The sequence below is a fragment of the Pangasianodon hypophthalmus genome, chromosome 2 (assembly GCF_027358585.1).
Source record: "Pangasianodon hypophthalmus isolate fPanHyp1 chromosome 2, fPanHyp1.pri, whole genome shotgun sequence".
Classification (NCBI taxonomy): Eukaryota; Metazoa; Chordata; class Actinopteri; order Siluriformes; family Pangasiidae; genus Pangasianodon; species Pangasianodon hypophthalmus.
Genome location: NC_069711.1, coordinates 32,257,027 through 32,399,803, shown reverse-complemented (window position 1 = coordinate 32,399,803; position 142,777 = coordinate 32,257,027). Strand labels below are relative to the sequence as shown.

At 40.1% G+C, this 142,777-nt stretch overlaps 6 protein-coding genes and 1 non-coding gene across 14 annotated transcripts in view; 5 read left to right on the top strand and 2 right to left on the bottom strand.

Moving 5' to 3' along the window:
* The window catches only part of pcnt (pericentrin), a 36,422-nt gene extending 19,317 nt beyond the window's left edge, over window positions 1-17,105 (top strand). For 2 of the 7 annotated variants that reach the window (XM_053229801.1, XM_053229799.1), the window contains exons 27-56: window positions 1-8; window positions 652-843; window positions 1,023-1,049; window positions 1,428-1,660; window positions 2,480-2,599; window positions 2,756-2,776; window positions 3,832-4,068; window positions 4,172-4,339; window positions 4,492-4,644; window positions 4,920-5,081; window positions 5,156-6,133; window positions 7,366-7,536; window positions 8,100-8,594; window positions 9,400-9,517; window positions 9,613-9,785; window positions 9,888-10,082; window positions 10,175-10,342; window positions 10,901-11,096; window positions 11,390-11,612; window positions 11,698-11,848; window positions 12,257-12,955; window positions 13,100-13,255; window positions 13,379-13,543; window positions 13,803-13,964; window positions 14,225-14,448; window positions 14,553-14,629; window positions 14,891-15,032; window positions 15,145-15,275; window positions 16,364-16,486; window positions 16,677-17,105. The exon at window positions 1-8 is cut by the window's left edge and continues 155 nt beyond it. In XM_053229801.1, coding sequence (XP_053085776.1) covers window positions 1-8; window positions 652-843; window positions 1,023-1,049; window positions 1,428-1,660; window positions 2,480-2,599; window positions 2,756-2,776; window positions 3,832-4,068; window positions 4,172-4,339; window positions 4,492-4,644; window positions 4,920-5,081; window positions 5,156-6,133; window positions 7,366-7,536; window positions 8,100-8,594; window positions 9,400-9,517; window positions 9,613-9,785; window positions 9,888-10,082; window positions 10,175-10,342; window positions 10,901-11,096; window positions 11,390-11,612; window positions 11,698-11,848; window positions 12,257-12,955; window positions 13,100-13,255; window positions 13,379-13,543; window positions 13,803-13,964; window positions 14,225-14,448; window positions 14,553-14,629; window positions 14,891-15,032; window positions 15,145-15,275; window positions 16,364-16,486; window positions 16,677-16,720 — 6,112 coding nt within the window. In that variant the 3' untranslated portion in view covers window positions 16,721-17,105. The remainder of the gene's footprint in view (window positions 9-651; window positions 844-1,022; window positions 1,050-1,427; window positions 1,661-2,479; window positions 2,600-2,755; window positions 2,777-3,831; window positions 4,069-4,171; window positions 4,340-4,491; window positions 4,645-4,919; window positions 5,082-5,155; window positions 6,134-7,365; window positions 7,537-8,099; window positions 8,595-9,399; window positions 9,518-9,612; window positions 9,786-9,887; window positions 10,083-10,174; window positions 10,343-10,900; window positions 11,097-11,389; window positions 11,613-11,697; window positions 11,849-12,256; window positions 12,956-13,099; window positions 13,256-13,378; window positions 13,544-13,802; window positions 13,965-14,224; window positions 14,449-14,552; window positions 14,630-14,890; window positions 15,033-15,144; window positions 15,276-16,363; window positions 16,487-16,676) is intronic. The other 5 variants (XM_053229807.1, XM_053229816.1, XM_053229814.1 and 2 more) reach the window with 5 other exon arrangements.
* A 2,265-nt stretch (window positions 17,106-19,370) lies between these two features.
* Window positions 19,371-19,443, top strand: trnak-uuu (transfer RNA lysine (anticodon UUU)). Its single transcript has one exon. It is a non-coding gene; the product is annotated as a tRNA-Lys (tRNA).
* A 333-nt stretch (window positions 19,444-19,776) lies between these two features.
* atg9a (ATG9 autophagy related 9 homolog A (S. cerevisiae)) lies at window positions 19,777-31,287 on the bottom strand. Of its 2 annotated transcripts, none has more exons than XM_026933590.3 (16): window positions 31,138-31,287; window positions 30,825-30,908; window positions 29,339-29,491; window positions 29,139-29,182; window positions 28,409-28,473; window positions 28,104-28,253; window positions 27,878-28,019; window positions 26,491-27,239; window positions 26,257-26,410; window positions 25,403-25,582; window positions 24,822-25,055; window positions 23,451-23,689; window positions 22,469-22,586; window positions 22,152-22,353; window positions 21,154-21,257; window positions 19,777-21,011 (listed from the first exon to the last, which is right to left on the bottom strand). In XM_026933590.3, the coding sequence occupies exons 3-16, from the start codon at window positions 29,439-29,441 to the stop codon at window positions 21,003-21,005; spliced, it is 2,493 nt and encodes an 830-aa protein (XP_026789391.2). In that variant the 5' UTR covers window positions 29,442-29,491; window positions 30,825-30,908; window positions 31,138-31,287; the 3' UTR covers window positions 19,777-21,002. The 2 variants fall into 2 exon arrangements, with proteins under 2 accessions (XP_026789391.2, XP_026789392.2); XM_026933591.3 differs by having other exon boundaries at window positions 30,825-30,904.
* Window positions 31,288-46,055: 14,768 nt separating this feature from the next.
* On the top strand, window positions 46,056-91,094 carry myo10l1 (myosin X, like 1). The gene is made up of 40 exons (XM_026933531.3): window positions 46,056-46,587; window positions 59,258-59,356; window positions 64,893-65,051; window positions 66,942-67,129; window positions 69,269-69,397; window positions 70,135-70,259; window positions 70,596-70,609; window positions 70,725-70,809; window positions 71,289-71,395; window positions 72,127-72,256; window positions 72,744-72,862; window positions 73,304-73,450; window positions 73,658-73,758; window positions 74,378-74,444; window positions 74,624-74,716; window positions 74,809-74,877; window positions 76,193-76,275; window positions 76,417-76,525; window positions 76,789-76,869; window positions 77,820-77,944; window positions 78,038-78,164; window positions 78,258-78,364; window positions 79,029-79,323; window positions 79,447-80,250; window positions 80,524-80,647; window positions 80,761-81,004; window positions 81,522-81,617; window positions 82,016-82,109; window positions 82,343-82,398; window positions 82,542-82,684; window positions 82,819-83,013; window positions 83,239-83,396; window positions 83,780-83,903; window positions 83,984-84,281; window positions 84,472-84,679; window positions 84,826-84,962; window positions 85,084-85,207; window positions 85,296-85,772; window positions 86,435-86,626; window positions 86,724-91,094. Exons 1-40 carry the CDS (start codon window positions 46,567-46,569, stop codon window positions 86,826-86,828), a joined length of 6,159 nt encoding a protein of 2,052 aa, XP_026789332.3. The 5' UTR covers window positions 46,056-46,566; the 3' UTR covers window positions 86,829-91,094.
* A 1,426-nt stretch (window positions 91,095-92,520) lies between these two features.
* Window positions 92,521-103,079, top strand: pttg1ipa (PTTG1 interacting protein a). The gene is made up of 7 exons (XM_026933290.3): window positions 92,521-92,744; window positions 93,835-93,887; window positions 99,017-99,125; window positions 99,603-99,705; window positions 99,905-99,970; window positions 101,670-101,716; window positions 102,692-103,079. The coding sequence occupies exons 1-7, from the start codon at window positions 92,669-92,671 to the stop codon at window positions 102,736-102,738; spliced, it is 501 nt and encodes a 166-aa protein (XP_026789091.1). The 5' UTR covers window positions 92,521-92,668; the 3' UTR covers window positions 102,739-103,079.
* Window positions 103,080-104,228: 1,149 nt separating this feature from the next.
* On the top strand, window positions 104,229-108,466 carry sumo3a (small ubiquitin like modifier 3a). Its single transcript, XM_034312668.2, has 4 exons — window positions 104,229-104,387; window positions 105,398-105,526; window positions 106,685-106,756; window positions 107,546-108,466. The coding sequence occupies exons 1-4, from the start codon at window positions 104,367-104,369 to the stop codon at window positions 107,606-107,608; spliced, it is 285 nt and encodes a 94-aa protein (XP_034168559.1). The 5' UTR covers window positions 104,229-104,366; the 3' UTR covers window positions 107,609-108,466.
* Window positions 108,467-108,913: 447 nt separating this feature from the next.
* Window positions 108,914-135,934, bottom strand: abcc6a (ATP-binding cassette, sub-family C (CFTR/MRP), member 6a). The gene is made up of 31 exons (XM_026933288.3): window positions 135,606-135,934; window positions 134,243-134,419; window positions 132,993-133,118; window positions 128,569-128,706; window positions 126,310-126,429; window positions 125,001-125,062; window positions 123,857-123,988; window positions 122,960-123,166; window positions 121,223-121,400; window positions 120,170-120,331; window positions 119,976-120,068; window positions 118,850-119,053; window positions 118,594-118,740; window positions 118,412-118,499; window positions 117,760-117,829; window positions 116,967-117,093; window positions 116,706-116,882; window positions 115,873-116,040; window positions 115,424-115,607; window positions 115,117-115,198; window positions 114,850-114,961; window positions 114,490-114,697; window positions 113,880-114,190; window positions 113,565-113,764; window positions 112,077-112,203; window positions 111,680-111,781; window positions 111,044-111,190; window positions 110,769-110,927; window positions 110,445-110,611; window positions 110,082-110,276; window positions 108,914-109,844 (listed from the first exon to the last, which is right to left on the bottom strand). Exons 1-31 carry the CDS (start codon window positions 135,645-135,647, stop codon window positions 109,736-109,738), a joined length of 4,521 nt encoding a protein of 1,506 aa, XP_026789089.2. The 5' UTR covers window positions 135,648-135,934; the 3' UTR covers window positions 108,914-109,735.
* Between the last annotated feature and the right edge of the window lie 6,843 nt (window positions 135,935-142,777).

The window sequence follows — 142,777 nt, the reverse complement described above, 5'->3', positions numbered from 1 at the left end:
GGCTGAAGGTGAGAACATGCAGAAACTATAACTCTCAGATAACCCTAAACTTTAACAGTAGTTTGTTAGAGAAACTATTACAGCCATGGCGTCATAGACGATTGCCAAAAAAGCACTTGGAGCAGGTTAAGGCTTAATCACTATTAATCACAATTAAACAATTATGTTGTACATATATAGGAATATAAAAATTGACTGTTGCACCTTTAAAGAAATACTTCTGAATTTACTTACTGCATCTGTAGGGAAGTGTGTGAGTTTTTACAGCAGTTGAGAATTTTTAAAGTTATGTTATTTTTATGTTATTCTGAGAGCAGAACAGAAAACCTGATTATGTAAAAATAAATAAATAAAGAATAAAAATCTAGTTGCGTGCAAAATTTCTACAGTGCAAGGCTAAATGGAATTGTTGTGGCTGTGAATAAGCCAGGAAGACGTCCTGAAGAAGTCCCAAAGTGTTGTATCACTGCGATTTGCTAACTTTTACAATTTTCTATTTATCAAAAAAATGACATGCAGCTCTAAATAAATAAAAAGCATGTTAATGTTGTGGAGGGTTCATGAAACAATTTAGTTCCTGTCATCGTTTATACAAATAAAGGAAAATGCGGAAACTTGGAAGGTGTTTAAGCTGAAAGTTTATCTCCTCAGGACTGATGGAGGGATATGTGGCGGAGAAGGCTGCCCTGGAGGAGGCGCTGCAGCAGAAGGAGGTGCGTGAGCAGAGGCTGGTTGAGGAGCTGGAGAGCACTCGGGTTCAGCTGCAGGAGCTCGGTGAGGAACACGCGCTCCTTCAGCGGCAACGAGACGCACTCTCCGCAGGGCTCGGAGAACCCGAGAAAGGTGAGTCACAGGAGGAGGGCTAAAAAAAAAAAAAAAAAAAAAAAGCACTGCTGCATTTAATGCATCTTTTTTCAAGAATGGAGCATCATGTGATGCTTTTCTCACGATCATTGTCATATGAGTTCAAACTCATGGGTGGAGATGTTTATTTGATGCTGAGTGTTCTTCCCGCTCTATAGGCTGTCCTGCTGTGGGTGAAGAAAAAGGTTTGTCACTGGATTTTAAGGTTGACGTGATGTTTTGAATGTGGGTTTTTTTTTTTTATTTCTCGGAAACTAACAGCTTCTTTCACGAGCTTCCTCTTAATTTAGCTATGTTGATTTGGTTTTCTTCGGTATGATTCTAGTTAATTTGTGCTGTGCCGCTTGCATCGTCAGCTTTGAGGATGATTGGGTATTGAAGTGCGAAACAAGTGAAGGTTATTCATCTTTTATCTGATGAATAATTTGTTTGAGGAATGCACAGATTGAGTTGTCGATATTGCGCATGGCTGCATCTTGTCTGCGATTTGCGTGAGAAAGCATAAATCTTTGTTTACAACTCGTTTTGCATCTCACCCCCCTTCTTTTCTTTCTTGGTTACAGCACTGTTGGCGGAGACGGAGCGGCTCGGGCAGGAGCGCGTGGACGTGCAGCGACAGGCAGAGAAGGACCGTGTCGGCCTGGCAGGTCGGCTGCGCTTCCTCGAGCTGGCGCTGGAGGAGCAGGAGAGTCGAGCGCAGCAGCAGGAGGAGCAGCACCGCACCCAAACCGAGGACCTGCAGCAGCACATCAACGCTCTGGAGAAACAGCTGAAACACCACCGCCAGTTCATAGACGTGAGTACAAGGAATTAAAAACATTTCCTTTCAGAAAACCCCACCATATCAACAATTACACAAATCTGTTTATGTGGACCGTCCACCTTTTCCACCAAAGTTCCTGCGCAAGTTGTTACCATAGAGACGATGACGAATAAAAACAAGCTCGTTATTATAAACCTGTGATTTCTGCCTTACAGCTGAACTACTGTCCAAGCTGCTGTTATGGAAAATTTAATCAACAATTTCTGACCAATCAGAACTGAGAATTCAACAGTGCTGTGGTAGAGAATGGGCTAAGTAAGGGGGTGTGTGCAATATATTAAAATGAACGAATGTATCGCACTTGATTGGCCTGCGTTAAATTAATTTGAGCAAAGTAGTAGCCAGTGCCGCAACGCAAACACCCACAGAATCATGGCTTGATTATATATTTACATTTATTCATTTAGCAGGCGCTTTTATCCAAAGTGACATACGAATGAGGAAATACAAGCAATACAAGCAGAAATATGAGATTGGCTAGAATGCCTAAATTAAAACAATAAATTGTACAAATATTACATACATTATAGCTCTAATAAACCTAAATTTTTGTTAGTACACACATCACTTCCTAAAGTGACTGATTAAAATGGTGCTCTAAAATTCCTGTCGTTCTTTAAACCGCATTCTAGAAATGATGCACAAACCCGTCATGCTGGTTCTAAAGGAGGAGTCTTCCAACTGGTTGATTTTTAAAAACACACCGGCTTCTTGTGTGTGCGTAGAGCATGTTTGTGAGTGAACAGTCCTTCCTGTGTGTGTGTGTGTGTGTGTGTGTGTGTGTGTTTATAGGAGCAAGCTGTGGAGCGAGAGCACGAGCGCGATGAGTTCCAGCAGGAGATTAAGAACCTGGAGGCGCAGCTGAGAATGCCCTCTAAAGGACACACAGGAGTAGACACCAAGGGTCAGAGGGTAAGCAACATAGCTCCTAGCAAAACTATTAGGATGTCGTGCTGTTGGAGAGAATCATTGCTTTCATCACATTTCAAGATAAAGCTGCTTTTTGTTAATAAATTGCTGTATTTTTTTTTTTTAATTTGTTTTTCCCCCTTTAACTGAATAATGTAGATTGAAGACTTGGTTATCCAGGTATGTTATCCAGCTGTGGCTGACTTGCTAGGCTTGAAGCTGCTAATGCATGGCCTGGTTTCTCTTGTACCATCTTATTACCTCTAGGCTGCTTTCACACTTGGTGTTTGGCGGGAGCATTTTTGTGCTGATTTTAAAAAAACAATCCAAAAAAAAAAAAAAACAACTCACAAGATGCAACCTTAACAGTTATCTTACCAGTCCTAGCTAGTTTTGGTTTACTAACCAGCCTGTCTTGCTCTCTAGATTATTTATTGTGATCAGTAATGCAGGTCAGTGGTGTTAAGGAGGTTATTTGGCTTCAGTGTACATTAGGAAGCAGAAAATCAAAAGAATTTAAGCTGCTTGTGTGACTTGAATGAATTGAATATATGCAGCCACAGTTAACGTGGGTTGCCACATCGCGTAGCTGGTAATTTCCCAAAAACAGACACATCGTTATTTTTATTTACAGCAATGTTGTAGTATTTGTAAGGAAATATTTACGATTCAGCTTGTCACAAATCTTGTCTCATTAACTCAATAGCCAGACACATCGTCCTTGTTTATTTTCCGTGTTTACCCTCTGATTGATCGAGAGGTTAAAAAAAAAAAAAAAATGCTTTGTTACTTGAGCTGAAAGTTTTTGCCAACTTTGGAAGCTCCGCTGTGCCCATAAAAGTGCCAGTGACCAAGCTTCCTATACATGTATGTATAAAACGTGTGCTAGGTTTAGGAGGGGAAAAAAAAAAAAAAAAAAAAACTCCAGGTGTGAAAGGAATCTGACAGGATCCTGCATCTAACACGCCATGTTGTTCATTTGTGCGCTAGACCATGTAGTAGTGTTCAGTGTGTCTGTCCGTGTGTGTGTGTGCGTGCTGAGCTAACTGTCTCATGGGCTGTAGCGATACAAAGGCTTTCTTTACTTGCTTTCTTGTAGACCATGCATGTAATAAGTGATGTACTTTTCATAGTACCATCTATGCGTCTGTGCTCAACGCTGAATTTGCTCAGTCTATTGTTCTCCGCTATTTCACGGCTAAACCCAGAGCTTACCTTTTGGTGTTCCTCCTCAGGTGGAAAGTCTCCAAGCTCTTATCAAAGACAAAACCGAGGACTACAGCGTTCTGCTCTCAGTTAAGGAGCAGTGCCAGCGTGACCTGGAGGACCGCAACGAAGAGATCGATAAGATGGCGTCTCGCATCCGGGAGCTGGAGCAGGCTCTCCTGAGCAGCGTCGAGGCGGGACGCGCCGTCACGCAGCTGGAACAGGAGCTGCAGAAAGCACGCAAGAGTCTGCAGGAGCTCTCTCAGGTATGGCTGCTTAGTATCACTATATTACCCAAACTAATTACATTTCAGTTCCCTTATCTGAGTCATTTTTCATCACTCTGTTACGTAACTTTGTGTGCTGTAGGATAAAGAAGCACTGCAGCAGCAGCTGTACTCTAATAAACTCCAGATCTCGGCTCTGCAGTCCAAACTGGATGAGACGAGGCACCGCTTCCCCGACCCCAGCGCTGACCCCAACCTCAGAGAACAGCTAGAGACGCTCCAACAGGACCTTCAGAACAAAGAGGAGCAGGTGAGGGTGTTAAATATACCATGGTGTAGTTGTGTTTTTGTGATTTCATCGTAACTTGGAGGATCAGCAAGTGTATAAATTGTTTTAAAGCAATAGCATTTTTAAAAAAAAAAAAAAAAAAAAAAGGTGCACTTTTCTGTAATTGTGTGTAGGTGGAGGTTCTGCTGGAGCGAGTGGAAGCACTGGAGAAATCTCTGGCAGTGAAGGAGGAGGACATCAGGCAGCTCTCACTGCAGCTGGAGCTCAAAACTAACGAAAGCCGAGCCAGGGAGGAGGAGCTACACCTGCGCATCACTGAGCTACAGGTAAACACACACACACACACATGCTCGTGCACGTAATCAGGACAAAGCAAGGATACAGGACACATCACTGTGTCATGCTGCTAAAAGAAAATAATCAACGATAGGATGATGTGATGAAATGGAGCTATTTTTAGTCTTAGTTTATGTGGTGAGGCTGCCATACAGCCCCTGTGAATGAGTCGTTACTATGGAAACGATACCTCAACTACAACGAGCGTGTTGATGTAAACCTAGGACAGCTTTGTAGAGAGCTGACTGGATTTGTTGCTCTGCAGGAGACGGTGAGTACGCTACGCAGACAGCAGCAGGAAGAAGGAGACACCTCAGCACTGCAGCTTCCTGCTGCTCTGCTGGAGGAGAAGAACCTGGAGATCGACCACCTCAATCAGCAGCTTCTCCGTCTGCAGCAGGAGCTGGACGCCACCAAAGAGAACAAGGTGACAGTTTATTCATTTGATTTATTCATTTATGCTTTCATGTGTTTTTGACTAATTGTGGCTTCCTGTGACAGACGGCGGAGGAGAAGCAAGCGGACATTGAAGATCTGCGTGCTCAGGTGGAGCGACTCCGTGGAGATCAAGAGCGCCTCCGTCAAGCCAAGGAGGAGGAGGCGGAGCAGCTGCACGAGGTCATCCACAAGCTGCAGGAGGAGCTGAGCCAGCTCGACCCCAACCGGCACGAGGTCAGCGACCCCAACACGGACAGCCCCGAGCCTCCTGATTTCCCCTGGTCTCCCCGGCCGCAGCACGGCACCGAGGAGAGCCTCTGCCACGAGCTGAGCAGCCAGACACTTCAGAGCTGTCGCAACAAACTCAGTGAGGTCCAGGTGGACCTAGAGCGCTCGGTGGAGGAGAAGGAGGCACTTCAGAGACTGCTTCTGACCCAGGAAGAGCAGTACGGACAGCAGGTTGAGGCGCTGGGCCGCAGCCTGGGCGAGGAGAGAGGCAGGCTGGTGATCCTGGAACAGGAGGCTGGAGAGCTGAAGCTCCAGTTGGGCCAGAAGGAGGTCGAGGTGGGGAATCTCCAAGATCACATCCGAAAGCTCGAGAACGGAGAGAAGAACCTGAAAGACTTGGAGCTCCGGCTGAAGAAGGCCGAGGAAAGGAGGAAGGAGGCGCAACAGGAGATGACCAGGTTGAGTGAGGAGGCTCAGAAGCACACAGAAGAGCGAGAGAGGCTGGAGGGACGGCTTGCTGAGCTGCAGCAGAAGTCTGAGGACAGCGAGAACACTGTGGCACAGATGAGGCTGCAGGTCACAGAGCTGGAGGAGAAGCTTCAGCAGCAGAAATCTGACGTTGCCATCTTGGAGACAGGCAAGAAGGAGCTGTATATGGAGAAACAGGTTCTTCAAAGACGTGAGGCAAAACTCCAAGAGGAAATAGAGAAGCTCAAACAGGAAGTGTCAGCAAAGAGCATTCAGATACAGGAACTGAATATGCAGCTGGAGGAGAGGGCGACTAAACAAGAGGAGACGCAGAAAGAAGTTCTGGTGAGATTCTCGTCGTGGTTTTATCTAACAGTAAAAACATTAAAAAGAAAAGAAACGAAAAAAAACTTGGTTAATACTTGCTTAATCTCAGTATTTTTTAATACACAAACTGTACAAGCTTCATTTCAAGCTACATAACTTTTTTTTTAAACCGCAAACTAAGCAAACCAGAGTCAACTTCTAAAGCAGGAGGTCATCAGATGCGTTTCTGAGCACTTAAAATACTGTGACAGATCTGATCAGTGTATGGAAATAAACAGTGTTTATAGTTGAGCTACTCTAGTCTTCTAAACATGACCATTGTAACAGCTCCTCTGTTGCTTTTTATTCAGTCATGTGCATTAAATCAAGCTCATCAGACCAGAGACTAGCTTTCAGGGATAGAGACATTAGCACAGAAAGAGGAGACAGCATTCGCATTGTTCACTTTTATTTGCACTCTCTGATCTGAGTGAACTCGCGACATGGTGTGTTTACATACCCACTTCAAATGGCCTTATAGCTCTGAATTAATCGGTTAACAGTTAAGCATTAAAAGGTGAATGTCACTATTCAGTCATGTTAGTTGCTTATCCAGACATTTGTAAGCAAAGAATTGTAGCAGGACCTTTATATTTTAGACGAATCCCCCTGCTCTAAAGTAATTGTGTGTATGTGTGTATGGATACACGTCATTATTTGGCATTTTGCCTGGAATGACTTGGTCAGGCGTCGGAATAATTGGCCACAGATTCACCATATGCAGTCTAGTAAAGTCTCCAGCACGGCACAGAGGGAAAAAATGTGTGGTTAGCCCGGCCCATACCACTCACAAGGACTTTACTCACTCAGGAAGTATAACAGAGAAAGAGGAAGTTTTTAAGTTTTTGGTTTTTAAACTTGGTTTCATTTTCTTTTGTTGCGTTTTGAAAGTGGAAAGCGTTTTATCTTTTGGACGACTGAGAAACAAGGCTCCGGTTTGGACATAAATAACCCTGGTGTTTATGTAAAGCAGTGCAATAATGAAACTTTTGGTGTTACGGTCTGTTTAGTTTTGCACGCTCTGAGTGCCTGGTTTGCAAAAGACAGCTGATGGTTTACATTAGACACCTGGTAGGTGGGGATGTGTCTACTTTACTTTCTAGTGTGCCATGCACGTGCAGCTAAAAATAAGTCTATTGCATCAGACCTGACCCGATTCCTTTTTTAGATGGTAGTGGTGATGTCTATTTTTTGTGTGTATGCTATCGCAGACGTGTGCCGAGGAGACCCTGGCTAAAGCCGAGGCAGCTTTGCGAGAAAAGGAGGAGCAGTTAGCTCATCTGAGGTTGCAGCACGATGCGCTGAGAGCCGAGCTCGCTGCAGTGAAGGAAGGCCTGAGCACCAGTACAGAGAGAGCCGAGAAACTACAGGAGGAGGGGCAGGTGAGTGGCGTGACCAAGTTCGATATGGGTACAAGATTTTCTAAGTCGGTGTGTCTTAAATTGGAATGAGAGAAATTGGTTCTTAGATGCCTTTTTTTCCTGAAAAAAGAAGAAAATGTCATGATCACTTTTAAATGCAAATTAAAAATGTCAGCGTGTGGAATTTCCTTGCAAAAGCATTAAATTTATAATGTGTTCAAGAAGTGGTTTGTAATTTTTAAAGCCACTTACTGCCTGCGAGACGACTCGTGACCTTCCGCTAATCAACCCTCTCTGTTGGGGGGAAAACAAAGAGGCGGGGCCAAGCTGCTGAACCCTAATCCTAGAAAAATTATGAATTTTTGTAATAATCATAGAATTTGAATTTGCACTTTTACAACTCGTATTTTACTGAAAAAACTCAATGTAGGCTATAAAAGAAATCAGGATACTTCAAGATCTTTTAAAGAGTCTAATCTATATTGTAGAATCTCCTTTTTAGCCTATGTAGAATTAAACTTTTACTAAAGTGCTTAAAGTTATATTTAATTTAAAAATTTGGCTAAAATCCTTTTGATATCCAGACCAAGGACCGTGCTCTGGCTGATCTAGAGGAGCATAACCAGCATCTTCGGGCCGAGCTGCGTGGCTTGCAGGACGATCTGGAAGTGCAAGAAGAGGAGCTGGCCTACCAGCAGAGGGAGCTGGAGGAGCTGCGGCAGCGCTGCAGCCATCAGGAGCACGCCGAGCTCCACGGCTCCAAGCCCGAACAGCGCTTCCTGGACGGCCTGTCCCACGACTCCTCCCTCTCTTCTCCGGAGGTGCTGCGGCGGCTCGAGTGCAGCGAAGAGCGGCCGTCTCACCTCCACGCGTCTCACCTGTCGGAGCTGAGTGGCTTGCGCAGCACCAGCCTGGAGCTGGCTAGCAAGCACTCGCCCATGGAGAGAAATGAGCTGAAACGGCCACTCGCACTGCTGCCAGAGACTGATCCACCCAGCACACGCTCGCCCTCTGCTTCCCCACGTTCCCTCTCCATCTGTGAGAACCTCTCTGTGCTCGACTCACTGGACGCTGACAAGGTAAAAGTCAAAAATGAGCATTACCTGCTGACCTGTGGTGTTTGGTGTAAGGTGTGTTGAGGTAGCACAACCTTAAACGATCTGGAGACTTGAATGAATACTAGTTAGGTACGTTTAATGGCGTTTAACTAAAGAACCATGCTGTTACAGGAAAATAATCAACGGTGGAGTGATGTGATGAGGCCCAAAGTAAGGCGGGGTTACTGTTGCCACCCTGAAGTTGATTATTTTCCAATAACAGCATGTCCTGAAGTATTATTCCTCTTATACCACAGCAGTTTTCCAATGATGCATTTTTAAAAATTAGTTAAAGAACATATCATACTTTTTATCCGCTTATACTGTAGTTACATTTAATGTTGTGAAATGTTCTGTGAAACAAGTTAGTTCCTGTTATCACTTGGGATATAGCAGCTTTAAATTCCTCCCCTTTTTCTTGAAATGAATAGGTTTTTAAAAAAAAAATGCAGCTTGTTACTGAGAAACGGCAAAACGCAAAGTCCTTGTGTTTTCTGTCTCTGCACAAAAAACACCATAGCAACAATTATGTTCTTTAACATTTTGTTTGTTTACTCTTACGACTTGCGGATTAGAAAGAAAGAAAAAGAAAGAAAGAAAGAAAGAAAGAAAGAGAAAATATAATTGAGATAAATAAACGGATATTAGTCAGCACAGTAAGATGATTGCGTTGATGAATAAGTGATTACGTGAATGGAAAAGATTGGGGTTTTAATTGTATTTTAAAATGGGGAGCACTAAAATCCTTATTTTCATGGACACTAAACCATATGAAATACTTTTTTAGGTTCAGGAGCTGGAGAATCTGGATGATGTGACTCCATCTCGTTCTCCATCTCGCTCTCCTCTCTCTTCTACCTCTCCGGTGTCTGCACCAGAGTGGGCCAGCGATGGATACGGCAGCAGTGAGTGCACATACTTGTACTTGTTTGATACAGATCATTGATGCAGTGCTTGTTTTGAGCTCTGAGCACACACACACACACATTGATATTTACAGATGTGAGCTCAGAGCTGGAGGCCAAGCTGAAGCACGAGCTGGAGCACACGGAGCGGCTTGACGCTCACTTTGTGGACTACCTGCGCAGCAGAGACATGGCACCTGCATCACGCTCGGACAGCGCAGCAGGCAGCCTGCATCACACCTACGAGCTACTCTCACCTGAGCTACAGGTATACACCTGGAAACCACACCTCTATTATGATGGACTGTTTTTTTTTTTTTTTTTTAATTCCTCTCATTGCTCTATACTTTAATGCTGTCTGGATGTCCAGGCCATGCTGAACCGCGTGTACCGTGAGAGCTGCAGAGTGCTGTCTCTGTCCCATCGTCCTCCCCCTGCCGGACAGCCTCAGCCAGACTCCGAGGAGGCTCCACCCCCATCGTGGCAGAGAGAGAGGCGGGCCTTGCAAGAAACGGTGCTGTCACTCCGAGAGCTCCTCTGCAGGATGGCCGAGCGTGAGCCCAAGGTCATTGACCCGATCAGACCTAATTCTGCTGCTGAATTATTGTCGATACACACAATCGTGAATAAACCGAGCCTTTTGTAACTCCTGTGTAGGTGGATGGTGATGTAGACTGGCGGAGGGAGCTGTTGCAGGCCGTGCGGAGTGTGTTTGACAGCGAGAGGAAGTGGCTTCATGCGCAGCTTCAGGACGTCATGGCAACCAACACTGGCATAGACTACACGTCCCTCCTGAAGCACTTAGAGATGCTACTGCAAAAACAGGTTCTTAAATGTTACCTGTTGTTTTGCTGTCTCTCAAGTAAACAAGATCACTCCCTATCACTCTGCTCTTGTGCTGCCTCCGTCTCTGCCTCCGTCTCTGGCGCGCTCTCTTTCGGTCTTCTCCGTTCTGTCTTGCTCTCTTTGTCTCACTCTCTCACTTGCTTTCTGTCTGTCCTGCTCTTTCTCTCGTCCTCTGTCTGTCTTGATCTCTTTCTCTTGCTCTCTCTGCCTTGCTTTGGCCCTGTCTATCTCACTTTTGCAGTCACCTTGTCTGTCTTGCATTTTCTTTTTCTTGCATGTTCTGTCACTCTTTCTGTACATCTCAATTAAATTCAGTTATGTAATCTTTATTGGCATGACCATATGCAGTTACAGTATTGTCAAGCATCATACAAAAGAGAAGAACTGTTATTAACAAGCACAGTGAGTTATATCAGTGAGCTCTCTTCCTCTCTATCCATGTAGAGTGATGGAAATTAGAGAATAGAAATCTCTCTCTCTCTGTGTGTCTGTCTCTGTCTCTCTCTCTCTCTCTCTCTCTCTCTCTCTCTCTCTCAGGAGGAGCAGCAGAGGAGGTCTCTGGAGCAGTTGCTAAGTGCAGACCGGAACAGTCTCCTGGCTGAAATCCGCAGTTTGCATGAGCAGCTGCACGCCTGCACGCTGCAGAGCCAGGAGCAGCTGCGAGAGCTGCAAAGCTCGCTCAATGCTGTTCGTGATGAGAGCGTGCAGACGCAACAGCAGCTGCACAGACAGGGTGAATAATTTTACTTGCATTAAGCTAAAAAAAAAAAAAAAAAAAAATTAGCTCCAATGGCACCAGCTTTTAGCTTCCTTCCTTTACTTAGATTTTTTTTTAAAATGTGGGACAGAAGTCTCTGAACCTGCTCTTGACACTTTATATCAAATCATCAGCAAAAATTATATATCATGATACGTATTGTGTATCGTAAAGGCATCTTCAACTATTATGGCGATATATTTTTGCCACATTGCCCGCCCCTAGGAATAATGTCATTTTGGTGTGTTTGTGTGTATGTATGGGAACAGTTGGCGAGTTGGAGAGGCAGCTACAGCAGGAGCAAACGGCATCTCAGGAAGTGCGGCGCTCCCTGGTGGAGGAGCAGTCCAGATCAACAAATCAGCATCACCAGCTGGAGGCAGAGCAGAAGCTGGTGGTGGAGATGAAGGTGGAGCTGGAGGAACGCACTCAGCAGCTGCATTTGGCCAGTAAAACCCAAGAGGAACTACAGGCTCAGATCCACAAACTTCGGTATTTCTGCCATGCTTCTGTAGCATATCTGATTATTGATCTGAATAAGATGTCTATAGAAATTAAAAAATTGTGTTTCCTTTAGGCTGAAGGTGGAGAGTGAGGAGCAGGAGCATCAGGCTTGTGTGGAGGCTGCCGAGCGAGAGCAAACCAGAGTGAAACAGCTCCAGGAGGAACTCCATCATGAGAGACTCAACAGCAAACACGTACAGGAGGAGCATGCACACACTCAAGAGGTGCTCGCTTAATATTTAATTTTCTATAACGGCAGCTCTGACACCAGTGCAGTTACAAATGCCACGTTTATATTAACTGTGATTTTAGCAAAGTTTTGTGATATAAGAGGAATAAAACACTTCGGGGTGGTGATAGGAACTCCTCTTTGTGTCTGGTCACATCACATCGCCCGGTTGTTGATTATTTTCCTCTAACAGCACACCCTCAAGTGTTTTATTCCTTACTTGGCAAAGCCACAATTTGATCAATTTAATGCAGGTTAGTCATTTTATCAGTTTGTTTTTGTGTGGTATGTAGCAGTCACAATGTGTAACATGTATTTTTGCATTTTGTTCGTATTTTTATTTATTTATTTTTTTGTATTGTGCAGCAGTAAGCAGTTTTATACTTGTAACTTTTCTCTGCAGTCTCTGCGTTCCTCCCTGAGCGAGCATGCGACTCGCCTGAGTGAGCTGAACTCTGCGCTGGAGCAGGAGCGTGTAGCCGTCAGTAACCTGCGTGCTGAGCTGCAGATTGAACAGTCCCGCTGTGAAGCCCTGCTGGCCCAGGAGCGCGAGCGCACCGAGCTAGCCCTCTCACGCCTGGATGAAGAGCGCTCGCGTACTGCCGAGCTCTCGCGCACACTCTCCCACCAGGCGCAGGAGCATGCTCGCCGCCTGGAGGAGGAAGTTCGCTCCCAGGAGGCGGCAAGCGCCCATGACAGGAAGTTCATCCAGGAGCTGAGGGCGCAGCTGGAGCAGGAGCGGCGCCAGGCCGAGGAGCTCGCCGCCACGGTGGACCGACTGCAGGCCCAGGTACTCCAGGGGAAACGCAGGCAGGAGGAAGCAGCGCAGCAGGAAGCACAGAGAGGACAGGAGGAGGTGAAGAGGCTGCGCTCTGCTCTGGAGGGCCTGCAGGCACAGCGGGCTGAGGTGAGCCGCACCCTGGAGACAGAAAGACACCGAGCCTCTCAGCTTCAGACAGAACTGGATGCCATGAAGGAGAAGATGAGAGAGGTGAAGGAAAAGGAGAGAGCTAGGGAGGAGCAAAGGGAAAAGCAGAGGTGGCGCGAGAAACAGGAGCAGGAGGACAAGGAGCGGCGGCAGGAGCGTACCAAAGAGAAACTGGTATGGGAGGGACGTACATACCATACCAGTTTAACTAATAGTAGCATGAATATATGTGCAGGCTATACTCATATAAGTATATAAGTATTACATTGATCTGTAGTTCTATTGTAAACCCTGGTGTGTAATTTTGCTCCTGTGCAGCTGGAGCTGGAGGCATTGCGAGAGCGAGATCAGCAGCGTTTGAGACAGCTGCAGCAGACTCTGGCTGACCTGGAGCAGCAGGAGAAGCGGCTGACCTCAGAACGCCTGCACAGGGACCTACACACTACTGACAGCACCCGCATCACTCACACACAGGTTATAAACACACTCGCTACTCGCCTGTGATTCCACAGCATGTGACTGTAAATTCTGTAGATTACCAAAAAGCATTCATTCATGATGCTGTAGACTCATTATCTGTACATATGGCTGTTCTAGGACTCGCCCACTTCCTCTTCCTCTTCCTCTCTGTTGGAGCGCGTATTAAAGGAGAACTCTGAGCTGGCGGAGCGTCTCGCAGCTCTGAGTGAGGAGAAGATCTCCCTCAAACACACCATCACCTGTCTGGAGAGAGACCTGCACAACCTCAAACGCAGTGAACAGGTACACGGCTCTTATCCTCTTAGCAAAATATGGCAAGAGAAAGTGCAGCTTGGTCACCATAGATTTTTATTTCCTGTATTTTATGTATTACTGCTGCTGTTATTTTCTTGCTGCTGAGAATTCCTCCAGAACTTTATCGTAAAACGAGCGCAACTGGTAGACAGATGGAAAATGGTGTCTTATAGTGACTTACTGTCCTGAAAATCGATTGATGGTAAGGATAAAGAATTGTAAAGTCTGTGTGCTGTTTTTCCGGGAGAAGTCTTCGGTGCAGCTAGACCCGTCTGTATTATCAGAGAAACTGGTCTGGCAGAAGGAGAAGGTGGCCTTGCAGGCTGCTCTACACAAAGCCGAGGATGATCTCGTGAAGGCCACAGCCAGGAACGAGAACCGACCAATCACTGACCTTTCCAACAATAAGGTAATTCCCCAGTCTGTTTCTTTTAATGCACACGTTCCTATCCCTGGTTCTGGACAACCCCTGATTAGCTTTGAGTGGTGCAACATCTGATGGCTTAAATTTTTTTTTTTTTTTTTTTTTTCCACGTATATAATCTGGGTAGTAATGACGCACTGAAATTCGCAGTCGCAAAATGTGCTGTAGAGTTCTCACTGTCGAGGGCATCATCAAGAGAATGGACTGCATCACACACATCTTCCATCTGTCTTCCTCTGCTGCAGGTGCAGAGACTGTATGAAAAGTACCTGAGGGCAGAGAGCTACCGGAAGTCTCTGGTGTATCAGAAGCGCTACCTGCTGCTGCTGCTCGGAGGTTTCCAGGACTGTGAGCAGGCCACGCTGGCTCTGATAGCACGAATGGGTGCTCAGCCATCGCTCATCTCGCAAGCCTCCCGACCAATCAGCCGCTTCAGGAGTGCCGTTAGAGCGCTCATCGCCATCTCCAGGTAGGGAGAGACCAGAGAGAGTTCGGTTTGTTGCATGACTTCCTCATAGAGGAGTTTTTTATACAAAACCTGATTTGGTAACCCCTTAACGTCTGCCCCCTCAGACTTAAGTTCCTCACCAGGAAGTGGCAGAGGGCTACGAAAAAAAGCTCAGTAGGAAGTGTGACCGTTAACAGTGCAGGTGAGATTGTTAATCGCTCGATGTCTGAGTGATGTAATTAAATGTAAGCGTAAACAGATTAAAAAAGTATAGCATGTCAGTTTTTTTAATTAATTAAAGAACATTTCGGGATGTGCTGTTATAGGAAAATAATCAACTACAGGATGATGACTGCGCTCCATCACACAGTCATGGATTATTTTCCTATAACAGCACAACACTGAGTGTTTCATTCCAGACGTATTTTATTATACGACTTTTTTCCCTCCTTCTCCATACCAGCCGTAAGGACCGAGGTTCTGAAACCGCAGCAGTCCGGAGCTGCGTTCAACTCTCCACCCACTCGTGATCGCGTTCTCACCCAGCGCACTGCGGTCTCGCCTCTGGTGCCGCCGGTTAAATCTCCTTTCAGACTTCATAATGGGTAAATCTGCACATGTCCAGTTCATCAAGGCACAGCACTGCCTCTTTACTTCCTGTCACTTCACATCCTGTAAAAATTAGCACGCTGATATTTTGAGTTATGTGCTTCTCAGAGGTTACTCCAGCAGCATCCTGGCCCCGTCTGAGCGCACTCTCACCCCCTCCCAGGAGCAGGAACGCTCCCTCACCGACTACATTCATCATCTGGAGAGCGTCCAGCAGCGTCTAGGAGCTGTTCGTCCAGGTGGGGACACGCATACATCACACACTTCCTGTTTTCACACAGTTTTCTATGTAATCCTATGAATTAAAGTGTTGCTGCCTAATGTTCTAATACGTTACTGTTTCTATAGTAACACCTCACACATGGACTTGTATAGCGGTTGCTTCATATAGAAGGATTTTTACGGTTTTATGGTAAAGTGAGGAGATGTTTATGTAACATTTATGGAAGGAGTCTGAAGTATCATTTCTTTGTAACAAGTCAGCACGTTTTCTGACTCAGTAAAGTTTTCAGGACAGAGGAGTTTATGCTTTGCGGTTTTTCTAACATGAAAAGCTGAGATTATTTTTTTTTATTTATCTTTTTTGTCGTATCAACTTGAAGAGAAAGAAAGAGAGGCTGGTGAGGGAGCGAAGGTTTTTTAGCTGCTATAAAGTAAGTGAGAACAGGGTTTCACTTTTCTCAGACATTCCACAACATTCAGTGCAACTCTAAACGGATAAACAGTATGACGTGCTTTAAATAATAAAAAAGTGTAATCGTTGGCAAATTGCTGCGGTCTAATGGAATAAAACACTTCAGTATGTGCTGCTGTAGGAAAATAATCAACTTCTGGGTGGTAGCAGTAACTCAGCTTCATCAAACCTTCGTCCAAGTGTTTTATTCCTTATTTATTATGAACCTCCCCCTGCTGCTCCAATCTCAAAGTGTGAAAGCAGCCTTATACAGTGTATATATATATATATATATATATATATATATATATATATATATATATATATATATATATATATATATATATTTTGTATATATCTATGCTCTTATGTTCTTTAATAAAAACCACTTCCTTTTCTTTAGTGCTCATAACTGGGAAATTCTGCACTGACCATTAATGCACATGTCGCTGTAAATCACTTGAGAAACTCACACTGTTCACCCATCAACCTGTGTAATCACACACCAGCGTAATTAAATCCCACTATTCCTCAAAGTGTTTAATCGTGAACTTGTTGCTACTTTTGTGGAGTATCTGTGACTGATTACACAAGACGGATGGATCCGTTGGATGTCTTGCTGCTGGTGCTCACTGTCTGCCCTCCGTCCTGCAGTCCCCCGAGACGAGCGGAGGCGGAGTCTCCCTGATATGATGGGCTTTCGGCAGAAATGGTTGCATGAGAATAGAAGCTGGCTGTATTTGAGTTGTTTGTCGCCAGGTTACATGTGGCCTTTAGGTGAGTGAAGGGCTCGGCCGGCCCGCTGTGTGCTTAACTCACTGCTTTAGCCAGAGACGAGGTCATCATCTTGTGCTGTCAGTCACATTTAACTCTGTGGAGCATTTAAACACCCGGGTGTGGAGTGTGAGGGTCTCATTAAACACGCTGAATACTGTATTAACTGAACGATTCTCTTCCTTCTCGCTAGGTTCCCCTGCGACGTTCCCTTTTCCCAGGAAAACTGACAGATGAACAAATGAAGCACCGTCAGCACTGAGCCAGTGTTGTATTGCCAGTGTGTGTTCAAGATACTTGATCATTTTACAATAAATTATTTTTAATCTACTTTTATACTCCAATCTCAGATTAACCACAAACGAACACCTCAAAGTGTTTAAAGAGTCAGTGACTATTTTCTATATCTTTCGAAATGTTTCTCACTCCAGATAGTCTGTAAATCTGCTCACAGTTGTTTAGTTGTGTGTAGCTTCCCTGTTTTTGTTTATGACTTTGCACTGGAATCTGTACAGAATCACCATTATACTGCACAAGGACGCAAGTTTATGTCTTTTATATTAGATAGATTTTATATTAAACTGTAGCTTTTCTATGTTCAATAAATATTTTAATATTTCAAGCATGTTTGTTGTCTCTGGAAGGTAAAGATTTTAAAGTGGGGATAACTATGGTTAAAGGTGCAGGCTAGCTAACCTCACACACGTGTGTATGCTAACTACACCAGACCGCCTGAATGCTAGTGCAGGAAGCAGACATTTCTGAATTAATGCACAAAAGATATCAGTGTCCTGATTGGTTAGGTGGTGGTGGTGGTGGTGGTGGTCCGTGTCTGTGAATCAGACATTGCAACGATTGCAAATGATTGAATTTAAAATCTACGCATGGTTGAAATTCAAATCTACAGGTTTATTTAAAAAAAAAAAAAAAACAGCTTGTACAAATGTTTTAAGTGTTTAAATTTTCTGAGTGTTGGGGGAAAAAAAAAAAACAAGAATTAATGCCTTCACTCAAAAGTAAGTGCTAATATGGTTTAGGACAGGGTGTCCAATCTTACACACACACACACACACACAGGCCCTGTGTGTGTGTGTGTGTGTGTAGGTTTTCATTCCAATCACGCAGGAGCCACACCTGATTCCACCTGGTTAATCAGCTGATCAGGCTTTCAGTAGACTCAGGTGTGGCTTCTGCTTGGCTGGAATGAAACCCTGCACCCACACCGGCCCTTTACAGATAAGAGTGGAAACTCCTGGATTAGGATTGTTTGTTTCATTTGTTAAATTCATTATTAGAGCTGTTATTTAATGGCTGCTGATGGTTTCTCAGTGATAACTGGCCTCTCAACTGCTGTTTCTGAAACGAAAACTTTGTTACAAACCAGGCTTTCGCTCACTCCCAAGTCTAGTGGGTTTTAGGAATGAGACAGGGGTCCCTCAGTCATGTGAGCCAGCATGTTAAATTATATTTCAGGGGGAAAAGTGAGTTATAGCTGATTTTATCAGGGTGTAGACCCAGAGACTGTATATATGAATAGACAACATTGGCCTTATTCATCAATCTTCCAGTGAAGTTGTGTAATTTTTGTATTCGCATTATGTTGTGAAGTGAAGTGTAGCCAAGTATGGTGAATACTTGGAATTTGTGCTCTGCATTTACCCTATCCAAGTACACACACACACACACACACACACAGCAGCCTTTTTTGCTGCAGCGCCCTGGGGGCAGTTGGGGGTTCGGTGCCTTGCTCAAGGGTCTCACCTCAGTCGTGGTATTGAGGGTGGAAGACACCTACAATCCCTGCCGGACCTGAGACTCGAACCCACAACCTGCAGGTTCACCTTCGGGTTACAAGTCCAAGACTCTAAACATTAAGCCACGACTGCCCCCAATCCCATAAATTACGGGGCGCTTGTACACCACAGTTGATTTGCATTTGGTGACGCTCCCAAAACCCCATAAAAGGGCGAGGTTCACAGTGTGGAAAGCGCAAAATGACGACTAAACGGTCAACAACAAAAAAAAAATTCTCTGGGGCAGAAGTTCAAGTACTTTTGACTCGCATCTATGAGGAAATAAGTTATTTAGTGTCACAGCACCTGAGAAGAGCAAAATGTTGAGAGAAATTACAGAAGTGACTTCAGTGTCATCCATCCAATGTAATATAAGCAAGGTTGAAAGAAAATTGACACAAAAACTTACTGCTTATCGACAGTTTCTCATTTATGGTAAGGAAGAATATCGAGGAAGAATATCAAGGTCAGCTGAGCTTGTGAAAATGACAGAACAGTGTTATCAAAATAATGCGTAGAGATGTAACTTTAAAAAATGAAAGTTTGCCACCTTTACCAAAGACTAGCATGGGCTTGGGCGGGGTTAAAAATCGTACTGCAGCCAGCCGCTAGAGGGCGACAGAGGCATTCTGGCTTCACTATTAACCCCCTGTTGCTACGGGTAGCTCTGAGACCCTTTTCAATATGGCGGCCGTTTCTCACTAGCTAGCAAAAATGGCTAATTCTGTGTCGACTGTTTTTCTCCATTTGGACGGGAAATACGCACAGAAATCAGTCACCATGTCTGAAAGTGTACAGCTAGAGCTTCTAATCTAGTCCCAGATCTTATAAGATTTATGTTATCTTTTAAGAGACGTGTTAAAGTTAAATCAAAATACACTTTCAGTGAGTGAGTAACTTTGTCCACTGGGACTTTGCCCTTCTTGTACTTCTTTTCAAGTACATCAGCGGTATTAACACTTTAAAGCTTTATTTAAAAAACGTTATATTAGACAGTGTATCACATAGGAGCAAAAATAAACAAATAAATAGATAAATAAACAGCATAGCGGATAATAAAGCTCATAGGTATGGTCATGAGGCGCTTGGTCAGAGCCCGGATAGCTCAGTCGGTAGAGCATCAGACTTTTAATCTGAGGGTCCAGGGTTCAAGTCCCTGTTCGGGCGAACAAACTTTTCGCTTCTTTTCTGTTATAGTACAATTTCTATGCGAGTGTCACTGCATGCAGCCCTTTGTTTTCTCACTTTTTAGTGCTCTTTATTAAATTAAAACATTTTTGTCTCTATTTATCAAGTAAATTTTGTTAAATCTTCACCCTGAGATTCACTCATAATCATGATCTGCTCATAATGAACATCCTGTACTGTAATGATTCATAGTTCACCCAGAAGAGGACGGGTTCCCTTTCGAGTTTGGTTCCTCCTCATATAGTCTCAGGGAGTTTTTCCCCTCCACTGTCACTCCACTGTCGTGAGCTGCGTAAGCATTCAGTGTGTGGAAAAGGTTCAAGGGGTTTAATACTGGTATATACAACGCACTGAAATTCTACATCCAGATTTCTGTAAAGCTGTGGTTAAAAGTGCTATAAAAATAAAAACAAATTCAGTTAAAGAAAAATTTCACCACACACAAAGACGGCTTTGAATGCACAAATTATTGAACACTTTCTTATAATGAATTTACAGCTGTACAAATTTACATTATTACAACTCAAGTCTATAAAAAGGACAAAATAAAACGATGCAAAGATGTACACATACATGTATAGCTCATAAGTTAGTTCACACCTGGTAAAATGATTTAACATGTTCATGCATCAGCTGCATTTCGGAGATATGGGTTTTTTTGTACGTAAGCACAAATACAGCTTTCCTTTATACATATCTGTACATGAAGAAAAAAAACATTTCCTGTGGCAATGATTTGCAAAGTTCCATCACTCTGTGAGTCCATTTTGGTAAATCACTACGATATTTTACGATGTACTCGAGCACCAGTTCCCTCTCTAACCACAAACCCTCACTGGAGTTCTTACATACATACACTGTGGCACAAAATGAAACACGTGTATTGAGAAAAAAAAACAAATGCTAAAAACATCCTTTGGATTTGACAAGAAGCTAAAGTGCATTCTCATGTGTGCAAACTTTAGAGAGAGTAAAGAACATGCAGGTCTCAGCGTACATGTTTTGTTTTGTTTTGTTTCGTTTCGTTTTTGCCAGAGCCATGCTTTGATGAATAAGTTTCAAACCTGCACCTGGCTGTAAAATACATTTTCAAATTTCCTCTGGATTTTTAGTCTTCAAACAGAAGATTACAGACTGGAGTGATAATGTCATCAGTGTGCATGTGTATTTGTGTAAGCTGAACACCTTAATAGCAAAAAAATATACTTTTTTCCCCCTTCACCTAGCTAAAATAATCTATTCATAATTGCATTAGACGAGCAAAATGTATAATAAACTTCAGGTCCCAATAATTAATTGCAAGTAATTAAAAAATGTTGTTGTGTAATTCATTTGATAACAATAACGATGATGACTATGATGATGACTATGATGATGGTGATAATTATTTACCCACTGATTCATCCTGAAGTCATTTGTACATGTCATATTTTACAGTGGCAAGCGGTTTTAAACATCAGTGCTGTCAAAGGATGAATAAATACATTTTCCGTCATTCAGTGTTTTTTTCTGAAGCTGAAGGTCTGAGAATTTCTTCATTATGTCACCTGCGCAAAAGATCAAAACAACAAAACAACAAAACAAGCACGAAACTTAATCAATAAAATACTCAAGCATTAGGAATCCATGTTAAAACATCTGGAAAGACGTACTGCACTTTATGCCATTGCAGATGTGTCATGTTTTTACCTTATGAACATGTGGTGGTAGTTCATCTTCAGAACCCTCCTCTGCTACAGGTTCCTCCTCCCAGCCTCCCATCGGCATCCGGGCCACGCGCTGAACCCGAGCGCCTCCACGAGAGAAAATATTCACATTTACATCCGATAATATGCATCGCACCTCCCCAAAGTTCATTACTTTCCTATAACAGCATCTCCCAAATGTTTTATTCCTCTTATACCACAGCAATTTGTCAATGATTACACAACTGTTTGTTAACGAAACATCATACTTTTGATCCATTAATAGTTACATTTAATGTTGCAAATTAGTTCCTATTATCATTTACATTACAGTAGCTATAAACAGTCATTATTTCACCAGGCTCTCATGAAGTTAATAAGAGAAAAAAAAAGCCGCTTGTTACAGAGAAATTAAAGTTACAGCTTTACCACTGACACTGGAGCCTCCTTCCGTAAATCTTAAATAAATATTACTTTAGAGGAAACTTCACTGTATCAACAATTATACATTACAGTGAATGAGCTGTTACTGTAGAAATAACATTATAACGAGCGCACTGATATTAACCTGGGATTTGAGCTGCACTACTGTCAGAGCTGCTGTAATAAAGAATTAATCAACACCTTCTGACCAATCAGAATCAAGAATTAAACAGTGCTGTTTTAAAAATATAATATGTACAGTATATAGTAAAACATTTAATTAAACCTCTGCTGGTATTCTCAGTTTATATTCGCTTTACAAATGTTCAGTGTGTAGATTATCTGACAGAATATTTTTAAAATTATTAGTACTGAATGTCGGGAAAAAGTTAAACACTGAGCCATCCTATTTTTCCTTTGCATTGTGTGCTCTGGAGGACGTTTAGTTGAGATGGACGTGATTTAAAACTTGTTAAAAGCATAAGTCAACTTAACAGCTAGCTGAAATAACATTATTAGATGTAAATAGTTTCTTCAACAGCAGCAAACCTACTGAGACTTGTGTTATTGTTGTGTTACCTGTCGTTCCCCCGTACTGACTGACACTGCTCTGGGCTGTGGCCCCCTGCTGGTTGGGTGTGGTGTTGCAGGGGAAAGTGTTGGAGCGGGGCAGGTTGCGCGTCGCCTCCATGTAATCATGGACGCTCTCGCTGCTCTCGTCGCTCTCCTGCCTGTGCCACGTGTGGCGTGAGATCTCGACACGAGACTGTTGCTTGTGCATCTGAGTGTAAAAATTGATCAGGAGAGTGAATTAAGGTGATTAGTGCATGCGTGCATGAGATTGTATGAATGTGTACTACTGTAGCAATGTTTCAAAATAATGCTGTCTGCTTTACCTCGTGCATGTACAGGGCGTGAATACTCATCTCTGTGGAGGCGTATTCTGATAGGACCATGCTGGTCAGCTGACCTTCCCAAGCACTGCTACCTGAACTGACAGTGCGAGCATCAGTCCTGATACAGAGACAGAGAGAGAGAGAGAGAGAGATAGAGAGAGAGAGACGTTAGAGTACAGTCAGTTAAATTTCTATCAAACAATACTTCTCAACTTCCTTGCCATTACAAGAGAAAAGCTTATAAAGGTTTTTTATATGATTCCTGAATGAGAGGAATTATTATTGATTATATTTAATATGAGAGGCCATGATGATTAACGTATCGACAAAATATTACTTTTACTTTTTTTTTTTTTTTAAACAAACAGCTGAGAAGCAATGAAATGAAAAATGTAAGTTAAATCTGTATCCAGGATTGATTCTGGGCTTGGTTAGAAGGTGCCATCGTAGCAGGGATGTTTCCGCAATTTAGTTTTAGATCATACCACAGTGCTGTTTAATGCTCGATCCTGATTGGTCAGAAGGTGTAGATTCATTTTTTTAACAGCAGCTCTGACAGTAGCGTAGCTGCACATCACAGGTTTATATCAATGTGCGCATTCTATTATGTTATCCTTTCTATAGCAACAACTCGCACAGGGATTTTAAAAAAAATGTGTGTAATTATTGGTGATTAGGTGAGGTTTTCTGTAAAGATGACTTTTGTTTAGTGTTAATGGAAGGAGTCTCCAGTGTCAGCACTTTGTAACAGTCAGTATGTGGACTGGTGTCCCATCCAGGGTGTATTTCTGCCTCATGGCCAGTGTTCCCGGAATAGGCTCCGGATCCACCGAGACCCTGATCAGGATGAAGCAGTTACTGAAAGTGAGTGAGTGAGTGAGTGATGGAGTGAGACCAAACGAGATGGTGATGGAATGTTTATAGCTGCTGTGTTTGTAATATGTGGGGGAAAATAAAAAAAGGAAAAGAAAAGAATGAGTACCCGGAGCCTGCCATGGCTCTGCCTGCTGCCACAGCAGGGTGGTCCGGTCGGGGCGGCCTGGTGGACGGGTAGCTGGCCCTCAGGTGCAGGCTGGTGCTGAGGGGGGAGAGGGAGCGCAGGGCTGACGCCCCCTCGCTCACTCCCATCGACAAGTGATTGATGATGGAACCGTCTCGACCCAGGTGCAGCGAGGCCAAGGACGGCGGTCCAGCCAGGAGGTTAGCGATGAGACTTCGAGGCTTCGAGGATCGAGAGCACACAGGTTAGCCTTGCTTCATGAAAACTATTAAACAATACAAAAGTAAAATGTGAAGTGATGTAAGACTCCTGAGTCAGAGAGCACTGATGCTATACTAGTATGACTATATAGCATGACAAAGAAAATCCCAACACTGACACATGCAGTGATTTTTGCCTTGCGCAGTTCAAATCTCTCTTTATTGGACATTATACGTCTTTTTTATCATAAGTTTACTGCTACTATCGCTAGTACAATACAGCCACCCAAAATACATATCTACCTACACAAAACCCTGCATGTTATTACAAATCAGACAACTTCTCAATGAAAATGTAATTCTGAATGGAAATCATTTGTCTATAAACAGTATCCATGCGTAATGAGTCACTGTCTATTACAAATTCGATAATTAAAATAGCTGGCAATGAATTACCAATTAGTTGGTCTACTGAAATGCTGGAAAGGAATATTTGTAAATAAATTCTTTTAGTGTAATATTTTGTATAAAAAAAACTATAGATTAATCGATTATCAAAATAATCATTAGTTGCAACCATATTAAAATCAACTGCTGTGCTGATTGCTGTTCTTCTACATGGGTCAAACACTTCATGCTCCTTCAGGGACCAAAACACACAGATAATGTTTCATAATGGGGAAAAATGAACTGTACCAACGGCTATCACTCCTACTGGAGACGCTACATCACTTCTCCTCTCTTGCATGAAGACAAACCTGCCCCACCCACTGGAAATCAACTTACTCATTAAAAAGAATGACTTTCAGCCACTTAAAAAAAGAAGGAAAAAAGAAGAAGCTTGCATATTTTTAAAAGGACAGTCAGTCAGAAAAAAATGTTTCTACATTATTGTGATAAATTAATGAAGCTTAAGAACAATCCTCTTAAATAATATTTTAATGAACATTCTAACAGGTTTCCTAACCCACATATGTTTCTCATTTCATGTCTCTTCTGATGACATCTGATATTGTTCTATAATGAAACCTGTGATATAGGGTTTCACTCCCCCCCATTCCCAAAGAAACCAAATTCCCAGTGTTGCCCCATGTTTGCAAACTCCACACACACACACACACACACACACACACACACACACACACACACACACCTCTGACTCGGACTGCAGTGAGTGAGCAGAAGTGAGGTTCTCCGCTGCATTCCCCTGCTGCCCCCCAGTGGCCTCGCGGTGCACTTTCTCCTTCAGCTGGCTGATAAAATGCGTGCTCTCTTGTGGAGGCTGCCACTGAGGATTAGTGATGGCGAAGTGCATGAGGGACAGCTCTGTCTTCCCGTCCTCTGCCTGCTGGTAGATCGAGGCCTCTGTCTTCCCCGCAGACATCCACTGGAACGAATCAATCAAAATTAGTCAAATTAGCCAGTGAGAGAGACATGAGAGTTCCTCTAATGGACAATCTACAGCAAGGACTCCACGTAATCTAAGACTAATAATAAACAGGTTATTTATCAAAGTAAAATGTAGAATCGTTGATATGGTGAAGTTTTCTGTTTTTGTATTGTTTATAAATTAATTGTAGTTAAAAATCTGTATTTCTTGGAACCACCACTGGATAATGCTTAGTACGTGACAGATCTTTAGCGTTACGAGGAATTTTGTAACATTTAAAACCAAAGGCTTTAAAGCTCATAATTGTATAAAACCTTATATATCAAGTGTCGGGTTAAACTCACTGCTGGATGGCCATGTTGTCGGACGTCCATCTGAGCAAAAGAGCAGGTGTCTCCCACGCCCACCACCTCGATGGTGAAATTTCGGAAGAAATCGATGATCTCCAGAGATTTGCGGCGCAGACAGAAAATGAGGATGAAGGGTGTGATGACGGGACTGAGCAGCTCCTCTAGGATGAACACCTGCCACATGGGATGGGAAAGAGGAGGAAGCGATGACACATTTAACTGTCTGTTCCTTTAGTGAGTTGTGAAAAATATCGATTAAGATTTCACCGTCTAAAAATAAATGTTGAAATAATATTAATCTTAACTCTCTTAAGTCTACACTCTGTATACAGATGTTCACAGAGATACACTAGCTTGGGAATTTTTTTTCTGAAGGGAAATGAGCAGTTACTTAAGTTAGAAGACTATTTATTAAAAAAAAAAAAGATTACATGACTAATGTACTTTTAAATCTCTTTTAAAAATTTTTATAATATGTAAAAATAATCAAAACACAAATCAAACAAAAAGTTTACAGCATTAACGGGAAACCTATAAGGGCTAAAAAATATTTATACATGAAGGCAAGTATACCAACAAAAATATTGCTTTGGGTAAATAAATAAAAATGGATCTGAAATGTTAAAGAGATAAACATGGTTGATGCAAATGTTCACTCTGTCTGTGGTAGGAAATAAATCATAAGTTCATTATTATTCAAACGTTAACTTTATGTAATTACATTTACATTACAAATTACAAATCTTATAGCCGAGTGAATGCTAGATAATTACACAAGTCTCCTCAACATCCTTCTGCCTATATGAGGAACACTTTTCATAAGAGGATCCAGGATAGGTGTGTCTTACAGCTTTATACTGGAACAGTTGAGCAAACTCGTCTCTGGTCTCGTAACGGTGGGCGTTGCCTTGCCAGTGGTCCGGCATGTAGTGGATGTGTGCTAGGATCACTTTGAGCAGCTGCTCTGGGCAAAACACCATGTGCTTGTCGGGAATAAACGACCTGCAGAGGAACAAACGGAAATATTTTGCAATAATGTAAGATGAACGCGCAAAAAAAACTTCAGTCTATAAAATACACACCTGCAGATTGTAACGCAAACCCCGAGGAGCGTGATGCTGCTGAGAACGTGCTCTACAGACAGCACATCCTCGTCGTATATGGTCAAAGCAATAAGCACGGCTAATATGGACCCGGCGAAGAAGGCTACGTTCTTGGCCACCACTGTGAGCAGAGGTGACATGAAACAGTTCATGTACTTGGACGATGCCTTGTAGCCTTTGCTGAGGCGAGACATGAGCTCGTGATCAAGCTCGTTGAAGTGGCGCAGGTAGCAGCGGCCGTACAGGGACCAGCAGCGAGCCCCGAGGCTGCCAGGCTCGCGTTTAATGACCTCCGTGTAGCTGAAGAACGCATACAGGATCTGCCAGATGAGAATGACGGGGCACAGGAGCAGGTTGGCAATGCCAATCCACAAGATCCTCGAGCTCAGGCGGTCGGCCAAATCCAGCCGGTTTCCTCCGCGCTTGTATTCGGACTTGAGACTCCACTCGTTCTCGAAGAGAGAGCCGGGGCCCCAGAAGAAGATCAGCTCAAAGTTGTACTTGAGGCCGCGTGTGTAGAAGACGTAATCGCCCAGCAGAGGTAAACGGAAACGGATGGGCAGCAGGGACTTGTTCACCATCGCCACCATGTAGTTCTTAAAGCGCAGGATGCGGTGGTAGATGTCCAGCTCGGTGAGTTCCTTTTTGTGGATGCAGATCTGATGCTCTTTTTGGATCTCGATGATCCGTGCCTGCACCTCTTGCCAGGTGAAATAAGGAAGGTCCGCCTATCAATAAAAAAAAACAGCAGTTTAACCACCGAAAAGAGAATTTCTTCACTCAACACACTCACCATTAACATCTATTATTTAGCACGTTCAAGTTTCCTACTCCAGTGGCTCTCATCCCTTTTGTGTTCGACTGCAGACTCTCAACCTCCCTCTGGATTCACCCTAAATCACACTACTGCACCTCTGTTTCTCCGTGCAGCAGATACAACTGCTCTGAAAACACTTTCGCTGTGAAATCCGCTGTTACGTTACAATGCTATCTCTGCTTTCACTCCTAGAATGTGCCTATCTTTATCACGACTGCTATCAGACACACAGAAGAACACGGCACTGCTGACCAGAATGAAAACAAACTGTTCTATTTTTGGCTAAGCTACATCACACACTTCCATGCTAGTTAGCTCTTTTGAACCGGCTTTCCTCGCAGCCACTCTCTCTTTCAGCATATACTGCAATCTGATCTTTTTTAGGAACCAGTTTTATGGAAAAATAGTTCCAAAGAAAGAAGAACAATGAGTGGATTCGATTTTTTTTTGTGTGTGTATATGAGGATGTGCACTTTTCCTTAAATTTTCATCACTTTCATCATCTTGTGTGTTTTTAAATAGTTGATTAATACCATGAAACCTACTCACCATTGACATTTTCAGAGCGTTGATGTAGAAAGAGCGGATCTCCCAGTAGCAGCAGACATTGTAGATAAATTTGACCAAACGATGGAGCCAGAACACCCCAGATATCACCAGAATGAAAATAACCAAGACGTTATCACGAATCCTAAAATGTAGGAACGAGGACACTTTTTCAGATAAAGTACCAAGCTTACATGACCTATGAATGGCAGTGAGTCACTAGACTTACCGAGCATGACACACATCCATGGGAAGAAATGCATCAGGAAGAGTCACCTTGGACGAGTCAGTGTGATTGACAAACTTGTTGGCGAACAGGATGTCGTAGTCCACGCAGTTGGCCAGAAAAACAGTGAATGTCACCACAAAGACCAATTGCCTGAAATGAAATTGACAGGTTTTATATGTGCAGCTAGTTACAAGGTAAACATCTTTTTTTTTTTTTTTTTTTACAAAAAGGAAAAGGATGTGGTGAAACCTTACAGAATGCGCTTTTATGTGTTATGGTAAGCAGGTTGACCTGGTTATACTTACACGAGCTCAAAGATTTCCCCCAGAAGCATACAAGTGAACCCATTCTTCTGATGAAGATTATAGACGTAACAAAAGTTAAAGAAAATCTCTTTAAATCTCTTGCTAAAGATTACTAAAATTAAAAATAATCCACAACAGAGTGGTGTGATGAAGCAGAGTTAATGTTACCACCCTGAAGTTGATTATTTTGCTATAACAGCATGTCCTGAAGTGTTCTAGTTCTCTTATACCACAACCTCTTATACCATTTGCCAATGATTAAAATTATTTTTATCCATTTATAGTTACATTCAGTGTTGTGGAATGTTTATATACAGCAGCAGCTATAAACATGAACTCACCAATCTCACTTTTTCCTCTTTTTTAAAGTTAATAATAAATAATAAATCGCAAAATGTAAATTCCTGTCCTGAACATTTTCCCAGGTCAGAAAACCTACTCTCTGCTGCAAAGCCCTGACACTGAAGACTCCTTCCATAAATAGTAAATAAGCATCTCCTTCCAGAAATCTTCACCATATCAACAACTACATGGGTTTTCTTTGCTAAATAACAGCACATTTTTAAATCTGTTTATTATTAGGCTTAGATTATGTGGAGCGGCTGCCATACAAACCCCTGTGAATTAGCTGTCACCATAGAAACGACCATCAGAGTATAGAATTCTACTATGGTAAAAAATTATAATATTTACAAGGATGGTAATTTAGCCCTTGGATCAGAAAGGATATTCTTTGGAAGAAGAGGTCCAAGTTTTCGATGTGATGCCAGTGAGCTGAGAAGAAAAAGGGGAGAAAAATGTTAGAGCATTTATTCGGGAATTTCTGCTCTTATCAACCTTCCATACGATTTTCACTATAAATTTTTTACTACGACTATAAAAATATCAGGGTCGTATCATGACCACGTTGCTTCCAAACCGTTCTCTTACATTTCGAGCCCTCTGGTACATGAACCAACAGATTCTCCTCTCCTGGAGGAGAGTCACTGTAGGACGCCTCCAGGCGCTGGTACTCTGTATCGAAGTGGGCCATACTGCCGTCTGCCACTACACACACCGCTCACACACCATCCCACCTATGGACTGGACACAAGGGAATGAAGGGCTTAGTGATTTAGGTCAGGATGCTAGTGAAGTTACAATGGCATTTAAAAACTGGAAAAACTAGAACAACATGCAGATGAAAGAAGTTTAGATAGACCTGCTGTTTTTGACCAGCATAACTGAATAAAATAGACCTATTCCACATGTGAGTGTATCAGCCCAGGACCGAGACGACTTGTCTGTTTGCCCTCCTGTGACTGTGAGGTCGACCCCACCCTATCGTCAGGAGATCAAATCCAAAGCCAACAGACATGCGTGGCCAGGAGTAATCGTGGGCATCTTTGAGCTCATGTATGTGGAAGAGGGCAGATAGCGCTTTCCTGTGAGTGTTCAGCTGTCCTGGAGAATGACCAGACTTTGAAAAGATGCTTGAAAAGCCAAGCTGGTAGCTGTCATATACACCATGGGCATTAATATGGAGTTGGACTCCGTTTCTCTTCTGGGAAGGTTTTCCACTAGATTTTGGAGCGTGGCTGTGGGGATTTGTGTTCATTCAGCTACAAGAGCATTAGTGAGGTCAGGCATTGATGTTGGTGAGGAGGTCTGGGGTTCAGTTGGTGTTCCAGTTCATCCCAAAGGTGTTCAGTGGGGTTGAGGTCAGGACTCTGTGCAGGACACTCGAGTTCTTCCACTCCAACCTTCACACACCATGTCTTCATGGAGCTCGCTTTGTGCACAGGGGCATTGTCATGCTGGAACAGGTTTGGGTTTCTTAGTTCCACTCAAGGGAAATTGTAAAGCTACAGCATACAAAGACATCCTATACAATTGTGTGCTTCTAACTTTGTGGCAACAGTTTGAGGAAGAACCACATATGGGTGTGATGATCAGATGTCCACATACTTTTGGCCATATAGTGTAGGTGGAAATGGGCAAAAATGACCTAATTGGGGAAAAACGGAGTAAAAATCCCCAATAAATAGAAGTAACTAGAAGTGGCATTTGGGACAACTCTTGGTGGAGCTGTTGTGTTGGAGCAGCGAGGATCCAAACACTGTGATTCTTCAGGACCGGAGTGTTTAATGAGAAAGCAGGCTTCCATGCTTGACATCTGGACCTTTACATGGCCATTAGAAACACTGTGTGATTCTAAATCCTTGCTGAAGGAAATGTCACTCGTGTGTTTTTACAGGAATTTCAGGAGCTCTCATTGCCTAACACTGGCCAAAGCCAATATGAAGCAATCACCCATAATGCTGATGACACAGCACTGACATGTTACTGACATGTTACTGAAGTATAAATTGTAAAAAACGATAAGCATCCCAGAATAATAAGAATGATAGTATTTCTTATAATTAGCTAATCTTACCTTATAATGTAGTTACATGGAGGACAACTGCATTAATTCCCACATTTTCTTCTTCTTCTGCAGCCTTTAGTAACTCAGCTCTTTCTGGGGACAAGAACAACAGCATTCAGCCCTTCACAGGCTTTAAAAATATATGAAACCGAGATTTATTTCTGATATTTCTGAATTGTCATGACGCCACTGTTTACACCGTCCGCCCCATTGACATACTGCAAAGCTAAGCTAAGCTAAGCTAATAAATACAGGACAGGCCTGCTCTATCACATAGCAGCGGCGGATAAAACTAGCAGGCAGCGCCGGTTCTTTCACATACCTTCCCCTTTTCTGAGACTCGACCCGGCAGCGACTTGTCGTAGTAATTACTGAATATTTAGTTTCTTTTTCAGGCGTGTTTTTTTGGTTTCATTTCTGACAGCCCGATAGCAACGTATCTAGCCCTCTGGCTGAACTCTGACCAATCATGTTCGAGCTCCTCGTGACTGACGCGAGAAGAGCCAATGAAATGTCGAGGGGCGGGGCTTACCTGCTGCCATGCACAAAAAACGGAAATGATTTTGTTTATTAAGCGATGCTCAGTTTTCTGGCTTTATGTTTTGATCTTTGTATCAAATATTTTCACAAACAAAATATTCATATATACTCTGGAACACATGACTGTATTTAAACCCAAGTTTACTAATATTTTGTTGCACTGCATTTAGCTTTGATTACGGCACGCATTCGTCCTGGCATTGTTTCAACAACCTTATGCAACTTCACAACATTTATTTCCATCCAGAGTTGCATTCATTTTTGGCTGAGATCTTGCATTGAGGACATTAGAGTCTAACCACTCTTTAAAGTCTTCTCCAGCACATCCCAAAGACTTTCAATGGGGTTAAGGTCAGGACTCTGTGGTGGCCAGTTCAATTCAATTCAATTCATTTTTATTTGTATAGCGCTTTTTACAAAGGTCATTGTCTCAAAGCAGCTGTACACAAACAAAAGTAAAGTAAAGTGTGTGTGTGCCGTCTCTGATGAGCAAGCAGGGCGACGGTGGCAAGGAAAAACTCCCTGAGATGGTGATAGGAAGAAACCTTGAGAGGAACCAGGCTCAACAGAGAACCCATCCTCATATGGGTTTACACTGTAGTGTGCGTGTGTGTGAGCACAATGTGTGTTGGTGTAGTCCATGGAAAACAGCTGAAGCGTTTTCGTGGCAGTATGAAGCATTGCCGGTGGACAGGTCCAGAGTGAAGGGGGGGAGGTCTGGATCACCGGCAGCTCAGGAGTGTAGCTCGGCAGAAGGAGAAGGAAAGTGGTTAGGTACACTCACAGTCACCGTGTGGAGATAAAACTCAACATCCACGAGTCCCCCAGATCTACTCCTTTGATAAAAACACTAGTCGCTAAATGCTAGGTTAAATAAATAAGTCTTCAACCTCGACTTAAACACTGAGACCGTGTCTGCTTCACGTACATTAAATGGGAGGCTATTCCATAATTTTGGGGCTTGGTAAGAGAAAGCTCTGCCCCCTGCCGTGGTTTTGGCAACGCGTGGTACTGATAGACAGCCTGCATCCTTAGAGCGAAGTAGGCGCGGCGGAACGTAAGGTACTAACATATCGCTTAAATACTGCGGAGCGAGACCGTTTAATGCTTTATAGGTTAGGAGTAATATTTTAAAATCGATGTGGAATCTTACTGGGAGCCAGTGTAATGTAGATAAGACTGGCGTGATATGCTCATACTTCCTAGTCCTAGTCAGGACCCTCGCTGCTGCGTTCTGAACTATCTGAAGCTTATTTATGCATCTAGACGAGCATCCAGATAGTAAAGCATTACAGTAATCTAATCTGGACGTGATAAATGCATGGACTAGTTTTTCAGCATCACTTAGCGAAAGTATATTTCTAATCTTAGCGATATTTCTGAGGTGGAAAAATGCTAACCTGCTTACATTATCTACATGCGCCTCAAATGAGAGATTAGAGTCTATAATCACACCGAGATCTTTTACTGTTAGACTGCTTGAAACAGAGAGACCATCTAAAGTAACAGTGTGATCTTTAAACTTACTTCTAGCGGCTTGTGGTCCCAGTACCAGAACCTCTGTTTTTTCTGGGTTTAGCAGGAGAAAGTTGCTTAGCATCCAGTCTCTTATGTCTATCGCACATGCCTCAACTTTCTTTAACTGGCTATTCTCATCTGGCCTAGCTGAGACGTATAACTGTGTGTCATCAGCATAACAATGGAAGCTAATGTGTGAAATGTGTGAAAATGATTCCTCATGCTCCCTGAACGACTCTTTCACAAGTTAAGCCTGATGAATCTTAGCATCTTCATCCTGGAATACGCCTGTGCCGTCAGGGAAGAAAAAGTCCATTGACGGGAAAACCTGGTCATTCAGTACATTCAGGTGCTCAGCTGACTTCATTTTATTGCCACACAATGAGGCTGAGCCTCGACCTGACCAGCTGATGCAACCCCAGATCATAACACTGCCTCCAGAGGCTTGAACAGTAGGCACTATGCATGACGGGTGAATCACTTCATGCATTTCCCTTCTTACCCTGACACGCCCATTGCTTTGGAATAGGGTAAATCTGATTTTATCAGACCACGTGACCTTTTTCCATTGCTCCACAGTCCAGTCTTTATCCTCCCTAGCAAATTGAAGTAATATTTTCTGATTAGCCTTACTAACAAATGGCTTTCTTGTTTCCACACAGCTGTTTAGGCCCAATCCTGTAAGTTCTCATCACACTGTGCGTGTGGAAATGCTCTTACTTTCACTATTAAACATAGCCATGAGTTCTCCTGTCGATTTTTTTACAATGTGACATCACCAAGCGTTTCAAAGATCTCCGATCACGATCATTCAAGATTTTTTTCCGACTACATTTCTGCTGTAAAGTTGACGGTTCACCACTATCCTTCCAGGCTTTAATAATGCACTGGACATTTCATAACCCAGTTCCAGTGATTTCAGCAATCTCCTTAGTTGTTTTCTTTGCTTGATGCAGGCCAACAATTTTCCCCTTCAGTAACATCTTTTCCACAACCATGGGCTGATGTGATGTGAGGCAGTGTCCTGCCTCAAAGACTACCATCCTGTTGCACACACCGATCATCATGAAGTGCTTCCAGAGGCTCGTCATGAGGCACATCAAGACCCTGCTGCCCCCCCTCACTGGAGCCCCTGCAATTCGCACACCATCCCAACCGCTCACCACCACCCTCCATCTGGCCCTCAACCACCAGGACAAAAAGGACATGTACGATCGAATGCTGTTCATAGACTTCAGTTCAACATTCAACACAATCATTCCTCAGCACCTGACTGGAAAGCTGAACCTGCTGGACCTGAACACCTCCCTCTGCAACTGGATCCTGGACTTCATGACTGGGAGACCTGAACTTTAGTAAGTCTGGATTGGGAACAGCATCTCCAACACCACCACACTGAGCACTTGGGCCCCCCAGGGCTGTGTGCTCAGTCCTCTGCTGTTCACTCTGCTGACTTACGACTGTGTAGCAATGCACAGCTCAAACCACATCATCAAGTTCGCCGATGACACGACCGTGGTGGGTCTCATCAGTAAGAACGATGAGTCAGCATACAGAGAGGAAGTGCAGCGGCTAATAGACTGGTGCGTAACCAACAGCCTGTCTCTGAATGTGGACAAAACTAAAGAGATGGTTGTTGACTTCAGGTGAGCAGAAGCTACTACTCTCCGCTGAACATCAACAGCTCCTTTGTGGAGATCATCAAGAGCACCAAATTCCTTGGTGTTCACCTGGAGCAGAACCTCACCTGGTCCCTCAACACCGGCTCCATAACCAAGAAAGCACAGCAGCATCTCTACTTTCTGTGAAGAGAAGATCTGAGAAGATCATCGGGTCTCCCTTCCCTCCATCATAGACATTCACACCACACACTGCATCCGCAAAGCCACCAGCATTGTCGATGACCCCACACACTTCTCACACAAACTCTTCACCCTCCTGCCATCTGGCAAAAGGAACCGAAGCATTTGGGCCTCACGGCCAGACTGTATAACAGTTTCTTCCCCCAAGCCATCAGACTCCTCAATACTCAGAGACTGGACTGACAACACACACACACACACACACACACACACACACACTCAAGTGAACACCATCCCACTCTCTTTGCAATTTTTGCACATTTCTGCATTTACTACCTGCATTTTTTTGCTGCTACTGTATTTATAAAAAGTATTGTATATAATTTCTTGTCATTACTATACTCTCTACCTGGCTGCTACCCCAATAACCGCAATGTCCATATATGGTATAAGCTCATCTGCTGAATACTATGTCATAGTTATTATGTTTACATTCACAGCAATCTATTATATTGTTATTCTTCTGCACTACTGATACATTCATACTAGAACTGTGTACTGGTCGGCGCTGCACTGTCTCTTACTATGCCTGTTGTCTTGTTTTAGTATTATATTAGTATTATATTGTACTGTCTTGTGCTGTTTGCACACGTTTGCATGTGCACTTTATGTAGTAATGTGTAGTCTCTTGTAGTTCTGTGTTGTTTTATGAGGAACTTTGTTTCATTTCACTGTGGACTGTACTAGCTGTATATGGTTGAACTACCAATAAAGCCACTTGAATGACTTGAAATCTTGAAACCTGTTTTAGTTTCTTTACAGTCTTCTTTACAAATGGCCAAACATGTCACTCAAGTCCTCTGGCTATATAATACGTTACAGGACAAAGAAAGGCCATGTTCATTAACAGGGCAGAGTACTGGACATGGTGCTGTGCGATGTGTTTACTGTGTTCATTCATCTTCCTTAAATACTTTATTGTAGTCAGGTTTCTGTGGGATAAATTACTACTTGAGAACTAATTAAGTTCATTAGAAAATATCTCGGACAGGTACAACAAAAAAAAAACAACAGCAGAAGAATGTGGGATTGGCTGAACTTTCTGTGGAGCAGGCATGAGTGCCTATGTGAGTTATTTCTTTTAGTCATTCATTGTTATTTGATCCACTCAGAGAGAGGCTTGTAATCTGATTTTGTACTGACATTACAGTAACTCAGTACATGATCTGCTTTATTTCTTCAGACGTGGTGTGCTCTTGTGAAAGATTCTATCATTCTATCATCAAATTCTCAAATCTTATCCATTTCCTAGCTCAAACCCTGTGTTTCCCTGATCACAGCTCATTTATATGACAGAAGAAGTGTATTCATCAGGAACAGTTGTTGAAAGGATCCTGTTTAGTTGCATATTCATGATGTACAGTAGAGATGCTGTGACAGATGGCCTTTTATGAGGACCGTGGCTTTACTTGTCCCTCGAGGCTTCATTAGTATTATGAGAAAGAAGGATGCAGGTTAAAACTAGTCCTGTGTTTGTCCTAAAGTTCAGCCCATATTCTTCCAATACAGTCCAGAATCCTTCACTCACAACTAGGGTACTAAACTGTACCTTTCCTTGTTGCTGGGATGCAACAAGTACCTTTTGTACTTTAACTTGTATGTTTCATCTGGATTTGTGGATATAGTGTACCTTTAACAATAATTTAAGGTACATAAATGGAATTTAATTCTTTCTAGAGTACAGGTTTAAAGGTATAATAAATAAATCACTGCTAAAAAATCCCCAACACAACAGAAGTGTTTGCAAGGATATAAAGAGCCTCCTGTCTCATTTAATCTTCTGTAAAACCCACCCAGAGCATTAATTCTGATCTGATTAAGATTATGGTTAATCTTCAAACATGCTATTTGAGCAAAGTGCACTAATTACAAGTCACAAAATTCACAAACTGTGCCTTCGAAATGCTACAGATCACACTTGTTAGTGTTTTTACACCAACATTAGACATTTTAGGAAATGCTTTAAATGCTGGAAACAGTCTAACAACACCCAGTCTTGATCTCGCTGTGTGTGTTCCCATAATGCACTGCATGTAGTTTTAATAAGTTCAGCAAAATGACTTTGTAACGAAATAAAGTGTAATCTTAGAGGTCATATTTGATTTGTGTTCCTGTGCTCTCTGTTAGATTTTAGCTGACTGCACACTGATTTTATCTAAAGTGCTGTCTCGTATAAACACTACTTAGCAGGTTGATTAGCCTATTAGGTACAGACATGCTATAATCCGTAGATTTACATTGTTTTTGGCTAGAGACCCTTCTTTAGGACTGTTCCAAACATTATAAATAAACATGTTCTGTTACCAGGAACATACATAAAATAGTAATAACAATGCTAATATAGTATATAGTAGTAGTATAGTAAAATAGTAATAGTGATGTTCATTTATATGAAAACCTTTCATTTTGAGTCCAAGTTCTTTACATAGAAAGATTACCCTAGTGAAAAAAAGTATAATTTATTGTATTTGTAATATATTTCCTGTTGCAATAATACATTGCAAATATACTAACAAAAATTGTACTAACTTTAAATATATAAAAAGTGTATTACCACCATGCTTTTACCTATTTTTACCATACAACTTTTAACACACTTTCAAATAATTGTAATTTAGTATATTTTCTAAAAATATATATTTTACAAAAATATACTTGAATTGAAAAAAGTTTTGTTTATTTTTTTTAAAGTGTATTTATGTATGCCCTTTATGTAAATATATTTTAGTATTATTTTTAACTGTGTGCTGAAAATGACCATTGTAACAATGCATTCAATGTATACTTTCAAAGTACATTATTAAATAACCTGAAGTTGTAGTATACTTTAAGTTACATTTTGGAGTAATTTTTAAGTGGACTTCTTCATGCTTGCAATTCACTTCATTACTGCTTTCAGAAAGTAATAAAACATATGATAAATGCGTTGAAAGCCCATTTAAAACATTTAAAAATAAAGTGTATGTCACAGAGAGATCCAATGTATAAACATCAATCCATGACTAATTTTATACCAACAGCACACCATACGAACACAAGAAAATGTGTTCTACAGGAAAGTAACCTTTTATCGAATGTGTTTTTGAAATGTTTCAGATGAATTTTGGGCTAAATGAGCAATTAAATTAGCATTAGTCGATGCTATTTTGCTTAGCTTGCTATCAGTGCTGTGGCTGAAGCTTACAGAGTGCTAACAGTTAGCCTACTAGCTAATCCGATAGACTTAATATTGTTCGGGGAACTTAGTTGGCTTGGTATTGCTAACTTCATAGAGCTAGCTATTTATAAAGGCAGCGTTGCAGTTTACACACTTGGTAGTTGATGTTTAACTGTTTGTGCTCTTGTCTGAGGGGATTTGTGCATTTTTTAAAGTTGCTATTCACACTTCTTGTTTTTGACAGCGAGGCCGCGAATTAGCCATCATCTCAGTCTCCAGTTAGCTTAGCCTGTTAGCTAGCTAGCTAGTCGGGTGAGTGAGAGAGAGAGAGAGACGTTGCTAAAGTTCGGTGCTGTGCCTCGAGATGCCCGCGATGTTGGAAAAGGGTAGGACGGAGATTTCAGTGAAAAGAAGAGGCAGAAACTTGGTGAACAACCTGACAAAAAGTTTTACTTCCAACGGCAACAGTAACAATTCTTGGTCAGTAATGACGAGCACGGTAAGTGACGGGTAGTAGCAGGCCCGGATTGGCTAATCGGGAGCAGCGGGAGGATTCCCGGGGGCCGGTCTGTTTTTTGACCGCGAGTTGTCATGCCACTGGGTTGAAATATGGATGTCTGTTATTGAAGTTACATGTTATTTATTATAATGACCCTGACAAGAAGTGCATTCAGCATTGGGGAAAAAAATTTGCATATTTTTACTCAAAAATAATATATTTATGGTATATTGCTTGTGTGTTTTGAAGACACTCTTAATTAATTTGTAATGTACTTGTAATACAAAGAAGTACACTTTAATATCACTAATCAAGCATGTAATTATCTTACACAGGCATATATTTAAAGTGTACTAAGTATACTTGAAGTTGTTCCAATTTAGCACATAAAAGTACACTAAATACACTTAAAGTTATGCTTTACTACAATTTAATTACAACTAAAATATACTTAGCACAAAATTAGTTGTTCCAAAATAGCACACTTCAAGTTAACTAATCATTAACACACTTAAAGTATACTGACAATTAGTCTGGCTGCAAGTATACTTCACATATTTTTTTTTTCACTAGGGTAAATAAGTCTTTATTATGATGCACAACAATAAAACTATTCTTTTTTTTTTTTTTTAAATCAATGCTAAAGCCGTATGTATTGTACATTATCCCACCATGTACATGTGCTTGATCCATCTTTTCAAACTGCTTCTCATGCTGCATCACAGTGCAGTGTAACACACACAGAGGAAATACCCTCTTCTGTATACATGAGCTCACAGACACCCACGATTGGTTATTGTTGCTGTGATTGACAAGGTAGAGAGAGTATGTCCCTCCCACCCAGACAGCATGGCCAGATTTGCTCCATTGACTCCTGGCAATGGATGACTGTGTCATCATTGGGATTCGAACGCATGATCTCTTGATGATAGGTTGAGTGTGGCGCCACTCGGGAGGCCCTGAATTGCACCAGAAATTGTGTTGCTCTTATAGATCATGTGCTTCAACTGAACAGTGATTGTGTTTCAGGGCTTTGAGATTCAATATGCTTGTACATGGTCAGAGTAGAGACTACTTGTAGAGAAACAAAACTGGGCCAATTATTAAAGTAATTCCTAAACGAGTCATTACAGGAAAACAACACAACACTGTACTGATACAGAGGTTCACCTGAATGCGCAACATTCTCAACACACGCTGCTCAGCATAACATCATTACATTAGATTTTACTCAGCCATGTGTTGCGGGCAGGTTGCACCCAGACTGATTGTATTAAAACGATCTGATTGGCTGAACTGTGCAGACGTCTCCAATCGCATTACTACTGAATCCACATCTGAGCCAATTTGTCCTGTTGTGACGGACACAAGGCCGATCTTCTCTCGGGGAAAGTGGAGACCCCCACTTGGGCTCCAGGAACCATCGGTGAGGTCATTTCTCTGGAGGGATTTGATTAAATTGAGCTAGCTACTGGAAACTGCACACACACACACACAGACACACACATGCACACACTGATATTCTTCTGTCTCTAAGGGCATTACTCCTCCTTACTAACCCATTAGCTGTTATCTCTTACAAGGATAGTAAAGAGGAAGTAAATTTGTGTGTGTGTGTGTGTGTGTGTATGTGTGTGTGTGCGTGAGTGAGAGAGAGAGAGAGAGAGAGAGAGAGACATGACACCCCACCATCATCCATAAGATTGCTGTTGCCATGGGAATGACAGGAAACAGCCATCGTGGTTTTCCAGAGATGTAAAGAAGGTCTCGTTACCGGCATGAATTAATTTCCTGTTGTTTTCCTGAGTGGTGAATAAATCAAAGACCTAGTGTGTGTGTGTGTGTGTGTGTGTATCAGGCTGCTTAAAAGATTAGCAAAGCTTTTTTATAGTGTATAACTTTAGATATAGACAAGCAATAAAGGTCAATACACACATATACAGGTCATCCCTTCATTATTGTATTTCCACAGCAGTCGATGTGCGGTTTTGTTCTGCTTCAGTAGATGAAACCAGATGATGAGGTTAAACATCAATATTCAGTGTCTGTTGCTATCACACATATTAAAGGATCAGTTAGTATGTTTTAGAGCTTAACAACCCTTCCCCTTCCTCCCAGTCATGAGTGTGTCTCTGTCTCTGTCTCCGTCTCATGCGTTGCTTTTGTTGGAAAAAGGGGCAGACCTGAGATGCCCTGTTCTTATTGTAGGCGGAGCTTAATTCCAGGCCAGAAAAATGACCCCCTACAAAATTCTTTCCTCAGACCTCAGCGAGACGATTACTGAGCTCTTAAAGCATCCACATGCTCTTAAAGGCATTCTGCTGTCAGTCTGAGCACCATCATGTCTTCACCTCTGGACATGTCGTAGTACTTAACTGCAGGATAAAAGGTTCGCTGCTGCCTAGCTTTAACAAAGGAGTATTGATTTAACAGAGTTCAATACTGAGGACATGACCAGACATGACTGTATACACTATACACTATATCTGGAATGTGTATTTAAGGAATAAAGCTCAAATGATTTCAAAAAGATTTGTTTTGTGAGATTTTTTCCCACAGAACAAGGCTTTTTTTTTTCATCACCTGAAGCACTATCCTGATCAGAATCACAGATGGAACCAATCCTGGGAACACTGGGTGTGAGGCAGGAATACAGCCCGAATCTGACACCACAGACGCTAATCCAACAACTAGCCTTGGAAACTGAGGAAAACTGAATAAAGGAAAGAAACCTACGAATGGACATGAGGAGAACAAATGCACCCACCATCTTTGCACCTCTGATCTTCTGCAGAATCTATAAGCAGAAGCTCACAGAGAGTAGCTCAGTTACTAAAAAGACAACAGCATAGGATCAGTATTGGGTCTCTGCACACTTATGGTGAACTTTTATTTTTTAAAAAAAAGGTTTCAAGGGTCATTTAAAAGTTCCTTAATTAAGGATGCTTAGCTTGGTACAATTCAAAATTCAATTCAAAATTCCTTTATGAAAGGGAGACCCTCTGTTTTACAAAGAATCTTTAAGGGGTTCTCCAGTGGAACAATTAAAGAACGCTTAAGGTTTTTCAGTTTTCTAAGAGTGTAGTCAAATAGGAAGTGGAATTGATACATCCCTATACATAATATTAGCAGACCATTTTTTGGCTCATGCGCTGTGTTCCTGGGCTCTGGATCCACCGTGACCCTGTCCAGCCTAAAGTGCTTACTGAAGAAGAATGAATGAATAAATATAACAATATATTTTGTGATGCTAGTCTTGATGTTAGATTTTGAAAGTGTATGTAAGGGGCAGATTTTGAATTTTGGTACGGAACTGGTCTTAAATGACCATTATATGGCTGCTTTTGTAAAAAGCAGGAGAACATGAGTAATTCTCTTCATTCCTTTATTCCTGAACACACACACACTGTGGCCTGAGGGGACGTTTCTTTCTCGTTCTCTTTTTCCCAGCACTGGTTGAAGGTTCGAATTTCTGCCTCTCTTTTTCCCTCACTTAAACTCTAACTACAGGTATATAATGTCTTTTAACTCTTTGAACTTGTTGACATCTCTAATATTTATTATTGTGCGCTGTGTGTGTTGTAACTCCACATCATCTTCCCATTTCACTGGCTGGCATGTGATATTTATGATGCGTGATTTTTGTGTTATGGGAAATAGTTCTATGTCATAAAGTTTCTGACAAACCCACCCACCCACACACACACACACACACACACACATTGTTGCGCTTGCAGACAAAACCACTTTCCTAATATTTACAAAAGTGAGCATTTATCGATCCATTTATTACTTGGCTGGTGATGGAATAGAAATGTAATTTGCTTTATTAGGTTTATTTGCCCTTTATGTGTATGAGCATGCAACTACATCAAATTACAGCAGATTATACCGCATCGCAGTTGAATTCTTGATTCTGATTGGTCAGTAGATGTTGATTAATTTTCTATTACAGCAGCTCTCTCAGTAGTGCAGCTGTAAATCACAGGTTTAATATTTATGATCTCGTATTGATCATTTTCGCAAGTTATCATTTTTATAGTAATAGCTTACACAGGGACTTGGGGGATGGATGCTCGACATAAACCGATTGAAAAACATGTGTAATCATTGATATGATGAATTTTTCTGTGAGGAGACATTTATTGAACATTTATGGAAGGAGTCTCCAGTGTAAGCACATTGTAACAGTCAGAGTTAAATCTGTTTGCACACAGCAAAGTCTTCAGGACAGATGAATTTACGCTTTTATGTATATATAATCTCCTTACATAATTTAGTCATTATTTACTTAATAAAACTGGATGGAGCCCAAAATCTCTTTTACATTCTGAGCCTGTCTGCTTCAAGGGAAATAATAAAAATAAAAAAGAAACACTTCAGGAATCCTTGGCTGCTTCCCTACATGCCGCCTGTGGAATTTATGGTTATTGCCATTGGCTGGTGGCTCTTGATTGACAGTAATCTGTTTACTCGCCACCCAATGAACACAAATATCGATCCCCTCCCGGGAACAGACACAACAGTCTGATTTAAATCCCTAGAGTTGTCAGACAGTCACGTGGAAACATCCGAGCTGAACAGCATTATTATTTTCCAAGTTGAAAGAAGGACAGAGAGCAAAGGAGAGCAACAGAACAAGAAGATGAAACAGAAGGACTTGATGTGCTAATATATTAAACCCTCAGGCTGGTCATCATCCTCCTGCTGTGGCCCAATCAATGATTCCCTGTGTGTGAGACTTTTAAATAAGCAGCACTGCTGTTGATCTCGGCAGCTCGTTTTAATGCTTTCACAAATGATCTTTTGTTTGAGGATCTCTTCTGAAACTGAGGTAATGAAGGGACTTTCATGAGCAGCATCATTTCCTGCTAATGTGCCTGTCAAGGAGGTTTAACCTGTAAATGAATTCAAAAATAAATGGTGCTGCTTTAAATTATGGTTCCCTTAATTAACTTTATTATTATTATTATTATTATCTTATTAGTATTTCAGTATTAAAAGCAATAAGTAAACTATAAACAAATAACAACTTGTACCAACGAAATGTTTGTAGTAATTGATGCTTTTTAATAATGAACTAAACTGATGAAATAAGAAATATCTGAATAACCAATATTTATGCCATATCTGAAAATCTAATACAGGATTTCAATGGGGAAACACTAATGAATAAATATGAATACGGATTCGGGGAAGGTGTGTGTGTGTGTGTGTGTGTGTGTGTGTGTGTGTGTGTGTGTGTGCGCAAACTTTTGTGCAGTCAGCTGTAAATGTATTGGGGTGTAACACAATGCTGTATCTGTTTCCATAATATCTGGATCCATATTCAGTTTTAAACCAGAAGTGGGCGTGGCATAAACCTGAAAGTGTTCTTTCTTTCCTTCTTTCTTTCTTTCCTTACTTACTTACTTAATGCAAAACAAAGTAAAAAAAACAACAAAAAAAAAACCAACCTGAGTTAGAAGTGTCAGCGTGGTGTGTGAATTCTAGCTCTGACAGTTCCTCAACCTCAACTACATCACTCCAGTTCATAATTTATCTCAACTTGAGATGTATGCAGGACTGTTTCTAATCCCGCTTGCACACTTATTATTTTTAATTTGTACTTGCATGCCTGCTTTCTACTGAATTTCATTGGTTCTATTTCCCAAAATATAAACAAACTAATAGCATAATTTAAACCACCAGGAACACTGTAAAAGTATTTCACAGCACTAGTCTTTGATTGTTCTGACTGCTCACTAAAACCTCTCACTCGTGACTTTTTTTGTTGCGTCCCTGTAGTTGCATCTGTTTAGAACAGATGTTACCTCTGTGCTATGTATACTCTGAGACGTCATGCCAGGACACATCAAATCAGAGTCCTGTAGCATGTGCCATGTAGCATCGACAGAAATGTAACTTTGCTCTTAAGACTAAATGATTAAATGCATTTCTCATTTCTTGTACTGTCTTTCTGGATTTCTGGCAGCGAGCGCAGATTAAAAGCAAAGCATCTGGTGACTAATTGAGAAGTGAAGCTCTCTCTCATTGAGCCGTCACTTTGGGGGAGTAGTAATAAAGGCGGGAGGAACATGTGACTCCCCAGACACACGTCAGGGGAAAAAAGCTGTCCATTGAGCTGAATGTGACAGAAGGGACCAGGCTTCCTCTTTAAGTCAGGCTTGGCTTCAGTCCTGTGGCTCCAGCGTGCAGGCCCAGCAGGAGGCTGGATATTCTACGCCTACAGAAACAAAGACACTGTGGTTTGTGAACAGCACTGGTGTCTGTGGAGCTACTAAAGGGTCTCCAGGGTCTCCACAGAGGGACGGTGTCTCATGGAGAGACTAATACACACCTTGTCTTCTTTACTAGTCTCCATCTGCATCCCTGGCGATCCAAGCACTTATCTACCCAAACATAAAGAATAATAAGTAATCGACTCTATAAAGTATGTCCTTTTTAACAAAAAAAAAAAAAAGATAAAAAAGAAGAAATCTTTCAGAAGTCCTTAACTATAGTCTAGCGCAAAAGAACAAGTGAAGAAGACAAACACATTTAATTTATGCTGAACACTTGAAACAGCACATCCTGAAATATTTTATTCCTCTTATAGCACAGCAATTTTTATTTATTAAAGAATGACACATCATACTTTTAATCAATTTGTAGCTACATTTAATTCTGTAGCTCATCTGTGAAATAAGTGCGTTTCTGTTATCACATAAACACAAAAAAACCACATCTCGTCACGTGACACAGAAACCACAACCAAAGTGCTGCTTTTTAAGCAATTACAAGAACAAGAACAAACTTTTTTCACCTTACAAGAGCGATGGAATCATATCTGAGAATTGTTTTAGTTTTTCCTGTAGCCTGGAAAATAATTGAGATACTGTATCATATGACCGAAAGGATATAATCTGTAACCCAGAGGTGCTTTAGAGTTGACTGTAACGAGAGAAGAGCTTTGATCCTTTCATTCTCTTCTACAATTCATCGTTTTCTTTCTGTCTGATCTCATATCAGGCCTAAAGGAACTGTCCGTTCTGGGAATACAGCTTTCGCACACAAGGCGAAACTAATAACATGCATCATAAAATCAGTACAGTAACAACACATAGTTAGTTAAACCTACTGTATGCTAATTAGCCTAAACATAATTGATTGACAAAATAACAACAAAAGGTAAGTTGTGAACAGTACACAGCTGTATGCTGTTTGGGATGGCATAAGGACAGGAGGCGGGGTTTCTAATTTGCATAATTATGTCATAAATCCTGAGGGTAAAGGTTCTTACATCACTTTGTTGCTAGCTCTAGCTCCAGATCTTTTGTAATTATGTACTGCATGTTGTTTATGATTGTGGATTTTTTTATCCTTTGACTAATTTTCAAAGTAGATTGAGATTTTGGACTCAAAATGTAAAAAAAATAAAGGGCTCTGGGATTATTTATATATTAGTATTATTCCAACAAGACAGAATGTGGGAATTGTTGTTGAAAAGAACATGTTAAGTTTACCATTTAAATATTTATAGCTTTTCCAAAATCAATATTTTCCCTTTTTATGCTAAGGTACGAGCTAGCACTAGCCATTTTAAAGGTTAGCTCTCTGTGCAGCAGCGCTGCCATGGCAACCCGACCTACCCAAGGCGCTCGCGCGTCTCCAGCCCGAGCGCACGCGAAGAGGATGCTGTAATAGCGCACAGGCTCGCGCTGCGTGCTCGTAAACGCACAGTCATTTACACAACCTATAGATCTACCTGCTTATGCATTTTATAGCATGACATGATGGACACTGGCGAAGGGAAATGTTAGCTTAGCATGCATGTGCAGGCTGCTGGCTGGGTTTGGAGGGGGAGGCTGGCTTTGAGGTCCCGCCCCTCATTCATTCTGCCGAGGACACCGGAGGAGGACGGACCTCTGAGGGACCTCTGAGGGGGAAAGAGGAGAGGAAAGAGGAAAGGAAAGGCCACTTTTTAATACAGCGCGAAGATCTCGAGTGATAGGATCAAGGAAAAGGAGTGGATGCTTGTTTCGGGCCCGGTGCGCGCGCCGGCTATGCGGGAAGCATAAACCGGCGACCGCCGCCTCTCTCTCTCTCTCTCTCTCTCTCTCTCTCTCCGTTTCACGAGCATCAGTGATTTATTGGGTGAGACCAGGATCAGGGGCCTGTCGCGCGCGTTAAAATATGGATGCGTTCTTTGCAGAGGTGAGCTAATTTAAAATAATAATAATAATAATAATAATAATAATAATGCTTGTGATTTCTTTCAACTCTGTATCCTATGAGATGATCGGGTTTGAAAATATGATTTTATGAATGCATGCATGCATGCATGCAACACCTACAGTGCAGGGGTGTGTATATATAGACTATAATGCAGATGACATGATGATGTTGTTGATGATGATGATGATGATGATAACATACTCCCAGAGAAACTCGATCATATTTTTAAGGAAAGAGGAGGATTTTAGAGCACGTGCATGTTGCAAATTTTCATTTATTCAAGATTAACAGGCCCATGCACGTGCAAGTTTAGACATTCATAGATAGATTTGGGTCGAATGCATGCATTATCTTACAGCCTGTACAGATGTGCACAGGGTATACTGTCCAAAACGCACTGAAACATCAGTCTCGTATCTGCTGTTCACACCCACACCATGGATGTTTAAATAGGATAGATGGATGGATAGATGGCTTCCCTTCCACACACAGGCCTGGTTTATGATTTCCATCCCACCTTGACCCTGTGCTGAGATAGAACATTTCAGGCTATTCTGTAGGACTACTAATAATACATATTTTCAGTCACATATATTTGGATTAGATTAGAACTGAAGAGTGTAGAGCCAGTGGTTGGTGCTGAGGAGGAGGATGGGGAGGGTGGTGTTGGGTTGAAGGAATGGAAGGATGAAAGGATGGGTTTTTATTATTTTTATTTTGAGCCTGATGAAAAAAATGCAATGATTGTCATGTGAAACAAGAGTCATTTTATGGAGTTAGAGTCATTAGAAAATTGAATTTAAATGTAAAAACGTGAATTTGAATGTTATTTGTTTTGAATGTGAATCATACATGGTTTGCAAAAAAGTAATCTGAAAATCTGAAATCAGTAATCTTAAATCTGAAACAGAATTTCAGTCGTACAACTTCAAGGTTGTACGATTGAAGGTTTCAAATTCAAAATGAAGTATGCATATACATTTCTAAAAGGCATTCAGCCTCTTTTAATATAGCGAATAACAACATAAATGCTCTAACGTTTTAAATATGATTTATCTGGAAAAGTTGGCTGTAGTATTAATGATGGTGTGCCATTTAGCTGGTTAATGTTAGCTAGCCAAAGTTATCTAGGGGTTCGGCGTTCAACTGCTTTTGCCTGAAAATTACCCAGATGTTATGAAATAATAAATCGACTGAATCAGTATAAATGTAGTTTAGTTTGAATGTGAAACATTCAATCGGACTCCCTTAAGCATGAAATTCAATTTCAGATTTTACTCTTTTTCAAAGCACGAAAATTCAATTTCAGATGGTTTGATACACATTCAAAATAATGACATTCAAATTCAGATCTTTGCACTTAAAGTCAGTCTTCTAATGGCATTACTCTAACTCCATAGAACTCCATAGTCTCCATAAAACATTGGCAATAAGTGGGCCACATTATTATTATTGGTCAGGAGTTGCTGCTACTTCAGTTAGAAGATTTTTGGCTCATTTCCTTAAATTCTCAAAATGAAATGCAAAACAACATGGACTCCTGAGTGATCCAGCTGTTTAAGCATTCTCACTGTCCAGAGGTGGTGTAAAGACACTGTCCTGATCTTGTAGTAGGTTGAGATTTGTTTACCCCAAGGGGGTTGATTCTTGTTGGTTTTTATATCCAGTACTCAGATTGCTTTAACCAGTCAGTAGGTAATCTGCTTAAGGAAGGGTTCAGCAAACAAACTAACAGCATATTAGTGACCTCCATTTCTTGGCTTTGGGGGTGAAAAAAATCTCCTTACACCAAAAGCTACACCTAAAAAGACCATTAGGACCCAATCACAAGATTCACATCTGTATGAATTAGACTTCTACCAAACCTCAGGTCTGATTCTCTTCAGCTTGTCCTGGATACATAGGTCAGAAATGGACAAATCAGTAGCCTGGGTATCCCAACAAGCAGATTTTGTGCTCAGATTATTAAGTTTTTTATTCGTCGTTGCCCAGCAGACAAATAGATTCAACAACCAGAGAAAGTAAATAACTCCTGCTCATTTTAGACTTTGGCAAAATGTTATCATTTGGTGTGTATGTTCAAGTGCAATGCACTTCAAGACAATGCAATACACCTTGATGCTGTAACTATAGCACGCACTTCCGAATCCCACCACCTGCTGCACTACACACGTCAGCCAAGCTGCGATCTGGCTGACTGTAATGATTCACTGATGACAGACGATCATTTCTGTATCAGGAACAGGCAGGTGTGTTAGGAAACACAGCCGAAAGCCGAAAGTTTGATGCCGTCATACAACTCTAGTACAGCATTCACAATACCTCACCTTTCAGTTAAAGTATCATGAGAAAAAAACCCACTAACCAGTAATGTGTGCAAGAAAGGAAGAGTTCATCGACAAATTATTGACCTCCATCTTCCAAATATTGACCTCCAGCAAGTTGCTGACTTTTTCACAAGGTCACAAGTGGGATGAGCTACATTACAACTTGGTTAGATAATGATCACACACTCTTTCACACAGTCGTTTCTTTTAGTCTGTGTTAATTCACATAACTAGCTAGTTAGCTCATCATACATTATTGCATTAGGTTAGCTACCTTTAACCTAGTGAATTTCCAGTCAACCAAATCATTGGACTGGGCATCATGCTGAAGATTCTACTTGCCTTGTGGGCTAGCTAATAAATGTATGCTTTATCCACTCCTGACAGATCATAATGTGATGCAACATGTCATTCTTAAGGGTCAAGAATTAAAGTGTCCCCCCCAGGGGACATGGTGGGACACACCCCTGAGCATTCAAGGCCCACATTTAAGATCTTTAAGGCTTATTGGAGCGCGTAAGCCACCAGAAAACACCAAAAGCTGCTCTGAAAGATGCTTATCTCCTTGCTGAGGTGTTTATATGCTCCCTACTTTCTGATTCCATCACTTCGCTCTTTCGATCCATGACTATCGAGGTGTACATTTTGTGGCCCTGATATCACACCTTTCACTGTCTGTCTGTCTTTCTGTCTGTCTCTGAGTCACTCAACACCCCACAGCAACAGTGGAAGGAAGGCTGGTTATACTAAACCTCCTCAGGGTCCTAGTTTCCTTTTTTAAAGCTTAAAACAGTTGTTCTAGGAAACAGTACACAGTTTATACCAAATGGTGTGAAGACAGCTTTTGAGTCTAAAGCTAATGGAGTTTAGCAACATACAGATCATCACACTTTCACCTTAAGCTGCTTTGTTGATTTGTTCTGTATCTCAGACATGTTTATATGGTTTGGAAAACTGTATGTGAAAGGGATTGAGTTGTAGGCCATAGAGTTAAATAACAAATTGTGTAAGAAACTACAAGCCTGTTGATCTCAGAACTACTTTTTATCATGTGTATTGTATGCCAAGGTATACAGGCTGGAAGGGCATTTCTATTTTTATTGACGTATTTCCTTGGCCCTGAGTGTCTTGGATTTTACTTTGTTCCAGTTCTGCAGTTTATATCCTTACAGGTCTGAGTCAAGACAATCTGCCCTTTGTTTCAGGCTACTGACCTTCATTTTCAGTTCACTGATTGGACCAGAGAGGTTAAATGAAATGAAAAATCTGTGAAAATCTGTAAAAAAAAAACCTCTTTCCATTCTGTCCTAATGTCTCTAGCTGTGTAGCTAGTCTCTGGTCTGATGAGCTGCCTTCAGCTAAATAATTAATATAAATGAATATGACTGGATAAAACCGCAACAGAGGATCTGCTACAGAAGCTGCACCAGTTCATGTTTCAAAAACTGGAGTAAATAAACTATATCCAGTTTTTTTTTCATACATTAGATGGCTCTTCTAGAGTATTTCTTTCATTTGGTTCACTAAAATACTTGGGGTCTGCGTCAAGACCGCCATCCATCAGTTGACAACCCCTGACTCCATCACATAACTTATTCACACACTGGGGCAGTTCAGTGTCACCAATCCACTGTCCATTTTAAGGTTTTATGTTTTTTTTTTTGGATTTATTTACCTACAATAATCTTTGTCTTTGAAATTCAGCTTGATGTTACATTTCTACATGACCTGAGATCTATCTGAAAAGTTTTATCATCCAAATCCCAAACTGCTACATTCCTACTGATCATATATGCTCACTACATAGGGAATGACACCATTACACGTTCATCCACAGAAAAAAAGAGCAACAATAAATGCTAAAAAAAATATAAAAGTAACACTGACATAAGTTTGCTTTTTAGATTTCACTAGAAAATTAATACATAATTAAAAAAATAGGTGCACTAGTTTCTATAAGTGACCTATATTTATTCAGTGCACAGTTTCATGTCAGAAAGTTTAGGGATAATTTATATTGATAAATTTGCATAAAATAATGCACGGTAAGAATTAACATGAAATGCAGTGAAACTATCATGTCACAATGCTTAAAGACATTTCTACGATGCATGATATGCATGACGATACACAGATTTGTTTAAAAAACAGCCATCGACAAGGTACTGTTGCATTTTATTTTTAAAAACCTAAAATATTTTTTATTTAACATCTGCAAAAATAAATTATTTAACACTGAAAAGGATGAAAATGTAAACATTTTACAATTATAACGATTCAATGCTACTTCAGTACAAAAAAACCATCAAATCAGCTGCTTCCAATCAGTTTGTAATTTTTATTCTAAAAACATCAATGTTATATTAAATGTATTAATAATAAGATATCTTGATATCTGCAATATAATATTGTTATATTATTATATTGTATATCATCATATTGCACAGCCCTAATGTGCACATGTGACAGTGTGTGTGTGTGTGTGTGTGTGTGTGAACAGGGTGTGGTTCAGTTGTGGAATACTGACGCCTGTGGTTGCACCCTCCCTCTCTCTCCCTCTCTCTCTCTCTCTCTCTCTCTCTCTCCCTCTCTCTCCGTGATTAGAATATCGTAAGCAGGGCAGAGTGCGGTGAGGGGGATTGGGACGGATCCAAAAATACACAAATAAAGCCTCATTAGACAGGAGTGTGTGGTTCAGACGTTCAGCGATTGGAAACACAGAGCACCACACACACTCCACACACATGGCACACACACTCCATATACTATTTATGACCACAAAGAGAGAGAGAGAGTGAGAGAGAGAGAGCAATAGGTTGAGTGCAAAGGTTTTCTTACCCTTAGGACAAAATATGGAAAACAAATTCATTTTATATCAAGCGTAAATTGTTGTAGTAATTTTTTAATATATAATTGAACAGGAATCCTGAACAAATGTAAATCGTTTGGTCTTGCGCTGGTCTTACGTACTGTAAATGTTGCTATAAAAGCAGGAAGTCGTTCATGGAATTTTCTTTGGACGCTGAAATGGACGTTCTTTGTGTTGTTTGCTTAACCCTAAAAAATACCGACATCATGAAGTGGTCACTTTGTTAGTTAGGAATTGTCCTAAGCTGCCTCCCCATTCTGGTACATCTGATTATGTGTGTGTGAATGTGTGTGTGTGTGTGTGTGTATGTGGTGGCAGGTGATTAGACTGAAGTGGAAATGTCACGGTCAAGAGTCTGGGTCAGCTCTCTTTCTTCTTTAGTTTTAGCATTGTGACATTGTCCTCTTACCATTGTAGCTCTTAACTTAGCTTCTCTCGCTCTCTTTTCCTTTCTCCTGCTATCTCTCGCTCTTTCTTGTTCTGGTTTTAGGGAGGACGTATGACCTATTTGGTAATGCCTTGATTTTGTTCCCCTCTCTCATTCTATCCCTTTCTCTCTATACTGGTTTCTGTGCCTCTTTCTCTTGATTCTCTCTTTCGTCCTCCATCATGCTCTGTTCATTTCCACTCCTGCCGTTTCTCAGTCTGATGCTGACTAAAGAGCTTCTCGTCTCGTCTTTTCTCTTCTCTCCTCTTCTCTTCTTGGTTGTGTGTGACGGATGGACAGACAGTTATCTCTTCTGTTATCACCAGTGTTTCTGACATGGTGGATTTCATCTCCCTCTCATTCACTCTTTTTCCTGTGTGCTGTTTGCTTGTTGATGGATGTCGTATAGAATCATGTAAAGCTCATCAATCACCAGACGGACCAGCATGTGTTAGTGCTACAGGATATACTCGAAATATTATATTTCAGTTACAGGGTTAGATCCTGGGACTGCATTACCCTGTGATGCCACTCTTACGCAACACTCCTGGTGTGAATTTGGTATTAGAGTAGATTATTTTTCCCGATCCCTAGCATGAACCAGCTTGTGTGTGTGTGTGAATGTGTGTGTTAGCTGAAAAGACAATTGTCCTGACCCATGGCAGCAGTGTCCTCGTTGTCATACATGAATGCACGTCTGTTATTTTGGTCTATTTTCAGTATATAGTGTGTATGTCATTACCAAGAGCAGCGTCCCTTATTACGCATCATATCTGATTCCTTTATTCTCGCCTTCGCTGTAGAGACACACCAGTGGATGCGCCATCTTTAACTTTGTTTAACGGACACGTGACAGGCTGCTTGGAATTCAGGAGATGTCGTGTGCTCCTTTTTCGGTGTAAATTGGAGCAGGAGACACACAGAAGGAAGAAAGGCTATAAAACAGAGGGATAGTGCGGGAGAGGGGGACAGAGCGTGATTTACTGGGTCATTTCATCCACACGTCACGGCTCTTTTAACACAGCAAATGTCTGAGAGAGAGAGAGAGAGAGAGAGAGAGAAGTTTGAGTGAATTTTTTTTTGTCTTAGTTTTGTTTAGAATTCTGTTTATAGCTGCTATAACATAAGTGAGAACAAGAACTTGTTTTGTGGAAGCTCCACAACATTAAACTATAAATGTTAGTTGCTGGCAAATTGCAGTGGTGTTAGAGGAATAAAACACTTTAGGACATGGTTTTATAAGAAAATACCCATCTTCATGGTGTTAAAAGTAGCTCCACTTTAACACACCACACTGTCGTTGATTATTTTCCTATAACACCATGACACAGAGTGTTTTATTCTTTACAAATTGCCCTTAGAAGGTGCGTTGTGTATGTTCTAACAGTTTTAGCTTTGGAGTGCACTATACTGTACGTGTTTATTACTTTCCCTCTGCTCACTGTGAGTCGATGATTACAGGTTTTCTCAGGGGTTTGGATCTGGCTGAGATTTTGATTAAAGGTTGTAGTAAAGGATAATGTGTGTGTGTGTGTGTGTGTGTGTGTGTGTGTGGTTTCAGTTCAGTCCATTCTCAGCTGAGGCTCTTAACCGTCTGTCCAGAGAGGGGAGAAAGAAATAGAAACTGGAACGCAAGCTAATGTATAAATTTAAAGAAACATCACGTCCAAAATCACATGACCTCCGAATTCTCTGCTTTTTTAAAAAGGGGTAAAGATGAGAGCGTCTCCTTCCAGCGTCACACTTTAACCAGCTGTGGTTTGTCGGTCCAGCTGCAGTTAAACATATTATTATGACATCAGATGCAGTGACGGGATTCTGGGAAATGATTTCTGGTTGCGAGGGAGAGAGATCGCTGTCATCACTCAGGAGGACTGTTTTTTTAGATTTTGTCTGCTGTGTAACAGTATGTTTTTGTTTTTTGTGACAGAATGTACAAATGAGTGCAAAAGTTAGCACACCCTTATGACAAAAATGAAGATGATGTAAATATGTAATAAAGACATTTTATTGTAGGGTACACTTGTATTATTTTGTGTAAGTTACTTTGTAACTTCTTTGTAACTTATAATTTATTTTCATATATATATATATATATATATATATATATATATATATTTGATTCTCAAATGTGTGTGTAATGACGTGCAATGAAAGATAGATTTTTTCCCCCTTAATAGCACGAAATTGTAAGGGATTGAGGCATATAAAGTGGTTCCAGTGTATAAAAAAGAAACATAACCTAATTTAAAAAAAAAAAAACAAACAAACAAAAAAAAAAATTTAATTAATGAGAAATTAATTCGTAGTGATTCATTCATAAATAGACACCAGACGGTCACTGAACACTTTTAATCTTGCTTTTGAGCAAAGCAAAAAAATTTGCTGCGCATTTCCATCCCATAATCGTACACCTTCCCACCCCACCACATGTGACAGTGACCATGTGTGTTTGTGTGTGTGTGTGTGTGTAGCCCCAGGCAATCCTTAATCTCTTTGTTGTGGAAGTGGGATTAGACGAGTGTGTCCACCGGAGCTGCATTGTATTAGGTTATTAACAGAGATTGTTTATCCTTTGTTCATTACACAGAATCACATCGTCACAGACGGCATGTCAGCACCAACTTCATTCTTTTGATGCTCTTGAAAGCATACGGCAGCACGGGTGGGAATCATCAAGCCCCATAGGATTCGATGCAATATTGATTCACAGTGCCATGATATGAAAAATTGATTTTCAATACATCACTTTATTCTATATATGACAGCTTGTTTTTTTTGTGCTGTGTGACCATTTTTTTCCCTTAGTTCCTCTAACTAGTGTGTGTAAAATCTTTACAAGATGTCTAAAGTTATACATGTACACAAGTTTTACATTTACTATATTTCAGGAAGGGGTGGGCGACTTGACAAAAATATCATACTTGAAGGCATTTCTACAATACATGATATGTATTACAATATATAGGTTTGGTAAGAAACCTCCATCAAGACAGTGGTGTTGCATTTAAAAAAAAACTGTGAGTTTAATGATACTTTTATTTATTGACTACAAAGAAAAAAACATTTCAATTCTGTATTATTTTTTTAAAAACTTAAGATTTTAACGATTCCATACATAGTTTGATATCAAATCAGCTGCTTCTTAATTGCCTCATTTTTATTTAAAAAATAAAAGTGTGATAAAGAAAAAAAGTGTATTGCGTCATAGTATATCACAACATTGCTATTATATTAACATAGTGTCCCTTATTCCTGACACACTTGAATAAACTATGCTGCAAATTTATGATTTATTATTTTTTTTAAAATTTAGAAAATTCTGATCATCAAGAACAGAATTTATGCAGAAACCGCAACATGAAACTAGTTCCTTTATTAAAAAAAAAACAACCAGAAAGGCTAGTTAGCTAGTTAGCATGTTACTTAGTCAACAAACAAAGTAGTTTAACGCAAAGCATACAAATTGCTAAAGAACAGTCTTCGTGCTGGCGGAAAAATCTGGAAAGTTTCTTCAAGGCAGGTTTGTTGAAACCAGTTTTGGGACGCAAGGTGAAGGCTGTTAGCTTGTTTTCTTTCTCTGCCTTCGTGAGTAAGTGTTTCTCCGTGAGTAAGTGTTTCTCACAGAACAAATGTTGGTTCCTCAGTGTAATTAACACTCTGTCCATTAAACCAGAGGCTTACAGTTTCCTGATTTAGCTCGGACGCTTTCCCCTGTGGTTTCTATAATAATAAAGAGGGCTGAAATGCCTGCGTGGGCGTCCACATTATCCCGCTGATTATGGTGTTTATGGGCTGCCATTTTGGAGCCTTTAACAAATCGCCCAATGAGAGCGATGTGTCACTTCTTCTCGTAGCTTCTTGTGAGGTATCAGAGTCCAAAGAAAAGCGCAGAACAAGGCAAATTAATAATTAACAGCAATCCAAAAGATAATAATCCAGGATTCTTTAACCTTCTAGGCATTTTTTCCATTTTTAAGCTAATAACATCACAGAAATTGGGATTGGGAAAAGGGATTGCAGTGACGCTATCCACAAATGGGGCCTTAAACTGAAAAAATTGGATCTAGATGCTGCTTTATCTTGAGGATGGTGTCTGCAGCTATTCCTTTTACTCTGCTTTCTTCCACATAGTGTAAATCTGACTTCCTGTGTCTGCATATGTCTGAAGTTCTCTTTCCCTCCCTCTCTCATTTATATTTCAAAGCTGCTAGGAAGTGCAAAGTGCAGAGCTTAGACATTTGTATACTGCTGCATTAACAGTTATGAAGCAGAGAAGAGAGAACAAGGAGGAAAGAAAAGAGAGGCAAAGAAGAGGGGAGAAAAGAGAAAGGATAGAGGACAGGAAGTGACATGATGAGCGATGATGCCCATATTATACGTTATACGTTTTCTTTCTGCCGTTTCTCTATTGCTTCATAATTTTATTATAGACAGGTAAACACTTTCTGTCCCTGTTCACCTGTCAGTCTTGTGTTTCTCCTTATATGGTCAATGATTCCTGTTCTTGTTTCTCTTACTTGTTAATCTTATCCTGTTCAGGTGCAGTTTTCCTAAAACATCACAGCATTAAGATCATTGTTAAATACTAGAACGAGCAACGCAGATGATCTTTATGATGCTTTTGTACCACTGTATAATATATACAATGCATCTATATGTAATATTGAGTATTTATTAGTAGATTGCAATTTATTTGTAGCATTGACACTGGAGACTCCTTCCATTAATGCTATATAAACATCTCCTCACGTGTGTGATTATGAATTACCCTGCTTTGTTTCTGTCTGAATATCTGAATGGTGCTGTTGTCTGTCCTGCAGAGAACGCTTAACCACACACACACACACACACACACACACATTAGAACACGCTCAACAAATGTCGTAGAAGGTTTTTTAAAATCCGTATGTGTGTTTTTTAGTTTAAACTTTTTTCCTTGACATGTTGGTCCATTTTTACTTTAGCGAAAGGTTTCCTGCATTACCCATAATGCCATGCTGATAGTGGTGCAATAGGATTTAGCTCTCACGTCGTCTATAAATATAGAGAGTGATGCAGTAGCACTTTAGTCAGTCCAGCTCTCTCACCTCCTCATCTGTTGTTGTTGTTTCGGCTGCTCCTGTTAAGGGTCGCCACAGCGGATCATTGGTCTGCATGTTTGATTTGGCACAGGTTTTACCCCGGATGCCCTTCCTGACGCGACCCTCCCATTTTATCCGGGCTTGGGACCGGCTCTGAGAGTACACTCCCAGTGGCTGGGTTGGTTCCCTGCCCAGGAGTCGAACCCGGGCCACGGTGGTGAGAGTGCGGGATCCTTAACCTCCTCATCAGCACACTTTGCTTAAACAGATCAGCTTCCAAAGCTTCAACTTTGGACTTTTCCAATGACACCGGCCTCTCAGTGAACTACACTGGGCTGTGTTACACATCTGTGCACATCTGCAGAATAAACCGTTCCCTCAATATCCTTCAAATGATAAACCCACTAACACAAGTTAAATCTCAAGCTTCAACCAACCACCATTCAACTTCCCATCACCCTCCTAACCTCCAATCAGCCTCTTTTCACCAACAAAGGTGGTTTCTGTTCTTATCCAGGAGTACACACACTAAAATGCTCGCAGTCGGGTTTATCGTAACAAATCACAATAAAGGACAATCAGTACACGTTGAGTTTGACGGCTCAAACACACACCACTAACAGACTGTAAAGTAACGACTTCAGCACACATGAGAAAGAGATTATATAAATATGACATGGGTGGAGTGTGTGTGTGTGTGTGTATGTAGCCATTGTCCTGCCCCTGCCCCAGCTGTCTGTGGTAAAGGGGTTTTATGGGTTTGGTCTCTTTTGTTTCTCCTGTAGTGTTATTATCTGTAGGGGACACGCCGTAGCGTGGGCAGAACCTCAACCATCTGTTACTGAAAAACTTTTCTTCTGCTTTTCCTCTCTGCTTTTTATTTCTTTTCCTCTTCCACCTCTGATTCGTTGCAGCAGTTTAAAGGAAGACACATCTGGCTATGTTTCACTGTGTATGCGTGTGTCTGTGTTTTTTCCGGGAATCCTGGCAACAGAAAGAGAAAAATGATTAAATTTTTGACTGAAAAGTCGTCCTGGTTTGTCAGAGTTGGTTTTCTATGACACGTTCTACAATATGGAGAACATAACATTTCTTAATATTTCGCTATTAGATTTTTCTCTGTTTGTGGAATGATGTCCTGGGAAAGGATGTACCTACCTTGTAGTTTTTTAAAATTTCAAAAGCATAAAAAGCAAACAGTTTTTTATTTAATTTTTGTTTTTTTTCTAAAATAAGAAATTTTAGAAAATAGGAAATTAAATTATTTTTTTCAAAATTATATAAAAAATCTTAACCTCATTTTTAATTGCTTCTACTTGTTTTTCTAATTGTAGGAAATTTTGATTTTTAGTTGAGAAATTAATTCAAGCATGAACATTTTAGTATTGTGTAAACAGGTCATGAATAAAGTCGAATTGTCGAATGAATAAAGTAATAAAACGTGTAAAGCTCTGCATGTGGTGGTGTGATATTACGGTTTTCCGTTAGCTAATGCTAAGCTGTTACAGTGTGATTGTGGTTTTGGGTGTTGAGGGCAGAGCTGCAGACTCTGTGCGTCGCGTATCGAATGGCTCGGAAGCGTATCGATCTCTGCTCAAACCTATTTCCATATTGCTGACTCGGACCTGCTCCATTACCACGAGGCCAAGAACAGTGTGATTAAAGGAGAGGAGAGATTTAAAACACAACGTCCGCTCCTTCTGTGTGTCTGAGCAGAAATACAGAAACGATAACAGAAAACGTGTAACTCACGTGTGAACTGAGTCCAAACTTGAGTCTCATCTTTTCAGAATTATCTGAAATGATGCTCTGAAAAGCGGAATACTGGATTGTAAAGTTATCATGCTCTGAATTTTTATACACTCCTAATTGTACCATTGGTGTGTGTTTGTGTGTTTTTGTATAACGGTGTGTGTTTTTGTGTTGTGTGTGTGTGTTACAGGGGACGCGTGTGTGGGTGAAGGAGAAAGAGCAGCTGCTTCCCTCTACAGTCAACTCCTGTGGAGATGGAACCATTGTCCTCACTACTGACTATGGAGAGGTGAGACCAACAATCTCTCTGTCCCTCTGCCTGTCCCTCTGTCTGTCTCTCTCCATCTGTCTATCTCTCTGTCTCTCTCTCCGTCTGTCTCTTTGTCTGTCTCTGTCTCTCTGCCTGTCTTTCTGAATTTCTGTCTCTTTGTCTGTCTCTCTATCTCTGCCTCACTGTCTGTCTCTGTCTCTCTGTCTCTCTGCCTTTCTGTCTCTCTCTGTCTGTCTCTGTCTCTCTGCCTTTCTGTCTCTCTCTGTCTATCCCTCTGTCTGTCTGTCTGTCTTTCTGTTTCTGTCTCTCTGCCTTTCTGTCTATCCCTCTGTCTGTCTCTGTTTCTCTGTCTGTCCCTCTGTTTGTCTCTCTCTGTATCTCTCTCTCTCTCTCTCTTTCTCTCTCTCTCTCTCTCTCTCTCTCATTTTTCCTCTGTCTTCATCTCTCTTTGTCTTTCTCTCTTTTTCTCTTTCTTTCTGTCTCTCTTGTGTGTATTTCTCTTTTTTCGACCTTCTTTTTAGACACAGTCCTGTACACACACTCACACACACACACACACACACATTGCCCTTTATGTTTGAATGGTTGACATATGACTGCAAGGTTGAGCTGGTAATGTATTGTGGAGTCAATGACGTCATGCCAGATGTGTGTGTATATGTGTTTGTGTGTGTGTGTGTTTGTGTGTGTGTGTGTGTGTCTTTATACTAACCAGGCTTCATATTTCTCTGCCGTTAACACTTACTATAAAATCCTGCAACAGTTGCAATGGACGTTATGTATTTGCTGCAATTAAGTGGCACTGGAGCAGTACCACACACACACACGCACACACTCATGCGGTGTGTATGATGGGTTGAAGTGTTGTGTGGATGGCACAGGGTTGTTGGCACAGGCTAATAATAGTAACACTGGCCTAGATTCAGCTACGAGACTGCACAATTGCACAATGTGCCAGTTGTGTCAGCATGTGTGTGTATCTGTGTGTGTGTGTGTGTGTGTGTGTGTGTGTGTGTTGGTCTATCTGTCTGTCTGTCTGTGCTGGAAATAACACGATTTTAATCAGGATGTGTGTAGGTTTAGGGCTCACTGGATTTGGAGTATCCATGGGGTTAAAAGGGTGTGTGTTAAACAGGTGGTGTAGTGTGTGTGTGTGTGTGTGTGAGTGTGTGTGTGAGTGTGTGTGTGTGAGTGATGGAACTGTGTTGGAGCCACAGCTTTATATACTATATGAAGCATCATATATATCCACCAGCCCCCTCTATTTCTTACCCCCAGCCACCATCAACCCCCAGCTAATAAACTGGAGACAGGAGGGAATGGTTGCTATGGAAACGGTCCACTCCGGCGGCGACCTGTCTCCTCACTAATGCACTTTTAGAGCTAACATCTATATTTTATACACAGAATTACTGAATCTCTATTTGTGTATTTGTTGTTACTTATACATAGTTTTTTCCTGTGAGTGTGCAATCATATTCGTATGTGTGTGTATGTGTGTTTGTGAGTGTGTGTGTGTGTGTGTGTGCATGCTAGAGATGTATATTAACACTTAGCACTGTTTAGAATACCTTCAGATACAAACACATTGTTCTTAAATGAATCACCCAGACTGGTCTAAAATAAATACATTTCTGAGACAAAATACTGGTGCTGTGTTTTTATGTCATTCTTCTCAATGCCGTGTGTTACGTCATTCTCCTCAATGCTGTGTGTTACGTCATTTTCCTTAATGCCGTGTGTTACGTCATTCTCCTCAATGCTGTGTGTTACGTCATTCTCCTCGATGCCGTGTGTTACGTCATTCTCCTCGATGCCGCGTGTTACGTCATTCTCCTCGATGCCGCGTGTTACGTCATTCTCCTCGATGCCGTGTGTTACGTCATTCTCCTCGATGCCGTGTGTTACGTCATTCTCCTCAATGTTGTGTGTTACGTCATTCTCCTCAGTGTTGTGTGTTACGTCATTCTCCTCAATGTTGTGTGTTACGTCATTCTCCTCAGTGTTGTGTGTTACGTCATTCTCCTCGATGCCGTGTGTTACGTCATTCTCCTCAATGCCTTGTGTTACGTCATTCTCCTCAATGCCTTGTGTTACGTCATTCTTCTCAATGCCGTGTGTTACGTCATTCTCCTCAATGCCGTGTGTTACGTCATTCTCCTCGATGCCGTGTGTTACGTCATTCTCCTCGATGCCGTGTGTTACGTCATTCTCCTCAATGCCGTGTGTTACGTCATTCTCCTCAATGCCGTGTGTTACGTCGTTCTTCTCAATGCCGTGTGTTACGTCATTGTTCTAGATACCGTGTTTTTATGTCATTCTCCTCAACGTTGTGTGATATGTCATTCTCCTATTACAGGAGGTGACTCTTCATTGCGTGTGATAGTAAATAGCTGGTGGTTAATAGTTCACATTCTTCCTTTCAGTGACTCTCTTCAGAAGAGAGCATGGTTCTCTGAGCCAAGACATTTCCTAGATGTCATTATTATAGACATGTATGCCTACAAAATATTAAGGGAAGTCCACTTTTAATGAAGAATAATGATTCTTAAAGAATTTCGAATCACCATTTAGGAATTGAATTGAATCAGATCAACTGCAGTCTATGAAACCTGCTTTTGAATCTAATCAGAACGAACGAATTGTATCAATTTGAACAAATTGAATCAACTTGCTGAAAGATCAAAAGTAATACTATACTATAATACTTCTATCTATCTATCTATCTATCTATCTATCCACCTGCCTCTCTAGGAATTGAATTGAATAATTTGTAATTTATGAAACTTGCTTTTGAGTCAAAGAAGAATGAACAAATTGTAAAATTGAATCGACTTGCTGTGAGATGAAATTAATACCCTTTTTTTGTATTAATATAGTGTGTGTTTGAGTGAACTATCTATCTATCTATCTATCTATCTATCTATCTATCTATCTATCTATCTGTTCATCTGTCTGCTCATCTGTCTGTCTGTCTGTCTGTCTGTCAAGGAATTGAATTGAATCGAATCATTTAAAATTTATGAAACTTGCTTTTGAATCGAATTGGAATGGAAGAATTGTAAAATTGAATCGACTCGTTGTAAACCAATATCTATCTATGTATCTATCTATGTATCTTCACACTCTCCCACTCTCACATGTCACTCTCTCTCCATCTGTCTCTCCTTCTGTGTCTCGTAACACTCTACTCTTAACTACTAACTACTCTCATCACCTCATTAAAAATGAAAACAAGGACATCGCAGCATTCCTTTAAGAATATCAATTACTGTGAATTCTGCATGAGATCTCTCTCAGGCCTCTCACTCCGACCTTATATATATAATATATATATATATATATATATATATATATATATATATACACACATGCACCATCTCTATATATACACACACGCACCCATGCATATATATATATATATATATATATATATATATATATATATATATATATATATATATATATATATATATATATATATATGCATGGGTGCGTGTGTGTTCTTACTGTAACAGTGAATATGGAAATGTAGGTCAGTCATGTCTACAGGCCTCCTCTCTCTCTCTCTCTCTCTCTCTCTCTCCTTCTTCTTCTTCTTTCTATGTGAATCATGCAGAAAGGCTTTAGATGTCAGACAGAGTAAGTGGATCGCTGTGCATTTAAGGTGTGTGTGTGTGTGTGTGTGTGTCTGTGTGTGTAGCTAAGTGGAGCATGTACTTCTCTCCCACTGCAATGTCATCATAAATGCACACCATAACAACGCACACACACACACACACACATACAAACACACACACACAGAGTGTTACAGTTTCAGTGTTGCTGTGCAGGGTTCCCTGTTCGATCCTGAACTCAGGTTACTGTCTGTGTGGGTTTCCTCTGGGGTCTCCAGTTTCCTCCCACCTCTCAGAAACAAGCCAGGTGATGGAATGCCTATGCTGAATTGCCCCTAGGTGTGAATTAGCATGTGTGTGGGATCCTGCACTGGTCTCTAATAAGCTCCATGGCTAGAGAGAGAAGGTGTATAAAGCTTTATTTTTTATTCATTTCAGTGAAGTGTATAACTTCAATTACAGGCCTCAGATAAAGCCGACAGTTCAGTCAGAATGATCTCAGTCTGTCAGCCTGCCTGAATACAAAGCCAATTTTCTTTTTAATAGGAAAAGAGTGAGAGTAATGGATTGATGGAGTAATGGAGTGCAGGAGGAGGAGAGATGGATTAGAGAAGAGATGGAGAGGACAGGCTATAGAAATAGAGTAAGAATGGAGCAGAAATCATTTAGGGAATAGTAAAGGAGCAGTGTGGGAAGATTTGTGACTTCACGCAACACTACTTGGTTTATAAAACACTGTTGATGGAAGCCAGCATGATGACTCTTAATATATTACATACAGCACTTCCATACTCCATCTTAATGTGATAGTCAGAGAGTTACCTTTATCCTGAAGTGAGTGCTTAGTGATTCACACTGTGTCCTACTGTGTGAATAACAAGTTCACGTTTATTAAAAATACATCAGTGCATAACACACAAGTGCATTAAGATTTTTTTCCCTGTCTTTTTGTGTGTGGGAGAGAGTTGGTTCTCATGAGGAATCAAGTTCTACGACTGATTTCATAGTTCTAAATAAAAAAAAAAAAACACATAAAATCTCTGGCCTTAATGCATACTCAAACACACACACACACACCAACGCACAAACACACAAACACATCAGTGCCTGATTGATTTCCAAATCTGTCAAATTTGCGGCTTTCTGTTCATGAATTGCGGGTCTGCTCCGCTCCATGGTTGCCATGGTTACAGGTGGCACGATTGTATGATTTACGTAAGATTGAGAGACACAGATGGGGAGCGAGATGATGCAGAAAGCAGCTTTTTACAACACTTTATATTTAAAACAGGATATTGTTAGCACTGAGAACATGTGCGCGCGCACACACACACACACACACACACACACACACACACACACACTGGAGGGCACAAGAATGAGAAATTTAATCCTGGCATTTCCTAAATAATAATGCATTGTATTCCTCTACTGCCTTACAGTCAAGTGCAAGGTTCGCTCAGTAGTTGGTCCCCCTTCTATTTAGATACCTATAAAAAATAAAGAAAAATTATATAATATATAAAAAATATGTAGAAAAATACATAATATGTATTAATATTACATAGCAAATACATATACTGTTTTAAATGCAATATTTTATGCACTATATTATATATTTTCTATCATTTTATTGGGTTCAGTCTTAAAATATTTGCACAATTATTTGTTACTGAATAAAACAGAAATCAATAGAAAGTGTGTGCAAACTTTTGCACTCAGCTGGACTTTTCTTGGGATTTGGCTAGTAAAATGTTACACAATTTACTACTTAGCTGAGGAAATTCATCAACCCTGCTGAGCGAAATGTCCTCGTCATACTCCTACTACACAGTTCAAAAACCACTATACTACCATTATTTTTTGTAGCTTTAGAAGAAAGGACTGATCTCTTCCTCTCTCTCTGTCTGTCTGTCTGTCTCTCTCTCTCTCTCCAGGTGTTATACCTGCAGCAGGCGGAGGTGAACAGGGAGAAGGTGTACCCCATGCACCAGAGCAGCATCGATGGCGTGGAGGACATGTCCACACTGGCCGAGCTCCACGAGGCTGCTATCATGCACAACCTTCACCAGCGCTACCAGAAGGATCACATCTATGTGAGCAATTATATAACACTATAACACTTATATTTAACCATAACTTGAGGATAAATCTTAGGGTAATGCAGTTGGATTTTCATTTGAAACAAATTACTTTACCCACTGCCAGCCTGAGAATATTCCTGAGCAGGAGTTTACCCCTTAACCACCAAAGTTAATTCTTTGATTAACCGCTTATACGCTACTGTTTAGGCACATTTATAAAGATTAATGCATAGATCATCGACCATCACAAAAATGGATATACTATAAATGTCCTGTGTCAGGCCAGGATCTAGACTAGGAGTTCTCTCTTTTTGTAAGTCTTTCCTGTGTAAGTTCTGCGTTTCACATTGAGCTGCGTCAATAACCGGAATTTCCTCATAACAGCTCACTCAAAGGGTAAAAGGAAAAGGTTTCTGATTAAAACAGTTTCCTGCCTTAATCGGCTTCCTGACTTTTCTATAAACCAGGAAACTGATGAAGACAATGCGAAACAGATATTTAAGAAAATACAATAGCGTTTTCAGTTGTGGCATTTTATTTTCTCTAGATTCTCCTATTGTTCACCTTGAACATGATAAGCTAAGGATCACCGTCAGCTTCGTGGCTGCCTGTTTTGCAAGTTAGGGGTTTTTTTTGGGTCGACTGAGGAAATCACCACTGATAAACACTGAGATTGAGAGTTTCATTTTCTGAAATCGACTGAAGTTTGGACAGAGACCTGCTCTTGGTACAGTGGAACCTAGCATACATATAATTACAGCATTTTATTACAGGGATTGCCTCAGGTCTCAGTTGTTGGTCCACTCCTATTTTATATAATGTACTTTTTCTCTTTGATGAAATGATCTGACACTATGGTCTTGGGTTTCATCATCACTGATGATGGCTAATGATGTGGCCTGTGCAAATGCAGTCTCCTTAAAGGCAGGCCTTGGATCATATTTCAATCCAATAATTCACTTTAATTAGAGGCCACAGATCCATTTGACCAACTTTATCTCTCTGTGCTGGTTTAATAATGAAATCCCAGGCGGGATGATTTAAGTAAGCAATAAATCACTGAGGGACGTGCTGTTATTGGCAAATAATCAACGACGGGGTGTTGTGATGAAGCAGCGTTAGTGTATTCTCCTCTAACAGCACATCCCAAAGTGTACAATTTTCTATTTATTAATTTTTTTTATCCATTTATACTTACATTTAATATTGTGGAACATCCGCAAAATAAGTTAGTTGTTCCATTACCAGCCTCTCTTTTTTTCTTTCTCTTGAAGTTAATAAGACAAAAAAGATTTTTTTTTTTCTTTTTTTTTCAAAATATATATTTGTTAATACATTTTTTTTAAAAGAGGGATGTTATGTTTTATAAAAGATTTGTATCATGTAAAATTATTGTATAGTTTACTTTGCCCATACCATCCTTAATTTTTAAGATACCCCTCTTTTTTATCTATCTATCTATCTATCTATCTATCTATCTATCTATCTATTAGTTTCTCTGGTACACGGTTGTGCCTTGTAGCCTTCTAAGAAAATTCTATCTGCAATCGCATCTGTGCTTTTGCTACAATGAATAAATCATATTACTATCTGTGGTTACATGACCTATAATCTATGAAAACATTATCTTATCCCCCATGAGTCTACCATACCATTAGAAAAATTGATGAGTTGATATAATGATAAAATATGATAAAATGAATAATCGGAGATCACGTGTGTACAGTATCTGCACTGGAATTGCACAGGAAATGAAACTTTATTTGAAGCAGAATTAAGTGACAACGCAAAGCAGGATGATAATTAAAACCCAGGAAAATTTTCACTTCTTCTTCCTCTGATCCTCTTTCTTCATCCCTCTCTCTCTCTCTCTCTGTCTCTCTCTCTCTCCCCTTCTCTCAGACGAACATCGGCTCCATCTTGGCAGCGGTGAACCCGTATAAGCAGATTGCAGGCCTGTATGATCTCTCAGCAGTAGATCTGTACAGTCGACATCACCTCGGCGAACTCCCACCTCACATCTTCGCCGTGGCCAGCGAGAGCTACCGATGCCTCTGGAAAAGACACGACAGCCAGTGTGTGCTCATCAGGTACAGTTTTCCTTACACACATTCCAACAGCACATGGGAACTTAACTTGATTTTCTGGTTGATTTATTCAGATTATTAAAATGACCTGTGTACAGTTTATGCTTCTCCGGTTGCAAAGATTTTTCCTTCTGTAGGAAATTTTGTAGGAATTCACTGTATCTAGAGCACTGTCCTAAAGAAAAAAGGACTTTTCCAAAAAAAAAAACTTGAGCAAAAAAAATCACACATTTGAATAAGCAGATTAAATGATGAAATTTGAATCTGCCGCATTATGAATTAGCATACAAACAAGACATAGTAAATGGTATGCAATTGAAGTAAGGAATAAAACATGACACAGCATGCCGTTATAAGAAAATAATCATCTATAGGGTGGTGTTACTGCTACCAGCAGGATAGTAGGATTATTTTCCTATAACAGCGCCACCCCAAGTGTTTTGTTCCACTTATATCAATTTGCCAACTATTACTATTTTTATTGTTGATATATTTTTATTTCCATGTATGGTTGTGGAACTACTGTGAAACAATTATCTCCTGTTCTCACTTTCATTACAGCAACTATAAAGTCCTTTCCTTGCCAGTCTCTCTTTTAACTCTCTCGAAGTTAATAAGTCAAGAAACTGAAAAGCGTAACTTCTTCTGTCCTGCAGAATCTTTACAACTTTATCATTATAGCAGATAAAATAGATATACAGTATGTCCATCCAAACTCCTGCACCAAATTCATTCTGTGTTAAGGAAATCAGGACTAACACAGGAGTGCACTTAGATTTGTTCTATCATACTGTAAAGCTGAGATGTAGTACAGTGTATTATAGTGTAGTGAAGTATAGTATAGTATTGTATAGCATTGCATAGTATAGTATAAGTATGTTATGGTATAGTATAATATGGAATGGTATGGTATAATAGATAAAATTGTGATAGTATAGTGTAGTATAGTAGGTTTAGGAGATCAAATAGGTATGGTCGATAAAATGGGTATAATTTAGTATAGTTTAATTTAGTTCAGCACGGTATAGCACAGTGTAGTATGCTATAGGAGATAAAATAATCATTGGATAGTATAGTAGATAAAATAGGTACAATGTACTTTACTCCTGTCTTAGTCTTGACTTCCCTAATGCACACTGTGAATTTGGTGAAAAGAACGTTGAATTTTTTTTTACCCCAAAAAACACAAAGGCTAACCCTTTACTTGGTGAAAAATATGACATTCTCAGATCTTTACACCGTGCGTTAGGGATGTCAAAACTAACACAGGAGTACTTTTAGTTTCTTTCTATCATGCTCCAAAGCTGATAGTGTAGTATAGTATAGTATAGTATAGTATGGTATAATATAGTAGGTAAAATTGTTATAGCATAATAGGTTTTAGTCGATTAAACAGGTATAGTTGATAAAATTTGTACAATTTAGTATGTTAAAATATAGTACAGCATGGTGTAGCACAGTATAGTATGGTACAGTAGTTAAAATATGGATGGTTTAGTAGATAAAATAGGTACAATATACTAGAGTGTAGTGAATAAAATTGTTATAGCATACATGATTTTTATCTGTTTATGTGGAGCAGTCACTATACAAGTCCCTGTGTAAGTTGTTACTATAGAACCAGTGACGTATTTCAGCTGCCAATACTATCAGAGCTGCTGTTAACCAACCAAATGAATCATCTTCCAGACAATCAGTATTGAGAACTGAGCAGTGCTGTGGTATAATACATTATAAATTTTCCTGTTAAAAATAATAGAAAAATCTTCTTATTTGCTAAAATCTTTTACAGAATGCCTCAGAACAGGGTCTGAAATGTTTCTGTATTTATTTATGCAGTCCAGAGATACCTCATGTGCGAATGTGGTCCATGTGCATGCAGTAACTGGATTCTAATGATTTGTGCCTAAATTGTTTTCTCGTTGTTGGCTTCTAGCTCAGATGTTGTGTCTCGCAACAAGTGAAATCTAATAAAAGCTATTTGTTGTGTTATAATCTTATTAGCTCTTGAGGCCTGAAAGCTGAGTTTCATTACTTCTGCTCCAGAAGAGCCTCGGGACTCTATTAGCACTAACAACATCTCTGGACAAATAAATAAATGTGTGTGTGTGTGTGTGTGTGTGTGTTTTGTGTGTGTTTTAGTGGAGAGAGCGGAGCTGGTAAAACAGAGAGCACTAAACTTCTGCTGCAGTTTCTGTCTGTGATGAGCCAGAATTCAGCGGGAGCTCCGGAGAAGACCGCCTGCGTAGAGCAAGCCATCGTACAGAGCAGGTCATCCGATAAATACATGAACACACATGCACACACACACATATTACCATAGATACGCAAGTGATATACAAGAAGAATATACATCAAGTTGGACACATAATATAAAATCCCCGAAATGTAAATGTAGCAAGAATAAACTACAAAATAGCGTGAAATTTTGAGAAATTGCAGTTTTCTGTTTTATATAACACTAATGCTAGGTATGTTTCAGAAACCACGCTGGTTGTTTGAACTAAATTATAACAGTCAACAGTTTTTAGACTATCACCTTACCAGAGATGTTAACCTGCCGTTACATTTTTCTCCTGTGTGCTAGCAAGAGTTTATCACAAAATCTTAACAGCTTTGCTAGCTAGCGAGATGATGAATATTAAATAAGGGATTAAACACTTGAGGACTTGCTGTGATAGGAAAATAATCAATGACAGGGTGGTGTGATGTAGGAGAGTTACTCTTACCAACCAGAAGTTGATCATTTTCCTATAACAGCACATCCCCATATGATTTATCCCTCTTATACCACAGTGATTTGCCAACAATTCAATTTTTTTTAATTTGTTAAATAACGACACATCATACTTTTCATCTGGATATATAGTTACACTTAGTGATGTCGAACATCTGCAAAATGTTTCTCACCAGCTTTTGTGTTATGGTTTATTGATATGTTACATGCCCTTATTTGTGCTCTCTATATGAGAAATCACTTTCTTTTTTGGCCTCTTTGCTTTCCACAGTCCAATCATGGAGGCATTTGGAAACGCCAAAACTGTTTACAACAACAACTCCAGTCGCTTCGGAAAGTTCATCCAGCTTCATTTCTGTCAGAGTGGCAACATCCAAGGAGGCTGCATCGTCGACTGTATCCTCCTCATCAGTACACTGCCTATATAAAATATATACTATATACGCACATATACTACCTATATGTTTCATTTTTTTAAGTAGAAGCCATTGTATTGTATTTTTAAATGCAGTCTGTTCCTGATCCTTTATGGTACATCTATCTATCTATCTATCTATCTATCTATCTATCTATCCATCCATCCATCCATCCATCTATCCATCTATCTATCTATCTATCTATCTATCTATCTATGTTCTCTAAGATCCGGCTTTACACCATGGAAACATCATTGTGTAGTCAAGTAGTCACTGTTCCAAACAATCCGTTTTTTACTTAACTTTTCTTCTTTAGATTTGCTTGAAAAGGTAAGTCAATTAGCCTTTTGTGTGTGCTTTATTCACCTGGGAAGTGCCCTCTCTGAGGTATGTACAAACATGACAGAGAAAAGTCGCTGAGAATCTGAGCTTGTTTTTGCTCCAGAACCGTGTGGTGAGACAGAACCCTGGAGAGAGAAACTATCACATCTTCTACGCTCTGCTGGCCGGTGCTGATAAAGGGCAGAAAGGTGGATAAATACACACACAGTATACAGCCAGTTCAGTCTAATCAACTAAACAACTAAAAGCTTGATGTCTTGGAAAGGTGGAAAACGCTTTGGCTAATTGAGGAGCCAATATCTGTAATCCAAGACAAATATATAAACTATTTTTTGTGTGTACTGTATAAAAATATTTGTATCAAATCATAAGATTAGGGAGGGCGGGGTGTCTGTAGTACAGAGTAAACACATTTAATTTCCAGAAGTAATGGACAGCCAAAGATCTTGTTTACTGCTTAAAGTATATTATAGACATCTGTAATTACTTTGTCCAGTTACTCATACTGTACCTCTCTACAATATTGTATAATAAACAGTGTAACATTCTGCCCCTTAACATCATACCATATCTTACATACATCACTAAGGAATTACTTATGAACTTTTCTGGTACATGCACATACAAACTGGTATCTCATAATGCCCTTTTTCTTCATTCTGTACAGAAACGTATTACCTGGCTGAACCTCCTGAGCTGTTTCATTACCTGAGTCAGTCTGGCTGCGTGAAGGACCGCAATCTGGACGATAAGAAGCTCTACGATAGTGTCATGGTGAGACGGATGTCAGCCTTTTGGGGTTTTTGATGCTGAGAGATGCTCCTTCTCATTTTATAGTGCATTTCTGAAGTTGCACATATCAGCAGTAATGCAATACACATTTGGATGAGGTTGCCAGATTGATAGAGAACACAAAGGTGTTCTCAATTCTATGCAGATTACAGCTGCACTGTCAGAAATAAAGGTACCAAACTGTACTTTTCATTGTTGCTGGGGTGATACCATCAAGAGGACTCGTTTTATACCTTTAGTGCTTAGTAAAACCTAATTAGAGGCAGATTAAGATACACTAAAGGTAAAAAAAAGATGCACCCTTGACGGTACGACCCCTGCGACAAGCAAAAGTACCTGTATTTCAGAGAGTGTGTATCTTAGAACAGTACATGGACAGACTACTGATCTTCTAAACCTAAGATCAGTTTTAGTACGTAAAATAGTACACGCAACAAATGTACTCGCATACACCCCTGTACCTGTAGTATGTAGTCTTTTTTCCTAGAAAGCTTTACCCTAAAAGGTCATTTATTTACCTTTAGTCTTTGTTTAAAGATACACTATGTCCACATTTCCAGGTGAAAGATACATATTAAAGGTACAAAAAAAAAAAAAGGGTACCAGCCCAGTGACAAGGAAAGTGATCAGGCTGCAAACCGGAGCTGTGCCACACCCACACACACACCCCCAAACACACATTCTGTCACTGATCCATCTGTCTCTGGTTTTAGGAAGCGCTGAAGGTGCTGGAGTTCAGTGAGGAGGAGATCAGAGACATGTTCAAGCTGCTGTCTGGAGTCCTGCAGCTGGGCAACATTGAGTTCATGACAGCAGGGGGCGCTCAGATCACCACCAAGCAGGGTGCGAACAGTACCTCCTCTTTACGCCGTGAACAATGGGACATCTGATACATGATGCAGTAAAGCCTTTCTTGGTGAAAATGAATTAAAATATGTGATAAATATGTTATTCATGTGCAACGGAGTATATGGGAGAAGTTTGACACCAGTGTATTGCTTAAAATTTCAACCATATAAACTGAGTTTATTAAAATATTATGGCTTGATAAGATAAAAATAAAAGAAATATAAAATCGAACCTTATGAACGACAGAAAACATTTAACAATTTAAAAAATATTTAGATCCATGTGAATTGTTGTTGTTGTTCTTCTTCTTCTTATTATTATTATTATTATTATGGCAAGCTGTTTTTTTAGTTATAGGGTTTTATAGTATCACATAAACCAAAAGTGGAAGGGATCGACTCTCTTTAACCCTTCTCTATGAGTAACAACAACAGGACAAAAATAACATCATCATCATCGTGTTTGTGTTTTCTCTCTGCAGTGGTCACTAACGTCAGTGAGCTTCTGGGTCTGGACTCGTTCCAGTTGTCTGAAGTTTTGACTCAGCGCTCCATGATTCTCAGAGGAGAAGAGATCTGCTCCCCGCTTACTATAGAGCAGGTAACACACATTTACCCAAATTTCACAAACACACTTTCAGTCTAAGGAAGTGTCAGAAAAATTCTACCATTCTAAACAAGGCAACTGTAATATTTTAAAATATTTATATCAATCTGTTTTTAAAAACTATATCGACTGTTGTTGTTGGCAGTTTTTTATGTTAGCTATTTTCTGATCAGCAGTCAAAAGCTACACTTGCGCAGACTTTAGTTGTTTTACTTAGTTGTCATTAGGATGTACTTACGCTTGTTTGTGTATTTTTTGTATTTTTTTTCTACCCTTTAGTTTTAGTTATTATCATTGTTCTTTTTTTTTAAATAAAAAACTGCAATCCAAATACATTCTAAATCTTGCTGATCTATATTTGTAACAACCTCCCTTCATAAAGACACACTCACATTACACATTCTCCTTTTATCACTTTGTTCTCACGATGATCAGGCGATAGATTCGCGGGACTCGGTTGCCATGGCGCTGTACTCTCAGTGCTTCTCCTGGATCATCATGCGCATCAACCAGAAGATCAACGGCCGAGACAACTTCAAATCCATCGGCATCCTCGACATCTTCGGCTTCGAGAATTTCGAGGTGAAAACGCACACACACACACACACACACACTGAAATGGTGTGTACTTTACAAACTTGCAGCAGTGATGTACTACAGTCTCACACACACACACACACACACATGGAACAGTGATGCACACCAGGCGCATACACACCGGGGTGATAGATGCCAGATGGAATTTCACACACTTGTGTTTGACACACATCTTGTGCATGTGTTCTGCAGGTGAACCGCTTCGAGCAGTTCAACATCAACTACGCTAATGAGAAGCTGCAGGAGTATTTTAACAAACACATCTTCTCTCTGGAGCAGCTCGAGTACAACAGGTGAAGATTTTAACACGTACATATAAGCTGACTTACTGTTTCCACACAGAAGTTGATTACTTTCATATGACAACAAGTGTTTTATTCCTCTTATACCAACAGTTACAATTTTTTATTTAATTAAAGAATGACACATTGTGGGTTTTTTTTGTGTTAAAAGCTCTTTGGGTTTTCCCCAAGATGATGGTTACGGTTAAAGAGATTTTACACATGAGCAACCTTGTATTTATATCCCAGAGGAAAAACGATCTGGATGTATAATGTATAATTTTTTAAGGCTGACAATTTGTTTGCATATATTTTATGTAATATTTAAGAGGAAATATGCATTAAATAAAAATAACATTATACATTCTAAGAAAAAAAAAATCACTTTAGAAAAAATATATCTTTTAAAAAAATTCTTATGAAAATGATTTTTGTTAGAGGACAAAATGTGTGTATTGTTTATTTTATACAACCTTCCTCTTTTCTTGGTGGGTGCCAATACTTTTGGAACCAATTGTATATATTCGACTATTAAACATATGAAACCGTGAACATGGCTGCATTTATACTGAAACCCCTGTGTGTGTGTGTGTGTGTGTGTGTGTGTGTGTGTGTGTGTGTGTATATACAGGGAGGGAATTCGCTGGGAAGCCATAGACTGGATGGACAACGCAGAATGTCTGGATCTGATTGAAAAAGTAATTACTCTGTAATAAAATCACAATTATTGCCACATTTTATTTCACTGCAGCTGAGATTTCTGTAAATACTGATGGAAAATGAATTTCTATAAATCATTTCAAAAGTGAGAGACCATGTGTCGTTTAAACAACACAGAGATTAATGAGTGTGTGTGTGTGTGTGTGTGTGTGTGTAGAAACTGGGCATGTTGGCACTGGTTAATGAGGAGAGCCGCTTCCCCAAAGGTACAGATTTCACTCTGCTGGAGAAACTACACAGCCGACACTCGGTGAGTGTCTCACACACACACACATACACGTTGTATATAGCTTCAGATTGTAAAGATGGGTGTGTTTAATATTTGTTGTTTCCCATCTTCAGACCAACCCGTACTATGTGAAGCCTCGACTGGCCGATCATCAGTTTGGCATTAAGCACTACGCTGGCGAGGTGCGCTTTCTCTCTCTGTGTGTTTAACAGTGCAGAGCTTAAAGGTTTAAAGGAATACTCCAGTGTTTTACAACCTCATCTCTATCTACCACATCAGTAGTGTGTGAGATTACAGAATTTCACACTGAATCAGAAACAGTTAAGCTGAAACTCACTTACAGTGGAAGTCTTGTTGGGGAACGAAGTAAATGTTTATACAAAACACACTGTATTTTGCAGAAAGCTTTCAATTTTTTTTTTTTTAATTTAAGTTCTAAATGTCACGGTTTCCACTTTGTGCTGTCTCCGCCCCTCATCGTGTAGTCGGTATTCTTCCCTGATTATGTTCGCTTGTTTCATGTTTCCCCTTGAATAATTTGTGTATTTATACCCTAAAGCTTGCCGTACATTTGCGTCAGTCATCCCACTTTTTGTTGTTGTGTTCAGTTTCATCATGTTTCCTGGTTTTGACCCAGCTAAGGCAACGTTTTCACACAACAGGCTAGCAACAGGCTAGCGTTCATTTTTTATGTTTGTGTGCGACACGCTGTGGTGTTTTTAGCGATAGCGACAAGGAGACATCTGAGATTTTCGCAGCAATGTGACAAATCCAAACAATCGGCTCAAGTAATTCCTCAGACGAATCCTGTGGTCTAACGTTTCTTCAATTTCTACCTCGAATTGATGCTCAAAAGTGGGAAAAAAATATACCCATGGTTTCTTCTTATCCTGTCTCATACGACCTCTCGTTAAATGTGGGTAGGTGCAGCTAGTACCGTTAGCTTGCTTTGCTAATCTAATCTAACAACGAAGCTAGTATGTAGCCTAGCATGTAATATGTAAACCAGATTTTAAGTGCATTATTTAGTTTGGGTTTAACTAGTTAGATTTAGTTAGATTTATATATAGCTACTACTGTTTCTCATTGGAACTAAAATAAATGGAGGACAGACAACACATGAGCTAGTTTTTTCAGTTTTTTTGTTTTTCGGAATATGGTTAAAAAGAACAAACCCCTTTGCTAAGATTTTCTGATCAGTCTTATCGTAATTCCTTTATTGTTAGAAGGTAATAGTAATCATTTTGGATTTTTGACGTCTTATTTTTTTATTGGTTATAAACAGAATTCATAGCTGCCCTTAGACGTCCATTGTAAGTGAACTTTAAATTAATTTTTTTCCTCACTACATGGAAATGTGTCAAAATTTGACGTTACAAATGCGGTAGAGAAAAAGTGGTAGCTAGGGATTTGGTTAGAAAGCAATTTAAATATTTCTTTCATTCTTCTCTACCTTGTTTTTTTTCGTCTGTTCTTTTATTTGCGTCATCTTTTCAGGTTTTGTATGACGTGAGAGGCATCTTGGAGAAGAACAGAGATACATTTAGAGACGATATCTTGAACATGCTGAAGGACAGCAGGTTTGAAACACACACAACTATGCATGTGTATTCCCATACAATACACATACAATATACAAGCCATGATCAATGCCAAGTGCATATATATGATTTTGTGTGTGTGTTTGTGTGTGTGTGTGTGTGTGTGTGTGTGTGAGCCAGGCTGGACTTCATCTACGACCTGTTTGAGCAAGTGGGTAGCAGGAATAATGAAGAGACCCTGAAGATGGGCACCGCTCGGAAGAAACCCACCGTGAGCTCCCAGTTCAGAGTGAGTGCTCCAGTACCTTCTCCACAACTCCAAAAGAGAAAAACATGGATTTTCCTCTAATTTCAGGAAAATGTATGTGTGCAAACTATGTGAAACGTTTTCCCAGGAGACCACATGCATAGTATCACAACAGTTTGAAAGCAAATGGTGTTGCAATTCTACAGATAAAAGATGATACAGATCCAGATAAAAATGATCACTGGTTCTTAGTTCTTGTCAGAATGTATATTTTTATGTGATTGGTTTTCTCTCATGTCACTCAGGACTCTCTGCACTCCTTAATGGCCACTCTCAGTGTGTCCAACCCCTTCTTCGTGCGCTGCATCAAACCCAACATGGACAAGGTGAGATATGGGACATCATTTATGGCCACTTTGACCACTTTATATTTTTTCCCTGGTGTTGATTAATTTTTAATAATAACAGCAGCTCTGACAGTAATTCAGCTGCGAGGCAAATCACAGGTTTATATTAATGTACGTTTTATGATTCATTATAGTTTCTATAGTAACAGCTCTTTCATCGGGACTTGTACGGTGGACGCTCCACATATACAGACTCAAAAACCTGTAATTTTTGATATGGCGGAGTTTGAAATGAAGAGGAAATGTTTATTTAGCATTTATGGAAGGAGTCTCAAGTGTGAGTGTTTTCGTAAAGCCGACAGAGGAGTTTCTCGGTAACGTGACAAGCTATGTTTTTTTTTCTTATTAACCTCAAGAGAGAGAGAAAAACAAGAGGCTGGTGATAACAGCAACTAACTTGTCTCCTGAATGTTTCAGTTAAATGTAACTATAAACAGATAAAAAGTATGATGTGTCGTTCTTCAGTAAATACAAATTGTAACTGAGAAATTGCTGTGGTATAAAAGGAATAAAAACACTCTGGGATGTGCAATAAAAAGAAAAATAAATACACACTGGGGTGGTAACAGGAACTCTATAAGACCTGATTACGTTTTTGGCCATATTTTTTCTGACGAATAAATGAGATATATTGTTTTGGGGATGGTGACAGTGCTGCTCCTTCCCTTCCTATGTATTCATCAGTGTTTTTTTTTTTTTTTTTTTTTTTTGCTGTTATTTTTTGGTGCTATTAAAGTGGCGCAGTGAGAAAATGAATCGGACCAAACAGCCAATGAATCAGATGATTCAGATTCAGAACAGTAGCATCTTAATAAGAATTCAGATCGTTCAGTGAGCAGTGTAGCGTTGTGTTTAATTGATATATAACACTTTATACCACACGTCAGCATCATCCACCTCATGTGAATCTATTTTTTTTATCTCTGTAGACACCCAACAGGTTTGACCCGGAGGTGGTTCTGAATCAGCTGCGCTACTCGGGCATGCTGGAAACGGTGAAGATCCGGCGTGCAGGGTTTCCCGTCAGACGCACTTTCAAAGACTTCTTGAGCAGGTAAAGGTTTAGTAAACATGAACGACTGCATCATTTTACACTCTCAGATAGTTTATTCACCCACAACGACTTCATATTATTGTTCATATGAAGGTATAAGATTATTCTGAAGGAAGGCGGGAAAACAGCAGCAGCTGATGGAGATGAGAAAAAAAGGTGCACTGATCTGCTCACCAAATACGACCACACCAAGAAAGACTGGCAGCTCGGGAAGACCAAGGCGAGCCCACGTCTCTTTCTTCCTCTTTTTTTTCTCAGTTCATGTTTTTATTTGTCAGGTCTTCGTTCTTACACTTTGTCCTCTCACTCGTAGGTGTTTATGAAGGAGTCTCTGGAGCAGAGGCTGGAGAAGGAGCGAGACGAAGTGCGCCGTAAAGCCGGCCTCATCATACGAGCGCACCTGCTCGCTTACATAGCAAGGTAACTCTGTGTGTGTGTGTGTGTGTGTGTGGGTGCATATATACGTGTGCACATTTACTGTTGGAAGCTGAAATCAAGTAGCTGAGAATATTTTTTATTATTTATTACATTTATTATTATAATTTGTTATGCCGTATATAAGACTATAATATTATTGTATTTGTTATTTGATATATTTGTACAGTTTTAGTCCATACTAATATAGAACACTATAGAATAATAACATCAAATACTTAATATTTATTTTATAAATTATTTTTATTACTAGTAATATTAATTTCTAACAAGCACACACTTTAACTTGTATAGTGTGCCTTGCATTATTGTGAAAATTTATGAGCGATGGCTATGATTTTATATTAAATATTAACATGATAAAATATCATTGTATACTGGTTGTATAAATTATTTTGATTGCTATTAATATTAATGTCCAATAAGTACACATAAACAATATTAATAACCTTTTCTTCATATTGTGAAAATTGATTGCTTATGAGAATTCTTATGATTTTGTATTAAATATTAATGTAAAATATTATAATATATTACTATACAGTATTTTAGTACATTATTTTATAAATTATTTTCAAGAATGGATATAACTCCTTGCCATTTGTATTTCCTCAGGATGAAAGCTCTAACACGTGATCTCTCGTTCCAGGAAGCAATTTAAAAAAGCTCTGTCCAGCATCGTGACCATCCAGAAGAACTACCGTGCACACTTCTACCGCCGCCGATTCCTTCGCCAGCGCTCGGCCGTGCTCGTCCTGCAGAGGTGCCGGCGCGGACAGGTGGCGCGGAGCAGGTGTCGCAAACTCCGAGACGAGAAGAGGAAGAGAGAGGAGGAGGAGAGGAGGAAGAAAGAGGCAGAGGAGAAGAAGAGAGAGGGAGAGGGGGCACAGGTGAAAGGAGAAGATGCAGAAAAAGGAGAGGATGAGGCAGCAGGAGGCACTCAGGTGAGCAGGAGGGGATTTTCTACATAATGAGTTGTAACCTTACTGGTAGGTACAGAAGTTTCTGACTCTAATCTCAAACAGTGAAATGTATTTCTCTCACTCCCTCACTCTGTTTCTCTCCAGCTCTCTGTGGAGGAGCAGAGCCGTCAGATGGAGGAGATCCTGAGGCTGGAGCGGGAGATCGAGCGGCTGCAGAAGCAGAGGGAGGACGGCGTGTCGCAGCTGTGTGAGAGCTCACGGCAGGAGCTGAGGCTACGCCGTCACGCTGAGGCTCTGCGTCTCAAAAAGGAGGCATCTCGTGTCGCCACTCAGTCGCTTGACCTGCAGAGCTTCGCCGGCATCCAGCCTGAACAGAAGGTCCCTGCGGCGCCGCCTTTGCCCACTGCGGCTGAAGGTTCCAGTGTGGGAGAGGGTCGAGTCTCGCTGCCTGATTTCCCTCCTCCGGCTGAGGGGCCTCCTGATCAGGAGATCTTAGCCACGCTGCCTCCACCTCCACCGGCCTTCGCTGAGGGCACGCCGCCTTCCTCTTCACCTGCTGCTGCTCCAACCGTCCCCGCGCCTCCTCCTCCGCCTCCTCCACCTCCTCCCCCACCTCCTCCACCTCCTCCTCCACTCCCAGGAGAGGCTGCACAGGTGAACATGAACGTCTCCAAACCGGAGGAGGAGAAGGAAGTGTCTGAGCCTGCAGAGCCTGAGAAAGAGGAGAAAAAGGCAGATGAGGCAGAAGGTGAGGCAGCGGATCGGGGCAGCAGGCTGACCGAAACCGAGGAGCCGATTTACAGCCTTCCGCTGGACACGGAGTCTGACTACGACCAGGACGAGCTGGAAGAGGGACAGAACAACAACGCGGCAAACGACCCGGAGCACGCGCGCAAGTCCACCTGCACCAACGCCAGCCAGGAGTCGTACAATCGCAGCTCAGACTCGGTACAAGACACACAAACACACACAAACACACACAATTTCTATTACGATTTTATATATTTTCCTATTTTCAGCATCTTATGCTTTTTTTTTTATTTCATTTTTTTCTTTTGAGCATTTTGAGCTTCATTTTATTGAATCAAAGGTGCTATATAAATAAAAGTATTATTATTATTGTTATTATTATTATTATTATTATTATTATTATTATTCCTGAGTCAGGAGTTAACACACTAGACTTTATACACACTTGACAATGTTTAAACAATGTTTCAGTATGTGGAGAGCGATGAGGAGCATGACGGTCTCGCTGATACAGATGAAGAGCTGTCGAACGGTAAAGGCAACATCCTGAATGGTAATGGGCCTCCATACTTCCACAGCTACCTCTATATGAAAGGTGAGCGAGTGTGCAGATATTGTATTGTAAAATATTGTGTAGTCAGACATTTAGAGTTTGTAAGTAAACCCTTCTTCATGTCTCTCTCTCTCTCTCTCTCTCTCTCTGTGTAGCGGGTTTGATGATCCCGTGGCGAAGGCGCTGGTGTGTTCTGAAGGACGAGACATTCATGTGGTTCCGCTCCAAACAGGAGTCTCTGAAGTCGGGCTGGCTGTATAAGAAAGGCGGAGGACTGTCCACGCTCTCGCGCAGGAACTGGAAGATGCGCTGGTTTGTGCTGCGTGATTCTAAGCTCATGTACTTCGAGAACGACAGCGAGGAGAAGCTCAAGGGCACCATTGACATCCGCTCAGCCAAGTGAGACACGAGAAAACAGACTAGGATTGTTCTTTCTTTCTTTTTGTACAGTCAACTGCAAAATTATTGGCACCCTGTTTGCAGTTTGTTGAAATGGTCCTTGGGGGGTTAAAAAAACTTTGCCACATATGGTATGTCTTTTCTTTCTAAGAGAAAGTAGTGTTATTATAAAAATACATTCTTAGGAGTATGATAAGAAGTATTTTGGCAGTGATTGGGTGTCATGTAAATCAACTTTCCTGTGAATGCGCTTGTCCATTTATGGCTGATTGGCATTTATCAATACACACACGTGAGTATGAAGAAAATCAGAAACTTGGCAGTAATTTTTAGTTTGGTTTAGTTCAACATTTACACACTGATAGACTGATAAAGATTGAAAATGAGGTCCATTGTGGGTCATTTTGATGTTACATGATCTCCATTGCCCATTCTTCCATTCAAGGGTGCCAAAAGATTTGTAGTTGATTTATACATACACACTCTGTAACAGGGTGTTTTCTGGTGTTTTGTTCAGGGAGATAGTAGACAACCATGAGAAGGAGAATGCACTGAACATCGTGACGGATGAACGGACGTATCAGGTGTTTGCCGAGTCACCAGAAGATGCCAGGTGATCCAGCCCACTACCTCTATAAAGAGTTTCCATCTGTTTCACATTAGAAGCAAGGGCGATATAATGCAAAAACAGCCTCAATGTAGTGTCATTTTATCGAAAATAATTATCATACCATACCATAACCGATATACAAAAACCAGGATGAGTAAACAGGAAGACAAAGAGATGATGCTTTTCCTTTAAGAGGCAATACGTAAGGTGTACATTGTTTCAGCAGACGATCTGTGGTCAGATGTGGGCAAGAGTAAGGCTTATTAATGTCTTTATTTTGATTGTAATTGACTTCAGAGGCCTCTAAAAGTTACATACTACTTCTTTAATATGTGTGAAATGCCTTATTTTCTGGTGTCCTAATTAATGCTTAACTGTTTATCACTGTGTGTGTGTCTCAGTGGTTGGTTTACCGTCCTGAGTCGGGTCCATACTGCCACCCCTGAGCAGCTGCTGGAGATGTCTCATGAGCAGGCGAACCCAAAAAACGCTGTGGTGTGTAGCTTTTTTGTATCCGCTCCACATACTACAACACGTCCGTTCACAATAAAAGTTTTCATTGTGGGTGTGCATCAAGTCTACACTTAACATTCATCATAAATTGAAATCATGAGATGATTTTTGGTAGTTTGTTTGCAATATTTTCATGATGAGAATATTTTACATAGCCAGAGGTTTGAAGATAAACACATCTCCTGAACTCTTTTTCATCTCTCTTTCTCTCTCAGGGCACTCTGGATGTCGGACTGATCGACTCTGTGTGTGCGTCTGACAATCCGGACCGGTGAGTATTTAATATCAACAGTTACATCACAGAACTATTGAATTCTCCATTCTGATTGGTCAGAATGTGTTGATTAATTTTCTATAACAGCAGATCTGATAGTAGCGCCGTCTGCATGTTAAACCTGTGTTTGTTCCCGGCAGACCTAACTCTTTTGTGATCATCACGGCGAATCGAGTGATCCACTGTAACACAGAGCTCCCGGAGGAGATGCACCACTGGATCAGCCTCCTTCAGAAGCCCAAAGGAGACACCAAGGTTGAAGGCCAGGAGTTCCTGGTTAGAGGTCAGTCCTGCATCCAACCCCACAGATGCCGAAGGAACACTTTTACTAGTTTGACTTTAAACCTGAATTCTGTCTGAAAGAGGTAGCTGGTGTAGTGAGACGACGGGTGTAAGTATGTCCTCTTTGTGAACCAGGCTGGCTGCATAAAGAGGTGAAGACCGGAGCCAAGAGCAGTGCACTGAAACTGAAGAAGCGCTGGTTCATCCTGACCAACAACTCTCTGGATTACTACAAATCGGCCGAGCGCAGCACATCCAAGATGGGCACGCTGGTGCTGAACAGCCTCTGCTCCGTGGTCCAGCCCGATGAGAAGGTGTTCAAAGAGACGGGTGAGCCAACATAACCCAGAATGTAGCATTAAACAGTGTGAAGGTGGAGTTCAGGACGTGCTGTTATTGGAAATTAATAAATTACGGATGGTAACAGTAACTTCGCTGATTCTTTTCCAATAACAGCAAGTGTTTTTGCTTTAATTATTGTACCATTAAATGATTACACGTTCTCTGTGGGTAAGCATTGTCATTGTGTCTGATGTTGATGTGGCTACGCTGTAGGATACTGGAACATTGTGGTTCATGGGAGGAAACATTCCTACCGGCTCTACACCAAGATGCTGAACGAGGCCATGAGATGGGTTTCGGCTATTCAGGGTGTCATTGAGAACAAGGCGCCCATTGAGACGCCGACACAGCAGCTCATCAGAGACATCAAGGTAAATACTGCGATACATGGATATAGTTTTCTGGGCCTGATCGCAAAGTTTGGATTTTGTTCTAAGGCGTGCTTGGACAGTAATAATATTATAATAAAGTAATAATTAAAAATGTTATTAAGATACGCTCTTCTTTGCTTTGTTCATTTTATATGATGAATTTAATTTTCATTGTAGTCTTCCACGTTACTGTTTAGTATTAGGTTGCCAATGATGCGTCTCAGACACAGAGTCCTTAAAAAAATGCACCTATGAAGGTTCTGCAAACTGAATTAATAAAAGAAATAATAAAAGATTGACATTTTTTCAGCTTATGTTCAATTCTGGCTCACCACTATAACCAATTTTTTTCTTTTTTTGTTTGATCTTTATTTCTCATGTAGGAGAACAGCGTGAATTCGGAGGCGGTGGAGCAGATGTATCGCCGGAACCCCATCCTACGCTACACCCAGCATCCACTGCACTCGCCCCTGCTGCCGTTACCGTACGGAGAGATCAATGACAGCTGTAAGTGCTTATTGCATATTGAAATGATCAATTTCTCTCATTACTTCACATCATTTTGGGACTTTCTTTCCCTCCCTCAGTGCAAAAGGAGAAGGGCTACGGCAGCCTGCAGGACGAGGCAGTGAAGATTTTCAACTCTCTGCAGGAGATGGAGATTGTCTCCGACCCAGTGGCCATTATCCAGGGCATCCTGCAGACCTGCCACGACCTGAAGCCGCTCCGAGACGAGGTCTACTGTCAGCTGATCAAACAGACCAATCACGTGCCTCAACCCAACAGCCCGGGCAACCGCGCGCACTGGCACCTGCTCACGTGCATGAGCTGTACGTTCCTGCCCAGCCGAGCCATCCTGCGCTACCTGCGCTTCCACCTCAAGAGGTCAGACACGCCTCACACTTCCACACCTCACAATCAGAATCGAGAATTTAACAGTGCTGTGGTATAAATCAGATAAGTGTCTTCTGTATCAATCTCCAAATATGGTACTAAAAGTAGTATACAGTCACGTGAAAGTCTGACCTGATACAATATAAATGTAGTAAAGATTAAATTGTGATGCGACTCTCAGGGTGAGGGAGCGTTATCCTGGCACCGAGATCGAAAAGTACGCCCACTTTATCAGCGAGTCTCTGAAGAAAACCAAGACGAGGGAGTTTGTGCCCTCTCAGGAGGAGATCGCCGCCCTGCTGACCAGACGCGAGATGGCCACCACGGTGTACTGCCACGGAGGAGGATCCTGCAAGATCTCCATCAACTCCCACACCACTGCAGGAGAGGTGAGAACGCATACAGTAGATGTTAGGAAAAAGTGGTACTGTTCTCTAAATTTATGTTCAATTACTTTTTCAGTGACATTTTATGCTCATTTTAGATGTAGATCACCATGAGAAGTTCTCATGTGTATCTGTATGTGTGTGTGAAGGTTGTGGAGAAGCTGATCCGAGGTCTGGCGATGGATAACAGCCGGAATTTATTCTCCTTGTTTGAACACAACAAGGTGGAGAGCCGAGCTATCGAGAGCCGTGTCATCGTAGCAGACGTACTCGCCAAGTTTGAAAGGTGCAAAGACTATGCACTTTTTCAAATTTACTAAAATCTTTGAACGCCCATTTGATTTACTGCACACAGTCTTTACATGTATTTAAGATAATCTGATTGTTTTAATGGCCATCACTTGCAGACTGGCAGGAAGTGAGGAAGAGGAAGAGGAAGGCCCTTGGCGGCTTTATTTTAAACTGTATTGCTTCCTCGATGTGGACAGCATGCCCAAAGAAGGGGTGGAGTTTGCCTTCATGTTCGAACAGGTGAGCTTGCGCTAACATCCACTCGTTAGTTATCTTTCACTTTTTATGATCTCCACCTTCAATATCCCACCTTTATTTTTCCCATCAGGCTCATGAGAGTCTGATCAGCGGCCATTTCCCGGCCTCTGAGGAGACGCTGCAGCACCTGGCCGCACTTCGGCTGCAGTACATCCATGGAGACGTGGCGCGCACGCCGTGGAGCCTGAGCAGCGTGTATCCGGTGGCGCGCCTCCGCACCCGCATCCTGCACTCCACCAAGGTTGGTGGGTCGGGTGGGGTGGGAGTTGCGGGTGTGGGTCCAGGAGGTCACACGCTCGAGAGGAGAAGGACCAGCTTCCTGGACGGCACTCTGCGGCGCAGCTTCAAGACTGGCTCGCTGAAGAAGCAACGTGAGGAAGAGCAAATGCTGGAGATGTTTGTTAAGGAGGAGATGTCGGCTACTCTGACCAGCGTCCTGGAGAAGTGGAACCGCCTGCACGGCATGCCTCAACACCAGGCTATGCTCAGCTACATGACCATCATCAAAGAGTGGCCCGGATATGGCTCTACACTCTTCGACGTTGAGGTGAGGTTCATTATTGGATGCAAAGTCAAAGATAATAGCAAGCTATTTAAATCTGTTTATATTAGTATTAGAATGCGATGCAGCACCGGGCCATATTTACATTATTTATTTTGGACCCAGAAAATGTCTGAAATAAATAATAAACTAGCCATTGTATGGAATTATTGTGCATTATAGTTATTTTAAATATTATTATTGTTGTTATTATTATATATGTTAAATAAATATATAATTAAATCTAATTAAATATATATTTTTTTAAATTATAAAATGTCATTAAACTAAATGTAAAATAAGTAAATATTATAATTTTTATATTATGCTGTTTTATTTCCTGTTTTTATTTATTTATTTATTATTATTATTGCTATTATTATTATTGGCCCTCATATTATGTCCCTACATGTTTTTTTTATTATTATCTCTTTTATTGTTTTTGGTTTTTTTTTTTCATTTCCTTGTGAAGCAATTTGGGCGGCATTTATGTATGAAAGGTGCTATACAAATAAAGAGCATTATTATTATTATTATTATTATTATTATTACAAACTGCACCTTTAAAATGGTATTATCCTCAGCAGAAATCTGACACAGGAAATAATGTGTAATATGTACGATTATGTATGATTACACATTTATATGTTACTTGTGTTTGTGTGCAGTGTAAAGAAGGAGGTTTCCCTCATGACCTGTGGCTGGGAGTGAGTGCAGAGAATGTGTCTGTGTATAAGAGAGGAGAACCCAAACCACTAGAGACCTTCCAGTACGAGCATATAGTCTTCTTCGGCGCGCCGCAGCCCAGCACCTACAAGATCACCGTTGACGAAAGGGAGATGTTTTTCGAAACTCCTCGGGTGAGTCCGGGCACAGACTGTCCTGTCCTGTAAAGTTTCACTGTCGTTTCACTGCAGATTCAGTATTTGATGTGTTTGTCCTTGTGTATGCTTGAAGGTGGGTGAGATCACAAAGATCATGAAGGCCTACATCAACATGATTGTCAAGAAGCGCTGCAGCGTCATGTCCGTCACCAGCACCGGCAGCACATGGATCAGGTGATCGAAACCAGCCAATCAGTTAGGGGCTGGTGAGCGATGAAATTACCAGCGAGAGAAAAAGTCTTTGTGTTGAACCAGGAAACATGAGCACACAGAGTGAAAAAGGAAGAGCAAGAAATAGAGAGGTCTCAGAACAGCTGGACCACAGTTTATTTGATGAAACTTATTCACACTGCTACAAAGCACAACAAATCCTGCAGTCCTGTGATGTGAACCCTCCCTTAATGCTGGCACCACCATTGCTGGCCTTCTCTCTCATCTCAAATTCTTCTCTCTTTCATCCAGCCCTTCTCAAAAATGTTCATCTTGTGATGTTCTCGATGAACGTTGTGTGAGTTTGTGCTCCTTGCTACTGTTCAAACTGTTTCCCCACTTTCCTGATTTCATAATGTCGGGGACATAAAAGTGAACTCCTCCATAAGAGTCACACTGAGAGCCATTTTTAAAAGCCAAGGCAACTGGCAGCCATGTTTTTATTTATTTATTTATCTTATTTATTTATTTATTGATCACCGATCAGTATCAGCGCAACTCAAGTCTTAAATCAACACAACTCATTTGAGCTTAACTCAAATCAGCTCAACTCAAGTGAACTCCATTGAAGTCAACTCAATTCAATCCAGCTCAACTGAAATCAGCTCAGCTGAACTCAAATCAACTGAAATCAACTCAGCTCAAATCAACTCAACACAGCTCAACTCAGCTCAGATCAACTCATTTAAGCTTCTCTCAAATCGACTCAGCTCAAATCGACTCGATTCAGCTTAACTCAAGTGAACTTAGCTGAACTCGAATCAACTCAAATCAACTCAGTTCATCTCAAATCAACTCAACACAGCTCAACTCAATACAACTCAGCTCAACACAGCTCAACTTAACACAACTCTAATCAGCTTAGATCAACTCAACTCAACTAAATTAACTCAACTCAACTCTGCTCCTCAACACAACTCAGATCAGCTCATCTCAAATCAACTCAACACAGATCAAATCAACACAACTCTAATCAGCTTAGATCAACTCAACTAAATTAACTCAACTCTGCTCCTCAACACAACTGAGATCAGCTCAACTCAAATCAACTCATTTGCACAACTCTGAGACTGATCAGAGACCAGAAATGTTGAGCATTCACCCATTAGAGCCACTATAACAGTGACTGTGTGACTGTTCTGATGTCAGTGTGTACTAAATGCTTTTCATATATCACCCTCAAAATATATTTTATACTGCAGTGAAAGTCAGGACACATCATCTAACGGACATACTTTAAATCTGCAAGTGCAACAAACACATTGAATTCCTGTATTGTACACACCAATGCACAAATAGGCTAATGAACAGTGTGAATGCACAACAGTTTTAAAAGTCTCTACATACCTCCGTGTCCCCAGTACAGCAAGCCAAAACAACTCACTACTGAGAAAATGTATCAGTATTACACCAAGCAAGGCCAGTGTTAAACTGGGGACGTTCATATAACCAGCGCACAGATTTTTTTTTAAAATGCTGACTTTTAATCAGTAACTTTTGATCAAAAATTGAACCAGTATCGTGTGTACCATGTGGCATTCATTTGTACATCCAGTACATTAAAAAGGATGTTTTTGAATGCAATCTTAGCTACTGAAATCAAAATCCTCCATTAAATGAACCAGTATTGATACTTTGAATCCTACCAAGAGGCTTTTTTAACGTTTTTTCCACTCAAATGTTGTTTGCGAAAGCTTGTGAAAGCAATTCTGGCAGAATTTTAGCTAGTCGCTAAAAATGATCGGCTAAAGTTTCCGGTCGCTCCCTTAAGGATTTTTTTTAACTTGCATTCAAACAACCCTAACCACCCTACTAATAAGTCATTTACACAATCAAAGAGAGTTTTTTTTCCCATTAATGAACACAACACAGAAATATGGAAGGTTGCAGATGTCAAGAAGCAGAGCAATGACTCTACTGCGTAATGTTAATGTTAGCTAGGCTAAAACTAAGCAAATGATAGCGACTTACAGCAGAGATGTTAGCATTTTATTATCATATAATTGCTGTGACCAAAATCGTCATTTCTACCTGTAGTATCTCACCGAAAGTCTGTTCCTGAGAACATCAGTCTCGCGTTTATATTCTTGAGGGCGTCACCAAGATGGCCGGAAAGTAGACAGACTTGCCTATAAGCGCTCACAGCTGAAGTGCGACACTTGTGAATGTCAGGTAACTTTATAGAAAAAACCATCCAGTTACTATGTAGGCGAAATATTTGGAACACTAACAAACTGTACCAAAAATAATGGTGCTCGCTTTTCATCAGTAACAAGCCACACTAATATTTTGATGGAATCCGTTTTCATTTATTTATTTCGTTAACAGTTAGACATTTTACTTCGCTACATGATATCTTTTGCACTAAAGAGCCCACAAAAAATAACCAATGTTTAACCCAGCTTTTAGAAGAAAAAAAATCTTAGTGTGATTTAACTTTAATTAAATCTTAATAACTTAGTGGGACAGTATTTTAAACCGTATATGTGGAAATCAAATACCTTGTGTGTCTAGTTGACACTCTAGTGTTAAAGCACTTAGCTGTAATGTTTTATGTGATATAGTATTTTATGCATTTTATCCCACAGTGCTGCTGAATTCTCGATTCTGATTGGTCAGAAGGTGTTGCTTAATCTTCTATAACAACAACTGTGACAGTAGTGTGGCTGCAAATCACATGTTTATATAACATGCTCGTTCTAATACGTTACCGTTTCTATAGTAACAGCGTACACAGTACACAGGATTTATTTACACATAAACTAAATTAAAAAATAAACTGATTAACTAAAAATAAAGAAAAACATATTTACTGATATGGTGAACTTTTCTTTGAGGAGATGTTTAATTAACATTTATGGAAGGAGTCTCCAGTGTCAGTGCTTTGTAACAGTCAAAGGTAAAGCTGCAACTTTAAGTTTTTCAACATGAGAATGCCTTCAGAACAGCGGAAAGTGAGGTCATGACTGTTTATAGCTGCTATAACGTACGTGATAACAGGAACTAACTTGTGTCACAGACGTTCCATAACATTTAATGTAATTATAAATGGATTAAATTTATGATGTGTCATACTTTAATAGATGAAACAGTCAGCATTGGCTGTGGTATAAGAGGTGTGGTGTTACAGGAAAATAATCAGCAACAGGGTGGGTTAATGCATCCCGACACAAAGTGGAGTTATTGTTAACACCCTGATGAAACCTTATGAAACCCCGTCCCCAAAGACCCCTAATATACTAATATACTTTTCTGGACAAATGCTTACATAATATCCTACATTACATTCATATCATTGACTCTTCTTCATCACTACTCCAGTATGAGTGTCTCGTATGCCTGTATAGATTTTTTTTAATAAAATATATAAATATAAATCTACCGTATCTCACAACAGTACCTGTGTAATTTTGCTGTTTGATATGCAACTGTTTGTCAATGTCATGCAAGGTTTTTTTGAGTGTATGTCTGAGAATTTTCAACTAAAACTACATGAGCAAAAAATGATTATGGATTATGGTTATGATTGTGGTTGTGGAGAAATAAGCATACATGTATAGGTATGGGTGTTGTGATTGTTATTTAAGGCACAGATTAAGGTGTGTATTGGGAATGCGGGTGGGCCAAGGGTTGGTGTATTTATTTCTTCTTATGATGTTAACGGAGAGAGCGAGGGAGTGGGAAGGACAGAGATCAAACTAATGGTGGATTGATGCTCCCTGTCTGTGCTGATCCAGGATCCGGTTTACATCTAAACCTTGATCACCAGTAGCCTGTTGTGGGTGCTGGGATTGTGTGATGAGAGATATGGATGCACAGAAATGATGTATTGAAGTGGTGTGTATGTGTGTGTGTGTGTGTGTGTGTGTGAGAGTGTGTGTCTGTGTGTGTGAATGTGTGTGTGTATCCTATGACAGTATTGTCTGCTGATTGAACAGCCAACCTAGTTCTTACAATGCCTCATTATAACGTAATACACACACCAACATAAATACATGCATGCAAGACACACACACACACACACACACACACACACACACGCACACACACATGGCTGGCTGGTTCTATCTCTACTCTCTCTCACTCTTTACACTGGGACCCTTGCTCAGCTGCAGGCAGCCAATAAAGGGCCTGAATGTAAATCTTCCTCATTATCATTATATGACTCTATATAAGATTAAAAAATATGACTGTGCTTGTTTAAGAGAGAGTAATTTTCTTTTCTTTTTTTTTTTTTTTTGTAACTGGCTTTACAAAATGCTTTAATAAATTATTGGAATTTATCACCGCAGCTATTTGTGTGATTAATTTTATTTTTTCAAAAAACAAATACAAAAACAGGACACAGAGCCTGACAGAGACAGCGATGACTGAACACGACGGCTGGAGTGTGTACTAGTACATCTGTTATTATGAGTGTAATAACAGAGTATTATACAGGTTTGCACACCCCATCCCTTAGTGTTCAAGTTAGAATAGCAAAATGTAACTCTATTTTACAATGTCTACAATCGAAAAAAATATATATATAGAATATTAAATTAAATAAAAGGTAGGTATCAAAGTAAAGATTTAAATCAGAGAAAAAAAAATTAATACCCTTTCTGTCTTCAGACCTGGTTTAAATAAGGTGGTTTATGATATATTACAACTAAAAGGATTCAAAAGCTTTTCAGAAGATGTAAAAGACCTGTAAAAATTGAGCAAAAAAAAAAAGTTATTAAAAACATTTGAAGTGATATCATTTAGGATTTTGTCCATTATTAATGTGTTAATATGCCATATTTGACCATTTCCCCCACATGGTTGTGATAATGAAGGAACACTAAATAAATTGAACACAATGAATGTTTTGTTGGTTAAAATGAATTTTGATGGTCTTGTTCGTTTTTTTCTGAGGGTATGTAAACTTTTGCACATAACAGGAATGTGTGATTACTTTAATAAGCTAGAAAACAGGACAGAAGTGAGCAGTGACTGAGAGATGAATCACACACAGCTCTGTGAGGATGCTGCATCTATTTAATGGATAAATAATAGATATTAGTTTACTGTGAACATTCCTAAAACATTCTTAAAACATTAATATCAGCAATAAAGTTCAATAAACAAGAAAAATGTTCAATCTGTGCTCAGGCATGAGTGGTTATATGATACAATACCTAATCTTGGATGTGTTTATTGTGCTATAAGGTTAGCCTATTCAGTAAATTAATTCATTTCTACAATAATAATAGAAATATAATGATTGCTAAGCTCATAACAATTCCAGTCAAACATAATTCCTAAAATACACAAGCTGTCAAAGTGCGTTCACTTGCAGTTTAAACACTTTGCTAATCGTCTTTGTTGCTAATTACTGTGAGCCGCCATATTGGAAGGGGCGGAATTCAATATAGTAGACTTTTGAATGAGCCTAGCTTCTGGAAATTTATAGCTAAATGTAGCTCATTCTTAACTCCAGCATAAAGTCTCTTATAAAATAAAAGCTCACCTACACTCTGGAGGTTTGTCCTAGTAAAAGGAATGTTTCCTGCTGCAAGTTGCAAAGTTGCCCCCTCCAAGATGGCGAAGCTGTAGACGTCTCTAAGGTGTCCTTTTTAATATGGAGGCGAGAGTAGATCACGTGACGTGGTGCGCCTTTGCCCCGCCCCTCACTGAGCAAAAGCAAATCAGGCAGCGGTGTGTGGTTGCAGGTGTTTTTACTGAGCACGAAGAGTTTTATCACACAAAGCGCTGTTTGTGTACCTGAACATTCGTGGATTAAGGCTTGTTTGTGGACAGTTTGTTGTTTTAAAGAAGATAAACATGAATTTGGGGATCCGCATTTCTCTGTTTCTGCTGGTTTGTGGTTTGAGCTCGACCTTGGCGCAGTCTAACATAAGTAAGATGATACATATGTATATATAGATAGTTCTTTATTTTTATTATATGATATAGATATAGACCATTTTAATATAGATAACATGTTGTTTTTGTGTACATGTTATTATTTAAACTGTACAGCTGTGCAATTAAGCAATTTTTTATACATTATAATCCACCTCAAGAGATCACCTTTTTTACTAAAATTATTCTAATATGTCTAATTACATTATCTGATAATGGAGAGACATTACAATACTGAATACAGTAACAAAAGTAATAAAAGTTTTGTTTTAAACAATTAGTTTTGATAGATTCCATTCCGTCATGAATGATTTTTTTTTTAAAAATTGATTTTTTTTATCTAATAACATTAACTGATAATGCACAGACATTACAAAAGAGTAAACACTTTCAACAGCTGAATTATATTTATAGCTGAATATAATTCAACTAGAATTATCATTATAATATTTTTAATTTGAACCATTTATTTTTATACAGAACATCAATTTTTTCTAAAACTTTTTTTTAATTTAATCATCTTACAAAACATTAAAAACTCACATTACATAAATAATTCAGCGAGACGTTAAAGTCTCTTCAGTTCAGTGGTACGTCCTGTACATAAGATTTCACTTGAGATAAAAATGATCCTTTTTACTTCTTTTGTATATAATTTGCTTTAAACACACAGGCACATAAGTAACCGATACTATATTTGTTCCTTTCGTGTGATCTGTTCTTCACAAAACCCTGACATCATGTTTGTTTTCATTTTAAATCCAAACCTGTTCGACTTTTCCAAGCTAGAACAACCTGATATAAAAAACACTCTTATCCCAGTTTGTGATTGTTTGAAAGCCTCTGTTTGTGCTGTACATCTGAATGTACCAACTCAGAGCTCAAATCCCTTCAGTCCTTCATCCTTTATTCCTAAGAGACCTCGTGCAGTCGCTTGAGTGTGTTGGTAAAAGTAGGCCATGGAAACATCTGATCCCGCAGAGGTCCGTGTGTTAAACAGACCTACAACTGGGTTGAACCAAATGATTTCCTGGATTTCCAACTAAACATTTATCCCATCTTTCTTGCTGTTTTTCTTTCTCTAGCTTGTGAGAGCAAAAGCAAGACAAGCTGCGAGGAATGTTTGGCTAATGTTTCGGTAAGCAAGGCCTTTTTTTTTTTTTTTTTTTTTTGCTTTGCTTTGCTTTGCTATGTTAAAATATACTTTATTCAGAAATTCCCAAAGTCTTTGGCACTCCAAAGTCTATGGCATTGTTCAGTAATTATTTAAAAATATTTTTTATACAGTTATTGAATTCTCGACTCTGATTGGTCAGAATGTGTTGATGAATTTTCTGTAGCATCATTTGTGACTTTAAATTTTCCAACACATGAATTTTTTATTTTTTTTTGTAACACAACAAGCTACATTTTTGTGTTATTCATTTCACAAAAAGAGAGAGAAAACAGAGGCTGGTGAGGGAATGACTGTTTATAGCTGCTATAACATAAGTGATAACAGGAACTAACTTGTTTCATAGACTATCCCCAACATTAGACATAACTATAAACGGATAAAAAGTACAACTTGTGGTTCTTTAGTAAATGAAAAATCTTTGTATGTAATCGTTGACAGATTGCTGTGGAATAAACATGTGCTGTTATTGGAGAATTATCAGCTTCATCACTGATTATTTTCCTACAAAAGCACACCCCTAAAGTGTATTATTTCTTACTTAAAATTCTCTCATATTAGTTCTAAAAGTTGCATTTTAATTTGAACTGATCTTTTGCAGTTGATTAGAAGATGTGTAATTTTTTGCTCTCTTGCACAACTCTCCAAGCCGGAAGAATTTGTACATTTCATTAGTCATGGTCTTTACATTTGATATGTTATTAGTTATCGTTTGTTTTTTCCGATCTCTCTCTCCACTCCACCTTCTATCCATGTTGTCACTGAATCACAGTGTCGAGTATTTGCATGTGGACACACTGGCACACTGCCTCGCAGCTGTTCTGTACCACGTTTAGGAAGTGAAAAGAAGGGAGTCAGCCTGAGTACAACCAAGAAGAGAATAGGTCAGGGTTGCTTTAAATGACATGCTGGTAGAAAGAAATGAAAAGAAAGAAAGGAAAAAGAGAAGCAGGAGTGTGTAGGAGTTGTGGAGTGGGGATCTGGTGTCTCAGGTGTTTTGTGTGTGTATGTGGTATCTCTTAATCACATTGTCACACCTGAGAAACAGGTCTGGGTAGTGTGTGTGTGTGTGTGTGTGTGTGTGTGTGTGTTTGCGTGTTTATGTATGTGTTTATTCTCTCTCTCTATCATTATGGAGTTGTCTTTCTGTCAAAACTGTCAAAACTGTAGTTTTTTCAGATTGTAGTTTTATGAATTTCAAATCCACATTCAGATCTTAGTGAAGTTCAGTACACTGAATCTTTGAACAAATCACTGTTGAAGATTCTCTGCAATTATGAACTGATTATCTCTTCCCTCTTGTCCAAGTTTCGTTAGGAAAGAATCAGTTCTTCTTTTCCTGCTAAAGCTCCTGCATGAACTCAGTGTTTTCTACACAGATCCATTGTTTGTCCTACATGCTGCATATTACAGCGCTTAAAATGTGCTCGATTAAATGAACAGTTCAAAAAAAGCAACATTAATGATGTTATGCAACACAGAATTAAGCTGTATGACCGAAAAGGTTCCTAAAGTGACGAGTATTTTAGTACATAATAAAATATCCATGCTGTTATGTGCATTTATTGTACATAATCATAATCAATAACAATTCTACAAAATAAATGGTAAAAAAATCCAAATGTGTCTTTGAACCCCAGAAAAGAGTCAGAAATTTCTGTCTTGATGCAGTGACTAAAATTTCATTAACACTTCTTACATAGAAAAAGAAATAGGAAAAAAAAATTCCTGGCATTTAAATATTTCTAAAAGATTATTGAATCCAGTGAGTAAGAGGCAAAGATTTGATTCATTTCAGTGTACTGACCCAAATGACTCAAATGAATCACTCGAAAAAATGAATCCTTATATTACTATTACACAATTTAAACACGGTTTAAACAGCTCACATGTGGAGGGGCGGGACCAATCAGGGAGCTGATGGGGCGGGGCTAAAAGAAAAGCTTCATGAGTTGCATGTAAAAAAATACATATAAATATATATTTATTATATAGGCGTACACGTACTCAAGATGGCCGCTACTACTGAATAAACAAACTAACATCGTTTATCAAATCGCATACTTTTGTACTTCTCTAGAGTGCTAATACTAACTGATTTTTCTATTATAGTTTGTGTTTGAATTTTAAAAACCTACTTAAATTTACTGAAAAGTCTGTTTTTATTACCAGTCTTCTGGATTTTCTAAATATTTTTGAATGCACGGTGAGGGTTTTTGATTTGAGTCACACCCACTGCAGAAAGTTTTAAAGAGAACCGGAGTTCGTCAGTCTGTTTAACGTAACTGTGCATGAAATCGCTGAACTCTTGGAAAGCAGGTGGACAGAGATGTTTTGGCTCTGATGTGCCTTCTAGAGGACACCGCTTTTAATCCTTCAGATGTACATAAGATACGCAGGCGAGTATGTGAGCAATTACGCTTGCGTAGCAGCTCCTCACGCGAACACAAGTGTGGCGAAAGTGACGTATTTTTGTGTTTTAACAGGTACATCCCTGTTACTGCATGTTTCTAAACATTGACTTCAACACTTTCTGCACTTTATTACCATATTCGAGACTTCAGCTCATTTTTCATATACACAGTGTGTGTTAATCATTCTTTAACCTTCATCAGCGTCAGGTTCTGACCTCAGGAATGCTGTCGGTTGGATATTTTTGGCTTGTGGACTATTTACACCCTTTCATTGCTCAGAAATTCCAGTCATCCTGCTGCACCTGATATGCTCGTACCAGCACCACGCCCATTTCATTGTCTCTGCTGTTTGCATTGGTTCAATCCAAACATATAGCTGAGTAATTGAGTGACCCAAGCACTTTAACCACTGAGCCTTCATGTGTGTTAATGTTTCAGTTTACATCCTCATTCCATGTTTATAAAAATGCAAAGTGCAAAGTTTTTTCTTTTCCTCATTTTTTCTTTTTCTTCTTCTTTTTTTTTTTTTTTTGCAAAACTGGTTGATCAGATGGTAGACTGATGATGAGGGTGATATATAAGGCAGGGTTGCCTAATGGTCTAAAGCATATAACGCACAAATTATATCGTTATATAAATTGTACAGATGAGAATGAGTAACAACAATCACAGTGCAAGTACTCTACTATGCTCTATGCTATTTACCTGTTAATTCACTTTATTTTACTTATAAACACAGCTCACACACAAACACATAATAGAATTAGGATTTACAGTTTACATAAAAAAACTTGTTTGGATTCGATACAATTAATCTAAGGTATGCAAAATGTTTAACGTCTATTAAAATTACCCTGCAGTAGCAAAAAGATGACCCAATTATACACAGAAATCATGGACCTGGCACCCCTGATGTAGAACATACACTCTATGGCCAAAGGTTTATGGACACCTGACCATCACACCCATATGTGGTTCTTCCCCAAACTGTTCCCACAAAGTTGGAAGCACACAATTGTATAGAATGTCTTTGTGTGCTGTAGCATCACACTTTCCCTTCACTGGAACTAAGAGACCCAAACCTGTTCCAGCATGACAATGCTCCTGAGCTCCATGAAGACATGGTGTGTGAAGGTTGGAGAGGAAGAACTCGAGTGTCCTGCACAGAGCCCTGACCTCAACCCCACTGAACACCTTTGGGATGAACTGGAACACCGACTGAACCCCAGACCTCCTCACCAGCATCAGTGTCTGATCTCACTAATGCTCTTGTAACTGAATGAACACAAATCCCCACAGCCACGCTCCAACATCTAGTGGAAAGCCTTCCCAGAAGAGTGGAGCTGATTATAACAGCACAGGGGGAATAAATCTGGAATGGGATATTCAACATGCACATATGGGTGTGATGGTCAGGTGTCCGTATACTAGTGGCTGTATAGTGTGTAATAGACAGACTCACCTCCTTAAATTCATGAAGGTGCCTGCAGGTTTTCCTAATTGTGTGATGCACACTTGATTGCTCAGTGCTCTAAACTGATGAAAGGTGTCTTTATCAGCTGACGAGTGAATTGAGGTGTGTTAAGAACGTCAACAAAAACAGCACAAGAGGAGGTGTGGCAGTCTGACACTGAGCTGTAATGAGACCTCTTTACTCTTTAGGGCATTTTAAACTCCTGTAAGTCATTTGCCTTAAATGAAAGCACTTGGTGTGAAAACCCCAAAATGAAACATGAGTCATAAACACAATTATGGAGATTTGCAGGGAAGTATTCTTAAAGCCAGGGTTCATTTATGCTTACTAGAAAACTACACAAATATAACACAGTTATTGGTGTTTTAAAGTAAGTCAGCGCTGACTTAGGAGGCAATAGACCTAATAGATGATTAAAAAAAAGAAAATAATCAAATAATTTGTCTTTTCTGTTGATTTTATGCCACTCTGTTAACGCTAATGCTAATGCTAATAATAACAATAATAATAATAATAATAATAATACACCTTATGAAACACAGCTTTTAACTATAAAATTGTACTTACTACAAACGTACTACATTATTTTAAATTATTTTACTCATATTGAAAAGTCAATATTGAGAAAAAGGGTGGGGTGCTTGCGTACTTTTCCATACGGAGTTTACACTTTTCCATCCAACTTTATTATTTAAAATGCACAATAAAGATGTGTTTGAAAAAAAAATAAATAAATTTATCAACACTGAACTGAAATAATTAACCTAAGTTAACTTTCCTTTCAGCTTTTTAGCTTTCAGACTGGGAAAGATCCAAAGGAACTCATGAAAAATATCAAAAACTATTAATGTCTATTAATTAAGTAATTTAATACAGTATAGAAAAACAACCAACCAAACAAAAAAAGTCGATCCTCAGCCATGTGCCTGATTGAAGGTACTGTTGACATCTGAGTGGAAAACTTTTTCCTTTTTTGACACTTTGTTTTTTTTTTTTTCTTTTAATATTTTGGTATTTAAACCTGCGTCTCTTTAAAACTGTTTTAAAAGATGTTTTTAATAAATCAGACATAATTATTTCTAATTTACTCAAGAATCCCTACATAAACTGAGCACATACAGCATTTATTGTGTACTATTTGCTCTGAGAAGTAATTAGGCCAGTCCGAGTGTCTTATTTCTTTTTTCTTTTGTTCTCTTTTGCAGTGTCTGTGGTGTATAAAGACCGAGTCATGTTTGACATACCCTTACAGTACTATCCTGCCTCCCAACTCTCTGTGCCCGCTGAAAGATGCCCGCTGGGGACAGTGCATGAGTACGAGCCTACGCAACACTGCACACTTTATACTTCACACACTGATAACAAAAGCCGAGCGCTGATAGCATTTTTGCTTTCCAGTACAAAACCAAACAGAAACCTCAGACTTGAGTTAAAATGTTTGTTCCTCCTGCATGTATTTATGACAAAATCTTCAATTTGGTCTGGAGACAGAGAAGCTCCTTTTAAACCTTTCAGACAATTTACAGCTTGGATTGTTGTCTCGTCCCAGTTCACACCCACATTCAATTTTTAACCTGATGCAATTCTTCTTATTTGTAGATAAACTTGAATAGAGATACATGTTACTATATTCCATTCAAAAATCATGGTGGGGGCACATTTTTTTGCGCAGTTGTATTTATAGTTAAGGAATTAAAATCCTGTCATTATCTAATAATTATCTAATTAGCTCACTTATAGACGCTAAGTGCTCTGCTTCTAATTGTACTCTTTATTTTCTTAATGACTCAGTAAACTTCCAGACTCTGATCATTACGCTGTCTGTGTTTGGCGCAGTCATCATCATCGCCTTCTTTATCTGCCTCTTCTGTTGCTGCAAGTGTGAGAACTGTGGGTAAGTTCACAAACGGCCTTTCTGACTCTCTTTAGGCAACGTAGACGTCTAGCATTAATGCGTGTGGTGCTATAAACTTACAGCAGTGACATGAGTTTATTCACGTCACATTTTTAAAGGCATAGTCTGAGACATGGACATGATTTTGTCATGCTTTTGTCATTGTTTTTCACACCCCAAACTGTCCTGTCCTTTTCAGAAACTCCATCCAAGAGCGCAAGATGCAGCGGAAGGCAGAAAAGAAGACATCTGCACAAGAGCAGCGGTAAATTTATTCATGAAGAAGATTCAGTCTCAGGGTGCTTTCACATATGCAGCGTTTAGTCTGTTTGAATTGAACCCTCGAGTGTTTTCATGCTCGGTCTGGTTCTTTAGGCAGTTAAGAGTAATCAGACTCCGGTGCGGACCAAAACAGCTAGTCTGAGAGCGTCGGAATGCAGTTGAGTTGCAGAGAGGAAGTAATTTGACTCTGAATCGACTCGTCTGCAGGAAGTGAATCAAACTTACCATGCAGCATTTTTGGTGCAAACTGAGCCAAAGGACAGAGCTGTAGAGCTGCAGAAATGTCATGTGTTCTGGAGATTTGAACCAATTTGAAAATAATTCCTGGATGTGAGACTGAGCATTGAGCTATTTATTTAGCCCTGACTTTGGTATTCTCTATACTCTGCTGATTTCTGTGATTTCAACACGGCTTGTTTACGTTTTTCCGTCATATTTTTACAAGGAAATTTTCAGCCCTATACACCCCTCAGATAACCTGTTTTTGCATTTTGGGTGTGTTTAATTATGTGCTGTGTGAAAACAAACCAAATAACTAATGAAAGCATTCAGATTTGAACTCGAACAAATGGACTAAAAGGTGTGAAAGCACTCTTAGTTTGTTGAAACCCTGGAATTATAAGGTTCTGTCTGAATAATGAGCTAATATTTTATATGATATTGAATTTATGTAAGAGGTTATACACCAAAATAGCTTAGAAATGTAAGAAAATATATATATATATTGTATAATGTTAGAAAGTATCGTCTTTGAGCACTTTGGCTCAATAGCTTAAGATCACAAAGCTGTCAGAAGGAGTAACACACGACAGACAGAGCTGTTATACAAAACTAATGCAATAATCTTGTGGCACGAGGCTGAAGCCGAGTTTTACTAACCCCACTGAAGTGCATTGTTTTTGTATAACAGTGCAGTCTGGAGTGTGTCATTACACCCACTTATAGCACAGCAATTTACCAAAGATTACAAGGTGTAATTTATTAATGAACAACACATTGTGCATTTTAACGTTTATCGTTAGATTTAATGTTGTGGAAGGTCCGAGAGACAAGTTAGTTCCTGGTCTTGCTTACGTTGTAGCTGTGATAAACAGTCGTTTCCTTCACCAGACTCTCCCTCTCTCTCTCTCTCTCTCTCTCTCTCTCTCTCTCACTGTCTCTCTCTCATACACACACACACACACACACACACACACACACATAAACACAAGGGTTCAACCACGCTGTGGTATAAAACCTCGTTAACCTTTAGTGTCATTATGCGTCTTATGTTATGAAAACATGATGTGTCATTATGTTTGTTAATCTGATTTAACTTTTCCTCTGGATACTAGTTAGTCAATTATTTAACACACATAGAGATCAACTGACTGCTTTTTATATTGTTACATATAGAGTATCTTAAAGTTTTCTATGTTCGAATGTTCATATTTATTGAAATACACACACACACACGCGCACACACATGCACACACACACTCACACACACACTCACAGACTGTTAGCCTCTTGGATACATATCTCAGAACAAAAGGTTGAATGCCAGTGTCAAGTTGGACGTCATTAAAATTTTCCAGCACAAACCGGTTTGACCGTCATGCCTGCTTGAGAAATTGTGCATTTCTTCTGTGTGTGTGTGTGTGTGTGTGTTTACTAAAAGAATGCATTTTCTTAATTTACAGGAGAGCTGAGATGATGGCTAGACATGATGAAATTAGGCAGAAATATGGTAAGCACTTCACAGAGTTATGGTTCATGGTATGAACGCAGCATTAAAAGAATTCTCTTGCGGACGCCAGCACTTCAGCAATCAGCACTCTGAAATCTGTGACCGTGAGCGTCAGTGCGTCTAAAACCACATCCTGTCCACTATATGGTGTATTGTATTTTGGGAGCCACAAAAATGTTGGCAGCCTGTAGTTGAGCATCTAAATAATGTATCTTAGCAGGTGTAGAATACCCGTAATGCACTTTGCTCATAGAGAATAGGAAGTGCTCTTTTGTCTGAGGTAATGGGTGAATCACAAACGTTTCATTGTTTCAATCACTCTTTGAAATGTAGGTGTGAAGAAAGCGTTTCTTTTCCCGAGTAGAAGAAGCAAAATGTTTAAAACGTGTTTGTGGAAAAAGGAAGCAGGAAGTCATAATGTGAGACGGCAACTATTCAGTAAGAAATAAAACACTCTGTGTTGTGCTGTTACAGGAAAATAATTAACAACGGGGTGGTGTGATGAAGCGGAGTGACTGTTACCACACCAAAGTTGATTATTTTCCTATAACAGCACATCCTGAAGTGTTTTATTCCTTTTCTACGACAGCAATGTGTGCATGATAATAATATTGATTAAATTATAATATTATAATATAGTGTAATAATATTATATTATAATAATATTGATTAGATTATAATATTGATAATATTGATTAAATAGGATTATATATTTTGCTAAAGAATGACACGTGATACTTTTTCTCCATTTATAGTTACATTTATTGTTGTGGAACGTCTGTGAAACAAGTTAGTTTTTACGATTAGACATTTTGTTTCATTGTTATACTTATGGCCATTTTTTTTTAAAAACGCTGATGGAAATCTCCTTCTTCTCACGCAGGTTTCTACTGTAAAAGTAAAACTCAAAAAGCTGACCTTGAGTTGTGCTCATGTGTAAATATCTCTCTCTCTCTCTCTCTCTCTCTCTCTCAGGTCTCAGCAGAGGCAGCGCTTATGCCAAGTTTGACAATTCTGCTTAAAAAAAAAAACCCAGTGTTCCACATCTTGCCCTTGAGCCCTCAAAGCAATCACTGAACCTTTCCTGGCTTCTCCTTCAACCCATTGCTGCACTTTAATGATGATTTCCTTTAACTGATTTCTGATTGCTCAATAGCACAGCTTGCTGGACGATGCTAACTTCTGAACTTCTTCTCAATGTTCACTCCATACAAGCTTACTGGAAACCTTAGAATTTATTTATGCCGGTCACAATGAAAGTCATGTTTTTAATATAAAAAATGAAGACTGTAGTACTGTTGTCATTTAACTGTTACTTGCAAACAAATAGAACAAAAGGAATTAAATTCTTTTTATACAAATATGTTTTATGTGCTTTTCCCTTGTCTGACTGTTGGACCAGTGGCATTGATGCTCTGTTGTTACAGTCATTCATTCACTCGTCTTTTGTAAGCACTTGATCCTGGTCGGAGTCTCGGTGGATCCGGAGCCTGTCCCCGGACCCCTGGAGCTCGAGAGGCTTCAAGCTACGCCGTCGTGTGTGTTATTTGTCATAACCTTTTATCTTTATTTTTTATATATATTAGATTAGATTAGATTCAACTTTATTTTCATTGTTCAAAGGACATATACAAAGCCAATGAAATGCAGTTAGCATCTAACCAGAAGTGCATTAGTGGCATATTTACAATAAATTAAATATATATATATATATATATATATATATATATAGTGTGTGTGATACAAATTAGCCTTCTAAAAAGTCACATGACTTAAATATGACTTCTGAGCCCCCAATCATGTCCAATCCAGATGTTTCTGTAAGAGGTTTAAGACATTATTATAGTAGTCTAGTTCATATAATTATAATTTCATAATTCAAGTTAAAAAGCTAATTAGAAAATCAGCATTCCAAGGTTGTTGTTTTTTTTTTGTTTGTTTTTGTTTTTTTGCAAAACATTTTTAACATGTACAAGATGGCTGCCAAATTTGAAATGCAAAAGTCCACTTCCTCTAAAACACACACCTCCACCAAAAGTCCCGCCCACAGAGTTTGATTGACAGGAGTATCTCTGACAATGAAAATGATCAAAGGCAAACAGGAATTTGAATGCTTTTTTTTTTTTTTTTTTTTTTTTGCATAGTTGAAGATTAGATTTTCTAGCTTTTCCTTTTCCTTTTTCTAGCTTTTTTTCCAGTATGCATTTAATATTTTATTATAATAATTTAATTTATTTTTTAACATCAAACTGACTTTATTTTTGCATTTTAACTAACAATTCGACATTTTCTCTACAAAAAAAAAAAATACAATTAAATTCTAATTCTCATCAATTTTACAGCACTCACGAGGGAAACACACCGGAAACAAAATGAACTCCATGGTTTTTTTTTTGTTTTTTTTCTGGCCTCAGTCTGGGCGGCGCTTGTTCTGCGCGAGCCCGGCGCGTTTGAATCAGGAAAAAAAAAAAAAAAAAGCGCGCACTAGTGACGCGCGCTCCCGCGAGGTTCGGGCCACGTGACCCGGCGACGTCCAATCACGTCCGGAGGAGGTAAAGAGTGGCGCGTTCTCGTGGCGGCTGGCGAGGACAGGCAGTTGTAGAGAGCGCATCTTGCGTAAATTAAAACAAATCCATTCTTTTTGGCAAAAATGTCCGAGGATAAGCCTAAGGTGAGTTTTGCATTATTTTTGGGGGAAAACAGAAGTGGGATGGAGGATGTTGCAGGCTGCAGTGTGAGTTTATTGCGGGTGGTTTTGCGCAGCCTCGCGCTACAGGGCAGATTGCGCATTTTGTGCGGGAGAAATGGACGCCGGCGTGCAATCATTGTATTTTTCCGCTCTTTCTTCTCATCTCCACGTTTAATCCGCGTGCGTGTGACTTTAAAAATGTCGCCTTGTGACAGGATTCGAGGCGACTTTGATTAAAACTGTGATGTTGTTTGCTTCTGGCGCGATTTTCCCCCCAATCCGCCGTCTTTCCTTTGCGGGTTTTCTTCCTTTGTGAAAGCGAAGTGGCGCTTCTCGGCCACGTTACGCAAGTGGCGTAAAAAATGCCGCAAGCACGAGAGCGCGATTGGTTGCGCGATAACGAGCCGAGAATCGGCGGATTTCAGAAGATCTCCCCGTTTAACGCCTCACCGAGCGCGTGTTTAGTCTGTATATCCGCCTGAAACGTGCAGCACGAGCGGTTTGTTTAACAGCGGTCGCTGCTGCTGCGCCAGACGGGGTGCGAAAATGGCGCAGCGTACTCTACGCAAACAGCGCATCGCTCCAACAACACGATGATGGATGCCTGCATGTTTATCGCGACATGTGCCCGCTGTGCGGGGTTGTTGTTTTTGGGAACTCATTTAAAAATCGTTGACAATATTAATATAAGCGCTTCCAGCTTCAGCTGATGAGAATTTTATACGTATCGTACGCAAAAAAACGGTATGCACGAAAAACCAGCACGCGCATAACAAGCCAGAACACCCCCCCCTCCATCCCCCCAATCCCCCCTCCCCAATCAGAATTCAACAAAATGTTCTCCAGGCCTGATTGAGGATGTAAATACAACATGTTGCTTGAACTGCACCTCCATGGAAAGCTTGTGCATGCATTCTTAGGCCATGATGTCATTGCTTTAGGGTTTATCATGTGTGTTTTGTGTGTGTTTTTTTATTTATTTATTTATTTAGGAGGGAGTGAAGACAGAGAATGACCACATCAACCTGAAGGTGGCTGGACAGGACGGCTCTGTGGTCCAGTTTAAAATTAAGAGGCACACACCGCTCAGCAAGTTAATGAAAGCGTACTGCGAAAGACAGGCGAGTGCCTCGCAATGCTTCTCTGTTTGCGTTAATAACAGAATGAGATAAGAGTTTTAGTTTCACTTCGATATGCTCTCTGGAAAAAAAAAATGGTGCTGAACCTTTACCCTTCCTTGTCGCTAGAGTTTATCTGTGCATCATTCACCTGGAAATGTGGCTATAGCAGTCCTTTAAAAAAAAAAAAAAAAAAAAAGCTTTATAGTACATAATTAGACTAATTAGTTTTAAACCTTTAAAGGTTCACTATGTACGTCTTTCTAAATAAAAGATATATACTAAATAGTACAGCAGATGTACCCTTAAAAGTACCAGCACAGTGATGAGGAAATTTACAACTTAGTACCCTTTTTTTTCCTCACAATGAACAACACACACTAAAAATTGCTGGGTGGAAAATTTGGGTTAATTTGGGAAACCTAACTTTGGGTCTAGTATGGACTTAACCCAGCCGTGTTGTTTTACCCCAGCAGGGTGGGTTGGGACTTTATTCTGTTTATTTATGTATTTATTCCTTCTGATTTGTAGGTAAAATAATGACGTTTCTGATCTGTAGACTCCAGTGCTAGATGATAATCCGAGATAACGTTACAGAGAAGATGTGAGGTAGCTTTTAACTAGCTAGAAGTAACTTTTAAAGTTTTTGTAGCAACCCAATATTAGGTAGCTAAATGTTAACTGTAAATATAGTTATGTAAGAATTTAACCTAATCTTTCTTACAGAATTTTTTTTACTTACAGTAATGCTAATTGGACTTATTTACTTATTTTTCCAGTAAGCCAACTTCATCCTCGCAAACAATGCTAGCTAGCGAACTTCTCGTCAGCAGGCTAGTATTTCATGCTTTGAAGCCAAGCTACATGTTCAAGTTATTTCCTACATATTGTCTAGTTTTTACAGAAATATCATTTCTAAAGGCTTAACTTAACCTTTAGTTAGGTGCGAACAAAAGCTTACGTTTCTTGCAGTTGCAGCTGATTTCTGTTACTTCAGACTTTTTCTGGTTTCTGCTCTGTGGAAAATTCCAGAAACTGAATCCTGATGCGTTCCCAACGCAGCATCAGCTACTAGATCCCCTGGACCTCCACCCTTAACATCAGTACTGGTTTTGCACTTATACTGTTCTTATGCTGTTTTTTTTTTTGTTTTTTTTGCAGGGATTGTCGATAAGACAGATTAGGTTTAGGTTTGATGGACAGCCGATAAACGAGACGGATACACCAGCACAGGTGAGCGTATGACCCTCATCTACCCCTGCGTTCACACCAGTGAGCAACAAAGCGATGTTCATTTTCTATATACACCATTTCAGCTACAGCACAACAGTTGGATTTAGATTTTCTTAAATACGACACGATAAAGCAACAAATCCAAATGATTGGCTCAAGTGATTCCTCTGACCAGCGCTACAGCATGTGTGGTCCGACGATTCTTCATGTCCCCACTCGCAACTTTGGTTCCTACCTGCAGCTAGTTCCCATTTACTGTTTTGTCTTGCAAAAGTGGAAGAAAAATGTCTTATGGTTTCATTTCATCCTGTCGTTTAGAAACTCATTGAATGTGAATAGAGGCATTACAAAGAAACATAAAGCTCGGAAGGAAGTAGCTTGCTTTGCTAATCTGCCAGCGGAGCTAGTATGCAGCTAAGCACAATGTAAATCAAACATAAATGCATTTTAAACAAAAGCAGTGAGTAGGATAAACGTTTTGGCTACATTCTCATTGTGACTCGTCGCTTGCTGGTGTGAACGTAGAGAAAGGTTTCTTATAACGAGTTGTCCGTTAGTAGTTAATATTGATGGTGGTTAGTTATCCTTGAGGAGATGCATTCATGCGTTTGCATGGGTTTTGAACAATTCCCAATTATCTGTGCTAGCATCCTAGCCGCAGTATAGCAGCTACCTGGTAATGTTAGCATTATTAACTTAAACCTTTAAATAAATCTACATTAGATAGCCTTTCCATAATCAAGAGTGAAAATATCACTGTCTTAACAAAACTTTTTCTTGTTTTGGCAGTTGGAAATGGAAGACGAGGACACTATCGACGTATTTCAACAACAAACAGGCGGCCATCGCTAAACCCTCTCCTCCACACAGCGGGGCTCTGCCTCGGCTGTTTTATTTGACTCGATCCCCAAAATGTTTAACTGTGCTGTTTATTTACTCCTTTTCGTCATGTTGGTTTGGATGTCCTCCCTAGTTTTCATAGGGTTGGGCTCTCATTCTCTCTCTTTTTTTTTTTTTTTTTTTTTTTCCCTCCCCTCTCCCAATATTTAAAGATAAATGAGGTAACGTGGCTAAGAGGCGAGTCCAAGATGGCTGCCGTAAGGTTCAAAATGGCTGCCGCTGTATGAACAGAAGGCCCATTTTCTTGAGAAAGCCAAGCCCTGAGTTTCCTGTCCTGATAAATAAAACAGTTCATTCCCATTATCAGTATGAAACCTGCCAAATTATGAGGAGACCTGATTTTTTTTTTTTTGTTTTGTTTTGTTTTGTTTTTTGTTTTTCCTTTTTCTCTGTCTTGTGCAGCTTTAATTCTATTTTTAATCCATGTCATGTTTGTTAGCTGAAAGGACGCCTATCCAGCCTTGTTATTTGGTCCAACTGCAGAGATTAAAGGGAACTTCGGTCTCTTCTCGGACCAAATCCCAAATATGTCCCGGATTAGTCCAGGTTTTTATTATAAATCTCATAAGTCCTTATTTTCCCCTGTTATCTCTCATCTTTCAAAGGCAACAAGTCATCACACTCTCTGCTCTGTGACTGCCGTCTGTCACCCCGAAGAGGCGTAGTCTTATTCGTCCCCCGTACAGTCTGGCGTCCATAAGGGTTGGGACTGAATCAGCGTCCATGTGGTCTCATTTTTTTCTGTACTGATTTGTACATTATTTGTTGTCCTTTACTACTGTATACAATAAATATAGTTTGGTACTCAGATTTCCTGCCAGTGTTTTCTGTCTGTGTCTAAATCTTGTGTGAATACACAAATTAATAATACACAAATACTCAAGTAGATTATTGTCCAAAAAATGTTTAATATTTTACATATACAGATAAAAAAAATTCCATACAAACCAACTTCAGGAGAACTTTCAATACATCAGCAAATATAAAACAGCACATGTATAAATAAATGCAAAGGTACCTGAACTTTCAACTTTGCATAGGGTCCTAATGTTTTTAAGTAGCTTCTCTATTGAGTTACAGTAACAGAGAGCTGTTATTATATATTATACAAAATATTACATTTGATGGATTTAAAAAAAAAAAAAAAAAAAAAAAAACCTGAAGTGCAAAAATGTTGAAATTGAAGAAAAATCAAGTGTCATGTAGCCCATTTTCTCGATAGCTACTATTTGTAATCATTAAATAAGGTAAGATCTGGATTTGCAGTATTTTATAAAGTCTTTTTATTTATTTTTTTTTTTTTGTGAAATCTTCATTGAAGTTTTTATGTGTTTACTTTGCTAGAAATAAACAAGCACCACAACATAGTTGGACTTCCAGACTGTGTTTCTCCTAGACGCCCTCATAAAAACACTGAAATGGCTTCCGAGTGGGAGAGTCTCAATATAGAGCCACTTTGGAGAGCATTTTCTGCGGATGGAGTGCTTGCAGCACTGTCAGTAAACTTGTTTCCCCCAAGCTTCTCCTACACAGAAGTAGCCCCGGTAATCTGTATGTTCCCTTCATTAAGTGTAGGAGTGCTTTGCTTCATTCACATTCTTGATGTATTGGAAATCTTTAGGCGATTTGGCGTAGCTAGGACCAGACACAGTGCCACTTGTCTCTTGTTATGTACAGTTATTTACACATCATTTCCTCCAGCTCAAGTCTCATCAGCTCATAAGATGAGACGAAACAAGCAAAGAACTGAGAGATCTTCCAGTTCCAAAGGGTTACTACATACAGAACTGTATGCCCTCGAGCATGTTAACCTGAGTATACCAATTTTCAGCTTAGCTTCATTGAGTAATACATGACCGATGTTGTAAAAACAAAAAAAACATGCTTGGCATTTCTGGAAATCATTACCCTTCTTATTTACTGAAGCACCATGTTGCTTTTATAGCTTTTCTTTCTTTCTGTGTTATGACACTGGCCAGCAGGGGGATGCCTCTTGGTGTGACTGATGCTTGAAGTCCACCACAAGGTTGCGCCAGCGGGCTACAAAACCAGTTCAGAGCACAGCTTTAGAGCGTGCGTTCACACCAACCCAGCTTCTCTGCACATCCCATAAAACTGGCCTCTCTGTGCAATCAGGTTAGCGGGGGAGTCCATCTCCATTATGTGCCCTTTGTCCATTACAAGAACCCTGCAAAGGAGCAATACAACGTGATTAATTCCTGGTTTTGCATCTTCTTTTTTTTAATGTATTACTACCTCCAGTCTCAACCAGATGCCCTGGAGAGCTTTCTAACAAAATAATCGAATAGCACACATCCTATTCGTATTTGTATTTATATCTGTTTAGAACATGTTATCTGTTCATTGTGAATATTGTATTCCTATTCGGTTACATCGCTACAAGCTACATACTGTGAACACTTACTTGGTGTAGTCCATGATGGTGTTGAGTCTGTGTGCAATGGTGAGAACCGTGCAGTCCTCAAACTGGCTGCGGATGGTGGACTGGATTAGCGTGTCCGTTTCCAGGTCCACTGCCGCCGTGGCTTCGTCCAGAACCAGAATCTTCGTCTTCCGGAGGAGAGCCCTCGCCAAACATACTAGCTGCCTCTGGCCAAGACTGTAGGACAAGAAAATAGTGATCCTCTAAAATTCATGTAACCACCAACGGCCAATAGAGATGTAAATGCATTAGCAATATGGAATGTTAAAAGGCCAATGAATAGAATCGTAGATATTTAGCATCATTCAATCGCTAGATGGTGTTAAAGAAGATCAATGTTCTCACCTAAGGTTTTCTCCTCCTTCGGAGCACTCGTAATTTAGTTTATCAGGCAGCCCGGAGACAAAGTGCTTCAGATGCGCCAGTTCTAAGGCGCTCCACACTTCCTCATCCGAGTAGGCGTCAAATGGGTCCAGGTTCATACGCAGGGATCCGGAAAACAGCACTGGATCCTGTAGGAACATGTGAGAGAACCAACCAGAGGAGACCTTTAGAAGCCTTTCAGATATAATGCTTACTGCTAAAGATAATTTCACATCTCAGTGGTTATGCTATTTTTTTAAACTACACTAGGTACCTTTTTTTGTTTTTAAGTAACAAGACTCTCACCTGTGGAATGATAGTGATGCGGGATCTCAGATCATGAAGTCCAAGCTTAGCAATATTCACCCCATCTACGTAAATCTCTCCTTTCGCCGCCTCCAAGATGCGGAAAATTCCCAGGGCCAGTGATGATTTCCCTGCACCGGTCCTTCCCACAATGCCGATCTGAAAGCATAGCAGGGCAATTTAATGATTAACAAAAATCACATGTTGTAAATGATGCATTAAAGTGAGCAGTATTTTGTTATGCTGTATGATGAATTAACAATCCTTTTTTTTACCTTCTCTTTTTCTTGGATATGTAGTGAGATCCCTTTCAAAGCAAACTCAAGACCTTTACGGTACTGCAGCCCATAATCCTGGAACTCTATGGCTCCTGTTTGAGGCCAAGCAAGTGGGAGTGAAATGTCTTCTGAGCTCCATGCAGCCTGCGAAGAGAAAATATAGAATGCTTTTCTCCCCATTTATGGACAAATATGATTCAAAAACCTGTTTCGATTTTAGGCCAGAGGTCATTTGTATTCATTTACGCATGTGTCAGATTACAGATTTGACTTTTGGAATAAAACACCTTGTGCTATAATAGGAGGATAATCAGAAACAGGGTGGTCCTATAACTTATGTTATAGCAGTTATAAACAGCCATTCCTTCACTAGTCTTTCTAGTTTTCTCTCTCTCTCTTAAAGTTAATACACAAAAAAGGGGGGAGAAAGGGAAATCGTAAAATCTTTTGTCCTAAAGGCTTTCCCATGTCTGAAGACTTAAAAAAAGTTACAGCTTTATTTCTGACTGTTACAAAACGCTGACACAGGAGACTACTTTCCAATCTGAATTGAGAATTCACTAGCCCTGTGGTGTAAAACTGTATAAATATATACACAGATGAACCGGCCCACATTGTTCAGTGTTTGCTCACCTCTTTAGGCGTGTCTGCGTACTCTTTCACTCTCTCAACTGACACTATGTTGTTCTCCACATCTGTCCATGACCGCACAATCCAACTGAGGATGCCTGTCACCTGAAACATAAACATAAAGCTTAGTTCAAATCCGTACTGGAAGTTTGGGATCTGGATAAGCCTGGACTAACCCTTTTCAGTTTCCTTGACATCTCAAAAAGCCCACAAATGTAGACATATTCAAACAGGTAGTGCTTTTGCAAGATGGTAGGATTTTCTTTGAGGTTAGACATCATATAAGACAGAACATTGCAAAAGCGGAAAGAAGATAAGAAAGAAGGATATAGTGACAGCTCCAGGAGATAATGTTGGGATTCCATGGTTGGGATTGCAAACATTCAGTAATAACTCTCACCTGGAGGGAGTGAGACACCGCCAGGCCGACAATCCCAGGACTCAGAGTGTCTTTGCCCATCACAGAGAGAATGGCAGCAGCGAGAACGACACCATTACCCAGGAACTCCAGGTTCACAGCCAGCCACCTGTAGACAAGCAAATAAACACTTGCCAACTCCACGGATCCCACAGGGTTTTTTTTTACAAGCCTTGTTTGAATGAAAGCGATGTTAACAGCTGTGACGTTTGCAAAGAAAGGGTATAAAGAAAGGGTATAATCCCAGTCTGTTAACACTGTTGACCTCTACAAGACCTCTGTAGCTTTTTTCTGAAACTGGTTTCAAATGTCCGTGTGCAACGTTTGCAAACAAATGGCAGCCTATGCTTTCAGAAGGTCACTTTGTTATTCCATACTGCTACCTTGGCATTTTTTAACAACACTGTAACCTCAGAATGTCATGCTGCTGATGAGAGCAAGAGCATAGCATAGGAAGGAAATGTGTAATGCATTTGTTTATATCACTCTGGAGGAAGTAGATACATTTGAGACAGGATGCAGTCCAAGGATAGCATTTCAGGGTCAAGAGTCTTGCTCAGTTGCCCAACAGTGGTTCTCTTGCAGTACTTGGTTTTGACCCTTCTAATTACTAGTTAACCACTAATTTGTATCCAAAGACTTTTTTTGTAACCAAAGTGTGGCAGAATCCATTCCAAGAATGCATACATCAGAGCTGCTGAAGGTTAAGGGCTAAATTAAAGAGCCCAACAGTGGAAACTCTAAGCTTGTTTTCACACTCGTGGGTTTTTCTGGACTCTGGGCCGTTTGCTCTGAGAGTTCATATGGTTCATATTTACATATGGTTCACAATAGTGTGAAAGCTGTTTTCAAGCCTGAAAGCAGTCCAGAGAACAAATCCCTGGTCCTCAAATGGTGGTCTGGGGCTTTAACTGAACCATGGTGCAGTCTGCAAAGGTGTGGAAGCTATCTGCTTTCAGCACTGCATGCCCAGTAACATGATTGGTTCAATTTGTCACATTACTTCCTGTTTCTACTTTCGAGATGTTGGTGAAAGGGTTGTTATTGTCAGAGGATGAGATGGAACGTCTTATACAAGAATGGTGCCTGAGTATTTGTACCACAAGAAAATAATAAAAAAAAACAGCAAATGAACCTTGTGCCTACCATTCTGCAAATATGCGTGCATAAAGGTTTGAGCTATACTTCTAGGTGAAAGCAAACCCCCCCCAAACAAGCTCAGAATCGGTCCTGGGTGCAGACTCATGTATTTGGGCCAAGTGTGAAAACGCCTTTAGATTTGAACCTTTATAACATCGTGATCATTACGCTTGAACTTTACCCACTGAGCAACCTGTGACCAGCATGTAAGGGCAAATCAATAGCTGAACTCAGTAGTTACAGATACCACTCTAGTGATCATATTTTCCCAGGAGCCAAATGGTTAAATGTCTGATTAATGAACCACCTTTGAACAGCAGGGTGTCTTACCTGGTTGCTACAAATCGGGGGAAGTAGGCGGTCTGGTTGTGATCCACCCTCTGATTGGCCTGCAGAATGAAGCGTGGTTGCTCACCAAAGGCCCGGATCACACTGGCGCCTTGCACCGTCTCGTTAAAGTGGGTGTAGATGGGAGAGCGACTCACAGACTCCAAACGCCTAAGCTGGCATGATGTGGCCACATAGAAACTCTTCAGCCAGCAAGTGAGAGAGATAAAAAACAGAAGTCAAAACCCAGGCAACAGAATCCAACATTCCTGATGGTAAAAAAGTCCAATCTGAACAGCACAATCGGTTTTTGTTTACCTGCACAAAGGCGTAGAGCAGTGCCAGAGGAAGAATGATGACCGCGGCGAAAGGTGTGGCAAGCAGCACTATGATGCACACCTCCATCAGCTTGAAGACATAGCCCAACATCATCTTAAGGCCATCAGGTATCATGCAGTCGATGGCATCGATTTCTTTGGCGAAGCGATTTAGCAGATTGCCGCTGGGAGTGGACTCGAAGAAGGACATGGGTGAGTGGAGCACGTTCTTCAGCAGGTCCAGGTGCAACTGGCGAGAAGCGATGATTCCCCCAATAGAGATGGCCACTGTGGTGCCAAAAATGGCTATGCCTGAAATATAAAGTAGTTGGTTTTTAACATGGCAAAACATGAAGGATATAGTATAACAAGACTGGATTTGGTGGTTAGCAAGCTAAGTTCCAGCTGATAGTAGAGTTGAATAAAGGTATTTTTAGTTCAGGCTGGTTATTCACCAGCAAGTCAAGGCAACTGGACTTGTGTTAAATTCTCAAAGATGTTTCACCACTGAATACTAATAAAGCCCACTGATTTCACTGGTTGACTGATTACTGGTAGTTTAAAATTTTGGAATTGTGCGTAGGACTGGGCAGTATCCACTCATCAATTACCTTGTGCAAACCCGAGAGCTCCGTAGACTCCCAGCTTCATGTCGGTGTTGAGCTGTGTACCGTTGATAATGGGCTCATCAGCCCACATGCTGAGCCAGTAGTTGTATGCCAGAGAAGCTCCCTGCTGAAAGGCGTACAGGAAGAGAATGGGCACGATCAGAGCCAAACCGATGGTGCGGAAGTACTCGACGTACATCTCCAGTTTCACCTGGAAAGGTAGATGGAGACAGAAATCTGAGCAACGCCCATATAATAAGATCGAATACAGCAACACAGCATTGTTCATTGGTTATCTTGCTGAAAGCTGAAAGGTTTTAGTCTTAACTGTAATTTTATCCTTAGACTACATGACAAACTCACCCTGCCTATCCGAGCCTTGTCCACTTCAGTCAGTTTCCCCAGGTCTTCCGGAATTTGCTCCTGCTCAATATCAGGGTCTACACTCTGAATAGTGACACTGTTTGTGTCACCACTGAGGCAAAGAGAAGGAGGGTTAGTGAAGGCAAATGGTTCTTTCACCTAATGAATCCTAATAAATATCTTTTAATGAGATACTAATGCAGGGGTTTCCAGTTTTATCTGCAAGATTGGACGCCCTTGTACTAGTATTTCTTTGTGTATACTCACCCAATAAGTTGCTCCTGAGAGAGGTCCCTGGAGAATGGCATGAAATCTGTTACACTGAGCCTTGAGCAGGACTTTCTGGAGCCTGAAACAAAAAACCAAGTTTTTCAATTGACATCAAAATTAATAGTTGAGCAATTTGACTAGGGGCTAATAAGACCATCCAAAAGGGATGCATCAATACTATTTTACTATTACCAGTATTGGTATCGATGAAACCCTACTGTTCAAACATGAAGATTTTTGCTTAACACATTTAAAAAAAGATAAAAAGATAGTATTCTGGACGTATCGAAAGTCTTTGATATACCTCTCTGTGTGGAGCACTCCTTCCTCTCAGAGCTGGCAAAAGTGTGGATGAACTCTGCAAAGGCTCCATTACGATTCAGCAGCTCCTGGTAGGAGCCGCTCTCCGTGATCTCTCCCTCAACCAGCACCAGGATCAGATCGGCTTGAGGCAGGAAGCTTGTCCCGTGGGTCACCAGGATGCGAGTCTGCCAAAAGCAGAACAATGTAAACCTTCATAGAAAACTGCACTGCCAGCCAAGTGTTCAGGGATCATTTTTAGAAGTGTGTTTGAGCATTTTTTGCATACAGTGTGTTATGTCTGACTCCATGCCAAATCCAATGTATGTGAAAAGCTCAAACACTAGCACACATTTGCTCACATATAGTTGTCACGCACACTGATGTTAAAATAGTGTTATTTCAATTCTCTCTTTGCTCTGTTAACGAAAAAAAGAAAGCCCTTTCATTCACCTTGTCTCTCAGCACACCCTTGGGCCCGATGACCTTATCAAAGATGTGCTGACCCACATGGGCATCCACGGCAGAGAGAGGATCATCCAGCAAATAGATATCAGCTTTCCTGTAGACTGCACGAGCCAGACTCACCCTCTGCTTCTGACCTCCAGACAGGTTCAAACCCTGCGAACAATTTAGGAATTTTAAAACACACTCGCAAAAAATAGTTATGAAATATAAGTTTGGGAGAAGGACAACACCTTCTTCATAGTTAACTTCCTATAAATTCCCATCTCTCTTTCTCCACTAGTGATAACGTTTCCCCACGGTCTACCATCAGTATTCAATACCTTCTACCCAAGAGTCTTCTCTGGACAGACTTGTTTATAAAGCGCAAAGCAGAAGCCGTCCTGAACCCCAAGTTCTCAGAGTTCTCCCCACATTTTACAGTTCCACAATCACTCAAGCAGTTTAGTTGAGGGGGGTGTTCTGCACTTGCAAACTGACTATTTCACTGCAGGGAGCTAGATTTTCTCCAGGTACTATAATATCTTGGAGGTCAAATTATATGAGCTGTGTTCTGAAAAGTAAAAATCTTAGCAGAAAGGCACTCTTAGAAGGAAAAGGGTTTCTAAAGGGTTCTTTGGATGTGTAAACAGTTTACACAAAGTAAATCTATAACCCTTAATGGTTCTTTGGTTTATTTCTCTGCTGAACCTGCAAATAGGGTTTCAAGTAGAATTTTTTTTTTTTACTTAAAAACACTTAACTATCCAAAGAACCCATGAGGAACCCTCAGTGATGAGCAAGGTTATAAATTTTCTTCTATGAGCAGAGTTCATGAGTACCTTCTCGCCGATCTCAGTGGCGTCTCCTGCTGGCAGGATGTCGAGGTCAGGCAGCAGAGCACAGGCCTCCACCACACGCTGGTACCAGCTCTTCTTCTTCTCCCTACCAAACAAGATGTTGTCCTGTAGTGTAGCATTTTGAATCCAGGCCTGCTGAGGGACGTAAGCCACCAATCCCTACAAACCCATTAACAGACTCTAAGATACACCAAGATGTAATCAGAATTTCTTTAACATATTTTATAATTGATTTATTTTTACCTTGACGGAAACACTACCACTTCTTCTCTCCGTCTCTCCAAGCATAGCAGAGAGCAAGGATGACTTCCCGCTGCCAACATGGCCAACAACTGCAACCAATGCACCACGAGGAACTCTCACACTGATCCTACAAATACCACAAATATACTTACACACTGCTGCTAATTACAATAGGCTAATTCATTCATTAAACCTATACCACAGCACTATGGCAGCAGTTCTAACAGTAGTTTGAGCTGCAAGACAAATCACATATTTATATTAATGTGCTTGTTCTAGGAATGTGTCTGAAAGAGAACGTGTAAGGAGACATTTCACAATTAACATTTTATTTCACATTTTAGGATGGAGTCTCCAGTGTTGCCATTTTAACAGTCAAAGGTAAAGCTGTTTAAAACTTTTCCGACACAGGAAAGTCTTCAGGACTGAAGGCTTTGTGGTTTCTCAGCTGCATTTTTTTGTCTTATTAACTTCCAGAGAGAGAGAAAATAAAGGTTGGTAAAGGAACAAATGTTTATAGCTGCTATAATGTAAGAGCTAACATGAACAAGTTTCATAGATGTTCCACAATTTTAAGTGTAGCTATAAACGGATAAAAAGTTTGAGGTGCCATTGTGTAATAAATAAAAAAAATTAATTTTTAGCAAATTGCTGTGGTATAAGGGGAATAAAACACTTCAGGATGTGCTGTTATTGGAAAATAATCAACTTCTTGGTGGTAAAGGTAACTCCATATTATTGATTATTTCCTACATCATCAGTGTTTTATTCTTTACATATCCTATCGTTGTACCTTTTCAGACAAGGAGGACCATCTTTAGACCAACTGAAAGTCCCGTTCTCAATCACAACACCTTCTTCATCTGAGTGAAAAAACAGAGAGAGAGAGAAAGAAATAAGGGAAACATGAACAACAAGGCCTCTATAATACACCGCCTGGTGTTTACACAGTAGCAGTTCCCCACACGTGTGCAGGCATACATGTACATGCTGTTCTAGTGTATGGGAACCATTAAGGTGAGAGCAGAGGACTGCCTATGAAAGTAAACTTCCTCTCTGGCAGCTTGTGGAATCAAAGCCTCTCCTTAATTACGCACAGTCTAATTAGCATCATCTTCAAAATAGCAGTTTTCACGAGCTGTCTGCAAATGCGCTGACAGTTTGCTGGGCCAAAATGTGTTTGTGTTTCACGAAAATAGAAGGCTGTGTTGAAACCACAGTCTAGCATGGGCTGCTGCATTGCATCTCTAATTGCTCTCTCTCTCTCTCTCTAGCTCTTCCAATAGGAACAGGAACTGAAGCAAGACTGCCATGGAATTCAGCAGCTGTTGACAAATTTACATCAATCTGTTGCACATCCGTTCAGAAGTTGATCTGCCAAACTTAAAAGCTTTGTGTGCATATTATAGCACCTTAATATAAATATAGTGTATTATACAACTCACCTGACTTAAAAGCATCTCTGGACACATTGTCTGGTTTTAGCTCTTCTTGGCACAAATATTTCCCCAAACGCTTGAGTGAGACAACAGCCTGCGAAATAAAAAACACATCTGAAGATAAGGATCTGACATAAAATGTGTGGAGTAGAGGATCCAGACACTTTTATCGGTAGAGATGGTGGTACCTGCATGGTGGTGCTCATGGCAAAAGGAAGTTGGCTCAGAGGAGTCTTTAGGATATTGATGAGTGCCATGGAGACAAAAATCTTCTGAGCGTCCAACACATTCTTGTCATCTATGAGTACATAAACGCCAAACATGGCGAAGGCGATCTGAGCACGGAGGGGGAAAAAAAACGCTTGGTTATAGTGTATTGCTACTGAAATTCAGAGTGACGTCACCAAAATGGTGGATGCTAGAGTTATTGTGTCTGCTACACACCAGGAAGGACGAAGAGTTGAAGGAAGCGATGGAGATGGAGTAGAGGATTTGGGACTTCTTCAAGGCTCTAAGCTCTTTTTCTCTGTAACCCAAGACCTGCTCGAGGAAAGCCTTTTCCCAGGCGTAGAACTTCAGGATCTTTATGCCGTTCAGGATTTCGTTCATGAGCTTGATTCGGCCATCCATGAACTTCATCTGGATCTCCTGTAATTTCAAAAATGATGGTTGGAGATTATAGTGCTAACATAATGTTGAGGTTGCAGTCTGAGTCTTTATAGAGCAAGTCAGCAAGTATATGGTGTTATAGTCAGTGGGAATGATGGTAATGACGAATGTGGAAAAAAAGTTCCGGTCTGTTTAAATATTTAAATGTCCACCATTTAATCACAGAAAGTCTTGGGTTTGGTTTTACCACATTCCCTGGTTTTTATATAAATACAGTATATATGTCAATTATCACAGGCGAACCTGCAGTTATGACGTGATATTTCTAGAAAACTGGGTCAGCCAGTGTCTCGCAACTCAGCAGGTCCAGACATACGGACATACCAGATACGGGCCAAGGTTACAACCAAAGTTCTACGACTTCAACTTTGCCCGAGGGCGCAAGCATCTGCTGTTTTCAAAAGGAGGAATAAAATATTGCCACTTGTTGCACTGTGGTTGTCTCCCGTCTATGGACATGTAGAGACATCAAAGGAATGAGGAGCTTGAATCCAAGCCACACACCCACACTCTGCTCTGTGCTCGCTGTGCTATCTGAACCAGCTGTGGCGCTTTAACACTGACCCTTTGTCTGGTCCGGGATTATGGTTAGGGGATGTGAAATTAGTTAAAATAAGTGCACGCTTTGCTTTGTCTTTCATTCACCTGAGCGCAGCGGGTCCCAGAGGACAAACCCTGGTACCAAAAGTGTCTGATTTATTAAAGTTTTTGGCACAGTTTCTAGCAGACGAGAGCTTGAGGCAAAACTGTTTATTGCTGACCATGTGATACTGAAGTTATATAAACATTTAACTAGTTGAAATATCTTGCAACCGCAGTCCTTCCTTTTTTGACCTGTTTACCCAAAAGGCTTTCTTTTATTTTATTTTATTTGATTCATCCAGCATCTTTGCTACAGCACCTGCAGTTTGCTTCTCTTCTTGGCGATGAATCCGTTCAGAGGGAAGATGAGAAACACCGTGGTGATGCCAGCCAGAGCAGATGGTCCCAGGTGCTGATACAGGAACAGTGTAAGAAATTAAAGTTCATGATTACAAATCTAGGTGAAAAATGAACACATTTTTGGTGAAAATAAAAACCTCTCGAGAAGCTCACCTGCCAGAGAAAGAAGAGGCAGAGGGCAATTTCTATGGGAGCGAGCCACACGGCATTGAAGTACACGACAAAATCCATGAGCTTTTGGGTGTCAGCTGAGACCAGATTCACAATCTCTCCTACAGTACACGTCCTCCGTGCCGCACTGTTTATCACCAGAGACTACAGAGAGGCAGACAGACAGAAAAGCGATCACTCAGGAAGCCCGATGTGACACTGGTCTGAATTTTATCATATAGTGACCTTAGTATTAATATGCTCATTCTTATACATTAGTGTTTCTGTACTAACAACTTCAGCAACAACTACGGCTGATGCTTCACATAATCTAAACCTAATAATAAACTGATTAAAAAAATGTGTTGGTACTTGGGGAAGGAGTCTCGAGTGTCAGTGCTTTGTAATGGTCAGTAGGTTTTCCACTACGGGAAAGTCTTCAGAATTGATAACTGTTTCAGAGGACGGTTTGTAACGGAGAACAGTAACATGGCAAGCTGGGTTTTTTTTTATATTATTAACTTCAAGAGAAAAAAAATGGAGATTATGGTGAGGGAATGACTTTTTATAAAATGGAAAACAGAAACTAACTTGTTTCAACGATGTTCCACAACATTAAATGTAACTATAAACGGTTAAAAGCACAAAGTGCCATTCATTGGTAAATTTACAATTGCAATCATTGGCAAATCACTGTGGTATAAGGGATCATTTTCCTATAACAGCACACCCTGTTGTGTTTTATTCTCTACCTATCTGTTATTAATTCTTCTCCCAGATGCTGTACTGTATACTGTGTGGTATACTGTAATTGTGTTACACCACATCAGGCATAGGGTTAAATCTCAGTCACTGTAATTGTTAACTAAGATTACGATGCTAAATTTACAGGTAAGATCTTGTCAAAAATGGCTACTCTACAAATTGCACCAGCTATTTTTGCTACTACAAACTACTTTCACTTCAGCTTAAGCATAAACGTAGAGCATGTGTTTACAGCGTCTGGCTTAAAAAAAAAATCAGATGCAAACTCAGTGCTGCCAAAGAAGCTTCTACCTTCCTGTAGACGAGGCCCATGACGGCCGTCTTGACTCTCATGCCCACGGTGAAGCAGGAGTACATGTACTGGTGGTTAAAGAGGGACTGCAGGCAGGAAAGGAGGAACATGAGCGTGGCGTAGAAATATCCTTTCCACAGCGGAGCGTCCTCCTCCCTCATAAAGCCCAACAGCAGACTGTGAGGATAAAGACAGGAAGAACACATATTAGGGGTTAAAACCTGAGGCAGTTCGTACATGTAGGTCTGCTCTAGTAAACGCAAAGGGAGTCCTGGTCATGAATTAAAAATTATATATTAGAAAAAACATGAATATACAGTATTCAAATCTACTCATTATGAGGTTATAGATATGAAACATTTAGCAGTGTTTGGGATTAAGTTGATTGAGACCTTTATTTGAGCTCCTGGGCTATAATGTGAGGAAAATGTAAATCACAGCACAGTGTATTTCAGGTAATAATACTAACCCTGTAATAAAGTTTCACAACTCTTTTATCTTCAAATAAACATGTTTTTGTATAGATTATACAGCTGATCATTAAAGCAAAATTCAGCTAGTTTTAACGCCTTACCAAATCATGTATCCTTACCAGAAAAGAATCCGAACGCATTTCTAAATTCATTTTGATGTCAAAATAGAAATAAACAAGGGTTTGAAAGATCTAGCAACCAAATAGTTAGCTATATTAAGCCTTTAGGACAGAGCCTGTTGTTGAAAACAACACTGTTGTTCATGAGATTAATGTTAAGAACTTAAAATAACAAATCTCAAATTATACGGTATTAAAAGACACCACAAAGAGGCTTCCCCACTACAGTTTAACCCCTGAACGAGGCAGGTTGAATATTTATCTTCCACCCTTGTTTAAGAAAACAAAACATTTAAGCACACTTTGAAGCAAGGCGTCACCTTTCCATCTAACAAAAATGAAGAACAGTAGGATGATTGTTGAAGCGGTAGGAAAGGAAAAAGCTCAACAAAGCTTATCTTTAGCCAGAGCAAAGTGCAGACCAGGCGAAAAAGGTCAGGATTCTATATCAAGAAAGTATTTCTCGGTGAAAAGTGTTTGGTTAATTACTCTACTCCCAGCAAGAACTTAACTGAGTTGAGAGTTAACGCCACAACACAGTTAATTAAAGACAATGTGTTCTTAGAAACTTAGCATTCCTTGCCATCAGCTGGCCCTATCTGAATTCCAGACACAATCACTTTAGGTCTTTAATGCGAGTAAAAAGAGCAACGTTTACTGCCGTAGTTTGCTGGTGGTTGTCTCGTACTTCTGGTTGGCTGGCTGACTCTCCTGCCACGGCCGCTTTTCGACCACAACCTCAGCAGTTCCGCTTCAGCTTCACTGGAGCAGACGCATCCACACCGGGCACAGGGCTGTGGTGACTAGTTCTGACCAGCGTTCAGACGCTAAGCCATAATTGCCCCTCTGTGGGCATAAACAACCCAATCTCTCCCTGGCTAGGCTGACACCGACCAACCGAGCACCTGCTACAAACTGTGACTTCCTGTTTTTCTGAGATATCATGAACCGTACGATGGACACCGAAAAACATTTAGAAATGTGTCTTTGAACCATCAGGAGACAGTTTATTTCAGAGTCTGTGTTTATGTAATGAGGAGAATTTTCATAAACTTGCCTCCACGTGCCAAAGTTCATGAACTTAGAAAGAACCAGACTGGACCAGATTGTGTCTCTTGGTTTGATGGACGTCCTGCGTGCTTACCTGAGGACTTGTGGAATGGCAAACATGAAAGCATCATGGACCACAAGGCACAGCGTTCCAGACAGGAAGTAGGGCCCAAAGTTGCGAGCGAGCGTCCGTAAAAGACAGAAGCCTGAGCTTTGTTCCTTCTGCAGCTTCCTCAGGAGCTGGGCCTGATCTGGCAAGCGGGTTCCCAACACCACACTGCTGCTGAGCTGCTTCTCCTGCCTAGTGATGAAACAAAAAAACATTAGACATTAATAAGGATGAGAGTTTAACCAACTCATATAGTTCTTCACTTGTATAAAAAACTTATATGTGCTGAGGAAAAGCCTTCAGCGTACACACAAAGCTCTGCATCTTTTAAGTTTTTAATTAAAAACAGGGTTAGCTTGGCTGCAGTATGCGTCGGCTTTCCACAGGTCGTAAAAGGCAATTGACCTCTGGCATATGAAGCTTTTGAAGAAGTTCCAGTTGACTCAACACTACAACGTATCTTCAAAGCAGAATGAAATTAACAAGCTGGCACAAAATTAACAAGCTGTCGATGGTGTCTGTGCCGCAGTTTGATCCATTTGCAGCTGCTGTAGTGGGCATTGTTCAGATACAGATTTGATTGGTCTGATTATATCCGAGTCAAAACAACAAAAGGAACCACAATACTTGCCTAAATGTCACATCTTGAGGATTTTAGCTAAAACGAAACCAGAAGCAGCAGTGTGTCATCTCATGGTGGATAAATCGTAACACACTGATATGAAATACATTAAATACTTCGCTGTAAGTGCATCTTATTAAGCAGACATCGCCCAGAAACCCTAACTGACCCTAATTTGTTAAACGTGAGGAAATATCTCTACTGAGACTGAATGGGAATATGAGTACGGATATAGATGGGATTATAGACAAGATTCATACTGCTGCAGTTTGGTGCGTTCCTTGGTCCATTCCTCTTCCAGATCCGAGAGGATTTTATGTGACGTGTCCTCCTCACGCAGGCACCACAGATCTTCTGCCTGTAGAGGGGTGCGGTACCCTTTAACAACCAACCTACAGAAACACAAACACACATACACACTTACATATGCACAAAAATGCTTACAGATTAGGCTTTCTATGACAGTGCAAAGGATACTCCTACTGTACTCCTATTCTGCTATTTATCTACAGAAATTCTAATAAGTTAAAGATGAAATGTGACTGGATCCTGCACAAAAAACTCCATAGTCAAGGCAGAAAAATACGACTAAAACACACTGGGGAGTTGTAGGAAACTAATCAACATTAGGGTGGAGTGATGCAGCCAGATATGAAGCGGATTTACAGTTACCACCATAAAGTTGACTATTTTCCAGTAACAGCCTGTTCCAAAATCCTCTTATAGCACAGAAATTTGCCAATGATTACAATTTTTATTTATTACAGAACAATGTGACACTTTTTACACATTTAACATTTTGGAAAGTCTGCAAAACAAGTTAATTCCTGTTATATCTTGTGTTACAGCAGATGTAAACAGTCATTCCCTCACCAGCCTCCCTTCTCTCTCTCTCCTCTCTCTCTCTCTCTCTCTCTCTTTAACAAGACAAAGAAATGCAGCTTGTCATGTTATCGAGAAACCTCTGACTGTTACAAAGCACTGACACTAGAGACTCCTTCCATAAATGCTAAATAAGTAAATAATCTCCATATCAATGATTACAGATTAAGTTTATAAATACTTTTTATATGGAGCGTCCGCTGTGTAAGTCCCTGTATAAGTTGTTACTACAGAAACGATAACGCATTAGAAAGAGCGCATTAATATATACCTGTGATTTTATAGCTACAGAGCTGCTGTTATAGAAAATTAATCAACACCTTCTGACCAATCAGAATTGAGAATTCAACAGCGCAGGTGTCTAAGAGCTTTTATTTGATATCTATAAATGAAGGTGTTACTTCTACCTTTCTTGTTCACATGTGTATGTGTGTTCACTCTTTCTTTAAATGAATAAAAAGTTGATTTGACACAAAACAAATATCCAAAAGACGCAAATTAGGACGAGGTTGTCTTACTTACCCGCTGAACCACCAGAAGAGCATCTTCGACAAAAATGATGCATCCCGGACAGGGCACGCATTCTGAAATAAAAAACAAATGACCAGGTTTATAGGTTGAACTATTTGTTATGTTTGGGATACTGTATATTGTAGATGTATTGTGGTGTATATTATACATGTCATATCAATTAATATGGTTTAGATAAATAACAAAGATCTGTTATGAAAGTATTTTTAGAGAGTACAGGTTTTACAGTATCGCTTTCTTGGATAGCAAGGCTGGGTGAGCAGAAAAAAAAAGCATCTGGCCGCAGTGCGCTGAGAGTAAACAGAGAATCAGTGAGAGTGTCTGTGTGAGTAAGTGACAGTGTGTGTGTGTGTGTGTGTGTGTGAGTGTGAGAGAGAGAGAGAGAGAGAGAAAGAGAGAGAGAGAGAATATGTGAGACTAGCATGGGCCAAATTACTACACATTTCCACCCACAGCTGACCTCAGCTCTGCCCCTGTCCCCATCCACCCAAACACAGGCACACACACACTCACACACAAACACACACACACACACACACACACACACACGTTTCTTCACCGGAGGTCTCACTCAGTGGCATGCTGTGAATAACTCAGGAAGTGACTGAGCCAGGAGAGGATCATGGGGTGTGGCACTCATGTCTGTGGCTTCAACTTCATTACACACACACACACACACACACTAAAACAGGGCATGTTTATTGCCCATTATCTCATCATTCTCATCGTTCACATTCTAGAGAGCATGAAGACGTGAAACAAATGTAAACAGATATTAGTGAGGTCTAGTTTTTTATGCTTCTTATCAAAGATGTAAAAAAATACAATTACTGTGGTCATACAGAAGATATCAAAGTTAATATGGAGCAAAAAAAAGACCAATATTGACCTAAAATAAAGGTGGACCTGGACTGATCAGCCTTTTTTTAAAGGGTCCAGTTTATTTTTTAAGACTTCTAAAGACATTCTCTGATGTATTTTGTGTTGTGTGTGTGGCCTTGCATGTATTTTTCATAGTAAACACCAAGATATTGGGTTCTCTGAGCTGCAGTCTTGGGCTAAAATGGGTAGATATCATTATCAAGGCAGGAGGGCCTCGCTCCTAAAGATGACTCACCAGTTAACCGATCTTCAAAACATCTCCTTGATGCAATCATGAGCTCTCACTAATGACAAGGCATCACTTACGAGGCACGTGTCCTCTGCTGGTGGGGTGTGGTCTTATAGTCCTTAAATCTGACTAAATGACATGTTGGCTCCATTCTGTCTTTCTGTTTCGTTTTGTCTTGTACACTCTTACCTGGAGGACGGCTTTGCCTGGAGGAGCCTGATCTGCGAAACAACTGAGGAAGAGCTGCGCCAGTTGGAGGGCGAAGTACGAGAAAAAGGCCAAGTAGTGCACAACGTCAGGAGTGAGACCCTGTAAGAAAAACAGGAGGGAGTTAGAGAGACGGAGAGATGGAGACAGACCGAGATATTGTACTCTATGACCTATAATAGTGGCTTCCCATCATTTCTTTCTCGCCCTGTAGCCACAGACTTCCCAACACACATTTTTTATGGTCTGCAAAGATATCTAAACAATCAAACCTCATTCCTATACATAATATTGTGCCATTCTATGGTACACTAACTGTGAATTCATACATATTTATGAAGGTCTTTGCAATAAGAGCTCAAAACCTGCATTCCAAAGTAAGGCTGAAATAAACTGAAGCTTGTTAAAAACTGCGAGCAATGCAGCATACTGACTGCATTACTACACTGATGTATTCTTGATTCTTGATTGGTCAGAAGGTGTTGATTAATTTTCTATAACAACAGCTTGGACAGTAGTTCCGGCTGCATGGTTCATATTAATACGATAATGTTACAGTTTCTAAAGTAACACCTCACACAGGGATGTGTACGGTGGATAAATCGTAAATGTTTTCATACGTTTAAAATTTATGGAAGGAGTCTCCAGTGTCAGCACTTTGTAACAGTCAGAGGTAAGTTTTCCACCATGGGAAATTCACAGCATGCTATTTTTTTTTTTTTCTTATTAGCTTAAAAAGGGCTGGCAAGGGATTGAGGAAATGAAAGGTACATGTTAATTTGTTTCATGGAAGTTCCACAACATTAAAAAGTACAACATGATGTTCTTTAATAAATAAAATAATTGGAATAATTGGAAAATTGCTGTGCATTAAGAGGAATGAAACACTTCAGGACATGCTGTTACAAGAAAATAATCAGCTTCAGGATGGTAGCTGTAACGCTGCTTCATCACAACACCATGTCATTGATTATTTTCCCAAAGTGTTTTACTCCCTGCTTGCATAAGGCAGACTGTTGAGACTGTAGGCTTGCTCGATAGTGCAGGCTGATGGGCGTGCTCCTGGCATTAATGATACCATAAAGCTTATTTTGAACAGTTAAGGCAAATCATGGTGAAAACCAGAGTCTTTAATGGGCTGCTTTATATAAATGAATTACGCATGAAAAGAATAGTAAACACAAGGAGTCACGCTACGGTCTGGAAATGCATAGATTGCGTTCCCGGAAGCCAGTGGCCTCCGTTTGTGGTCGAGCAGCCCAAATAAGTGTGTTATTTACCAACTCCATATGCCAGTCATATGCGATTCTAAACACATAGTCAGAAAGAGGTGAGCCTGTGCCATGTTGTGTGAGGTCCGGGCTGCACTTTGCACTGGATTTGTGAAACAGCAATCCGAGAGTAAACATCTTGCCTGGGCTGAGTGCGCACCATGCCAAGATACGACTATATTCTTCCCCCCGCCACAGAACAAAACAGGGTCAGCCTTGGTTTGAGCGGTCGCAAAATATAGTTCAGTCAAACTGTCTGCTTCTTTTTTTTTCACTCTCGTGCAAGCATAAAGTCAGCTTTTAGCAAGGCAGTGAGAAAAAAACACGTATCTCTCTTACCAATATAATTTTTTTTTTTTTTTTTGCAAAACTGCAAGCTCAGGTTTGGAAAGCAATCAAAGCTTTATTGGGATATTTTCACTGGAATACGACTGAGACTTTACGACAAATGCTCATTATTTGGAAAGATGTAACTTGACATGATTAAGGTCCCAGTAGCGCGATATCAAAAATATTCACGTTGCACTACGTAAAATGGCAGCGCTGAATCTTTAACCGCACATTCCTACGCACAAATCTGACATTCTGTCCATGAAAAGAGTGAGCATTTAATCAGATGTATGTTAACGCATTCTGAGCAATCATTCCGAATTTCACACTATCACATTTTATGTACTTGACTTCAGTTCATATATTCATATGACAAACCATAACAAACAAAAAAAAAGTCTCCATAAGAATAGCCACAAAAATGCTCTGGGAAAAGTAACTCTGGAATGTGTCAAATTTAGGGCAAAGCCATGTGCTCATGCATGCATGTGTGTTTTTCTCATTGTTTGTATATGTGTGTATGTACATACGTGTGTGAGGGTTTGTATACAGGTGTATGTGTATGTGTTATCTTTCTGGGTTTTAGGACAGGACCGTGAAATGGATGCCCCAGATTGGGGGTGCGTGTCATTTCTCTCACCTGTTCGACGGCCAGCTGGATCTTGGCCCTCAGAGGAATGAGAGAACACACCACGCTGAGCAGCCAGTACAGGAAGAGCACTACAGAGGAACGGCAGCCTCGCACTCGCTCCCACTGGATGATACACACCGCTAACACCTGGCAAACACAGCACTGAGCTTTACTGACAGGACCAGACTCATATTCTGCATCCTGTGTGGAGTTACTGTAAATGTGATGACATCAGAATGACTATGTGCTTTGAACGTAAATGGGTAAAAAAAAAAACAAGCATGAGTCATGAGCAAAGGTGGAAAAAAGGACAGAAAGTTTGGGTCTGAAGTCAAAACATTGACTAACACAATTAAAAAGTGGAGAGCCAAAATCACACATGAGTGAAATTTGAAAAGCGTCCACACTTTTAAATGTGCTCAAGTATTTAGATAAGTAAAAGGAAATTACAAGTCAGGATGTCTTTTCTTCTCAACATGTCGTATGACTCAACTTGTAGAAAAAGTTATTAAGGTGAAGGTTAGACTCAGGGCTGGAGATAGCATTCGTGTCTTTTAGCCTAAAGTGATTTGATTCATATTAAATCAAGAAAAATCTTACACATATTCTTACAATCATTCATTTGAATTTGTACAAATTAATGTCAAAGCTTGAAGTTAATTGATTGTTCATATAAATTAATATGGATGTAATTGGATGTTTTAAATATGTAAGGAATAAAACCTTGTAGCATGCTAGTATAGGAAATTAATCAACGATGGGGTGATGCGGTGTTACTGTCACCATAATGAATTTGATCATTTTCCTTTAACATTCTGAAGTGTTTTATTCCTTTTATACCACTGCAAGTTGACCACGATTGTGATTTTGCTGAAAGTTGATCAGCGAGAGACTAGAGTTAGATCAACTTACTAGTTGTACTTGTTCCAGTGGAAAAAAAGAGAGTAAAATGTGTTTAAAACACGGATACCGAATCAATTTTTCAGCCCCTGTTGTTTTAAACTGTGTAAAAACTGTAACATGTACATTTATTATGACCAATGTTCGGGTCAGATCCTCATATAAATAAAGCAGAGTCTGTATTTCTGCTTGGCCAGTCTTGCTGGGTTTATAATGGGATTTCTCCCGTCTACCACGACAGCTGGTTCATGAAACAAATCTCCCTAATAAACCAAATGTACAACAAGGCCGTTGTCGATTCTGCGTTTCGCCTTTAATTCTCTTTCTTTTCTTTGTCCAAAAAGCTTTCGACACTCTCCATCTCAGAAAAACACAGGCTGACGTTAGGTCGCTCTCGTCTCATCCCAAATGTCCTGTGGTGTGTCGGGAATATGTTTTCATGGTCTTATGTTTTCAGAGCATCTCCTAGGCGGTGGAAAACACCAGATTACGTAAAGCATGGTTAAAAATCAGGCTTCAAGCTATTCCTAATGATGCCTCATCCAAATCTAAACTGCAGCTTTTTCCAAACCAAACCAAAGTCTCCCAACCTCAGGGTAATGAAGTAAAGTGTTACAGAGAATCTCTTAATCACTTGGTGTGGACTGAACTCTTCAAATACATCTCACTTTATCTTACAAACAGTAGGTATGTGTATGATCAAAAACATGCTAATGGGTGTTTATGTTTTTTCCCCGTCGTAGCTGCCTTGTAATGGGGTTAGTAATGGCCCCTTCTCTGGAGCGTGGGAGGAAGCTAAAGCATCAGTTAAACCTCAGACTCAGTGCCTACCTAGTAATCAGAAAGGGGAAGTGCTGAGTGAAGTTGTTCTGAGATCTGCATTGCTTGGCTCCTGAATAGAGCTGGTGATGCACTGACAGGTCTGCTCATGGGAAGAAGGAAAAGATGAGGCTCACTTAACCACTCAGACTTGGTGGTGCACCAGAACTTGCCTTGATTAGTCTGATCTTTGGGTTTGTGCGGGGATTTTTAGTGGATAAACTCTGTCTGCAGTAGAGGGCGTGTGTTTGGGTCCATATGGACATAAACAGACCTGCACTGAGTGGCTTCACACCCAGTGATGTGAATGCTTGTGTGCCTTTGCATTCATATATTGAAATCGTAAAGTAGGAGCAAGGAAATCATTATACGACGTTATATGCATTTTTCCCTCTAGATTTTGTTAGCAAGATAATAAACATAACCAGATAGCTAACGTTCATAATTCGTACTGCTAACACTAGCTACTGGCTAACATGAGCTAAGACGATTTTTTAAAGTCATAAAAAGCCATAAATGTTCATAATCATCACTAATATCATTATTTTGCTAGCTAAGATGAACTAACCCTGACAGGATTTCTGAGAAGATTTCACTGGTAATGCTAGTCAGATGGTATTTTAAGATATTTTAGGAAGCCTCTTTCAGTGTGATTATAAAACGTTTCCTAATCATTAAGGTTTAAATGTCATTTGATGTTCCATATCAAGCTAACAGATAATGTCAGAAAATATTGACAAAAATAATAACTGCAGGAGCGGATGGGATTTGCTTACAGAAAAAAAACTACACTTTACATGTAATCACATGAAAAACATGTGAAGGTGCATTTCACCATGTATTCCCTGAAACTGCATGTGATCACATTTAAAAACGAATTATGGGAGAAGTCATGGGAGAAAATTGAAAAATCCAGATGAAACCGCATGCCCTACATGTGGAAAATCAAGATTAATGTGAGAAATCATGTGTGAGAATAAGAAAGTGTGAAAAATGTGAGAAACGTGAAGTGTAAATTTCACATGTGAATTATTTCATTTTGTACATGTGAAGTTCATGTGACTTTTCTGTCAATTTAAGTTTAAATCCCATTTTGTGCTCGCTCCTTGAACAAGATTGTTAACCTTCGTGCCCAGCTTTACGCTTTATGCTACCCGTCATGTATTTCTATCTGGATCTGCTTCTCGGGATATTTTTATGTCAAACTGTATAGCGCCTATACAGGTGGTAAAAAAAGCAAGCTCAGCAAAAAAGAGTATTTCAAGGATTTAAAGGCAATATTTGTGCACATAGTTAATAAGTCACCCAACTACGAGCAAATTCTTTTGACCTATATTCCTGAGCGTGACTACACTTTCAGCTATTTGCTTTACTATTTATACAGTTGAGATTATGATCGTTTGATGGGTGAGTATTCACTGGAAAAAAAAAGACCCTGTTTATCTCTTTTACTCTTTTTCCCAGAGCTCAGGTCAGTGTTGACTTAGGTGTCTGAAGTGACCACAGATAGGGCGAGAGTCTAGTCTGGATGCAAAAAGGAAAAAAAAATCCCTCAGCAGTGAAAACTTGTGGCCTTGTGTTTTGTGCACCCACTTTGCTAACCTACACAGTTCAAACTCATGTTTAAAGTCACCCACTGTGAGATAAATATGTCTGTGTCTGAGCTAGTCAGGTTACAGCTTAAGTAGCAGTGTGTGGTTATGAAGGCTATCTTTGATGTTTTACTCGATAACAATATTTTCTGTATTTTTACCTCAGGAACACAGCTGAGTTAGCTTAGCTAGCAAGGCTTTTTTTTTTTTAAATCCACATGTTATTAAATGAGTCTAGAAATACTCTAAAACCCATTTCACAACTAAAAATTAATCTTCACTTGCCTGTGCCAAAAGTCTTACCTCAGAGAAAATATCCCAAATGTTCACAAAGCAGATAAAGCTGTACGTTTTCCCCATATATTCTTAGCCAGTTAGCTAAAATAAGCAGATAGCTAACTTCCATATATGACCATAATCTTCACTGGTAACACTATCCAGCTAAGCTAAGATGTGCTAACATGACAAGACTTGATATTTTTAAGTGATATTTATAAATTACTTTTAAATGTGCATTTATTTTCCCAGATCTTCCTCAGATTTTGTTAGCCAGATAGCTAACATGAGATGACCGGATTTCTGAGAAGTTTTTTTTATTTATATTTATAAGTGTCCATAATTTGCACTGTTAATGCTAACTACTGGGTATTTTTACATCTGGAAAACAGCTGAGTTAGCTAGCAAGGATTTTTAAAAAGCTTACCTCACAGAAAAAAAATCATATTAATAAATGATTGTAAAATTGTGCAAAATGTACACAAAACAGCTAGTTAGCTAGCTACCCTACTGATATATTAGCCATATTTCAGCCATAGATTTTGCTGTAGCATTTGGCATTTATAAAAGTTATTGATAACAGATATTTTAAGTGACAGTGTATGTTCAAAGAGGATTAAAAAGGAGCCAGGGCTGTTTTAAAAAAATGATTATTCTTGTCAGTTTTTCAAAAACACCACCACCCCTGAAATCCAGCTAAAAAAAAAAAAAGCCCTAGATGTTTTTTCTGTGTTTGATTTACAGTTCATCCTTTCCATGCCATCATTCCTGGCAGTGGTTAAGACTGGTGGTCTAACATATCATTTATGGCATGTTAACACTCCAGTGTAATGGAATATATGTTACCACAGTGAGGCTGCGTATGACCGAGGCCAGGAGAAAGATGAAGTGGCGGTGGATCTCTTGATTTCGCTCCAACAGGATGTAGAAGAATTCAACAAAGCCAAAGGAAGCCAAGAAGAAGCCCAGCAACTATAGGAGACAGATATGAACGGAAATCAGACCTGGGTGAGAAACTCATCTGACTCATTCTTCCGGAAATTACTTTGGTCACTCAGTACACTGCAGGAGTTACGTATTATGTCTGGAAGGATGGTTTTTGTAGGCGGCGGTGGTGCCATTTAACCCTTTCAGAGGTATACTGTAAACTTTCCCTGCTGGAACTGCAAATTCCTGTAAACCAAAAGCTTAAAAAAGGGTTCCTCAAGGGTGTTTTGAGTTTGGCTGTCTAGGTCAAACCCTCTTTGAAAGGAAAACCCTCTATTGGAAATTTTCTACAGACAATCTTTAAAGGTTTTCCCAGAAGGACATACCAAAGAACCCTTAAGGCAGGGGTGTCCATGGGTGTCTTATCCACAAAGGGGCTTCACAAGGGGATCAGTCTGCAGGTTATCTTTACAAATAATCAGGAGCCACACCCGATAGTTGAAGGCCAACTGGTTAAACAGGTGGAATCAGACCTGCTTCTGACAGGATGGAATGAAAACCTGCAGCCATGCCGGCCTTTTGCAGATAAGACCGGACACCCCTGCCTTAAGGCTTCTAGTTTTACTTGTTGATCTAAGACATGAGAAACATCTACGATGTCTAAAATTTGGTCATATTTATTTAGAATTATTATTTTTATTATATATATAACTATATTAAACAGACATAATTATTTTTTCTTCAACAACGAAAAAACAGTTACTCATAAACTGAGCATATATGGTAGCTATGTGAAAATCAGTGTATCACCAAGCAAACCCAAACAAACACCAGTGTATTACTCTCGCCCACAGGATTTTGCGGTGCTGGGCTGCCGTCCCAATTCGCCATCTCCTTCTCCAGAAACTGTCCCTCAATCCGGACACCATCCTGCCACATTTGCTTTCATCCAACAATCTCCAGTTTAGCTTTTATAGCCAATGTGGCTCTCTGTATAATGCCTAAAACTGTCTCTAGGCCTGATACTTTCATTCAACACCATTCATTTGAGCTTTAAGGCTTAATATGGCCGTCCCTGTAATGCCTAAACCTGTCCTTGAGGCTGAGACCATGCACATTAACCATAAAACAGGTTCCTCCACACAAAGACTACCTGAGAACTCACTCACCAGCTTGGCACTGCAGAGCAGTGAGAGGGGCAGGCGTCCTCGACCATGGCAGTACAGATGAAGACAGTAGAACGGTGAGCAGAGCCACAGGTAGATACAGGGCGCCCACACCAGCACTGTGTTCTGGAAACAATCGCTCAGTTCAGGGGTATGTGTGTACCATGTCTGGTTCCAGTCCTGGAAGATTAAGAGAAGAGTGGTGAAGTCATATCCTTATATGCCATATTGAGAAACATAATGGTATCCATTAGTTGTGGTTGTTTTTCAGGCTAATCAATAAAACCCATTTGATCTTTAAAAATGATTTCTGATTTCAAAACAAAATCATGTGTTGGTCTGTTTCATTTTCCCGTACAAGCTGCATCACATTTGCATGTTGAACCTTTTTTTTTTTTTTTTTTTTTTTTTTTTTAATAATAAGCTAAACAAAACCACCACTCCTCATAAAGGTACCGTGAGTCAATCCACATGTAGGCATGGGAGTGTCCTAAAATAACTGGAATTATGCTGAAGTCACTGGAGACTCTGTCCCATACTGCTAATTTTTTTGGTGTTTAGAGTATTGGTACAATGCTGTCCAGGAAACATTGGCGGCTAAGCCCCAGAGATGGATCTGCACACCATATGCTATGGTGGATTGGCTAATTTCGCCAATCCATCTGCTGTTGATCTTAAAGAGTACTGGAACTCCTACTGTCCATAGCATTACAAAAAACATGGTCTGACTTAGCCGTTCTTCTTCTTTAGTACCAGATGAACTGAACCTTATTGTACTGTTCTTTCTTCTCTTGCGATTTTCGTGTAATAAAACCCAGACGTCCAGATGTACATTTCTTTTTCTTGCAACTAAATACATTTCCTAATAGCGACACTGTAATTACTGAATAATTCATATAAGCTACTGGAAGAATGATTAATCAAGTATAATAATAAGCTGAGAGATTGAGAAGTTAAGAAGTGAAAAATGGAAAGAACATTGCGTTTCTGCGTCGATTACAGTATGTAAGCAACATAACATACTTTTAAATCAATGTAGGCTACACTTCGTTCAATTACAGTGGGTTTATACTCAGTTCAAATTCACACTTTCGGTTTTATGAATATGCATTTTGTTTTCTTTTGCATATCCATGTGAACAAGAATCTGTTGATTGTGCATGCACATCTTATGGGAACCGGTGATGAGGCATCAAAAGGTCAATAAATCATACAGCATGTGATCATATTACAAAACATTTCTCATAACAAGGAGATTACTGACTTCCTATAATTAGAATGAACAATTCTATTATAAAAAAAAAAACAATAAATTAAATCAATACACAAGGATGATGCCTGACATGTTCTTAGTTCTGATCACTCACCCAAAGAGGGTCAAGGCCACTGAGGCTGCAGAAAGTATCCATTCACTCTCCTGTTCCTGAAGCTACCACACGTTTCACAGGTTTATTTTGTGGCACTGTTTGGTTATTCGGCACGGGATGGAAGAGTGTGTGACTGTAAGTCCAACTCTCTCTCTCTCTCTCTCTTAATAAAAAGGTAGTTTTTCGTCTCTCTCTCTCTCTCTCCTCTCCCATACACCTTGCGACTGAGAGCTCCTTGTTTCTGAGACCGTTTGGAAGACGGGCTGTTTTATGGCTGTTGGCCATTAGGTGGGTGGTTATATTCTCTCTCTCACTCTCTCCCTCCTCCTGTTCACATGTTCCCGCTCTCATTTTCTCTATCCCTCCCTTTTCTTCATTTCTTCCCTCCCTACCTCTGTCACTCTGCTTCTATTTCCCTCCCATTCTGTCTCACATGAAAACACACTGACTCGAAATCTTTATCAAAACATCAGCTCAGTTTTGTATAAGGTCAACAACAAACATCTAGGATGCAAAATGCAAAGCATCCTAACATCCTTTTCCATCAGGCCATATAATAATCACTCTATAGGATATACGTCTGCCAGATGAGAGTGCCAAGAGTGACACTTCTTGGAAAGAGGAGTGTGCCAGTATTTAGCAGTGCAGAGACAAGAACAGCCAGAGCCAACTGACCTGTCCTCACAAAACAAACACACACACACACACACACACACACACACACACACACACACACACACCTTTGCTTTAACAGATCAGCACTCCTGAAACAGACAGACAGATTTGTATTATGTCTGTCTCTTTTGAAGCTCTCAGTGTTCTGTCATGAGCTAACATCAGCCGAACAGATGCTAGTCATCGCGGTCTGAAGTCCTGGAAAAGCCAGGCACACCGGCGGAAAGTTTTAGGCCGACCTTGGCCAGGGAGCCACAGCCAAGACATGGAAAAACCGACGACTGGACGAGCCGACCCACGCTGTCCGTGTCAAGACATGTTCTACAGCAGAGTAAATATCTGCAATGCTTTTCTTCAGGAGGTGCAAATAGTTGTGTGCCTGCAAACCTATTTTCACTTCAATTCTCCAACCAATGTAACTCAGCCACTACAGCCATTGCAACTCTGAACTCTGGTTTGACCTTTGTTGAGTCACACTTACTTGGCACTGAATTTCAACGTATATTTATATTGGGGTTAATTATTGTTAAGAAAGAGTCATCAGTCTAGTTCACCACAGAAAACAACACACGTGCCACCCGAATCGGGTGATCCCTTTGCTTTTCTGGGTCATCCATGTTTATTTATTTTCACTGCTTTTAGGCACATAGATTTAGCAAGAATTGATGCAATCCGCACGAACCTGGTGATTGCTATATTATTACGCACAAAGTGTTTGAAGCTCTAGTCTTTCGTAAGACCTTCTTAAGCAATCCATGCCCAATGTGAGTATCTACAAAGGTCAAAAAATTGACATTACCAGGCATCTACTATAGGCCTACAACAGGGTTCTCCAATTCTCATCCTGGAGAGTTGGCATCCAGCACAATTTGGTGATCGATCTGCTTTGATCTGACTCACCAGTTAAATTACCAGTTTACATTTGTGTCCAGCAAGCTGTGGACTGACATTAGGTAACCTGGACTGCATTATGCTAAATTGTTGACTTTCACATGTGTGGGATATGAAAGTCCAAATTGTGTATCAGCCTATTTTCTATCATGCGCAGCTTCTTAAAAAAAAGGCCTTTAATTAGCTCTAGAAGTATTGTTGATTGAGTGAACCTGCTGAACCTGAACCCAGTGGCCCCCGAGATTGGTGGTCACCTCCGTCCACAACTGTTTACGAAGCTGTCAGTAATAGATCATAATGGTGTCGTCGTCTCATATATAAAGCGCCCATCTATAGCGGAGTGTAAACAATACCAGAGGCGTTAGATGGAGAGATGAATGGAGGCATTCTTGGTGGTTAACCATGAAGCCACCAAGGGTTTGACTAACTGGCTCTAGACAACCGAGCGACCATGTTATTACGTCTGAAGTAGCAGAAGCGGGAGGAAGCAAGCCTGGAGCGCTGCAAGAAAAAACTGCCACACGCGACTACAGCAATAACACGGCCCCTGAAAATGGGAGGGGGTGGGTCTGGAGTTTGTTTACATCGAACAGTAGTTATGGCTTATGAAACATTAAACAGCCATGCCATGGGGCATATCCAAGATGCCACTTTATCTTGCTTTGTTTTTGTCCTAATCAAGACCAGACATCTAAATAACAGTCTAAATATTGGTCTAAACCACGGTGCAATGTGGTGGGCCAAACCGATTCTACAGGCTTTACACAGCTGAAGGACTATTTTTTAATTGGATTTTAGTGAAAGTATATACCATTCACAGTGTCCTGTATTGACCTCATAGTTACTCCAACATGAAAAAAGCAATGAATCACCAGTCTGGGCTATAAAATTAGAAAACAGTCTAAATTAAACATAAGTTTTGCTGTTTGTATTCAACCTGAGAATTCCGGGGGTGGCAGTGAAATATCCTTAGATGTGGTCAGGATACTAAGATGCTCTTGGGTGTATTCACATTGTTGTTTCCTCTTTTTTGAAATGAAACCTGACATTTTTAACCCATTTAACCCATTCACTTTTTGTTTTTTTTAATATGCATTTTTATTTGCATATAAATGTAAAAAAGAATTTGCTTGTGCATGCATAAGTTTTGGGAACACATAATGAGGCATCATATGGTCACTCATACAGCATGTGATCATATCATAAACAGGACGTAACAATCACAACTAATATGTAAAAATGCAGTACACAAGCTTATGCAAGAGCGCTGTTGATTCCGTGACTCTGATTGGTCAGAATGTGTTGAATAATTTTCTATAACAACAGCTCTGACAGTACTGCATCTGCAAATTACAGTGACTTGTATCACGGACGCTGCACACAAACTGATTAAAAAAAATGCATGTAATCGTTGATATGGTGAAATTGTCTGTAAGGAGGTGTTTATTTAACATGTATGGAAGGAGTCTCCAGTGTTAGCGCTTTGTAACAGTCAGAGGTAACTTTGCGGTTTCTTGCTTCAAGAGACTTTATAGCTGCTATAACATAAATGATAACAGGAACTTGTTTTAAGGACTTTCCACAACATTAAATGTAACCATAAATAGACAAAAAAAGTATGAGGTGTTGTCCTTTAATAAATTTAAAAAAATTGTAATTGGTATGAGATGAAGAAAAGACTTTAAGATGTACAGCCAACATTCGGTGTGGTAACAGTAACTCCGCTTCATCATTCCACCCCGTCACTGATTATTTTCCTATAAAAGCACAGCAAGTGTTTTATAACTTACATAATACCTAACTTTTGGGGGTTAAATTTAGACATGTCCCTGGTCCTGATCGTTCACTCAAAGAAGGCCAGACTGCAGAAAGTATCCATTCACTCTCCTGTTCCTGAAGCTCTCACACTTCTTCTCTCGGGTGTTTTTCATGGCACTGTTTTGTTTCTCAGCACGGGATAAGTGTGTGACTGTGTGAGTCCAAGTCTCTTTAGGGAGATGGACTCCAATATGAGCAAACAGTGAATCACCAGTCTGGGGTATAAAATTAGAAAATGGCCTAAATTAAATATTGGCCTAACAGTTTGTGTTCAACCTGAGAATGCTGCAGATGAAATATCCTCAGATGCGGTCAGGATACGTTTCAAATAAATTTTATCTGGGAAAAACTAATCTGTGTCAAAGCACTCATGCTTGAATGATATACGCCAAAGATCAGAGCCAGATTCTTGGTTATATTTGAGTAAGGCCTCTTCCAAGAGCATACCACTGAATGCAATAAAGCCCTATGGAGCAGTCAGACATTTAACACTAGAGGGATAAGGAGCTGAAGCCAGCGGACGCTGGACTGTAGCCCTGCTCTGGCACATAGGGGGGTGGTGTAGAGCTGCATCTGTGTATGCGTGTGAGAAAGTGTCTATATTCCAGTCTAGAGAGCGCTGCTTTTGCCAGCCCGACTCACCTCCACTTCCTCGGTCTCTCTTTCTCTCTCTCTTTCTCTCTCTCTTTCTCTCTCTCTTTCTCTCTCTCTCTCTCTCTCTGAACGAAAACAGTCTGGTGAAAATAATGGTGTCATTTTCAGCCCACTCTCTTCAACAGAGAGGCGGGAGGAGAAGGGGTACAAATTTAGCATCAGCCCTGGAGAGAAGTGCCAAACCCATTAAGGCACAGCTTTGAGGAGCAAGCAAAAAAAAATATGTTTCTTTATTTTTTCACGAGTAGAGTAGACGGTGGCTCTGAGCCAAAAAGTGGTAATTCCAGATGTGTCAGCCTACGCATGCAATTATGACTCGACTTGTTTTCCTCCACACACTACACCACCCCCCCTTGAACCAAACCTCCACCTTCCACACAACCACACACATCCTCTCTCCTCCTGCCTGAGACTTCTGCCCCCTCCTTCCTCTTGTCTCGGGTTTGATGGTAAGACTATGTGCTCAGTCGGTGCACAATCGCCTGTCTGAAGGCTGCTCTCACAGACCACTGCTAGCGTATCGGCATTGAAACTATTTGCCACCAGGCTGTTCTGAGACCTGTCTGGAGTTTGCTCCAACAGTATCAACCATAAAGCGTATTCACATGCTAATGTTATGGTCAACATGTAAAGGTGGATACAAGCAAAGCCAAATTTCAACTCTCTGAGATATGCATTGTAACGTGTCCGTTCCTATATTCCTACCAAAGTCTACTCTGTAATCCTGTCAACATGAAAGTCCAGTGCAGAAAATCAGCTCAAAAAGACTTGTGCTGATGTAGACGGATGGTATTCCATGCTAAGGCTTCCACAACCACAAAAGGATCATGGGCTGACAACCAAATTGCAGTGGGGAATGATGCTGGGTATTCCCGTCTGGATGAAAGTCCCACCGGAAACGGTGACGTCCCGATATCTTCGCCACATAAACAACTCTACTAATTACAGGATTTTAATTTCATGTCTGTACAAACTTGCCCCGCTGTGTAATTACGTCTGGATGGAGGACTGATCTACTGCTGTAGTATTTGGCTCGGATATTATCTGCTCCTGGATTGTAACAGTCCTAATCCGGCAAAGATAATCTGGATAATTGAGTCCAGGGGTGTAGCCAGACCTTTTACAATCAGGTGGCCAGATTAAACTCATTTACTTTATTAGGGTGTCAGTGTAGGGTGGGATAAAATACTAATCCGCATGGGTGGAGAAAATGACGTAATGTAGCTGACCCTATTTGTGTATGGATTCACACTGGACATTAAAGGCATACAGCTAAGCAGCATTTGTTTGTTGTCTGGCAAGCCACAGAAAAGTCATAGCTAGCATAACATTATGCTGTATTTTATGAAATGCGTTAATGTTACAAATTAGCTAGCAGTAGCTAATAACAAACTGAAGAAATCCAGTGTTATATATGTCCAAATAATGTGGTCAGTGTGGTCAGAGAACACTCCTGTGAACACTGTTGTGTTTTCTAGCTAAAAATGCTTGTTCCTACACGAAAGTCTTACTGTGGTGGCTACTGTTTAGCTACGCCCATGATGATGGTTCAACTAATTATCTGGAACCGAAGTCTTGGTTTAGGGTTGGAATGGAATTTTGTAGGGTGGTAGATGTCCAGGAACAGATGGTTGGTGATCAGCGGTCTAAACTGTATAAATGTGTGATGCTAAAAACACCTCGGTGAAATATCAGCGCACAACCCGCAAAACCTTCTGCCAGCGCTACACTTTACACACATTTGACACATTTAGCCATGTTATACACATTACAAATTTATTATCCATAGGCCAGAGATGGAAACTACTTTAACAACTGTAATTGGTTATTATACTTAAGCATCACTTTATGGACCTGATTCACAAAGAGGCCATGAAGCATAGCCGAGGGGGCCACGTTGTTTTTTTTTTTTTTTTTTTTTAAAGGCTTTGTTACAGATGCACAACCCATTATTAATAAAGTTATATTTAGTATCGAGATCTCATAGTTATTAGTCTACAAGTAATCTTGTAATTAACGTTCATTTGAGTCTAATGAAAGTTTTAATAGAAATGGGTTCTATGAGTGGAAGGTTCAGGGATAAAACCTTTATGGCTCCAATGCTCAGCCCAAATACTGTATTATTGTGCACATTTAAATAATGAGCCTAATATCTGAATAGTTATAACATAAATCTGTATATTGGGTGTTGATCTTTTTTACAGTTAAAGGGGTCCCTGCCTGCAAAAAGTTTGAACCCCTGCATTACAGGTTTTGTACTTTACCTGACAGTAATAGAAAATGAATACTTGTCTTCTTAGTTGCATTTCAAAGCAATTACATATTACAGATTGCAAAGAGAATGACGTTTTATTTTGTCCATGTAACAATTCAATTAGTTGCATTTCTATGCATATATATATGCATAGAAATGCATAAATATATATATATATATATATATATATATATATATATTTTTTTTTATTTTTTTTTTATTTTTACTTCATGTATTAACTGCGTTTCACTCAAGTATAATTTTGACTGGAGATTTTGGCACAATATCCCAGACTTTCACTGTCGTATCATCTCAGTTTAGTAATTTTTCCACAAATTAGACCCCAAATCACTGTATAAGTCTCCAAAACATTCTGCATATCTACAGATCTTGCTATTTAAAAGTATTAAAAGTATTCAAATCCATATGTTTCATGCCTAATAATCACAGCTTAGACAGTATTTACTAATCAATTCATATGTTTAAAAAAAGGCTTAAGTGAGGCGGGGCACATAATGAGCGTTTCCCAATTACTTTCACAATGCTTTCTACGATGGTGTGGCTTTTTAATAAGTAAAAACAGGCCCTGTGGTTCCAAAATAGAAGCATAAGGAAATCCGTAGGCCTGGGCCACAGACAGCTCACTGGAGCCATTCCTCTAATCTAATGGAGAAAGCCTCCTACTCAGAGCTCCTCCGTGACGTATTTCCATTCATCTGTGACATAAATCGTGGTACAGACACGAGCCGCACAAACACGGCTTAATTTTTATTGCCATATTTTGGACTAAAAATACAGAACTGAGGTGTACGTAGGAGTGCGGAGATGTTTATGAGAGTTCCTTGACCGAGGACAACAACGATTAAAGAAACATTATTAG

Coding starts and splice junctions, on each gene's coding strand:
- pttg1ipa (XM_026933290.3), top strand. CDS start 92,669: ATGAATTTGGGGATCCGCATTTCTCTGTTTCTGCTGGTTTGTGGTTTG. Junction 99,706..99,904: donor TGCAAGTGTGAGAACTGTGG/GTAAGTTCACAA, acceptor TGTCCTTTTCAG/AAACTCCATCCAAGAGCGCA. Junction 101,717..102,691: donor TGAAATTAGGCAGAAATATG/GTAAGCACTTCA, acceptor TCTCTCTCTCAG/GTCTCAGCAGAGGCAGCGCT.
- abcc6a (XM_026933288.3), bottom strand. CDS start 135,647: ATGGATACTTTCTGCAGCCTCAGTGGCCTTGACCCTCTTTGG. Junction 114,191..114,489: donor AGCTCTCGGGTTTGCACAAG/GTAATTGATGAG, acceptor TTTATATTTCAG/GCATAGCCATTTTTGGCACC. Junction 111,191..111,679: donor ACGCAGACACGCCTAAAGAG/GTGAGCAAACAC, acceptor TTCTCTTCGCAG/GCTGCATGGAGCTCAGAAGA.
- atg9a (XM_026933590.3), bottom strand. CDS start 29,441: ATGGCCCACTTCGATACAGAGTACCAGCGCCTGGAGGCGTCCTACAGT. Junction 22,587..23,450: donor AGAGCCATGGCAGGCTCCGG/GTACTCATTCTT, acceptor TCTCTGTATCAG/GACTGATGCTCGCACTGTCA. Junction 21,258..22,151: donor TCAGTACGGGGGAACGACAG/GTAACACAACAA, acceptor TCTCTCGTGGAG/GCGCTCGGGTTCAGCGCGTG.
- myo10l1 (XM_026933531.3), top strand. CDS start 46,567: ATGGATGCGTTCTTTGCAGAG. Junction 74,717..74,808: donor AACTACACAGCCGACACTCG/GTGAGTGTCTCA, acceptor TCCCATCTTCAG/ACCAACCCGTACTATGTGAA. Junction 85,208..85,295: donor TTGCCTTCATGTTCGAACAG/GTGAGCTTGCGC, acceptor TTTTCCCATCAG/GCTCATGAGAGTCTGATCAG.
- sumo3a (XM_034312668.2), top strand. CDS start 104,367: ATGTCCGAGGATAAGCCTAAG. Junction 104,388..105,397: donor TGTCCGAGGATAAGCCTAAG/GTGAGTTTTGCA, acceptor TTATTTATTTAG/GAGGGAGTGAAGACAGAGAA. Junction 106,757..107,545: donor AGACGGATACACCAGCACAG/GTGAGCGTATGA, acceptor TTGTTTTGGCAG/TTGGAAATGGAAGACGAGGA.